Consider the following 144,179-nt stretch of genomic DNA (forward strand, 5'->3'; position numbering starts at 1 on the left):
CGAGTCTGCTATCATCTTACTGCTTAGGAGTAACGATCCATCTCCGGGCAATGAAACTTGTTTCAAATGGTAAACATTTTTGCCCCCAGGGGGTAATGCGAGACCTTTGGTTCTACCATAGCTTGTTCTGGAGAAATAGGTTTTGGAAAAGGAGTCAATTTTACAACTTTTTGGTCCCAACACCAGTTCTTAAGGATTGGACAGTAACAATGTATGCATTTTATCAAATTTTCGTCATATACTTATAAAATCTAAACAACTTTGAATGTAGATTTTCTTTATAAACTAAAATAACATTTACTCACTCCTCAAGGGGTTCTCGGGTTAATAAAATTCACACTTTGGTAAAGCACCTAAATACACTTACATCCATCAGGAAAATTTTATTCTATCAAATCTGGATCTTGGATTTTCAAAATGTCCGATATGGTCGAAAGTAGAAAAGTTGTTTCCTAGTTAATCTAATTCAACTAAACCCTAGTCGTACTCGTTAAAAATGTAAGTATCGCTTTTTTGATATTTAAAACAAACATTTTCATTTACCAACGCCTAAATCATACCAAATATAGGAACAGTACCTTGATACAATTAGCTCGGCCGGTTGTAGTCTAAAGAAGAATATATACAGTGTCATCATATCATCCCTATTTAAGCATTTACATATAAACTAAACCAATATCATTGAAATAACTACAATACGGCTATAAATCAAATGCTTTTATTATGTTAATGAAGCTTGAAGCTGAAGAAAAGGGTAGTTATAACTGACAGCATTCAAAACCAAAATAGAAACAATTACAAATGCAAAAACTCTAAAAAAATCATTTACATAACAACCCACTGAGTAGTGAGTTCTTGGAAACATGTCCGTAAATAATGGTGCTTAATTTCGTCGTAGAACAACAAATATATATTGTCTTGAGCATGGCATGGGACTAACAATATTCACGTGCTCTGGACACTCATAAAATACCGGCAAGTTTAGCCTTCCTTCTGAATGAAATGTATATGGCATTTAACAAATCAAAATACATATTTCTATTTTATAACATTTCATAAACAAAAAATAGTTATCAATATCGATGCAATGGCAACATTTACTGTTGCTATCATTGGTATCTCATAGAAATTTCTTGCTATACTGCTAACAATTGATAATATACATAATCATCTGTCGCTGACATGTATATAAACACAGGGACATGAGAACATGTCACAACCTTATTTGAATCTATCTTGACGTGTTTACAGCATTTAAGGGGTTTTTAGAAGCTCAATATACACCCTGAAATTGTGTCATTTTCTCTCGAATATTCACCGAGTCCCTAAAAACGTCTTAACTGTCATAATTTATTTAGATAAAGCCAAATACTCCGGTGACATATATAAAGATATAGCGGAATACAGTTGCGACAATACTGGTCTATGCTAGAAATTATGCCATTACTGTTTAATTTTTCTGGATTATTTTTTTTTGTTTTGTTTTTTTTAGATAATATTTTTTTTCAAATATGTAACTTCGACACTGAGTTCAACAGCGAACAATTGAAAAGATAACATCTTAAGTATATATACTTATAACAATGGGAAAATAACATTTTTTCTGTTGCCGCATATTTAAAAGTATAATTATACTATTTGTGTGTGTATTTACACACACACACACACACACACACACACACACACACACATATATATATGTATGAAAAATAAATGAAGGCACCATGGAACAACTGTCTGAATTAATTCATGTCTATTCCAACATGTCATATAATATGAATACATATATATCAGAAACATATTTTATAAATTTCACTTAAAGTGGTTGTTTCATAAACAAATGTAAACAACGTCACTCAATGCACCGTACAATCTAAATCTACATTGTATTTTGCCATTTTGTTCCCAAAAGACAATAAAATGACAAATACACATGTAAAGTTATACAATTAATGTAAAATGATTTATAAAAAAGATTCGATGTCATATCATGAGACAATATACATAATATTGTATGAAAATTACGACTACAGACAACATTGACCGTTTTGTTTTGATTAAACAAATGTGATGCACATTAGATTAAGTTTTAAGTTTGTTAACGACCTTCTCAACATAGGTTAAACCTTAGAATGAAAAAATATCAAATGAGAATGAAAACATTTTGGCTAAAAAAGTTGTACAAAAAAGTAAAAAAAAAAACAATTACGTTAAAAAATGATGGGAAAATGACATTAATGTCCAAAATGGACGATGCATTAACACTTGTCAGTCAAATGTGGACGAAAATTAGCATCATGTTGACTCTTGTCTTGCGATATTTTGACTTGTATTTCACATAAATGATTTCATGTATTATGTACAAATGACAATGGTGAAATTTCACTGATAACATTTTAAAGTTTCTATATGTTTACATTACACACAGCATGCTATGGAAAAACCTCTCTGATATTGTAAATCAATTACCGACATAGTACATGAATTTCATATTCATGCAAAATGTTAATTTGCTTATGTTTCATTGGGCTATTTATCATAGAATTAACTGTCTATACCTGTACATGATTGTCCTATACCTGTATATCAGTATAATGTTAATAATGTGTTGAAAAAACTTGTTTCCGAATCCGATTCTAAGGATTGTTATTGTATTGTTAAATGTATATAAACATGAAATAAAGTTTATATTAATGTTTTGTATTTGAATATTCTATATTGTATCATATATCTATGTAACACTGTATAACATTTTATCATAACTACATATGATTGTGTATCACTTGCTTTTGATGATATTTCGGTTGCAAATAAATGTGTCTCACTTGCATATTGATGACCCTAAATTGATTGCACTACAGTTATGAATTATTAAAGTTAGTTGGGTGCTAATAAATCATTGACACGATTCAATGTCATTTAGGATTACGATAAAATACATCCGCTGATGATACGTCTTTATCAGTGACTGCCATATAGAGTAAATTTAGTTCAGCAATAAAAATATATTTGTTATTTCGGGTTATAAAACTGAGAAAAAAAATAGATAAAAAGAAATGGTATATGTAATATAATGCAATATTGTTTTCACAGACAGGTCATCGGAATTCTATTTTTTATAGCAGTCGTGAATTCTTTCCATTCAGAGCAGATTCTATGCTATGCTTATGGGTTTTTTTTCTTTCGTTTTGTGGCAACACTAGTAAATATTTGTCCCAATTATTGAAACCCTACAACAATATAGAAAGGTTGACACTATGTTTATAATGAAGTTACCGTCAGGTAAACAAACAACCCTAACAGTATTGACCTCAGCAGAAAATTTATATGCAATTTACTACATATTGTTGTTTGCTTTTAAAAAGCTGTTCAACATACTTCAAGTGTATCAATTCATTAAAAATGGAGACATGTTACCCTGTTTATAACCGAGAGAAAAAAAGCACACGTACAACACGAACACTGGAAAATGGTAAACAAGGTAGAGAACATCCGTGACAAGAATAATGTGATTTAAGATGTTTATCATCCTGTTTACTGGCTGCGAAGACTTGAAAATAACTCATTATAAAACTGATAATCGGGAAATTTTAGCATGTAAGCTTGTGCTAGATGTGTGGAAATTATCTCTACAAAATAACGGATCTTGGGTTTTTTGGAAACTCTTTTAAAAATTATGGTGGAATTAGTAATAAAAAGGTAAATTGCTCCAGTTGGAATATATCTGCCTATTCCTATCCAAGCCCTTACCCTTACCACCAACTCCCAACCCGCAAAACCCCGCACATACCCTGAGAAGTTCATATAAACTCCGTCGAAATTAAATGACTCGCTGATGTACCATGCACCATTTTCTGTCGCGTTATTTTCAGTGTCATATTCTATTATTCTCCCTCCTTCCTTTAATATCAGTTCATTGAAAACAAACAGTCTGCTGCGGTTCAGGGATTGAACAAATACCCCTATACTTACAGGAGAATATCAACCTATAGCTCAGAAATTGATTGGAGATAATTTCTATATAAGCAAACACATTTAATTTGAAATTTATCGTATATCAAAAATGCATCACCTATTTCATTCAACGGTTTCTAAATATATAGCTGCCATTAGGAGACTTTATCTTGGAAGTTAAAAAGTTAGCAACCTACCACAAGCATCTGAATCTAAATCAGCTAATTAAAACTTCAACATTTCAAGTTGATATATAAAAGAATAAAATGTTATATTTATTATTTAAGAACTTTTGAAAAAAAATCTAAAGATAAATTATTTGAATGAAACATATCTCGAATTTTGCTTTTATTGATGAAATTATTTTTGTATGTCTTAAAGACATAAGGAGATACCGACACAACTAAAAGAAGCTATCACGAGAGATATTAGCATCGCTCAATGGCATGGTTACCAAGGATATAACATATTGGAAAGGCAGATATAAGTGAAGGACAGTGTAATTTCATATTAATATATATATATCATATAAGTAAATTGATGATATATTATTTGGCTCAAGTTAATTGTACGCCTCACCTCTGCAGCTCTATCAAACGTCAATATTAGGGCGAGTAATATAAACCGAATAAACGTCGATTATTGTTAAATCAGAAGGCAGATCAATCAAGAAAAAAGATCTAAAAAAATACAGCTTTTGTTCAATATCTATTCTTTTTACTCTCAGTTTGGCAGCTTTTTAACTTGTATTGCCAGTTTTGAAATAATTTTATTAATTTGTTATTTTCGCGGGAATTTGAATGGTTATCATAAGGATACAATCTGACATTTACTATAAATGCAATCAGGTATCATTTCAACGACAGACAACAATACAAAAAAGTTTGTATCATATATAAAAATATATAACAAAAGTGTAAAATGTCAAAGCTATTTCAAAGGTATAAATGCAGAAATCATTTCGTATCGAAAAATCTATGGATCCTCTTGAACAGGTGGTATATTCTACACAGCAATATTTCCACCAAGTGTTGCTATCAAAATCACGATTCCAAATCCAACGAGAAGCCCTACATTCTGAAGCGAGAACACCACAAGATTGCTATCTTCTCCTCTTACTTCTGCACTTTTTGCCTGGTTATTCATTTCTGGAATCTGCAATGAAAATGTTTGTTCGCTGTTGTCAATGAAATATACTTAAAACGAGATACGCATTTTGTGTAATGCTTAATGATCGAAATTATCAAGAACGTTTAGCATTCGGTTTAACGAATATTAATGAAAAAATTAGTGGAAGTATATAGTAGAATACGTGAAAATGGATAATAGACATGGTTTGATCGGAATATTTGGAAAAGCACAGCAATCGGTTTAACACATACGAATTAAAGAAAGTGGCCATATATGGCAGAATGCGTAATAATGGATATTTGGAAAAGCACAGCAATCGGTTTAACACATACGAATTAAAGAAAGTGGCCATATATGGCAGAATGCGTGATAATGGATATTTGGAAAAGCACAGCAATCGGTTTAACACATATGAATTAAAGATGGTGGTCATATAAGGCAGAATGCGTGATAATGGATAATGGAATCTCATTAATTGAAAGTTATTTAAGTATACAAAAGAAAATATTGATAACAGTAAAATATATAGACATGATGACTGTTTAAATCTTATGATTATTTGGGTTTGTGCCATCCAGATTTGGGCTTAGTAACTGTATTGCTCTGATCGTCTTTATTTCAAAAATCATAGAAATATAATAAAAAACAACAATTGTGAAACAAGACGGTTATTGATCTTTAGGTCATCTGACGTAAATACTAGAGTACTTTGATAGTATTCTCAATTTTAATTAGGGATCATTCTTGCAAAGTATGGAAAAATCCATAAGTAAAATTGGAGAAGAAATAAAATGTGGAAGACCATTTTTCATTGAGGTGATGTTCGATGGTGGTAACATTCCTGTTAATATAACAAATTGCACAGGTGTTTTGTTTTGGAAAACCACAACTGCGAAACCATGCAAGCAAGAAATTAGTAATTGTAACTTCTGACCAAGCCAAAAATAAAACAAACACCTTGTTCTCATCCTTTTTCTTAATATATACACTATTGCTTGGTATTGGTTAAACTGGAGAACGGTTTTGTCATCTTTCGTACCAGCAATAGTTAAGTATAAACAAATAGTATTCCACTTACCATATCAGCAAGAGCTATATAGACAAAGAGACCCCCAGCAAAGGCAAAGATGTATGTGTTGGCATCCGTATTCTCTCCTACCACAATCCCTATAATCATTCCGATGTAGATCGTCACAGCCGCGAGGAAGTTTAGCAACAACGCTCGTTTGATCGTCATTCCAGTGTGCAAGAGAATGGCTATGTCACCTGTAAAATCATTTAATGCCTATTAAGGAAACACGGAAAACAGTGACAGATGTTTATCTAGTTCTTTTTTTTGTTGTTTTTTTGTATTTTTTTTTTTTTTTGTTTTTTTGTTTTTTTTTTTTATTTTTTTTTTTTTTTTTTTGTTTATTTTTTTTTTTTTTTTTTTTTTTTTTTTTTTTTTTTTTGTTTTTTTTTTTTTTTTTTTTTTTTTTTTTTTTTTTTTTTTTTTTTTTGTTTTTTTGTTTTTTTTTTTGTATGTTTACCCATTTTTGTCGCTTCATTTGTGATATTAGTTTCGAGAGAAGCTAAAATCGATTTACTTAATAAGAAAAACATAACGATATTTCAACAAAAATAGGACAATTTTTAACAAAACCTTTAGCCGGCTTCATTAAAATGTAGAGATACAAAGAGTTTATATTTCATACTTTTCTTTATAAAGCAGCAATATAAAACCATTTGCGTTTGATTCAACCTCGTACTCAAACAGTGCCAAAAATAAAGTAAACGCATTCAGCAATTACCCAGCTCGTGCGGCAGTTCTTCGGTGAGAACTGCAAGTGACACACTAATCCCTAGAGCAACATTCTCCGTGTAGGCAGCTCCGATAGCGAGGCCATCAGAAAAATTGTGAAGAGCGTCACCGAGGAGAAGGGTCCACGCCACAGTCGCCACACCATCCTCTGCCCCATGTGCATGACTATGAACATTGTTTTGCAAAGACTCGCCTTCAGATAAATTAATCTCTTTTCTCTGTAATTAAATACAAATATGAAAATCAGTATTTGTATAAAACAAAACCTAACAGGGACACAAATATAAATATATTGTTATAGAAATTTAACCGTTCATAGATATATTGATACCTTACAAATAAAATTAATAACATAAACAAGTCAATTTCACGACTTTCCAGAAAACATCTTTTTGTTACTTCAAAATCTTGGTAATTTCGCAAATAAAGTTTGAACCATCGCAAAGATGTGCTTTATTGTATAAGCTTTGCGCTGACTTCTTAGAAAGTCTTATTCAAAGGGTTAAAGCTGGTAAACCTTTTTCTTCTTGTAGCTGGCTCTCCAGTTGATACATCGTTCTGTCAGGTAAAAAACGTAGATGCCGCCGACAGCAGTGATTAGTTTCCACTTGTATTGTGGGATGGGACTATCATCTCCTGCGATACCTAGAGACTGCAAATATAAAAGTATCTCTAATTATGGGTAGCCTAAATGCAAGAACGCAATTTAGTACCAAACAATTACGGAGATTGAACTCCATGCCACACAGAATTAGAGACGCAATAGCTGACCCGGGAGGACACACACGATATTAAGGATCGGTCTGACAACTGTCGTGTTTTCCACTTTGTGTACATTAGGATACCCTAATTAATGGCGGCCTGATAAAGTCTTTATTTGTTGAAGGCAGATAGTTCAATATTCAGGCATATTGCTCATAAATATCATCTCAATAAACTTTAAAGTTGCAGTTGCTTTTCCTCGTAGCATATATGACAAAACCAAATATCATAGAGGTTCAATACCTATCCTGCCTTTTGTTTTTATCATCTAAGTGAGCAATATCAGGTTAGATCAACGAAAATATGCATCTGATTTTTCCAACAAACGTGCGATTGTAGCAATACATACTAACATTAGCCGTTCATCACCACGTAGGCGTGCTAACATTAGCCACCCAGCACCACGTAGGCGTGCTAACATTAGCCACCCATCATCACGTGGCGTGCTAACATGAGCCACCCATCATCACGTAGGCGTGCTAACATTAGCCACCCATCACCACGTAGGCGTGCTAACATTAGCCACCCATCATCACGTAGGCGTGCTAACATGAGCTATCCATTACCACGTAGGCGTGCTAACATTAGCTATCCATTACCACGTAGGCGTGCTAACATGATCCACCCATCACCACGTAGGCGTGCTAACAATAGCCACCCATTACCACGTAGGCGTGCTAACATTAGCCACCCATCATCACGTAGGCGTGCTAACATTAGCCACCCATCATCACGTGGCGTGCTAAAATGAGCCACCCATCACCACGTGGCGTGCTAACAATAGCCACCCATTACCACGTAGGCGTGCTAACATTAGCCACCCATCACCACGTGGCGTGCTAACATGAGCCACCCAGCACCACGTGGCGTGCTAACAATAGCCACCCATTACCACGTAGGCGTGCTAACATTAGCCACCCATCACCACGTGGCGTGCTAACAATAGCCACCCATTACCACGTAGGCGTGCTAACATGAGCCACCCATCACCACGTGGCGTGCTAACATGAGCCACCCAGCACCACGTAGGCGTGCTAACATTAGCCACCCATCATCACGTGGCGTGCTAACATGAGCCACCCATCATCACGTGGCGTACTAACATGAGCTACCCATCACCACGTAGGCGTGCTAGCATTAGCCACCCATCACCACGTAGGCGTGCTAACATGAGCCACCCATCACCACGTAGGCGTGCTAACATTAGCCACCCATCATCACGTGGCGTGCTAAAATGAGCCACCCATCACCACGTGGCGTGCTAACATCACCACGTGGCGTGCTAACATTAGCCACCCATCACCATGTAGACGTGCTAACATGAGCCACCCATCACCACGTAGGCGTGCTAACATTAGCTATCCATCACCACGTAGGCGTGCTTACATGAGCCACCCATCACCACGTAGGTGTGCTAATATTAGCCACCCATCACCACGTGGCGTGCTAACATTAGCCACCCATCACCACGTAGGCGTGCTAACATTAACCACCCATCATCACGTGGCGTGCTAACATGAGCCACCCATCACCACGTAGGCGTGCTAATATTAGCCACCCATCACCATGTAGGCGTGCTAAAATGAGCCACCCATCACCATGTGGCGTGCTAACATGAGCCACCCATCACCACGTAGGCGTGCTAACATTAGCCACCCATCACCACGTAGGCGTGCTAACATTAGCCACCCATCCTCACGTAGGCGTGCTAACATTAGCCACCCATCACCACGTAGGCGTGCTAACATGAGCCACCCATCACCACGTAGGCGTGCTAACATTAGCCACCCATCACCACGTAGGCGTGCTAACATTAGCCACCCATCGTCACGTAGGCGTGCTAACATGAGCCACCCATCATCACGTGGCGTGCTAACATTAGCCACCCATCACCACGTAGGCGTGCTAACATGAGCCACCCATCATCACGTAGGCGTGCTAACATTAGCCACCCATCACCACGTAGGCGTGCTAACATGAGCCACCCATCACCACGTGGCGTGCTAACAATAGCAACCCATTACCACGTAGGCGTGCTAACAATAGCCACCCATCACCACGTAGGCGTGCTAACATGAGCCACCCATCACCATGTGGCGTGCTAACATTAGCCACCCATCACCACGTAGGCGTGCTAACATTAGCCACCCATCACCACGTGGCGTGCTAACATGAGCCACCCATCACCACGTAGGTGTGCTAACATGAGCCACCCATCACCACGTGGCGTGCTATCATTAGTTATCCATCACCACGTAGGCGTGCTAACATAAGCCACCCATCACCAAGTAGGCGTAAGAGTAATATTAAACGTAGCTCGGATATCTCCGGCTCTGAAAGCTTCAGTGTATACCACACACAAAAGGATTGTTCTCTCAAAGTCAAAGTGTCTTATGTATCAAGCAGATAAGAAAATTTTACGGTACTCAAAATGGATTACCTCTGGAATAAGAACTAGAAGCCCTGTAGCGCCCAATGTTCCTACTGCCAGGGATACACAGAAATACATGATCCGCTGGAATCCTTGTGTTTTCATACACGGCTTGAAAAATGCCCCGATGTTGGAAATAAAGACAATAACGGATGCCGAGGCAATGCTTAGCCCCCATGCTGAAAATTAAAGTTAAAGTATAAATGAAATTTAACAAAACAATCAATAAAATAACAAAATGGCAAACATAATCATAATTCAAACTTACATGCCATAAAACTAGGGGGAAATATAAACTAAAGAAAGATTTACAACGAAACTCCTAAAAAGTACAAGGAGAATAAGACCATGTGCTCCGGAAGAGTAAGCGTCTTTTGCTTCAACGACGACACCCGCCATGTAAACCTTCGTCAATCCAAGTAAGTAATGTCATGTTCTCAAGTGAGAACAAGGTATACAACAACGGAACCAACAGGTTAACTTCAGAGCATCAAATACGTCCAGCTTCATGTCGCCTATATATAGAATAAATCTCAATGAGATCACTTTGGCGACCATTAAACTTCCCCATATTTTTCACCAACCTGCATCTTTTGAACCAATGTGTTACGAGTTTGTCAGTTAGTTGACGACTTCATGCACAAAGATATGGGATTAAAAATTAAAGATTTGACGGAACTATATAAAGATATATAAAAGTATTTATGTTTGAGTAAGTCTGATTTCTTTCGTTCTAGTCGAGATGAAAATGGTACGGTTTCATCAAATGCAAAGCAACTGTTTTGAAAGGTTGATTGAATAATGGGTTGTGGTGCTGTTAGGTAGGGAATGGGTGAATTTGACAAAAATCGTTTCAGAAATGGACGAAATAATTAAACACGTATATTTACACTAATGATAACCTTCTTACATAAGTTACAATTGTTCGTTCATAAATATTCCAATACATATTTGAGATATTTGACGCTGCTGTACCGTCAGGTCCAACGTTATTTTTTAAACAATTTAACGTCATCTGAGTGTTTGATACGGAAGACGATTTCATCGTTATATCAGGAGGAGGAAAACAGTCGAAACGACAGAGATTGCGATGAGTTAATAACGATATCTTCTGATAGTTTTAATATAAAGACCTGCATGTAATCTCATACAAGTTATTTTGGATAACATATTAATTTTAGAAGAGAAAAATGGAAATGATAAAAATCTGGTTTCTTGCCTTCAGCAGAACTAGGTTTTTCCTCCTCTTTTGTTTCCTCGTCTTCCTCAGTTGAATGATGGCAGTGGACATCTTGTACAGAGTAGATGATTGCTGGTAAAGACTTAGTCAGACTGGTGCTGTTCAGACTAGAGGCTATGGAATACCTCTGGAAGATATCTTCATACCCCAAACACTAAAAACAGAAGATGTGTTAATATAGTATACATAAAAAAAAAGTGATGGCAGTTTATGGACCTATAAATGAAATGGTGTACTTTATGTACATGTATATTATATACACTTAAAACGTAACAGAAATTTTTATTTCTTTTTTCATTTCATTTATATATTTGTTTTATCTATTTATTTTATTTTAGAAAATGAACGACGTGATATTTACATAGATCGATTATTATAAAAAGTCGCCATGTATATAAGTATTATAGTTTGTATCTGATGTTGACAGGATTTACAACAGTATATCAACATAGATCAAACGACTATCGATATATATAGATAGTATATATACACTGGGAGAGACAGACACATAATCCAAAATGCTAATATAAAAGGTTTATTTTTTTTCAAATACATAATGTCAATTTACTAAACTTATTGTTCTTTGCATACCTTGAATTTGAATCTAAAAATGATTTTCCCCATAGACATTACCGCACGTAGCTTTCGACTTTAACACTACATTCAATGTAACGTATCATAGCTTCCACAAATAGCTGTTGAGTTTTAACCCCTGGTTTAGAAACAAAATGGCACTCGTGATCGCTATGCAGTAGACAGTTACACGACATGTACATAACACGTGGACGGTGAGGGTCTAGTCGTGGTTATCATCAATATAACATATCTATGTAATGTTTACAGTGGATTTACTCCTACTAATAGATTGGACGTGTTTTTGGTCTCTTAACCAGTTAAGTTTTCCTGATTGGACGTGTTTTGTGTCTTTTAACCAGATAAGTTTTCCTGATTGGACGTGTTTTTGGTCTCTTAACCAGTAAAATTTTCCTGATTGGACGTGTTTTGTGTCTTTTAACCAGATAAGTTTTCCTGATTGGACGTGTTTTTGGTCTCTTAACCAGTAAAATTTTCCTGATTGGACGTGTATTGTGTCTTTTAACCAGTAAAGTTTTCCTGATTGGACGTGTTTTGTGTCTTTTAACCAGTAAAATTTTCCTGATTTGACGTGTTTTGTGTCTTTTAACCAGTTAAGTTTTCCTGATTGGACGTGTTTTGTGTCTTTTAACCAGATAAGTTTTCCTGATTGGACGTGTTTTTGGTCTCTTAACCAGTAAAATTTTCCTGATTGGACGTGTTTTGTGTCTTTTAACCAGTTAAGTTTTCCTGATTGGACGTGTTTTGTGTCTTTTAACCAGTAAAGTTTTCCTGATTGGACGTGTTTTGTGTCTTTTAACCAGTAAAGTTTTCCTGATTGGACGTGTTTTGTGTCTTTTAACCAGTAAAGTTTTCCTGATTGGACGTGTTTTGTGTCTTTTAACCAGTAAAGTTTTCCTGATTGGACGTGTTTTGTGTCTTTTAACCAGTTAAGTTTTCCTGATTGGACGTGTTTTGTGTCTTTTAACCAGTAAAGTTTTCCTGATTGGACGTGTTTTGTGTCTTTTAACCAGTAAAGTTTTCCTGATTGGACGTGTTTTGTGTCTTTTAACCAGTAAAGTTTTCCTGATTGGACGTGTTTTGTGTCTTTTAACCAGTAAAGTTTTCCTGATTGGACGTGTTTTGTGTCTTTTAACCAGATAAGTTTTCCTGATTGGACGTGTATTGTGTCTTTTAACCAGTTAAGTTTTCCTGATTGGACGTGTTTTGTGTCTTTTAACCAGTTAAGTTTTCCTGATTGGACGTGTTTTGTGTCTTTTAACCAGTTAAGTTTTCCTGATTGGACGTGTTTTGTGTCTTTTAACCAGTAAAGTTTTCCTGATTGGACGTGTTTTGTGTCTTTTAACCAGTAAAGTTTTCCTGATTGGACGTGTTTTGTGTCTTTTAACCAGTAAAGTTTTCCTGATTGGACGTGTTTTGTGTCTTTTAACCAGTAAAGTTTTCCTGATTGGACGTGTTTTGTGTCTTTTAACCTGATTGGACGTGTTTTGTGTCTTTTAACCAGATAAGTTTTCCTGATTGGACGTGTTTTGTGTCTTTTAACCAGTTAAGTTTTCCTGACTGGACGTGTATTGTGTCTTTTAACCAGTTAAGTTTTCCTGATTGGACGTGTTTTGTGTCTTTTAACCAGTAAAGTTTTCCTGATTTGTCGTGTTTTGTGTCTTTTAACCAGTTAAGTTTTCCTGATTGGACGTGTTTTGTGTCTTTTAACCAGTAAAGTTTTCCTGATTGGACGTGTTTTGTGTCTTTTAACCAGTTAAGTTTTCCTGAATGGACGTGTTTTGTGTCTTTTAACCAGTAAAGTTTTCCTGATTGGACGTGTTTTGTGTCTTTTAACCAGTAAAGTTTTCCTGATTGGACGTGTCAGTAAAGTTTTCCTGATTGGACGTGTTTTGTGTCTTTTAACCAGTAAAGTTTTCCTGATTGGACGTGTTTTGTGTCTTTTAACCAGTAAAGTTTTCCTGATTGGACGTGTCAGTAAAGTTTTCCTGATTGGACGTGTCAGTAAAGTTTTCCTGTTTGGACGTGTATTTGGTCTATCAACTGGTAACATTTTCCTCAATGTTGAGTGAATCACATCCAATAAGTCGAGAAATAACCTCTGATCATACAATAAATGATATTTCTTCTCTAAAGATAACCATGTAGGCTTCCCGAGGTAACAAAACTAGTAAAACTTCTCAAGATTTAATATGACAGCGCTGGTGCTTTCCTAATCAGAAATATTTCCACTTTTATTATATACATATCAAACAGGGTTTTACTACTTATATATGGTTATAACTATATATAATAATATGCACCATAATATGTGGTTAAAATTTATATATTGAACCTTAATGATAAACTATAAGTAACACGACAGGACAGAACACCAAAGAGAAAGTGTTATTTCCTTTCAAACACATTCAATCCCATCAAATTCATTTTAATATAAAATTTTATCAACAATTAAACATTAACAAAGATCTTAATACATTTTCATATTCGTTGTACACTATTTGTTACGTGTACAAGTAGCACACAAAACCGGCGAAACACATTCAGGTGCGTGATTACTATTAAATGTATATACAGCAGTAGCTATCCTGGCGAATGTAACATTTCAGTTCTGACGATAAATAAGACAGGAGGTGATGGGACATGCTTATCCTGAATACCACGAAACAATTCCCATGTTACGTAAAACCACGTATAGGTTTATAACCTTTAACCCGTCATCTGTTGACAAAACGATTTTGGTAGTTCTAATGAGCACTGAACGAGCTAGGTATTGATTTCAGGAGAAAAGTGAAAATGTAATATCACTACAGCATAAAAACTAGGACAAGTCAGTCTCATTTTTGTACTGGTCAATGATGGACACCATTAAGTTGAGGTAACCGACTTATCATATCAAAACTTGTCCCTGTGTTTTATCTGGCAAGCTCAAAAAGTTTAGGTCTTTACGATAAACAGGATATTCTCTTTATTTTTAAACAATAACAAGCATGCAGTCACAATGCATATGACGAGGACATTTCACAGACAACTGACATTACACAATGATCATAACAAAGAGCTGTGGTGAACAAGTTACGAGATTTTATGTGGTGGTGTAACAAACGCCGCACAGATGGTGCGATTAAATATAATTAGCCGACCTGTTCAAATGGCGTAAACAATTGCGGGTTTAACTTAAACTACAATGGGATTTAAAGCAAACAAAGTATTTTCAGTCCAGTATTTAAGCATTTTATCAGTGTTCCAAAGTCACCACAGTACTTACTGATAAAGTTCAACAACTTTTTAAGCAAACCTGTTAACATGATAGCACCACCTATGCACAAAAACTTCTATCTACAATATAAAGTCTCTGACCTGAAAATCTGTTCAGAAACCCGCAAAGTCACGACTTGGTTAAGGCAAAATACCCATCACCAGAGAAGCAAATTTAGAGAATAATAACCACCAGATATTAAAAGAATTGCGTCTGAATTTATCTGACAAATTTGTTTCGATGTGCAAAAAAGACAGTCATGTTATCATGATTTATATAGTAATCTGGTAGGTTGGTTGACAGGTTTTCTGACTCCACGACTTCTCCCGTATCCGGGCATCGTCTCACCGACGAAAATCAGTGTTCTGGTAACATTCAAACCACATTCCGGAATATATATACCCGTCTTTGCTCTGGCGCTTTCATATTAAACACACCGGAAGAAGAAATTTGATGGTCAGAGCGCTAGTGATCAGCACATGTTTGCATAAACAAAATAATCTCAAGAAATAAAGACATTAAAGGTACTATTAAGCCTGATATCGATCAAAAATAGGTAGACTGTATCGACAGAATCCAGCTTAGAGTGATGTTATCAAGAACTCTTATGCACGGCAACGTTTTACAGGAAATGAATACGACACCATGTGTAATGTAGCCATGTACACGCATACAAGCGATACGATGATTATATTTATATAATGTATAGGACCAGTAATGTAATCAAATGTTTGTAGCTTTTTTCTGAATGAGTTTTCTACAAAAACAATAAAGTTAAACTTATCACATTCGTCTTTAAATTTGGCATACTCACCCTGGGTGTACACGTGGTCCCCGAAGTTGTGTTACACGTGCTTCCATCTGAGACAACGGAGGGGTCCAGTCCCATGTTAGTGCTGAGTTTATAAAAACCCTCCTTGGACAACACTCCATTGGTACCGTATTTATCAAGCAAAACATCTAAAAAGTTGTCGCCGAGTTGTGCACTTGTATGTGTAAGTCCAGACAACACACATACGACAAGGGTCAGTAGGAACATCATAGCTGGCCTTGCGGGATAACAAGCTGGAGAGCGAAATAATGTTGATACGTCCCTCTTAAGTCACTCGGATAGTGTCTGAAACATGTCACAATGTAATATACGAGATTATACGCCCACGAGTGTATCAGCTCTTGGGGTGTACACTCAATTGTGCACTATCTGTAACGTGAAGTGATATATTAGTGGGGACTACTTTGATAACTAAGAGCACGTGCACAGAGAAACATCTGGCGGGGTTTACACCACTCTTATGGACATAGACATTTAAGGAAGAATATGAATCATTTCGTAATAAATTTTAAGTTATAGTTGATTGTTTGATAATTCTGAGGCATTACGTGATAGCTCGTTGATAAATGGCCATTTAAGTAAGCTTTAAGCAGCGTTTGCCTGATAGATCCACTCGCCATTTTATAAAGATTTCAACAATTTACTAATAACAAAGTTGTTGTCAAATATCTTCGCTGTTTAAGTTTGAATTTATATCTTCGAGAAAACTATTTACAAATTTCTTGTTTCGAGAGCTGGACACTATACATTCCGTCAGATATACGATACCCAAGCGGCGATCCAACAAGGCCGACTTTGTGTGAAAACAAGCTGTTTGTACGTTGTTAACAGTTAAGTCTCTGCTAATGTTTAGCTCGTGTGTCAAGGTTTTACATAATTGTTGATTGATTTAAACATATTTTATTATCAGTATTAGATAAATAGATCTGAGACAAGTCCTAGCAACTTATGAACTCTTCTCCATAAATGAAATTACAAGTCATTAATATACTGCACGTGACACATATTTATACTATAGATATAAAGATAAGTAATTCGTAGACGTACAATTGTAAGTTTAAATCATTTTGTCAAAAGAAGGAAAAGATAAAATAAAAAGAAGAGGAAAAGAGACAGTATAGATTTTATATCAATTCAGTGCCGACTACAAACAGTTCATAATTAGGTAGTGTTAAAACGCTTTGTTTTATAAACTTTTAAACAGATTTAACAATATTACAATCAGTTTCATAGAAGTAAGCATCACTGTCGCCCCATAAGATAGTTTCTATGCTAAAATATACGTCTAAATCATACAAAGTATCAAACAATATGCGTCTACTATTAGGAAATAATGAACATGTAAGGAAATAGTGACTTGTGTCTTCAATAACATCACCGCGCGGACAATTCGGGGACTGACAAATACCTACCCTATGTAAATCTGAACGTAAGCCACTACAGTGATGTCTAATGCGGCCATGTATAACAGAGAGGTATCGATTATTAGAATGTAAATATTCAGGAACTGAAGAGCGTATGCGGGATAGTTTCGTCCTAAATGTGTTTAGTGATACAACCGATTTAGTAGAATTGTCTAAATTATTCCACAAATTGATAGACGACGGAACAAAAGACTTTTTCATAATATCCAGACGACTTGGATATAATTGTTCAAAAGCCACAAGTGAATACCATCTTAATTCCTGACTCTTCGTCGTCGTCCAATCAAAACAGACATGATTATTTTAAACATATAAAGTACTTACAAAGTTACAAGCTATCTTAATTTAGATCTATAAAAGTTTTTGAATTAATGCTAACCTCTTTATCACGCGATTACCATTACGTTTTTGAATAATATCTATTCACCAGAAAAAAAGTATACACCTGTGTTACTTAAGTGTTACATAGGTCTATGAGATATCTAATTATATCATATTTTACAGCATAAGAGAAATAACTCCATTCCGGAATTTAGTCTTTTTCATTATGAGTTTGTATATAAATCCGGATAATTTGACCGGGTCATGTTTTAACATCCAGATTGAAGCTAAATAAAATGGTGTCTTCTTTACTTTTGAAAATTTCATCTAACGCTTTATTTTTAACAAGAATATGATTTTACATGTTGGATGTCGTCACTGAGGCAGAAGATGTCTACCCTTCCGGAACACCTGGTCCTATGGTACTTGCAGTCACTGTGTTAATATTACTTGTCTTCGTGTTTTTCCATGATTTCGTCGAATAAAACTCTCTCGATAAGACTTAAGGAGTCAAATTACATTTCACGTATGGTATATTTAAAACAGCAGCTTGTTTTCTGGCTCCGAAAAAATCCATTATTCTCAAATTTGATCTTATCAAGCTTTTCATATTTATTTTTTATATTTGAAAAAAAAAAGAATAACTTGAAGTTCAAAATATATTTGCTCCATGAAACATTTTCAATTACTCGTGCTCGTGTATTTGTTTATAAATATAAAAGTATAATACAGAATAACAACATGACTGAGACATTTGACAACTGGAACATGTCCAACTGAAAATGTCTATATTGAAAATTAAACAAAAACATATGAACTTTTATACGTCTATATTTGATATATGATTAAAGGCGTGTGAAAATTGTAATATCTGCATTTTATATTAATTATAACAATTGCTCATTACAGTAAAATAAAAATGTATGTCTTTAATTAGAATTGTACGTTATTAAGTAATATATTAATCATTAATAAAGTGATATACCGTGTCTATCATTTAATAATCACAGATAAAGTAGTATACCGTGTCTATCATTTAATCATCACAGATAAATTCCTATACCGTGTCTATCAGTTAATCATCACAGATAAAGTGGTATACCGTGTCTATCATTTAATCATCACAGATAAAGTGGTATACCGTGTCTATCATTCAATAATCACAGATAAAGTGGTATACCGTGTCTATCATTTAATCATCACAGATAAAGTGGTATACCGTGTCTATCATTCAATAATCACAGATAAAGTAGTATACCGTGTCTATCATTTAATCATCACAGATAAAGTCCTATACCGTGTCTATCATTTAATCATCACAGATAAAGTGGTATACCGTGTCTATCAGTTAATCATCACAGATAAAGTGGTATACCGTGTCTATCATTTAATCATCACAGATAAATTCCTATACCGTGTCTATCATTTAATCATATCATAATCACAGATAAATAAAGTGGTATACCGTGTCTATCATTTAATCATCACAGATAAAGTGTCTATCATTTAATATCACAGATAAAGCATGTGTCTATCATATCACAGATAAAGTGGTATACCGTGTCTATCATTTAATAATCACAGATAAAGTCCTATACCGTGTCTATCATTTAATAATTGTTGATGAAAATAGTTTATGATTTATATCTTTTACCTATATATACTTGTAAACTTGGTATATTGAATTTAGTAATGAACAATATATGTTTTCATACATCTTAATGAATTTTAATCATAGGACGTGAACAGAAAAAAAAAACACCGTAAAACTGAACATCTGTTGAGATCAAATGTTTAAAAAGTGAAACATGATACGATTACATGAACAACTTCAATCTATTCTGATGTAATAAATGCGTCATTATGAATATGATACGTACCAAATGGAACTCCTTAAAATACTTAAAAGAAGTTATCTCATTGCTGTAGCGGTTTAATATTAATTTCCGGACTTTGCATTTCAAACATAAATTGCCACTTGTTGGATTCAATAATTTTCGACGAAAAACCATCTCAACGTTCTCCCATTTGTTATTTCACCACCAATCAGTTTAGTTTTATTAATCATCCTTAATGCAGAATATCCTATTACAGTAAACAAGCATCTTGACTTGACATTCACACTAACATTACGCGCTAATTTATGTTACAAAACTATACTACAGGTCACCTCTCCCTTCGATGTACAGTGACTACTACAGGTCACCTCTCCCCTCGATGTACAGTGACTACTACAGGTCACCTCTCCCCCTCGATGTACAGTGACTACTACAGGTCACCTCTCCAACTCTATTAACAGTACTACAGGTCAATTCTCCCCGTCTGTGTACAGTGACTACAACAAATCACCTCTCCCCTCGATGTACAGTGACTACCCAGGTCACATCTTCCCCTCGGTGTACAGCGACTATTCCAGGTTAGATCTTCCCACTCTGTGTACATTGACTACTCCAGGTCACCTCTCCCCGTCTGTGCAAATTGACTACTCCAGGTCACCTCTCCCCGTCTGTGCAAATTCATTACTCCAGGTCACCTCTCCCCGTCTGTGTACAGGGACTACTAGAGGTCACCTCTCCCCGTCTGTGCAAATTGACTACTACAGGCCTCTCCCCGTCTGTGTACAGTGACTACTCGAGGTCACCTCTCCCCGTTTATGCACATTGATTACTCCAGGTCATCTCTCCCCTCGATGTACAGTGACTACTACAAGTCATCTCTCCCCTCGATGTACAGTGACTACCCAGGTCACATCTTCCCCTCGGTGTACAGCGACTATTCCAGGTTAGATCTTCCCACTCTGTGTACATTGACTACTCCAGGTCACCTCTCCCCGTCTGTGTACAGTGACTACTACAAATCATCTCGCCCCCTCGATGTACAGTGACTACTACAAATCATCTCGCCCCCTCGATGTACAGTGACTACCCAGGTCACATCTCTCCCCTCGGTGTACAGTGACTACTCCAGTTCACCTCTCCCCTCGATGTACAGTGACTACTACAAGTCACCTCTCCCCTCGATGTACAGTGACTACTCCAGGTCTCCTCTACCCTCGATGTACAGTGACTACTACAGGTCACCTCTCCACCTCGATGTACAGTGACTACTACAGGTCACCTTTCTCTCTCCCTGATGTCAGTTACTTCTCCAATTTGTACTGTGACAACCCCATGTCACTAGCCTACGAGTCACATCTCATATATATGCACTGTGACAACATTAAGTCATCACCCCTTCTTATGTATATTGACTACCTCAGGCTACCTCTCCTCCGTGTGCAGGGAACACGCCAGTTGACCTTTCTGTATGTACTATGACTACTACCCAGGCTTTTTCCTCAACATGTTGGGTCAATTTTACCTCTCTTCTCTAAGTATTTGTGACTACCTCATGTCAACTCTCTCATCTATGTAAAGGTCCAACTGGTGAAACCGTTAGCGATGAATACTGACTAGAATGTCTATTGTATGGATATTGTATTGTCCGTGATAAGAAACTGTTGTTACCTGTTTACTATGTAAATGTGAACTACACCCGGTATATCTAGTGTTATACAAATTAGGTAGTACTATATTCATTCAACGGAGATGTGTAAAAGTTTAACACTATAATCATAACCCAAATAACGGACTTATAATGGATTATCTGTTCTAAGTCCGTGCTCAAACAGCAAAACGTTCACCCGTCAATAAACTGTAAACTTTATACGTGTGAATTTGGCTTCGAATACATTGTGTTTTAGCTCGCCTTGCTCGGGGGCCAAATGAGCTATTCACATACCGCGGCGTCCGCTTAAATTGTGTCAAAAGGAATACTGAGGCAAAAAATCATATTGATGTTGATTAATCGTGACTACCCATGTCAACCTTCTCTTCCATTTTCAGTGACTACATCAGGTTACTTTTCCCCTCCATGTACAGTGACTATCACCGGCCTCCTCTCCCCAAAATGTACTATGGCTACCTCAGGTCACCTCTCCCTTGTATATACTGTGACTATCTCAGGTCACCTCTCCCTTGTATATACTGTGACTATCTCAGGTCACCTGTCCCATCTCCCGTTTATGTACTGTGACTACCTTAGGTCACCTCTCCTGTCTATGTACTGTGACTACCTTAGGTCACCTCTCCTGTCTATGTATTGTGACTACCTTAGGTCACCTCTCCTGTCTATATATTGTGACTACCCCAGGTCACCTCTCCCGTCTCCCGTTTATGTATTGTAACTACCTTAGGTCACCACTCCTGTCTATGTATTGTGACTACGTTAGGTCACCAATCCTGTCTATGTATTGTGACTACCTTAGGTCACCTCTCCTGTCTATGTATTGTGACTACCTTAGGTCACCACTCCTGTCTATGTATTGTGACTACCTAAGGTCACCACTCCTGTCTATGTATTGTGACTACCTTAGGTCACCTGTCCCGTCTATGTATTGTGACTACCCCAGGTCACCTGTCCCGTCTATGTATTGTGACTACCTTAGGTCACCACTCCTGTCCATGTATTGTGACTACCTTAGGTCACCACTCCTGTCTATGTATTGTGATTACCTTAGGTCACCTCTCCTGTCTATGTATTGTGACTACCTTTGGTCACCTCTCCTGTCTATGTATTGTAACTACCTTAGGTCACCACTCCTGTCTATGTATTGTGACTACCTTAGGTCACCACTCCTGTCTATGTATTGTGACTACCTTAGGTCACCTCTCCTGTCTATGTATTGTGACTACCTTAGGTCACCTCTCCTGTCTATGTATTGTGACTACCTTAGGTCACCTCTCCTGTCTATGTATTGTGACTACCTTAGGTCACCTCTCCCGTCTCCCGTTTATGTATTGTAACTACCTTAGGTCACCACTCTGTCTATGTATTGTGACTACCTTAGGTCACCTCTCCTGTCTATATATTACGACTACCCCAGGTCACCTCTCCTGTCTCCCGTTTATGTATTGTGACTACCTTAGGTCACCACTCCTGTCTATGTATTGTGATTACCTTAGGTCACCTCTCCTGTCTATGTATTGTGACTACCTTAGGTCACCACTCCTGTCTATGTATTGTGACTACCTTAGGTCACCACTCCTGTCTATGTATTGTGACTACCTAAGGTCACCACTCCTGTCTATGTATTGTGATTACCTTAGGTCACCTGTCCCGTCTATGTATTGTGACTACCCCAGGTCACCTGTCCCGTCTATGTATTGTGACTACCTTAGGTCACCACTCCTGTCCATGTATTGTGACTACCTTAGGTCACCACTCCTGTCTATGTATTGTGATTACCTTAGGTCACCTCTCCTGTCTATGTATTGAGACTACCTTAGGTCACCTCTCCTGTCTATGTATTGTGACTACCTTAGGTCACCTCTCCTGTCTATGTATTGTGACTACTTTAGGTCACCTCTCCTGTCTATGTATTGTGACTACCTTAGGTCACCTCTCCTGTCTATTTATTGTGACTACCTTAGGTCACCTCTCCTGTCTATGTATTGTGACTACCTCAGGTCACCTCTCCTGTCTATGTATTGTGACTACCTTAGGTCACCTCTCCTGTCTATGTATTGTGACTACCTCAGGTCACCTCTCCTGTCTATGTATTGTGACTACCTTAGGTCACCTCTCCTGTCTATGTATTGTTACTACCTTACGTCACCCCTCCTGTCTATGTATTGTGACTACCTTAGGTCACCTCTCCTGTCTATATATTGTGACTACCCCAGGTCATCTCTACCGTCTGTGTATTGTGACTACCTTAGGTCACCTCTCCTGTCTGTGTATTGTGACTACCTTAGGTCACCTCTCCTGTCTGTGTATTGTGACTACCTTAGGTCACCTCTCCTGTCTGTGTATTGTGACTACCTTAGGTCACCTCTCCTGTCTATATATTGTGACTACCCCAGGTCACCTCTCCCGTCTCCCGTTTATGTACTGTGACTACCTTAGGTCACCTCTCCTGTTTATGTACTGTGACTACCTTAGGTCACCTCTCCTGTCTATGTACTGTGACTACCTTAGGTCACCTCTCCTGTCTATGAATTGTGACTACCTTAGGTCACCTCACCTGTCTATATATTGTGACTACCCCAGGTCACCTCTCCCGTCTCCCGTTTATGTACTGTGACTACCTTAGGTCACCTCTCCTGTCTATGTATTGTGACTACCTTAGGTCACCTCTCCTGTCTATGTATTGTGACTACCTTAGGTCACCTCTCCTGTCTATGTATTGTGACCACATTAGGTCACCTATCTCAGGTTCCATGCTATTCCTTTGTTAAAGCCACGGGGCGATAAATATAGCAAACAAACACACAAATCTACGACTACCTGGCGACTTAAATATCTCAGTATGATTTAAAACTGACTGAATGAAAACGTAAGATGGTGTTTGCGGAGTTATCAAACACTAAACACTCAAACTGTAAGACAACTATGGATACAAAAGTATTGTTTTCAGTGACTGTACTGAACACGATTCTCACGCTAACCGTAAAAAACGAGGTCATTTGACTTCTTATCGACTTACGCTGCTAGACACTTGAGCTATTTTCGGACAATGTGGGTACAATCAACACAGATTAAACAGCTACCCGAGGACTTCGGACAAGTGACCTTATCGTTTGGTCAATTGATAGATAGTCCTGGTGTGTCGACAGGAATGGCTTTAAATAAACATATTATATAGTGAAGGCAGGTATATATTTGGGGGAAACAAAGGAGAGAGGTGAGAGGTGAGCTGAGATAGTCACCGTTTATAAAGGGGAGAGGTGACCAGAGGTAGTCACAATTTATAAAGGGGAGAGGTGACCTGAGATAGCCAAAGTATATAGAGGGGAGATGTGACCTGGGTTAGCCACAGTTTATAGAGAGGAGAGGTGACCTGAGGCAGTCACAGTTTATAGAGAGGAGAGGTGACCTGAGGCAGTCACAGTTTATAGAGAGGAGAGGATGTGACCTGGGTTAGCCACAGTTTATAGAGAGGAGAGGATGTGACCTGGGTTAGCCTAAGTATATAGAGAGGAGAGGTGACCTGGGGTAGTCATTGTTTATACTGAAGTATTTACCGTTCATAGAGGGGGTGATAAGGAATACGGCGTGTACATATAAAGAAAGGGATACTTATGTCCATATACAGTATGGATGTCTGTAGTGTTTACGGTACAGAGGAGTAGTTCCCAGAGAGAAGTGGCCTTTATAAGCGGAAGTGTATAGGAAGGTTGTGTCAAGATAAGCATTTAGCAAAAGAAACGTGACCCGAGAAAGACTGATTCCCTACAAGCCAAGGTCAGGTCTAAAACGAATAAATTTCATCTGCACAAAACTTTCAGGTTAAAGAGACGTAACTCTCGGTAGAGTGACTTCTCTAAATGACCATGGAATTTACAGAAACATTTTAGCATTTCCAGTGATGTACATAATGTGTTCTGTATAGGTTTAAGTGCACATCTCCCTGCTTAGGTCAGGTTGTGTCGTACAATATAACACACAAATGAGCCTACGTTATTTACTTACCTTACTGTTTATTCAGTCACAAAGGACCTGTACGTTCCTCAGGACGGAGCTAAAAACAAGATTAAACTGCCCTGGTCCAACTGGTCACACCGATTAAAGATTGTCCAGCCTGTCTATCGTATGGAGAATGACAAGTGTTTTCCGTGATAAGAAACTATGGACTACCTGTTTACTATGTAAATGTAATCTACACCCGGTATCTCTAGTGTTATATAAATTACGTCGTATTATATTCATTCAAAGGAGAGGTGTAATAGTTTAGAAAATATCTTATACCTCAAACCACGGACTTGAATAGATGGTGTAATCTTCGTCTGTGCTAAAATATCCACGAGTTTTATATTAACCGGAATCTCTACGTTTGGTCCTCGAGCATGGTTCAGTTCACATTTGTCGTGTCTTATAAGAATGTTAACTGCGCTTGTTGTTGATCGTTCGAATTTCATGTGACAGCAAACACTTGACAATGTATGCTCTTATTATCAGCTCGACACAAAGGCACCATTTCATTTTTTTATCTGTCCTTACAAGCACTTTAAATACATTTCCGTACATGTTTCCCGTTTTACGATGGTTGTAAACAACACCCCTGTTTGTTGCTATTCGGCACAAAACCTTAATCATTCATTAGATGCACAAGCTCAATACCTGCTTCCATTAGTATTATATTTACAACAAGCTCTGTTCACTTGTGAAAAATAACAAAACAACGCAACTATGATGTGGTGAAAACCTTCTTTTATGTGTTCTCTAAAGTATAACTGAGAGACCTTGACTTTACCGCAGTCTGAGGTATACTATTTTTGTCCATTCCTGGTTATGCACGAGTGCACCATTTACCGTCTACCTTCATTTACCTTATGTTAGTAGGTTGGTTGTCAGGTTTTCTGTCCCCGTGACTCCTCGCGCGTCCTGGTATCGTCTCACCGACGAACATTAGTATTCTGGCAATGTCGGGGGGCGACCTGCATCCCCCTCAGTGGGATGGAACCGTCTGTAGCGGTGATCGTTTGGTTAGACTAATTTTAGAAGACGGCTCTAGGGCCTGATAATGTATTATCCAAACTCTGAAAGGAAGGGTTGGGGGCTAATTTGGTTTGTGTTAGGGTAATTTTGAAGTCCGTCTGATGTCTTTAAAATAATTATGATGTCTGACACCGTTTGGCATGCTTAGGTGTGATAACGCGTACTACTGAGGTTAAATCATTTCAACTATCACCAATGATAAATGACATACACTGTAGCATCGAAACACCGACAAAACCATTATTGCAGTCAAAAAAATAGCTACCGCTTCTAACCGTTCCTTTACCCCAAATTCAAAGACCAATTCAGACCGGGTGTGAGTAAATGAAATCAGGGATCCTGATCGCTTGTTAATCCAACTATCTCCAAGGAAGGTTTTGGGAAGCTTTGAGAATCGGAAGGGTTTGGATATCTCCTCTGCTAAGCGTGGCAGTCACCGAGTACACTTTGCTTTTGAAGAATGTCAAGTGTGTCTAGAGAAAAACATAAACACGACGAAAAAAAGAAAGCAAACAAAAACATACCCCCTCAATTATCATTATTATTATATTTATCTACAAATATTTCAGAGTTATCTTCCTTTGACTGCAAGAGAGACTTCACCCAAACTGTTGGAGGAGAGAGATGCCGCGTAGCCCGAACTGACGACTGGACTACTAACCCCTAACGTCATTAAGACTTCGAATAACGAAACACTTTTTTATCAATCTTTCTCCAGAGACGGTTGGGTGGAAATTAAAACTATGTAGAAATCTGTTTTTTATTTTCCCTCCGCTGTATGCGTTATCATTCTCTTAGTAGTGGTACCTTTTTTCACACGCATTTATGTTCCTCAGATTTATCCGATATCTCGAATGTACACGATTTTTTGTGCTTGAGATTAAGAAAAGGACTATTTTGTAATTCCTATTTCACTTAGCCGAAAAAAATGTGAAGCCAAAGGAAATATGTCCCGTGTCGGTGTTCTTCTTCAAAGTTCTCCTCTGTGATCTCCCTTTCAGTAGCACGTGTTTGGGCCTATGATCTTCCTTTCAGTAGCACGTGTTTGGGCCTATGATCTTCCTTTCAGTAGCACGTGTTTGGGCCTATGATCTCCCTTTCAGTAGCACGTGTTTGGGCCTATGATCTCCCTTTCAGTAGCACGTGTTTGGGCCTATGATCTCCCTTTCAGTAGCACGTGTTTGGGCCTATGATCTCCCTTTCAGTAGCACGTGTTTGGGCCTATGATCTCCCTTTCAGTAGCACGTGTTTGGGCCTATGCCTATGATCTCCCTTTCAGTAGCACGTGTTTGGGCCTATGATCTCCCTTTCAGTAGCACGTGTTTGGGCCTATGATCTCCCTTTCAGTAGCACGTGTTTGGGCCTATGATCTCCCTTTCAGTAGCACGTGTTTGGGCCTATGATCTCCCTTTCAGTAGCACGTGTTTGGGCCTATGATCTCCCTTTCAGTAGCACGTGTTTGGGCCTATGATCTCCCTTTCAGTAGCACGTGTTTGGGCCTATGATCTCCCTTTCAGTAGCACGTGTTTGGGCCTATGATCTCCCTTTCAGTAGCACGTGTTTGGGCCTATGATCTCCCTTTCAGTAGCACGTGTTTGGGCCTATGATCTCCCTTTCAGTAGCACGTGTTTGGGCCTATGATCTCCCTTTCAGTAGCACGTGTTTGGGCCTATGATCTCCCTTTCAGTAGCACGTGTTTGGGCCTATGATCTCCCTTTCAGTAGCACGTGTTTGGGCCGATTCTGGCCGGTTTTCACACTTGTTTTCTGCATTTCCAACATTCTGGCCCCTATCATCACTAAAGAATCTGTGGATCACAGCAGCTATTAGTGTATAATACTGTTTCAACAAGCCTTTTGTATAGTCATGCACAGACAGACCACAGGGATTTGTCTACCTGATTATTTCCATCTACATTTCCGAATTCGTCAGGTCATTACTTTGTTTACACTTAGCCAATCTCGTTCATCAAACATTCATTGGAAAGATAAAACATTTCTCTTCAAGGAAACACATATATATATTACTAAGATCTGCAACCCCTAGAAAAAGCATAATTGAAAAACAATGTGTTTTTCCTTCTCGGGAGTTACACTGCTATCACTATAATACATATGTATGGACCGTAGGTCGGGAATTCGTGCTAAATCCCTGTATCTTCAATCTGCAGTAGTTCGATATTGAAACAATCGTCCCCGATATCACGATTTCCTTGAAAGATGCCGACATCTGACTGATCAACTACCAACGCAAGGTTTCAGGAGATGCTGGCGGAGACTATAGGGAAGGTTTGTCGACGCCATCATGATCTCATTGAGAAATGTGCTATTTTCTCGATTGATATGAAGTTGGATGTGTATGATGTCCGTCAGAGTATTTTGTACTCTTATACTCAATTCAGAACACGTGGCACCGGCGGATGTCGTGGATAAAACAGATGTTTACCCTTGTGGAACACCTGGCCTCATTCTCTTGTACTTTTTAAGGTCCTCCGTGTAAATCCTTTAAGCTTCTTTTGTCCTCGTTTATGTGTAGATGTCGGAGGTATGTAGTCTTAAGTATTCTTTTTGAAAATTACCGACCGCCAACTAATTTCTCTTACCTAATACCGAAAGTAAAGTGGCATTTTCTGTCTAAAAACAAATCAAAACGGACATATTATTTAAAAAAAAATTTTAAATGTCAATAGGACGTAATTCTCAGCCCGTCGGCTGTCAATCTTACCTCTATACCACCTGATAGAGTTAAACAAAGGGAAGTAACTCTAGGAGATCAGAATGATGCAAACCAAAAGTGGGTCGAAGTGAAAATGACACTGTATGTACCAATTTGTCGAGAAGCTCCCAGGGGCGGGACAGATATGATGGGACGGACGGATATTGTCAACACTATGTGTCCCCAGAAAGTGGCAGGGACATCAAAAACAATTAATAAAACGCGATTCGAAAGTGATCTGTGCTACAAAACAACTACCATATATTTCATTGAATAAACATTAATTCAAAGTCACCTTGATAACAAAACCAATATCTTCGGGGTATTGTAATAAGTTGTTTACGCTTTTTGTTGAATGACAGGTTTTCAGCAAAAACATTTAAGAAACTGAAGCCAAATTTATCTCTAAATATGCATTTGATAGATTTACAATAATACAGAATACTTCATGTTAAACTAACATCAAGTTGTAACATTGTGTAGACTGTTACATATCAAAACAAATGACATCATGGGTATCTCATGGTCACATAATATATTTTGAAGGACTTCTTCTGAAGAACCATAAGGTCTAGAGTCGTCATACTTGGTAAGTTGCTATTATAGGATGAATGGCTATTCAGTTTTTTACCCATGTTATCTAGACACTTACTCCAGGGTGAAGTTAGTCATATGAAAATTTTTCATTATTTCACTTCCAGGAAGTTAGTGACCCAATCTTAGGTTATGTTGACTGTAATTCAAAAAAACGATAATGCTCCTATACCTTAATCTAATGACCTTGACCATGTTCAAGGTCACCAGTGTAAAGAGAGCTACACTATCAATACAGAACTACACTTCTAAGCTTGCTGGGATGAAGTTCGATCAAATTTGTTTAGATAAATCACTTCGACCCATGTTGGATCTCTTGGGAGCCAAACGTATTGATTTTTTTTATCACTTTTCCTAACTGACCACAGAACCTAGCAAAATGATCTGTAGCTTTCATAAACATTTTGTAATGGTCACTAATGTCATTCAATTACAGAGAACATCCAAAGTTTTCAATCTCCATATACATAACCATCATTATTCTCTTTCCTGAGGATCTACAAAACATCTGATATAAACTGGGAGAGAAACCATATATATATATTGGCGCTTCATTTGAAATTGAATGAAAGTCTTGGAGAGTTTTTTTTGGTGTGTTTGTGAGAGCCTGGCATGAAATCTCATCAATTGAAAACAAATTTTAAATACTTTGTATCACAAAACTCAATAAAAGTTACATTCTGACATATTTTAAAGTCAAATATGGATCCATTTTTGTTTTGTCATTTTCAATTCATGACCTAATATGTTATTGTCCATATCATGTCATCAAATAGATTTCTGACAGATGCAGCCACTGGAAAAACTGCAAGGTATATTACACTACTGACATGCAAAAATATTACATGTACAAAATCACTGAACAGGTGGGTTATGTGATTAACATATTTATCTTTTCAATTTGTTTATTTCCAAGGCTTTGACAAAAGAATAAATCTCAAATCTTATAAAACAGATCAAGAGAGTAAAAAAAAAGTATGAACACTGTATGAATATAATTGGTGACATTTTATTTCAACAGAAAATACAGGTAAATAAATACAGGTAGACACAGTGTACTACACCGTTCTTTTAACTCGGAGTAAACATATTAATTTTATTTTTTCATTTTTTAGTTATAAGTTATAAAGAAATGGACAAAAAACAAATGTAATGAGACACACTTACAACTACAATGTATGTTGTCACTTTTTGTTACCATCAAATAAAGCAATATTTTGAATACTTATCACAGCTGGTTTGGGACTTGTTTCATGCAAAATTATAAAAATATATAAAGATGTATACAGTTATTAGAGATTTTCATAATATTTAACGATAACTCCACTTACTTGTTCTGCTGCTCCCACAAAATATTTCTGTAAAAATTGTAAATGAAAGGGACGGCTTTTCTCTATATAGTTTAGTACATACTTTTGTGACATATTCTCCTGTTTTTTCATATTCATTTGACAGCAGTTTTACAGAAAAAATTTATATTTGGCAAAAAGAAACTGCCATTAACAGTTAAAATATCATGAAATAAGAATTTCAGTGTTCCAACTACACTTGTTTTCGACAGCTAGGTGCAAACGTATGCAAAATGTTTGTCAGTTGCAGGGTTTTTCAGAAAAATATAAAATACAATTTATTTTCAATTTTCACAATTCTCTTTTTATCTGTACATTATATCAGATCCATCATCAGTCTAACTATTTACACTGACAATTACTTTGCTGTCCTTGTTTCACAAAAATGCCATATTGATGATGGAAGAATGTTTTCATTTTCACATTTTCATTTTGGTTTTCATCCAAGTGTCTTCTCATTTCAACACTACTCTGTCTAAAAGACTGAAAAATTCAGTATTGTCAATCCATATTTTTAAAGTTTGTTTCTGTTTCACTTTCTACTGATGTGAATCTTTTTTACACCATGCCAGGTTTGGCATACATTGGTAGATGGTAATAGTTGTAACTTATAAAACTGAGAAGTCTGGTTTCTACAGCACGCTTTGCTCCACTGGTTCGGTACATCTCTAACAGTTCCGTTTTCTGACTCTCGTTCATCTGGAGATACAAAAGTTTTACATTAATGTCTTCATCCCTTCTCAAAACATTGAAGTGTTTGTCAGCTCGTTAATTCTTTCTTCATAAATGAATATAATTTAATAGAATGCAACTGACTGCTGTGACAAAGTTATTACATAAATCCTCAACAAAATTTCTGTATCTGATAGAAGAATGTTGTGGTGTTTGAATTGATAAATGTTATTTAAGACTTTATTTTCCTGTTAGACCTTTTATAACCTTACATTTTCACCATCCTTGAACAACACTTTACACATAGGAAGGTCTTTTTATCCAACTCTCTATATCATACATATTCTGACAGAATCAACAATAGCCACTGAACCAGCAGAGAATATGTTCTAATGTAGATCAACCTTTAGATATTTTTATTTTAAACATTTATCTGTCATGAAACTGATACACAAGTGCTATTTTCGTAATGAAAATTTTTAAATAAGTCTGAATAATAACAGACAAATTGCAGCAATTTTAGATTCCAGAACAGATCAAAATCCGGATTTTTTTTTTCATTTGACATATTTCGAACCCTCAGGGTTCCTTCAATCATTTCAGAAGGGAGTTCGAGTAAATAATATTCATGTACATATATGATGCCCTGCAATCGATCAAGATACTTACAGCAACATCCTCATCCACCACCTGTCGTACGCGTTCTTCAACTGACTCTTGTCCGGGGCCCTATAAAATAGTCATCCCATCATGATTTCATATCTTAAAAACTGACATTTTATTTGTATAATAAAGAAAACAGACTGTTAAAATACTAAATAGTAACCATCATTCAAGTCATGGTGAAGAGTCAAGCTGAAATTTTATTTACTTTTGAGACAAGACCAAGTCTTTCTGTTATACAGACGTATCTATAAATAGGAATTTTGTATATCTCAAAGATTTAACTTTGAAAGATCCTTTAACTGACATGGAAAGGCAATTTTAACAGGTCAAATCTTTGCTCTACTGTGAGAAACATTTTATTTTCTGTGATGTGTTAAAGCTTGATGATACTTACTGGACTAGTAATAAGGAGTTCTCGTACTTCATCTCGGAAATCTGCGAATCTGTCGTGATATACAGCCAGGCACCACTTCTCCATGAAATAGCTGCAGTGTATTTTAAAAGAACATTGTAAAATAATTTTTAGAAATTGGAAACTTGATAAGTTAGCCATCTTGAAACCAAGCATCAGTAACTTGTTCTTTGAATGCTGGATAAGTGGGACACTTTATTCCAGGTCAGTGTGTCAGTATAACATTGGCTGGACCTAAATTGTTTACTGGATTAACACACTCAAAACAAATAATTTTTTGTGATTTGCCTCGGCCAGGATTAACAAATTTCCACATAACAATCATCTAAAGATGCAACATGTTTCTTTAAAATCATATATTTTCATGATACTTAAATTTTGTGGTTTTATAAAATGTGCATTTTCGTTGGCACTTGATTTCGTTGATAAATCTACTTGTACTATAATCCATGTTTCTCATCTGTTTTCCTGGATTAACCACAAATTCTACAAAAATAAAACCTCGACAAAATATAATGATTCTACAGAAACTACACAAAATCGATCAACAACAAAATATTATTTATGTAAGAGACACTAGTATTATCTGGACATATCGGAACAAGAAACGTGACAGCATTCACTGCCAGACTTTTGAATCTGAGAAGGATCTTTATACACACCCAATGAAATCTTTGATCAAGCCCTCGTTAAACCTCGAGACCAAATTGCTGAGGCTTCTCTCATGCAGTCCATACAGGCAGTTGAAATTGCTGCTCGGAATCGGCTGAAAAATAAAAATATAACTGAAACATAATGTCTGTTCACGCTTAAAAACTTCAATAGGACCCTAAATAAAGATCAAATCGTCACATCAAAGAAATATACGCATATTTACAGAATTAGGGACAAAATATGCCCATATTCAAACTTTGAAGAAGAAAATGTTTCTGTATTCAGACACATCAATAGAATATGCCGATATTCATTCATGTCAGAATGTGCCAATACACAAAGAACGAAATATTCAGTCGGACATCCAAATGTTATTACACCTCAAACAAAATCTGATCACATATTTATTTAAAAAAAAATAATTCAATACTGCATCTTTAATGTAAAAATATGATTATTTAAAAGTTGACTTTCCTACTGATTAACTCATAGACTGAAAAAACATAGAAATTTTAAACTAAGGTTTTACATTAAGGAATCTGTGTTTAACACATTAACATAATGTTTTCTTATGTCAATGGTTGAGCTTTTAACAAGAGTCACTACACCAGTGAATATTTGTTTCAAAAGTGAGTTGACTGAACGAGCAAACAAATTTGCCATTAGACATAAAAATACCTGTGGTAGACATGAAAGCATATCAATGAATTTGTTGTTGTTTGTGATCAAAATAAACTGGCCGTTTGTAGATTTTAAACATCTTTTCTCTTTTAAGACTTTGCTTTGTTATTTTCAATCAGAAGTCTATGTGCATGGTAACACAAGGTAAACCTATTACAGTATATGAAATAGAGAACTGGACAATATTCTCAGAAGTATCAGGACTTGGATCTTTTTCTGTTGTATCTATTACATCATAGATTAGAATTTTAATAAAGAAATAATGAAAGAAAGAAAAAAAATAGCAAAACCACAGTGAAACTTTGTTTTACTTCAATAACTAATTAGAGATGTATTTTTTTAGGCTTAAAGAAAATAAGTTCCTACCATATAAGGCTGATACAGAATTTTACTTTCCATTGATAAGAACATTAAAAGGAACGCTTCTTTAAACTGTAATGGCAGGAAAGTGCACAGTAATGAAGATTCCAAATTACATGAGAGAAAAAAAAGAGAACTTATTTTGTGTTAAAGATCTATCTTCCCATAGGTTTAGATTTTATCTAATGATGTTTAAGTTTTGTTTGTTTAGGACTTTGTAAGCAGATTACAGTGAATTGCAAATCAAGATGGCATCCAAAGACATTGGGGACACTTTAGGGCAAATTTAAAATGACATTGTAATAAAAAAAATGTTTGATTCTAGTGTAGCATAGAAAATGAACATTTTAAAATCTTTGTTGGGAGAACCTCGTATTTTTGGTTCCTCATAGACAGCTAGTTCTGTTACAATAGATTTTAACACAGTTGCCTACAATGAAGTTGGCTGGAGTTTGATTTTCTTGGTTGGATATGAAATAAGGTTATTTTTTGTGGGAAGGTTCATGGGTTTTTTTCCTATACAATATCAACTTTTGATGTTATCAGTATGATGTCATCAGTATGATGTCAGTATGATGTCGTCAGTATGATGACCTCCGTATGATGTCATGATGTCGTCAGTATGATTTCGTCAGTATGATGTCATCAGTATGATGTCATCAGTACGATGTCGTCAGTATGATGTCAGTATGATGTCTGTATGATGTCGTCAGTATGTCATCAGTATGATGACGTCAGTATGATGTCGTTGGTATGATGTCATCAGTATGATGTCGTCTGTGTGATGTCGTCAGTATGATGTCATCAGTATGATGTCCTCAGTATGATGTTGTCAGTATGATGTCGTCAGTATGATGTCCTCAGTATGATGTCATGATGTCATCAGTATGATGTCGTCAGTATGATGTCATCAGTATGATGTTGTCAGTACGATGTCCTCAGTACGATGTCGTCAGTACGATGTCATCAGTATGATGTCCTCAGTATGATGTCGTCAGTATGATGTCGTCGGTATGATGTCATCAGCATGATGTTGTCTGTGTGATGTCGTCAGTATGATGTCATCAGTATGATGTTATGGTTAATCCCAAGGCAAGGTTTAGTAGGAGTGCACAAATTACATCTCCTACCTCTGATAGGCACTTTTGTAGTTCCATCACAATGAAATATCATCATCCTCACAAAGTAGCAATGACACTATACCCTGTCACATGTACTGACTACAATAGACTAACATATACCATATATCATCCATTTCAGCTGAACATCAGGCACAGAGCAGACAGTTTGCATTCAAGGAATTCCAAACCATTATGTTCTTATATCAGGCAGGATTGAAAATTGAAACAATAAAACTGCGAAAGCAAGAACATTACTGAGTTAAAGTGTTAACAATCATTTGTTTTACTGAAATGATGACAAGGTCAACAATGTGATGATATTAAATCAATATACAAGTTTCTGCTGATTTCATGCATTAAATAAATCAAAAAGTGTTTAATTATATCAGGGCCTCAACACCTGTAATATTCTGCTGTATACGACTTCAAGCTTTCTTATAAAACATTAACCTATCTGGCACAAACAGGACCCATATCTAAACCATTAAGAAAGTTCAAATACTCTGAATAACTGAGAATGTATCTACATATATATCAAAAACAACTAGAAAGTAGATCAAATACCTAATAATACTGCTTAGCGAGTTTAAGCTCCTTAAGTGTCCTACAAAAAGCTGTTTTTATCATTAATACTTCGTCCTAACTGTCCCCCAGAGATGGTAATCCACAGTCTTAACTCTTCTTCAGAAATGGAATTCCGTCTAAAATTATCTTTTTTCACGGCATCACTGACATCATGTCAAAAGAAATTTGTACTATAGATATAAAGCAAAGAAATTTTATCATTTCTCCTTCCCCCGGAGAAATGGTCTTCCTACCTCTCTAATTTCCAAAGAAAAAAAAAGCTATATGTGATTACTTTTGTAAAAATAACACTTTTTTTTTTTTTTACCTGAAAGCTTTGCAAAAAAAATTTTTTTAAGGAGACACAAGATTAATGTCATTCGGATGTGAATTTATTAATCAGCACACCAGTCAATATTTACTATTAATTACACAAAGATACTACCCAGTTCAATTTCTTTAGTTTTAAAGAAAAAGACATTTTATTAGGTAAATGAAAATGTTTTTACAATGAAAAATTAGTTCAAGAGCAGTAACTCTTTGTTTACCAAACACTAAAAAAAAAATTGTGTTTATCAGTAAAACCAACATCATCCAATTTCCATCATACAAAAAAGGCTTTGATATAATAACGGTATGGATGCTTGGTAGACTTGATAGAAGTCCGTTGTTCATAGGCTTTTAAATGAAGACAGACGTGAGAGAATTTCTAAAAATAAAATATAATATCTTCTGTCAATTATTTTGTTTTTATTCCTAGAAGCCATGAAATAAACAATGGTTTTCTCTATTGTTATTTTCATTTTTAAGGTGTCTACTTTTCATGATTGTGCAACCTCCTCAAAAATAGCCTAAAAAACAGAACTACTGGAAAAAAACCTTGACAACACATATCGCACCACAATCTCCAAATTAATCATGTTGAAAAAATTTTTTAAATGTACATTGTTTTTCTATTTAGTTCTCCAAGATATTTATAATTGAAATATATCAATTATCCCAAAAGATACATGCACTCTGTACATCCTTATTCATTTCCTCCTGAGTGTAATTCATTAGTATTAAAATGACACGTAGCAAATGGCAAACCACAGGCCTAGATATGTCAGATGATTTGAAATCCTGATGAAATAGAACAGAAGCATTTCAACAGATATGTAAACAGAACACAACTATCCTTTATAAGTCTCCAGTTCCCTGATGGCCCAGGTCGTGCCTACCGTTTGTTGAGCTGTCTCTCGAGTTTCAAGTCCATTATAAACAAAAAGTCAATAAATGTTCTCGGTGCGTTACAGTAGCATAATAACAGCTTTATACTTGTAACGAAACAATTATGTTGTTGTTTTGTGTTTCATTAATGGCTCGTTTTGTGCATCTTACAGTTTATTAAAAACACTCTTTTGTCATTTGCTTAATAGTCAGTGTGTCTAGTATGTGGGTTTTCCATCTTTATCACAAAATTATCACATGATCTGATGAAATACATACTGGAATTTCCATAGTACCTAGGGAAATACTTAGTTTAACAGGAGAAAATTTACAAACATCCTACAGTAATAGCATTTCTTTCCATTATACCCAGAAACCAGTAGCTTCCACAGGTAAATAAAAGTCTTTTTTCCCAAAATGTCCAAAAACTTTAAGAATATTCCCTCAGGTATACAAATTCAAACAATACACTATTAAACAAAAATTTAATTTTGAAAAAATCATATTCAACTTTTGCTTACCATATATACATGTATTATTCATCGAAATATGATCAGCATTAGGGCTAAGCAATCTATGTTTAAGATATAAAATTTTAAAAGAGGCAAAACAAAGTAATGAGAACAATTTAACACCATAAACATTTGAAATAGAAAAAATGAAGGAAAGGCCAAAAAGCAACAAGAAAGTAAGACCACAGACCAAATTTTAGTATCATTTTTAACAGCTGAAGTTACTGAAACAGACTTGCTATTAGGGACAAAGATAAGGGAAACTTGAGGACAAAGAGAAGTTCTTATACAAAGGAAAACCAGAAGAACACAGATTTGTTGGAACAGCTGTCAGAAAGATCATGAAAAAATTTTCAGATCTAAGAAACTGATAATGACAAATATTTTGTCAAAAAGTGAAATAGCTTCAAAATATGCTTAACGTGAGTATATGTAGTCATTTTGCCAGGAATAAAACCCTGTTCTCACCTGTTTGGAGAGGACTGTGATGGTTTCTATTGTGTTGTACTGGTTGATGTGAAGACGGAAATATCCTGGATCTCCGTCCACCGTTCCTGTGATGAACTCTTTACCCTGGAAATAGAAAAATACAGCTAAACACGAATCTGTGATGTTCTATCAACAATACTTCGCATCAGAAAACTTCAATATTTCTTTTTCAGATGCCTATCAGTTCATGATAAACATAGATTTGCTTCAGTTACAATCATTTTCAATTAATAACACTTAATTAACAAGAAAAAAAAATTAATCCACATGATATTTTGAAATCTTGAAATCTAAATTTTTCTTCCCTTCCCCTACCCAACTTCCTTTTCAGTTTTTTCCATTAGATTTGTTTGATTGTATTTATCAATTCTTACTTTTTCATTCTCATATTGTAACTATGCTGTGATCTCTGTTACTAAGGGGTATGTACTTACATAGTCAGGCTGTGCCATCTGGTTACTAAGGGGTGTGTCTAGGCCTGGTTTAGCCACATGGAGATAATGGTAACCCCCTGCATACAACACGTTTAATAAAAAATTAATTAAGGAAATGAAACCAAGTAATTGATGCCAAAATTACAAAGACAATTATTCAGTAAAGTTCAGGAATGGCATCATGCGTGATCTCAGAAATGGATGGATCAAATGTAAAATTGTTCATTAAGCAATAACTTTTCTGTAATTTATGACTAGCAGCTTTCAAAACAGTGCATGAAAAGTTACATATCAGTAATTTTTACCTACAAACAACCCTATTTATCAGCTTATTGTCTCTTCCTGGAGATTAAGTAGCAAGACTATACACATTCATGCCCTTCTAAACAACATATGGCTCGATGTGCGACATTGAACTTGTGCTTTTTTCTACCACACAGAGATCAATAAATCAGAGAACAAACAATGGATATTTTCCAACATAGCTTTCATGAGTGTGTAACAATTTCCTGAAGTTCAGGAAGCAACAAGTTTCCGGATTCTTCAGAGTCGCCACGAATCAAAAGAATCCAAAATTGACCCTCGTTTTCAGTAAAATTGTATCAGCCTTCGACAAATGTACACCGCACAACATTTTTAAAAACTGCAGTCTGAAGGTCTACTATGATTCTGAAGACTTAATTGGTTCAGTAAACACAATCCATACACAGCAGATTGATTTACAATTTTCAGCTGTTTTTAATTCAATATGCCAAAGAACCCCTGATTAACGGTTTGTAACTTCCACGTAATATTACATCACTGTTGATTTCTTTACAGATACCACATGGTGTTTAAGCTGATTAACACTCTAACTCAAATTTCTATTGGGACTAACTGTTGTTCACGTTCCACTGGTCACTAAAATCATGTTACTTGTACATGTAGTTATTAGTCACAAACTATATTTTTTATTTAGTATCCAACAGAATATTAAAGATTTCATCAATGTACACTAGACTTTCCTATCTCAGTAAAATAAAACCTGTACAGAAAGACTATATGTACAATGTACTATCAGTAATTTAATACCTGTCAAGTATGACCACCTAAATGGTCAGTAAAATGGAACCTGTCAGGAAAGACTATCTATTCTGTCAGTCAATAAGAACCTGTCCAGAAAGGCCACCAAACCTCAGTGTCCTGTCAATGAAACAAAATCTGTCAGGAAAGACTATATGAATCAATGTATTATCAGCAAAGTTGAACCTGTCCTGAAAGGCCACCAAATCTCAGTGTCCTGTCAGTGGAACAGAATCTATCAGGAAAGACTATCTATTCTGTCAGTCAATAAGAACCTGTCCAGAAAGGCCACCAAACCTCAGTGTCCTGTCAATGAAACAAAATCTGTCAGGAAAGACTATATGAATCAATGTATTATCAGCAAAGTTGAACCTGTCCTGAAAGGCCACCAAATCTCAGTGTCCTGTCAGTGGAACAGAATCTATCAGGAAAGACTATCTATTCTGTTAGTCAAGTTGAACCTGTCCAGAAAGGCCACCAAATCTCTGTGTCCTGTCAGTGGAACAGAATCTATCAGGAAAGACTATATGAATCAATGTATTATCAGTTAAGTTGAACCTGTCCAGAAAGGCCACCAAATCTCAGTGTCCTGTCAGTGAAACAGAATCTGTCAGGGAAGACTATCTATTCTGTCAGTCAAGTAGAACCTGTCCAGAAAGGCCACCAAATCTCTGTGTCCTGTCAGTGGAACAAAAATTGTTTTCAATACTACAGATTCCTGAATTTTGCCCAAAAATGGTATCTTAGCAATCGGTCACGAAGAAAACCACATGGATTCCACTGCTCCAGTTACAATTTTGTATTCAAACTTAAAATACAGAGAAAAATATTTAAAAAGTGGAACATAAGCATCAGGTCTGATCTTCATCCTACTGTGAACATTTTCAAAATTCAAAGAAGGATGAACTTTATGTATTTCAAAGTTTTGTGAGCTCACAAACAACATTACAAGCATTAATGACTGACTATTTACTCTAAAGTAAGTGACTTACCGGGTAAAAGTCCGCCCTGGATCTTGGGGTTGTAGTAGAGTGGAATAGGTAAAGTAAGTGACTTACCGGGTAAAAGTCTACCCTGGATCTTGGGGTTGTGGTAGATTGGAATAGGAAAAGTAAGTGACTTACCGGGTAAAAGTCCACCCTGGATCTTGGGGTTGTGGTAGATTGGAATAGGAAAAGTAAGTGACTTACCAGGTAAAAGTCCACCCTGGATCTTGGGGTTGTGGTAGATTGGAATAGGAAAAGTAAGTGACTTACCGGGTAAAAGTCCACCCTGGATCTTGGGGTTGTAGTAGTGTGGAATAGGTAAAGTAAGTAACTTAACGGGTAAAAGTCCACCCTGGATCTTGGGGTTGTGGTAGATTGGAATAGGTAAAGTAAGTGACTTACCGGGTAAAAGTCCGCCCTGGATCTTGGGGTTGCGGTAGATTGGAATAAGATTGAGAGCTTCCTCTGGTGGGGCCGATTGTGGTTCCATTGTGGGGTCAAATAAGCGCAACATTTCTGTGGCCAACTGTGAAAATAAATGATATAAAGAATAACTTTAATTTTTTGGTTTCATCGTAATTAACACAGATTGTGTTGCGGTTTTCAATAACCTGTTAAAGGAAAGGGAAAAAATCTTCAAAGAGACATCATGGAATAATCGACAAATTTTCAAAAAATTAGAAGAGATTATTTGTGTAAATCACTACATATATTGATACTGTATATATAAAGATATCAATGTCCAACTGGTCTTGTCATTGATGAAATATTTAAACAAAACAAATTCTAGAATTTTGACCAATATGCACTGTAACAATCTGACCACGGAAATCTTTTCCAGTCACATCACAAGGAAAACAATTTTACAGAGACATGTGATTATAGGATTTTCTTTTAATTCATTTCTGCGAATGTTTTTCTATTTTTTTTCAGAGACAAATCAAAACAAAAGTGAATTCTGTGTAACATTTGAATAAGAACTTCCACTTGTAAAAAATCATACCAAGAAATTCTGAAATTTGACTCTAAAAAGGAAAATCTAAATAAAGTGTGAATATAATGAGAATTTCAGTCACAATACAAAAGAAACCATTTTTTGTATATATCTATCTTATGTAGATGTACCTGTTTTCATATTTCATGCTCGATTTTATGCTTCAAAGAGAAAAAATATGAAAATTACCCTAATGAAAAAATAATGTTATATCATGAATATATTTTTTTCTCTCAAATTCTGAACAGAGAGTGATAATTTCTTTTCCAACACCAAAATGACAGATAGACAGACAAATACATAATAAATGTACATGTATATAAATGCAATATTTGAAGCATTAAATTAATAACTTGCAACTTTTGTGAAATATCAGGCATATAGAATGACAGTTGTGTTGAAGTACAATATTACAATACCCAACATGCACCAATGCAATACTGATATAATTTTGTGAATTTTTTTTAAATATACAACACCAATTGACAAGTTTAAAGTGACTGATGATTAACTTGTAGTAGGAGAAAGCATGATGGTCTGCTAAATTGATAAAAACTTCTCTTTTCACTGTTGACAAGTAAAAAAAATTAATACCCTTAATACAGTTTACATCAAATAATACAGTTTACATCATATAAAGATAAGAAAAAAAAAATAGGGACAATACTTTAATGAACTTTTACGAAAATCTAAGAAAGGAATTAGAAGCAGACATGAAAATTATCTGTTTCATGCTTTGAACTTGATTAAGAGCTAAGACAACTGCAGACAGCCCCAGATTTTGACATTGGTGCAAAATATATACTCTTCCTACCTGTTTGGCTATCTGTGAAAATGATAACATAAACTGGATAGAATTAAGGGTATAAGCCATCTTACATACATTGTATCATTATAATGTGACGTCAAAGTAAAGAGTAATAATTTACATAAAAGTTAAGGGTATATGCATGGTATACATGTAAGAGTTATCTCCCTTACATAACTCACCAATTTCTATGTCACTCTCAGAAGTTCTAAATCAATGTCCTGTTGTTATTCATAGATGAGCAGATAACGTACCATCAAAACTTTCAAACACATTATTTTGCAAGTTTTTTTATAGAAAATCTCCTCGAAATTAAAACCTTGTCAGAATCAGGTAGTATGAAATGAAAACCTTGTCAGAATCAGGTAGTATGAAATGAAAACCTTGTCAGAATCAGGTAGTATGTAATGAAAACCTTGTCAGAATCAGGTAGTATGCAATGTTTTATCTGTCCTCAAGAGCAAGAATCGATCAGAGAGGAAACATTGTTGCTTCTTCATCCTCATTAAACAGGAGACAGACTGTATTGACCAGTGTGTCATGTTAATAAACACATAAGAAAGGTTTACTAATGAACCCCTTGTGTAGCAGTAGAATCTGGATCATTTACGGTATGTTTTGTAGCCTGATATATCTGAGCTAACTGACTAGGAATTCAGTTTTAATCTGCTGACAGAAATTTGATCATGACAATGCTCATCTAAATGACCATTTTGATTTTAATTTTGATTCCTCGACACCCTCCCCCCCCCCCTCAACCCCAACTGCTGTACTGCAGTAATTATCACTGGACAATGACAGATTGTCTCCCTGGGATTAAAGGACTTTTTTAGTACAAACACCTATCTCTGTCCTGATGAACCAAAAATTCTAAATTTCTGATAACACTATTCTAAACTTCAAAAATGTTACATGTAATATGTTAAACATTATTCAGTTCTGACAGTTTCAAATTCTTCCGTTCAATGCTGTATTAATTTTGTGAAGAGTATTGTCAGGGGGATTAACTCATCTTGAACAAAGTTTTAAAATTTAATATTTTTCAAATACATGCACCTCAATGTCGATTTGTAAGTGATTGAAACAAACCAACAAATTTCTGGGATGAGTAAAGATTGTAGACCAGTAGTGTGCATACATTAATGTGTTATAAGCGATTACTTTATGTTTTTGTTACATTTTTTAAGGCTTATTATTTTCATTTTAGCTGAACCTGTATTAAGATACCTGTATTAAGATACCTGTATTAAGATACCTGTATTAAGATACCTGTATTAAGATACCCTTTTTCCTTTATTTAAGATAAACCTCTACAATGCAACCACCTGCAATAATAGACCACCTCACAGAACTCATATCATCTATCTTCAAATACATATAATAAATACTGGTCTCAAGTCTTATGTCATCTCACTTGAAAACTATGATAGGATTTGAAAATAAACTTTTATGCCACTCAGATGAGCACTATCATGCTAGGAATATATCTGCACCACTAACCATTCTACATACTATTAAACGGTTTCTTGGTACCTGGCTGTTAGCAGGCAGTAGTCATGCTGTTTACGAATTTGTAGCATATTAAAACAAGCAATGAATATCAGTGGAAATCCAATGTTTTCTCCTGTGCATGGGACTGTGTACTTTTTCCTACTGCTAAGTGTACTACCTAGATGGCAGTAGTTCATCTATAGAGCATCAGCTATTTGACCACAAACATGAAGATCTGAGGTGTGTGGTTTAATCCCTACAAGATTCTGTGCTGTTGTGGAATGTCCTTAGCGAGACACTTTTACCCAATCTGCTTTGAATAGCTTCTGGTTTGCCTCCTGTATGTTGTTCAGTGATAAACCACCAGGTTCTCAAAGAACCTGCCACGAAATTATACTGAACAGAATACTACCTATGTATGCACTCTTATTCCTTATTCCAAGAGATCACCATAAATTCATATCCATTACTGTAATCAGATTTGGACAAAGAGGAATTTCGTAATCAAAAACAATTGTACCTTCAAAACAACAAGCGGTAATGATGTGCAATGAAGTTTTCCAGAACAAAAAATGGAATCACGAGCTTGACTAGAGTCTGAGCCTTTTTATCAGTGTGATTGATTGACTATCAGTAAATATACACAGAGTAATGATGGGAATGATAGAAAGTATATACGGTACATACAAAAATATGTTTAAACATCCCATCATTAAGACAAGTGTCCATTGATATGTAACTGAGGTCAGTGACTTCATTCTGGGTCCAACACCAAACTGACTGATTACTCTCCTGTGAGTCAAACATGGGGCCCCGACAGATTTTTTTGCTGTGAGTTAAACACAAGACAGGTCTGAGAGTAATTCTTGACGAGTCAGTGAAAGTGACAAGGTCCAAGTTGTGAGAGACTGATTTGGTGACAAACCATATACTGTAAAATATCCAATTTTTGTGAGGCAAAACTTTTGTGGTTGTTCAAAAAATAAATATTTTGTGGACACTAGTTTTCGAGGATAAATATAACTCAATAAATCTCCTTATGCCGTGTTTCAACAGTTTGTATATAGATAAACTTGTGGAATAAAAGTAACCACGAAATTAACAAAAATAAATCCTCATGAAAATTAATGGTTTTACAAAATTATTTTCTTGGTATTTTTCCAGAAATAATGTCAATATCAGGATACAAAAAGAATCTTAAGCAAATAATCGGTGTGTACGTAACTGCATTGGTGACATATGTTCAGTTCGATTCATCACATTGGTATGCTTTTATTTGTACAATCTGGGGTCATGTTCCAATATAAATTCAAAATATACTTCTTAATTCTCATTTAATATTTTAGTTACCTTGACAAAATATTTAGATCAAACATAGATTTGGTATCATCAAAAAAAGAAATTAATTAATCTCTTTTGATATTGGATCTTGAAATGACCTTATGAAGGAAATAATTTAGTTTATCTAGATATAGCTGATAACATCTTTTGAAGATCAAAAAAAAGTCCAAAGAAATATTCAGTACAGAATAATACCTTTTCAAAACAAATTACAGATGAAAAAAAGAAAAATGTCACAGATGATGCTGTTTACAAATAATAACAGGTATGATTTTATGTAAACAGAATCATATTATTACTGAAATGATCAATAAATTATTCACATGATCATGCTAATCAGTGATTGATCTCCCAAAAATTTGTATCCAAACAACTTTATCCCAAGTAACCATTATCTTGTCTCTTTCTGTTCCAAGTAGATCACAACTAAGTTCGTTAATTACCTGATTTAGAGCGGAGTTAGACATCTTTATTTTCAACATTAATTTGTATAGAACTTGTCTTTAAAACACTGAATGAATGAACATTGGATTAGAGGTGGGCAGATTAACGACACTCGTCACTCGATCCTATAGGTAAACCAGCTGTAGGTAGTTGATAACCAGACAGCTCCAAGTTTAAGGATTTCTCTTGAGGCCAGATGGCAGCAGTAGTATTCCAGGATCGGGGCGTATATTTGATTGACAGGTAAGTATATATACCTCGGTATGTAATGACCCGGCATATCCTCAGGTCAGCTGATAGGTATGACATCATATGCTACCTGGCATTTAACAACATATATTCATAAGTTCACCATCCTCGGTATACAACTCCACAGCTTTACAGGTTACACAGACTTAAATCAATGACTGAAATGCAGAAACCAGCTGGAAACTATCACTCCAACTAAGGTAATGTTTATTGATCAAATCTCATAAATTGTTTGTTGTTAATTTACATATCAACTTTGAAATATAAAATCTTTTTTTATTTCGAAATCTTCCTCATCTAGATGTGGAATTTTTTGCAGGATAAGGGACTCTTTTCCAGAAACATGAACATTCGATAGTCTCAAATAAAGAATACAGAAGTTATACATATATGGGGCATGTTCATTTGATATGAATTGCATTTTTAAGAAAGAATATTTGCAAATAAAAATTCAATATTTGTTGATATTTTGAAAAATTTTCATAAAGTTAAATGCCTAACTGAAGTTATTATCTTTTTTTTTGTGATTATTTACAGTGTCATAATTTTGATGATAACGAAATTAAATGTTTTTTTGTCTGAACATCCAAACTTATGATGATTATTAAGATGATATAGTTAATTAATGTATTATTATCACATGTGTGAGCTTGTAAACATACATGTCCTGTATTCAAAAGTTTGAAATTAGAACCCAAATTACCTACATTTAAACCTGTCTATCTGTCACCCTGTATATTACATGATTTCAAAACACTTGCCAGACTAACAAAATCTTGTGTGATGTTGTGAACATCTGATTATGTTTTATCTTGTGTGATGTTGTGAACATCTGATTATGTTTAATCTTGTGTGATGTTGTGAACATCTGATTATGTTTTATCTTGTGTGATGTTGTGAACATCTGATTATGTTTTATCTTGTGTGATGTTGTGAACATCTGATTATGTTTTATCTTGTGTGATGTTGTGAACATCTGATTATGTTTTATCTTGTGTGATGTTGTGAACATCTGATTATGTTTTATCTTGTGTGATGTTGTGAACATCTGATTATGTTTTATCTTGTGTGATGTCGTGAACATCTGATTATGTTTTATCTTGTGTGATGTCGTGAACATCTGATTATGTTTTATCTTGTGTGATGTTGTGAACATCTGATTATGTTTTATCTTGTGTGATGTCGTGAACATCTGATTATGTTTAATCTTGTGTGATGTCGTGAACATCTGATTATGTTTTATCTTGTGTGATGTCGTGAACATCTGATTATGTTTTATCTTGTGTGATGTGTGAACATCTGATTATGTTTTATCTTGTGTGATGTCGTGAACATCTGATTATGTTTTATCTTGTGTGATGTCGTGAACATCTGATTATGTTTTATCTTGTGTGATGTCGTGAACATCTGATTATGTTTTATCTTGTGTGATGTCGTGAACATCTGATTATGTTTTATCTTGTGTGATGTCGTGAACATCTGATTATGTTTTATCTTGTGTGATGTCGTGAACATCTGATTATGTTTTATCTTGTGTGATGTCGTGAACATCTGATTATGTTTTATCTTGTGTGATGTTGTGTGTATTATCTTGTGTGATGTCGTGAACATCTGATTATGTTTTATCTTGTGTGATGTCGTGTGATTATGTTTTATCTTGTGTGATGTCGTGAACATCTGATTATGTTTTATCTTGTGTGATGTCGTGAACATCTGATTATGTTTTATCTTGTGTGATGTCGTGAACATCTGATTATGTTTTATCTTGTGTGATGTCGTGAACATCTGATTATGTTTTATCTTGTGTGATGTTGTGAACATCTGATTATGTTTTATCTTGTGTGATGTTGTGAACATCTGATTATGTTTTATCTTGTGTGATGTTGTGAACATCTGATTATGTTTTATCTTGTGTGATGTTGTGAACATCTGATTATGTTTTATCTTGTGTGATGTCGTGAACATCTGATTATGTTTTATCTTGTGTGATGTCGTGAACATCTGATTATGTTTTATCTTGTGTGATGTCGTGAACATCTGATTATGTTTTATCTTGTGTGATGTTGTGAACATCTGATTTTATGTTGTACTAATCTTACAATGGATTATCTGCCTTAGTTACAACTTTTCTTTGCTTGTCTGCTGGTTGAAATTAAGGCTGGTCAGGGCTGCCCTCTTGATAAAATTTTTGACCAAAGTAACACTGACAGGTCAATTAAGTCAACCAATCGTTGGTTTGGCTACAGCCTCAGAATTCCCTCGTGTTTACAATAGCACCAGTGTAAGTTGAAAACTTATATGAAAACAAGTTCAAAATTAATTTCAGTACCATTTCTAATAACTTTCTGAATTTTTCATTGTGATTTCCTTTTTATCCTTTTTTAAACAAAATTGAGAGTATGTACAAATAAGTAACTTATTTGTATCTTGTCAACTTAACATAGAAATAAAGTTCAAAATGTGGTGTTATGTCAGTCTTGTATAATTGTGTCTGTATTCCCAGATCACATGATCACCTGTATATGAAGACATGTATATTAAGATACCTGTTTTATAAGACACCTGTGTATTAAGACAACTGTATATTAAGACCTGTCTAATAAGACACCTGTATATTAAGACATGTCTGATAAGACACATGTGTATTAAGACACATGTATATTAAGACATGTCTAATAAGACACATGTGTATTAAGACAACTGTATATCAAGATACCTGTTTTATAAGATACCTGTATATTAAGACATCTGTCTAATAAGACACTTATTGGCTGGTCCCTTTGGGTGTCCCATTAGACAGGTTTAACTGTAATTTACAACCCCATCCATTCTTTCTATTGATTCCTATTAACAGTAACAGAGCTTTGATATAGATTGTAACTCTGAAAATCTGCAAACACTAGAAGATGGTAAAGTCCATATGGTCATAAATTCTCCACACAGCCACAAAAGTTGTTAGTGCTGCCACAAATCATGATCAGCTTTGTCTGAGCTGCTCAAGGACAGGAAATTAAAACCTAGATTTTGTTCTATTGGCTTCAACAATACAAACAAAAAAAAACACAAGGCATAAAATGGCCACGTGAATTATCTTCACATGTTCAGATGAACTCGAAAAAGTTTTGAATGATCAGAAACAATGATTAACCACGAAAACTAAAATAAGAGATGTTTTGTATTTCTTAACAATGGTAAAATTTTCATAATTTCATCACAGCAGCATCAAGTATTAGAAAAACGCAATTCTTCTTAAAATTTCACATATAAATATAGGGGTTTTGAATTAGAACAAGCAAGTAAACCAGAAATATTAATCATCCATCAAGGCTAGCTCTGCCTAAACACCTTTTCAAAACCTTCTTACAGATCTACTAACTTTAAATTTCCCTCTAAGAATTTTACATCACCAGATGAAATATGACTAGTTTTCAAGACCAGATGAAATATACAACTTAAGAATATATAAAACACACAGACACCCAAAATTTCTAGAATTAAACTTTTTTTAAGTGAGAATTTTTTGAAAAGATGGATGACAGAAAATATTGTAAAGTTAAAAAAAGAAATAAAAGTTGCTACAGGTTTCAGAATATGTGTCAAAAAAATATGCATTTTTGCTCTATTTTTCTCAATTTGTTTGTGAATAACAAGTATTCTTGGTTATTTTTGAGGCAATCTTTGCCACCAAGAAATGTCTTTTCTCAATGAAATGCAGTAGAATGATACTGGGAAAATCAGAAAAATAATGTCAAAATGCTAATTTTCAATTTAATTTGATAGATGAAAAATCGCCATAACAACTGAAAAATGTAAATTTTGAAAAACTACTTAAATCCTTTATTTGGCAAAGTTCTCATCTTAAATTTTTCAAGACTTCATGCTTTGATAAAACAAATATTTGTGTATTGTTTTCATAATAAAAAAGAAGGGGTCGTTATGCTATTTTTTTTTTTGTAATTTTCACTCAAATGTCATTTTTTTCAAAAGTCAAGAAACAAATTATATTTTTGGATCCTAGAATTAATTAAAAATGATCCATCAAGTCAGCATTCATGTATTTAAAATCTGTGATTTATGATGATAACTCATGAATAGTGTTGAATTCTGCGCAATGGAAACATGTTAAAAAATTGTTGACACTAAAACCCTAATCACTACATGAAACATAGTCCACAGGACATAAAATCTTCAGAAGGTTCGAAGCATTCCACCTTTTGAAAACAGATACAACTGTTGGTAACAAAGTATACGAAAATGTAAAAGTCCATCATGTTTGAATTTATTTTATATTGAATTATGCCCTACTTCCGGTCAAACTTGAGTTTCAGTTATCCCTAAATTTCCTGTCTGTTGATGCTATACCAAAATATAAGTCCTAGTGTTCATGAGACACTAAACAAGCCACATCTACACATAATCAGTCTGACGTTTGGGTTAATAAGCTTGACTTCTTCAATATTTAAACCTAAAGTATAACAGAATCTTTCACTAACAAGGCCATTGAATTATTTCTACTCTGTATTAATTACCAGCGACTAACGAGCATTTCACTGTCGCTACATCAACATTGACCAACTGTAAAAGGGTAATTATCTTGACCTGGCACTTATAATTGACTCTAAACAACATTAACATCATTTTTTACCCAAACAAACAATGTTATTGACTAATTCTACAATGATTAAACATCTTAATTTACTCTCATTAGGTACAAATGTGTCAGTTAAATAAATGTTGAGATCAACACACATATATCTATATGACAAAAGAAATATACAAGGGGCATGGTGTATAACGCAATTATTTACCCTATAGAACTGATGTGAAAGGGTAAGTTGTCATCAATAATTGATCATGGGTCGTATTTTTTGTTTTCCGTAGGTACTAAATTATCGTGAGCTAGATCCCTACATTTATTTATATTCGTTAATTACTGTGACTTGCACTTAAAATTGACAAAAAACAATAAACTATTACACCTAATATTCCAAGTGATATTTAATCCTTTCATCTTGTTGCTTACAATGTGAATTTCACCCTACATACAGAATTAAAAAAAAAAAAATTAAAAAAATTGTAATGATCAAAGGATATCTATCAGAGTCAGCATCCTGCATAATATATGGCAGATTTAAGAATACAATTGTAATTTTTTACATACACTTTGATATAGGTGCAGCCATAGATTTGTATATCATGAGAAATGTGACAACATGCTAAACACTGAGATAAAACTCAGTGGGCGAGGTATTGATAATTAATTCTATTATACTGTACAGTAGGGAATATACTACCACTTCACTTCAAGGTATAAACATTGGAATTGATCAGAAATTATCACAAATTTATAAATAATTCATCACAGCTTCAAATATGATCTGAATTATTATCAATTATTAATAGGTTTAAATTTAATTGTGTCAACAGGTATTCAATAGGTATCATCCCTCACTTTTATCAATACAGATTTGCTGATGTCTAAAGTTCTATTGAACTGTCTGGTACAGATGCTGGCATCAATAGCAATCTGGTCATATAAGATCAGAAATCACCTGTGATGAATTTTAACGAGGTTTTCCTAGCGATTGAGTGCAGATTGTTTACCTTAATATGAGTGTATAATGAGTAATATCAAAATTGATCTCTATAGTAATGAAAACATGTTAACACCAGCTGTTACTCTTTATAAACAGGTTTTTTGGGTTTTTTTTTTCCTGAAGCATGACAAAAATTAATTTCAGGTTTTAAGATATTTTCATGACCATTATGGAATAGAAAAGCCCAGCTGTGATACAATTTAAGCTAGGAATGATACACTATTTTTCACACGTTTTATATTCCTTCAGGGTACATGAAACACTTCAGGCTGACTATTTTGAAATGATTGATTTGATACATAAAACCGATTTTATTTCCATTTGCATATTTCAAATAAAACTTTATTATAAAAATTTTTTGTAAAATGAACATGGGTTGTCAGTTTCCATATAATAATGTTTTCCTTTCAGAAAAACTGATTGATTTATATCCAAATTCTCATCACGTGTAATTTCCTATTTCAGAATGCATGTTAACACAATGACAGGAATGTGCTATATTGCCACTACAAATTATTGCTCAGAAATTTCTGCATAATTTGTATCAAGGAAATCATTATGATGAAACCACAACTCCAATCCTAAACAGTATATATAGAACACACATCCAGAACATCAGATTACACAAAATTGTCCAGCTGACGGCTTACAATAGCTGAATAATAGATTCTAGTGGTTACAGAAAATGGATTCTACCAGGTAAACAACAGCTTATACCCTCTCAGCGACGGATTCTACCAGCTAAACGATGGATTCCACCAAGTAAACAACAGATTCCACCAGGTAAACAACAGATTCTACCGATGGAATAATTGTCACTACCAGTTAAACAACAGCTTATACCAGGTAACAAACAGATTTTACCAACTAAATAACAGATTATACTGGCTAAACAACAGATTTTACCAGATTTTTCCTGCTAAACAACAGATTTTACCAGCTATACACCAGATTTTACCGGCTAAACAGATTCTTCAAACTAAAAAATAGATTACACTGGCTCACCAACCAATAGTACCAACTAAATTCCAGACATAATCATGTGAACAACAGAGTCCCCTGGCTAAACAATGGATTCTGTTGGCTACGATTGTGTAACTGCAATTACAAACTACAGGTTCTGGAGACAATAGGTCATTAGTTTGTAAACAGCGAACCCTCTCGCATGCCATGATGGATGTAACATCACAAATTTATATCTCACTAGAAGTAATCATTGGAGTGGCAGCAGTGGCAGGAAACAGCCTCGTTTTGGTGGCCATTAAGCGGACACCAAGTCTTCAAACTGTCACAAACTGCTTCATAGCCAGTCTTGCTTTGGCTGATTTACTTGTAGGAATAATGGTGGCACCCTTAGCGGCTCTCAGTTACCAGGGACTCCCCCATGATTTCATGGGATGTGTTTTCATAAACTCCTTGGTTGTCATGTTTACACAGATATCTATTTTCAACCTTGTAGCTGTTGCCGTCGAGAGATTTATAGCCATTAACTCCCCATTTTTCTACCAACGTCACATGACTGTGCATGTCGCACTCTACATTGTTGTAGCAACATGGGTGGCAGCCATTTTGATCGGACTGACCCCAGTATTTGGGTGGAATCTTGGCCCGACGCCCGGTAATAACTGTGCCTTTATGTTAGTTATAGACATGGGGTACATGGTGTATTTCAATTTCTTTGGATTTGTGTTACTGCCATTGTTCATCATGTTTGTACTGTATTCTTATATATTCTACATTGTCAGGAAACACATGGCCAAAATCGCTGCCCTTGAAATCGTACAGGAGTCTGAAGGTCGCCAAAAGCAGCGACAATTCAGGAAAGAGGTTAAAGCAGCTAAATCGCTCGCTATTGTGATCGGGGTTTTTGTGATCTGTTGGTTGCCAATCCACATCCTGAACTCAATAAATTTACTCTGTAAAGAATGCTCTTATCCCTCGGAGCTTCTCTTGGCGGCCATCTTGCTTAGTCATGCCAACTCAACTGTAAACCCTTTTTTATATGCAATAGGCAACGACAAATATCAGATGGCATTTAGAAAGATGTGCTGTCAAACGTGTCTGCCGATTTCTAACACAAACACATTCAGCGATGAGTATTATACTGGAAATCCTCATGTGACCAAGTCATCAAATACTTGTCATCACAATGGAGTATCTAAGATCATGAAGAATACACAATCACCATCAGCAAGTACTCCCAATGACATCTTCTACATAAAGTGAGCGTTCCTCCAAACTGATCCAATGTCATTCAATTTTAAGTCCCAATTTTTCATATTAAATAATTTAAAAACAGAGAATGTCTGTTATAATGGGCATATCATTTCAATATACATTTTATATATATGACAGATATTCCTTTAATCAACAAATTTCAGATACTCCCTTGATGGAGAAAATGTCACACACCTATCTTCATAACCTCGGAACAAACATTTTATAAATAAACAGGGTATATCACTAGTGTTGATACACTAATCTTTGTACATATATATATGTCAGAATCTGCAATATCATGGTTGCTAGCCATAAAAAATTCTTTAACAGATAATATATTTGTACAGTAGTAGTAAGTGAAATCCAGTCATTGTTGCCATGTTTTATAAGTTCATTAGAAAAGAGCATTGCTACCGTCTGTATAATTACAGTCATATAAGAATGTGTCTGCAGGGAAGAAAATAATGATGGACTAGTGACATACACGTTTAATGTACACCATTAAGCCCCTGAAGTTATAAGGCATATCGTGAAATCATCTATTTTTGTGGGGCTAAAATTTCATGGCTTTCTAAAACCTAATTATTTCATAGACAGATGATTTTGTCAATAAATAGGACTCATGATATATTTTTGCAACATAAAAATCTAAACAATACTTAAGGAGTTCTCAACACTCAAATTCCTAGATAGAAAGTATCCTCTAAATAAACAAAATTCACTATCTAAATATCTTTTGCAGGGAAGAATATTGCGATGGACCAGAGAAGTATTTTACAATACCATGTAAACCATTTACCATGTGTTAAATGTAATCACTAATTCAAAATTTAAATCAATATAATTACAAAAACTGCAAAATCATATACCAGGTATATTCTTGGGACTTAAATTTCATGGATTTGAAAAAAAGTAATTGTTTACTGACCTATTCTATATTTCAAATAAGTAACAAAACTGAAGTGATTTTCCTTTGGACTGAACGACAATGAAAGACATATCACTGTATATAAAGTAGGATTGACATATTAAACCCACTATTGAAATGAATGTTGTATATTGAGTCTCGTTCAATGTTAAAATACTCATCATTACCGTCCAGAGATTTATAAAAAAATAATGTGTTTTTTTTTTCTTAATTTTACTCAAACAATTGTTTACAAATCCATGACTACTTGCCATCAGTTTTTGATGATAGTTGTGTACATGTCCTATTCATCACTGAAAGTTATTTTTTTATGTACATAAAGTGAAATTTATAAAATTTGTGTAAATAATCTAAATATACAATAATTTAAAATCATACATAAATCATATTTCATATTCATATATTTTTGTTTTATATGATAAATGCTTGACAAGTTTGAAGGCAACCAAATGTAACAATTTCACCGTGAAGGATATTTACAGAGAGAAAAAAATCAAATATATACGATGTACTTATCATCTGATAAAGCAAAGCTCTTAATGATAAAGTCGTAACATAGATATGTTTTAAGGATCATAATGATTCTACATTTGGATTGCTCCAGTCTACCCAGCTGTAGAACTATGTACAACATATTGAAAATTGATACCACATATACATGACATTCTTGTGAAAAATGTTTGTATTGCATTTTATGACAATAGCCATGAAAAGTATAGGAATTTCTGTCACTTTGATCTGAAGAACGATCCAAAGGTTTGAGACTAATCACGACTGATTTATATCTACCGATAAATGTCACTGACTAGATTGCTCTTCTAATGATTCGGTATAATGTTTGTGTCTACCCAGCTGAGATTAATAGTACTGGTAAATATGATGTCATAATTTGTATGAAATCCTCTTTGAAAGTGATATAAAATTGCTAACACAATAGAAATAAAATTTGATGTATTAACTGCAGTTTGTTATTTTATTTTAAATATCTTTTTACGTTGCTTTGTAGCTGTATGACATTGTGACTTAACAATGAAGACAAAAGATATGAAATTTTAATACATAACAACATGGAAGACTGAGATATGACATGAGAAAATCATGTTTTTCCAGCAAATTTTCTCTAAAAAGATAATTTTTATATTCATTTCTTCATGAATATTCACACAAAATAAAAACTTGTTTACAATAAATTGTTTTGTATGCGTGTAATCCTATGCCATATGTACTTTTAAACATAAATTTTATCACTTGAATTCTCCTCCAATCGGGCTAGTCTGTCCTAATGCAGGGATCAACGACATCATTACCATGACCATTTTTTTTTATTCTGATGTCAACAGAGTATTTTGATCTGATTGACAAAGCCCTGTATTTTACTTATTTATAAATCACCTATCAACTTTCCTCACTTTATCGGCTCGTAACACAGAAAAGTACTCGCCCATTCCTAGCAACTCAAAAGTCACTAAAACACCTTTTATAAAAACACATTAGAGGCTAATGGTCGCTTACAAACCTTTTTAGGCTAATCACGTTACCGATATGAAAAAGATCACAATTATGGAAACCTATGATCTCCGGAAATTTCCTCAGATATACTTTATTTACAAGACCTAAATATCCCCGACTGAGAGGCACAACTTCCTGTTTCTAAACATCGTACAAAACTTTCTACTATATGTAACGGTAGTGCTTAAAGGCTCAGGTGAATTCAGAGCTTTCAACAGCTCTTAGAGTCCATACCTAAGATGTTGAAAACATTTCTGGTTTTGCTTTTGGTTTATAATGATACATGATACAATGTACTTTGAAGAAGCGTCAAGCTGATCTATCATCCATGAAAAGAGAAAAGCAATCTGCATCACCAATATTTATTATTCTATTACATGTATTTCTTCAAAAAAAAAACCATATAAAACAGGGTTTTACCATTTCTTATAGGTTTCAACAACTTGCTAAATTATCAACTAATTTTGTTTTAAACTTTCTTTATATGTTTCCTTTGAACATGATAAAATCCCATCTTATAACAATACATACATCTGGTAATATTCAGATTATTTCTAATATAATATTAAGATTTGAGCCATCCAAATGTACTGTTAGCTTACCAACAGTAGTCCAGGGCTACTTTTTGTGGCATAGTACAATTCTAACTTAAAATCCAGGGGTTTTAAACTTTTACCGAAGGCATGCTTCATTCTCTGGTTATGACAGCTTTCTGTCCAAAGAATTCACAGAAACGTGAAGGGCATTACAATTTAAGAACATGTTTTTGCACTACACTTGAATGTACTTCAAAATCATATATTTTTTGTGGGGCTCAATTTTTGTGGTTGTTTCAAAAAATCACTCTTTCGTAGATACATTCTACTTTAATTTGCAACTGAAACAAACCCCCCTAAAAAGGAAAAAATCAAGGAAGATTTATTTAACGAAGGTTAGTGCAGTTGTATTTTAGCACAAATTTTGGATGCAGAAATGTTAAAACTTCCAAATTATGTCAGAAATTACAAACATCTCATCAAATATTTTCTTTATCAGACAAGAATGGCAGTATTATAAAAACGATATATGATCTAGAAATCTCATTTGTAAGTACACTCTGGTCAGCACTTTATTTCCTAAATAATCCTTATTGGTTAATGATTGTATATGATCACAGAATTCCTACATTATCAATATCTTATTCCGGAAAACCATACTTATATTGCCAATTTACTAACTTTTCATTCTTTTTTTTCTGTCCATAATAAAAACTTAACAACATACTTCAACCATGCTATGGCTTTTAATGACAAGCACTATTGATACCAACTCAACATCAAAAATCCTATTTAGAGCCTTTAACAGGAAGAACATTTAACTGATTACTGCTATGATTGATGAATGTATCGCATGTGCGTGATGCTGTTAATAGATCGGTACTTAATTATGAAAAAAAAAAATAATCAAAACATAAAATTGTTTATATTTTTATTACTTTATATCGGTAACATTTAAAACCAACTGGGATTTCTCCACAAACATAATCTGCAAATAGTTTAATGTGATTAGAGCAGACTGATCAAAGTAAAATACTGTATCATCATTAATTTTTGTGAGGGATTTATTTTCACTAAATTTGAAGGTACTCTAAATCCAAGAATTCACATGTCCATGAAAGAATGAACTGAGAAATATTCACATGAATGATAGTACAATCTAATGGATTTTGATAGTAAGATTTGTACAAAGTGCCAATGAAAATATTTACTTTTGAAAATTCATAAAAATTTCAGCTCCACCAAAATATATTATTTTAGAGTATAAAGCTCTAATGTTAAAACTCTGCTTTTCTGTCTTCTTTATTAACTAAGAACTTTTGAAATGTTCACTTACATGTATATTTCTAAACATTTTAGGAAATATATATATAGATACAAATATTTTGTATTTGATTGCTAATAAGCCCATGCCTGGTTGTAAGCCCACTAACGCAAATTGAAAATTTCATTGTCCTTGAATAACCTTGCTCCTACTTTTTGTCAAAGTGTTCTAGTTAAACTCCTGGGCTTATTACAGGATATATATCACAAATTTAATCATTAATATTGTAATAATGAAATCTAAAAACAAAGCTATCCATGCTTTTGACGACAGGAACCAGACCAGCTGTATCAGATAGCAATCAACCAATAGAATAACCCCGCTTTCTACTTCCTGTCAAAGGTGAGTAAATATTTACCATTTACAGCATCAAATGTATCAGCACATCAACAAAATAATCAATTCATTTTCTCCTACACATTGATGCATATGCAAACAAAAACATCCATAAACTTTTTTTATTCTGGTTTAGTAATTGATAGTTTGAGACCACCCAATATCACCGAGGTCCATATTTATATCACGTTGATCAAAGGCTAGAACCATCATATAGACTTACTGAAGTCCTGTTGTACCCTGGGGAGTCTCTTTATTTATGTGTTTTATAGTGGTATAATTATATTGTTTTATATATTCCTACCTATTGTTATTATAAAGTAACTTCATTCCCTTTAAAAACAGCTTGAAGTCGGCCCATTGAGACCTTGATTAAAAACAAAGAGATTTTAAATAATAATTACACATTGCAATTAATCTTGACAGTTATGAAATCGACAACAAAAGTATACTATTAGAAACCAATAAGTTAGAAAAAAAGTCATATATCTCTCTCCTGGATTATAGAGTCTAAAATAACAGCACAGTAAATGCTGGCATTTTTTACCTAAAGGAATCAAGTTTCCGATAGCAGTATCACTGTTTGGTTCCTCCTTTTGCGTTTTCCTGAGGGACACTTGGATAATACTTTACATTAGTAATGTAATATTTACAGTAAACACCAGATCTCTCACTGAGTTCATGTATGCTATCATTGATTTTTTCCGTATCTCTCACCAAATCGTAAAAACTTGACAACCAATACATTAGGGAAAATACCTGGGTATTAATAGGAAAAGGTATAGCATGTTATCACTTAGTCGTCATGACATTTGTAACATTGCCTATAACATAATGTGTTATCTGCAGTTTGTTACTGTATAGTTTCAGTTTTAAGTAATAACAAGAGGCCTAACGAGCCTGCATAGCACACCTGGTCAACAGTTGATTAAAACACTTTGTAAGACATGTTTTTTTATGTGGAAAAAACTTGACATTTGTTCTTTCCAGCATGCCAGTGACAAAACATCACAGTCTTTTGCCTCTTGTTTGTTCAGGAGTATGTCTGATGAATTGTGTAAAGTTTTAAACAGATCACATGATTCCTGTCACCTAAAAATCACATCAAGGTCATTTGTATGAAACTAGATCTTGACAGTCCATCATCTATAGGCATGTTTATGGACGGAGTATTCAGATGATATATCAAATAGTGACATATATGACCAGTGATCTGAAGCAGGACCGGCACAATCATTTCAATAACTTCCAAAGCTGTTCATCCCAGCACACATATCAGATGAAATATAATAACTTCCAAAGCTGTTCATCCCAGCACACATATCAGATGAAATATAATAACTTCCAAAGCTGTTCATCCCAGCACACATATCAGATGAAATATAATAACTTACAGTTTATTTATTATTTAGAGTGAAAAGATTTTTTAGATTTGAAGTGAAAAGTAGGGCAGACCATTAAATACTTTTCTAGTATCAGAATGTATAACACACCAGTTCTAGTATCAGAATGTGTAACACACCTGTCTAGTATCAGTATGTATAACACACCTGTTCTAGTATCAGTATGTATAACACACCTGTTCTAGTATCAGTATGTTTAACACACCTGTTCTAGTATCAGTATGTATAACACACCTGTTCTAGTATCAGTATGTTTAACACACCTGTTCTAGTATCAGTATGTATAACACACCTGTTCTAGTATCAGTATGTATAACACACCTGTTCTAGTATCAGTATGTATAACACACCTGTTCTAGTATCAGAATGTGTAACACACCTGTCTAGTATCAGTATGTATAACACACCTGTTCTAGTATCAGTATGTATAACACACCTGTTCTAGTATCAGTATGTATAACACACCTGTTCTAGTATCAGAATGTATAACACACCTGTTCTAGTATCAGTATGTATAACACACCTGTTCTAGTATCAGCATGTATAACACACCTGTTCTAGTATCAGTATGTATAACACACCTGTTCTAGTATCAGTATGTATAACACACCTGTTCTATTATCAGTATGCATAACACACCTGTTTTAGTATCAGTATGTATAACACACCTGTTCTAGTATCAGAATGTATAACACACCTGTTCTAGTATCAGTATGTATAACACACCTGTTCTAGTATCAGTATGTATAACACACCTGTTCTAGTATCAGTATGTATAACACACAACAAAACTGATTTTAGACTTATTGATGGAAAATAATTCAACTTTTTGTCTTTTGCTTTTTTGATACTAGATCACTTATGAGCTTCAATATTGATTTTGTTTTTGTTTTTTTTTTAAATACCATAGCAACAGTTGTGACAGTTACAGAATTTCCAGTACAATACAAAAACATCCGAGTGTATCCTTTACCTTATTAGCAGAGTTATTTGTTGCAGATCATCAATTTACAGGCACCTAATAATTAGAGCATGAATGCTAAATTTCCTTCTTAAAACTAAACCATCATTGTCAGAATGTTCAACAATTATTCAGCAATCATGCTGAAGTACATACCAAAGTATTTTAAAACACGAAAAAGAAAATATCTCGCTCTATCATCACAGCTGAAGAAAGATGTTTACTTTCTAACTCACATAGTATGTCTAGATATTTCTTCATTCGTCTTAACAGCTGAAAATTAAATATCACTCAACTCAAACTGAAAAGAAACTTCAAACCAAATCTGAGACAGAAATACTTCAGGATGGATGAATGGATGACACTTTGAAACTATACCATGTGATGGTTTATTGATAAAATACAGTTTATATGAAGTAGTTCTCTCACCAGCAATTAAAATGAAACTAGGTAAAGTATCTGAATAGTTGTCACACAGAGGTACTTTAAAATCATAACTTACATGGATGCCGACTTCTTTGGAGTTGAAATTGGCGTGTGTCCACTGTTCCGCGTGATATTTACGCTGGTATTTTGTCAACGTACCAGCACCACGGATAGCAACGTCATTTGTATGGAATGCTGCATCAATCACCAGTTTACCATCGTATACAAGGCAAGCGTCATTGATAGCTGTAACACAGAAAAACAATAACATATTTAACAGTAAAATCACTGTATACTATATGCGATAGAAGTTTTCAAATACTCCGCTTGTATATACATCTATATTTGAGTCTTGACAAATATTTCACACTTTGAATAGGAAGACCATAACAGAATATCATTGAAAATTTTCAGATATGCACTTATTCAAAGTCAGGATTTAAATAGCTCCAGAGACACATCTTGGAACTTTTCCTTCAGGTTGGTAATCTATGTGATATATGTTCTTATAACCAGTTCAAAAATTTAGTGAGACATTTTGACGACTACACTGTTGTCACCGTTATGAAAGAAATGATCATTGTGAAGCATATTTACACTTAGGTATATAGTGAGGTGAGAAGTTATGCTATTTTTCTGTATACAGGAATGCCAAACTATAGACATGCACAAAATTGCCGTGAAATGACAGAGACGACCATGTAATATTGACCCTGGGAAAGTAAACAAGTAGACTATATCTAATAAAGCTAAATAAAGTCATGAAATCAAACAAGTTACAAACAGTTGTAAATGCAACCCAAGAAAACATCTTAAACATTTCATACCACAAGTTTCTTCTTATTATTTACACAAAAAGAGGTAAATACTAGAAATAAAATCATTTTTTCTAAAAAAAAAACTAAACACTACAGACCACACATACCACACATACCACACCACACATATCACACATACCACACATACCACACCACACATATCACACATACCACACATACCACACATTACCAGAATTTTAAATCCAATTTAATATCTCATATTAACTACATGTATTTTTGCAACACCATGGAATCAACACGGCCATCAAATAAAACAAGTTTTCAGTACAACAAAGTATCACCTACTTACCTCTGAATGAGTCTGTGTCTACCGAGGCTTTGTAGTAAGCAAAGAATGCCTGCAAGAAGAATGAAATAATTTCCATTTATAAAAGTTGTTCTGAAGATGGACTTAATTTCGCTCATCAATTTTTTAAAAAAATATGTCTTTACAATTAACAGAAATGCCAAAGCTTTTCAAGATGGACTCAAAAAATTTAATTTACTGAAAAAAAAAATCATTTAAACAAAAAGAGGAATTTATTCCAACACTGCATTTCAGTTATTGATTTCTTTATTTTATGAACAATAACATTTTTTTAAAAAAATGCTAATTCTACAGTCAATGTTAGCACATACCCCACATTCAAGAATAAGAGGTTCTTTCTTGGAAGTAAAGCTCGCTGAGGTTATCTCCCCTATCTCACCACTACCATCATTCCACTGGGCAAGATAATACCCAGAATACACTTGGACACCAGCTTCTTTCATTGTTTTAAGGATTGTCTCATCAAGTGTGGGATTATTGAAGCAGGTTGTCTGTAAACCAAACACAAAATGTGGACATTTTCACATGAAAAGAAGAGCATCCCTGATCTTGGACAAATATACTAAATTGAAGACACACCTTTCTAAAGAAAAAAGTTTATCTGCCAAGATCAAAAATATTACTTGTTTCTGCTTTGTACTCCATCACCTGGATATACAACTCAAACTGATGAAAAGACCTACTTGTTGTGTAATCTGATATTATATCTAAAATCAGCAGAAAAAAATGCCACTCATTTAAGTCATTGTTAATTAATTTTCTCTAAATTGTTATGACATAGCCAATATCTATTATTTACAAGTTACTGTGAAGATGATAATATCTTTATCATAAACTGGTTGATATTCAAATAAGATTGAAAACTTTTTTAATTTAAGTATAATGAAACCAAAGAATAGACAGGAAGTTAAAGGTACACAACAAAAACATTTATCCAACCAGCACTGCTGCTTCACTTGTTTTCAAGTAACTTTTAGAATTTTCTCAATTAAAAAAAGCTGACTTAATCTATGCAGACTTTCTGGAAGCACATGTGGTTACCTGATAAGCAGCAGTAGGTTCCACTAGAGAGATCCTTTCTCCTGCGACGCCCATTGTAAGGAGGGACTGTACACAACAATACGCATCCAGAGTCCCGCCGTAAATAACAACCTTCCCTGAAAGATGAAGGGTTTCAATGAAACCTTATTCTTTAAAAAATAACAAATTTTAACATGTTTAATAAATTTACCCCACAAAAAAACATCTTCATATCTGATGTGTTAAACTGATTTTGCTTCATTTTTGTTAATCTCCACACTAACGGTGGACCATTTACATAGTGACATATTTGGCATATACTATTTTATTAAACCTTGAATTCATTGGTTATGAAAACAAACCACACATTTAAAAAAAAAAAACACATGAAAATTGGCGACAAACAATTATTTGATATCCCAGTATAGTATGTCATTTTTAGTAAGAAAACAAAGAAAGATAAGTAAAATTTTGAACCCAAAATCTGATACATTCTCATTTTCTTTTATCATAAAACATATCAATAAATATTACATATAATAACAAGATAAATTTATTTAAGAAATTAACTTCTGATATGTTTACAAAATGTTGAACCTACGACATGACTTGAGGAGGCTGTTTTCTATCCAGTACAGAGCTACTGCAGCATCATACTCATCATTAACCAGGAACAAATTCTTGGGTTGTGCCTTCAAATATCTCCTATCAGGGGAGTTGGGGAGATCTGCATTGGTAGCGCCTCCATCAATATCAGCCTCTGTGGGGGCAGGGATCTGATACTGTTCCCCCGTACACAGAATGAGATGGTCGTAAGGAACATTTGTACTGTTTTCAACAATCACATTTTTCTTCTTTCTGTCGATGGCTGTCATTTTCCCGTAGACGACATTGACCCAGGTTCGCAGAGAGGTCTTTGAGAACTCATTCTGATTGTAACAAAAGCTGTTTCCGAGCATCTGATCACGAACCTCATCAGGCGCCATTTCACCGGGGAGGCCGTGTGGCGAAATCAAGGTCAGGTTATGAAATCTCAGGTGAGGGCTATTCAGAAAAAAAATATATTATTTTGGCAGAAATAATGAAACTGACCATATTTTTCTAAGTCACTTTTACTTTTCAAAGCACCTAATTTTTGGAAAAGCTATAATAAGAACGACTCAAAAGTACCAATATTTACACTGTTTCTTGTCATCTTGTAAACCTTAAAAGTGTAATTTCTTCCCACAGATTTTTTTGCAGAATATTTCTGCTAAAACTCCTTTTCTATGACTCTTGCTGATTGCGTTATTTGTTTTACAAGTAATTTACCCAGAAAGCCAGGTCAACCAACTTCTTTTACAGGTTTGTTATATGTGAAGGTTTTATGTTACAATCTTTTTCAACTATACCAAATTAACTGATAATAAATTAACCTTTAAATTAAGTTTCCGATTCCAAAAAATCACAATAAAGCCCATATCGTTCTTTGATGAGTTGATTGAACAAGGTATACTTTACTTACCTATATGCCAGTGTCTCTAGGAATGCTATACCAACGTTAGAGGCTCCAACAACCACGATCCTGGCGTTAATTGTCACCTGGAAGACACCAAATCATAAACACTGACAAGAAAAACTCCAAACTAGATTTTTTTTAAAAATTTTAAAAATCGGTAATTTATTTTTTTCCCCCTCAGAATAATTTAAACCACGAACCAAAATTTATATTTTAAACTTCACAAAAGCCTCAGTTTTCCTGAGAGCAGACTTAGCTGATGTGTTTAACAATACAAGAAATACTAAACAGCCATGTTTAAATGTTTCTATGCTTGTCAGAGACATACACAGATCTTCAATTTCAACAATAAAACTTATTACTGTATTTATCAAACAATAAGCCCATGCCTGTTAGTGTCACTGCCTGGTAATAAGCCCATCCCTTGATTTTCAATTTGAGTTGGTCTCCTAGGCTTATTTAGGGTCATATATTCAGTAACCAACCTTCTGATGTAGACTGTTTCTACACTGTTCCATGAATCCAACAAAACATCACCAATATAAAACATATTTTAAACCATTAGTTCATTAGTCTTTATTTTCAACTGATTTTTTCATTTTACAGTTTGCAGAGTTTCATTAAAAACATTTATACACTATGTAACTTACTGTATAGATAGATGATGGTTTAAAGGGTCTGAGATCTGACATTCTTCATTACTATACCTTTGGCTCCATGACAAGTTTCCTGTTGATATGGTTAAGGGCGTATGGTTCTCTGTCTGCCAACACTCTCTCAGAGGGAGCGTTGATTCCCAATTTTTCTACGGGATAGATAATTTGTCGACGAGACCGTACTGGTACCATGTCATTCAAACAACAAACAAGTGAGTGTTTCTCTACAATCTACAACAGAATAGGCAAGAAAACCATCAAACAATATCATAGCTACAAAAATCAAACAACAAACAAGCGATTGTTTCTCTACAATCTACAACAAAATAGGCAAGAAAATAATGTTAGCCATCAAACAATATCATAGCTACAAAAATCTCTCTATAAATGACTTGGTACCAAGACTAAATAGATTTTTTCTTCTAGACAGATCCACATAAACAAACATGCCCTGTGTTAATGGATTTACCTGTTTGTCAGTATATGGAGGTACAGCGAGGTGTACAGACATGTCTTGTTTCTGTGTGAATGATTTACCTGTTTGTCAGTATATGGAGGTACAGCGAGGTGTACAGACATGTCTTGCCTCTGTGTTAATGATTTACCTGTTTGTCAGTATATGGAGGTACAGCGAGGTGTACAGACATGTCTTGTCTCTGTGTGAATGATTTACCTGTTTGTCAGTATATGGAGGATACAGCAGGAAGTACAGAAATGTCTTGTCTCTGTGTTAATGATTTATCTGTTTGTCAGTATATGGAGGTACAGTGAGGTGTACAGACATGTCTTGTCTCTGTGTTAATGATTTACCTGTTTGTCAGCATACGGAGGATACAGTGAGGTGTACAGACATGTCTTGTCTCTGTGTTAATGATTTACCTGTTTGTCAGTATATGGAGGATACAGCGAGGTGTACAGACATGTCTTGTCTCTGTGTTAATGATTTACCTGTTTGTCAGTATATGGAGGTACAGTGAGGTGTACACACGTCTTGTCTCTGTGTTAATGATTTACCTGTTTGTCAGTATATGGAGGACACAGCAGGAAGTACAGAAATGTCTTGTCTCTGTGTTAATGATTTACCTGTTTGTCAGTATATGGAGGTACAGTGAGGTGTACAGACATGTCTTGTCTCTGTGTTAATGATTTACCTGTTTGTCAGCATACGGAGGATACAGTGAGGTGTACAGACATGTCTTGTCTCTGTGTTAATGATTTACCTGTTTGTCAGTATATGGAGGATACAGCGAGGTGTACAGACATGTCTTGTCTCTGTGTTAATGATTTACCTGTTTGTCAGTATATGGAGGTACAGTGAGGTGTACACACGTCTTGTCTCTGTGTTAATGATTTACCTGTTTGTCAGTATATGGAGGTACAGTGAGGTGTACAGACATGTCTTGTCTCTGTGTTAATGATTTACCTGTTTGTCAGTATATGGAGGATACAGCGAGGTGTACAGACATGTCTTGTCTCTGTGTTAATGATTTACCTGTTTGTCAGTATATGGAGGATACAGTGAGGTGTACAGACATGTCTTGTCTCTGTGTTAATGATTTACCTGTTTGTCAGTATATTGAGGATACAGGGGGTAGTACAGACACGTCTTGTCTCTGTGTGAATGATTTACCTCTTTGTCAGTATATTGAGGATACAGGGGGTAGTACAGACACGTCTTGTGACCCTGTCTAAGGACTTCCTGTAAACAGAAAGAATAACTACATCAACTAAGATCTTTTTTTCCTAATAAACTTATAAATAATATGTAAAACAAAGTCAAACTATAGATTATTTCAGATATAAAAACAAATATAATTTGTGTACTTTTTTTATTAAAATAATGTTTGAAGTCAGCAGTGCCTAAATTACATGGATGTAGATATCTTTGTTTATTTGTTTTTACAGGACAAAGATCATACATTTGCAATGTCTTCCAACTTGGAAACACATCGTGTTGCTACTAGATCCTTAAAAAGAAGATGAAGATGGACAGACATTTATCATTTTATTCTTGTGTTCTTAGGGGAGTTTATTATGGTAAGAAATTATTGAGATGAAGAAGATTTTGTGATAATTCCTTGCAAATAAATATTATAATACACATGCTATATGTTATACAATATTGTATAAAAGTGCATTTATAGCAAACTTAGGTTACTTTTATGATAACAATTTATGATAATAAGCTTACAATAAGCCCAGGCTAAGGGTTTAAATCATGATGGATGGGCTTATCATCAGACAATGTTGGTTTTTCTTCTGAACAGCAGTAGATATGGGTGGTCTAATCATTTGCAGTTGTGCTGGATATGAATTCCATCAGATTTAGTTTCCGTTTCAAGCAAGGATGTCAAGCCCACAACTAGCAGTACTCACATCACACAAGTGTGGGATGGTTTCACAAGGATCTTAAACAACAGACAGAAAAAGAGCTTACCTTGATGAAGTGCTTGGAGAGATGACAAAAAATGGGATTAACTGCAAAGTGATGAAGATGGCCATGCTCCTCTCGCTTGTGATGGTTGAAGTATATGAAGTCTTCAATGTTGTAATGAGAACGTATGTACTCAATGTCCTGTCAAAGACATAACAGTTATTACAATGAAGGCCGTCAACTTTTACAAAAAAAGGAAAAGATCTGACAGGTGAATTAGTACCATTTGTGTCCCTTGAGAACGAATTTCTACGTCAGAATTGCCAGCATCTTGTTTGTGACATAGATTCAATTAATCTACTGGAAGCAATAGTTCAAATAAAACAAGATTTACAAATAAAAGAAATTTCAGGGGTTATTTTTATAAAATTGTCACAACTTTTAATATGAACAAATCACTAGAGATCCCTGGCTAACAATCCTTACACTCAACTGATCAAATGAAACAGATTTTCTCTCTAGTCAAGCAGCTAGTGTATAGCAGCTAGTATTTACCAGGGTTACGAGCAAAATTTTAAAATGCCAAATATGGCTCTTACTAAAATGCCAAAAGCAAACATATAGCTAAATAAGTGTGGAAGAAATGTTCACACCATGTAACTTCTGAAAATTATATTGAGGTGAACAGTGAGTTGGCATGGATATTCAAAGTGCAGCTTGTCAAGTTTTCAGAATTAAGTCATCCCCAAGGTGTCTTATAAAAATTTTGTGACGTGATGCTTTACAAACCTCTTCTTTTCTTATTATGGCTGTTCCAACAATCTGACCTTGACATTCAGCAACAAAAGCTTGAATTTCCATACCATCCTGTAGATAAGAAAACAAACAAAACCTGTTTACAGAAAACAGTATCATTATTTGAGAAGTTTGTGTGAATCGACAGAATTACCCCATAAAAAAAAAATAATCAAATTGGAAATTTTATACAATTGATCGATCTTGACAACATTTATAAAACAATTTAAAACTGTCTTATGATTCAAACCGACAGGTCCGAGATGCCTTTTTTATGTATTTATACATAATGTACAAACAAAACAATAAAAACCGCTTCATTTAAACAAAGAGAAAAAAGAAAGCTCATAAATGACATCAAACATTACAAAAACCTTTTCCCCGCAACAACAAAAGCTTCACACACCATGTTGGTTTAGTTGCTAATTTAAAATAATCCTTTTTAAACTTCATATTAATGGTGGGTTTGGTTTGACTTTTTAAAAAATATAATGAATTCAATATTATCACAACTTAAAAGAACACAAAATTAAAAAATAAATAAACAACAACAAATTTAATAAACATACATGTAGATACATGTGTGATGATCTTCTTGTAAATTTTGTTTTAACTGTCAATTCTATCACAGCATTTTTTTTATATATGTATTGAAAATTCACTGGTTGTTTTTATTAAAAATTTAAGAATTTCTCAAAAAAAAGCAGCTACACATTTTGATACTCCCAAATGTAAACCAAAATCCCATCTTCAATAAATGAAGTTTACGTTAGGTAACTGAATATGTACAATTCCTTGTTGGACTAATTATCATATTCACTTTATATCATAAGTAATATTAGAAAAAAAAAATCTACTAAGATATCAATTTGCCAATAACATATTTTACTTCTTTTTCAAAATAATAAGCACTTTACAACATATTTACAAAATATATCCAATATTTTCTGCAAAAATATAAAACTTTTTGCCTTTCATATTTAACTCATCTTTTTACAAAAGTTTTCTAAAATTTTTTAATTTGTCTGCAAAAACAAACTGATATGAATAAGTGGGATATTGTATTCATACCATGTTTTAAGTTTGTTGTTTTATTTCAAGAACAAAATATGTTTAAATCAAAACCATACGAAAAATTTGCATTCCACAGGGTATGCACTATTGACTAGAGTAGTTAATGAAATGTTATAGGTCGACATCAACCAATCAGCAAACTCGCGTACTTACTTTTCCCATGTCAGTTTGCAAGAACTAGGTTGTATAATAATGATTATGTAGGTTAAAGTTAAAAATAGATTCAATGGAGATTCTGAAGCCAATGGAATTATAGTCAAGCAAGGTTTTAATACTGAGTACAGAAGTTATATCACAAATAATTTTCTTATTTTCAAAAGACATTTTTTCCTTCAAAGTTCAAAAACTCTATCACTAACCATGACATAGCTGATATATAGAAAAGAATCCCAAAGCTGTTTCAACGAATGAAATTTCATTCCTTCTCGAGAACAATCCCCCAAAATATATTGAGATACATGTACCATCAAATCTATTTCATTGATTGTCTCCTCGATGATGTACTGTTTGCAATTCCAGAACAATGAATGCTGGTTTGAATGTCACATTTATTTATGTTCAAAAGAATTCAAGTAGAATTAAAAAGAAGAATATAACATGTACTATATTCTTGTGACATTTCATTGTGTAATCTGAGTGTGGATTACTAACAGTCAGAAACTACAAAATATGTATATAATATATAGCAAATATAACTAGAATATGTAGATATATAGATATATACACAGAATATGTAGATATATAGATATATACACAGAATATGTAGATATATAGATATATACACAGAATATGTAGATATATAGATATATACACAGAATATATAGATATATACACAGAATATGTAGATATATAGATAGATACACAGAATATGTAGATATATAGATATATACACAGAATATGATATAGATATATAGATATATACACAGAATATGTAGATATATAGATATATACACAGAATATATAGATATATACACAGAATATGATATATAGATATATAGATAGATATATACACAGAATATGTAGATATATAGATAGATACACAGAATATGTAGATATATAGATAGATACACAGAATATATAGATATATACACAGAATATGTAGATATATATATAGATAGATACACAGAATATGTAGATATATAGATAGATACACAGAATATGTAGATATATAGATAGATACACAGAATATGTAGATATATAGATAGATACACAGAATATGTAGATATATACACAGAATATGTAGATATATAGATAGATATATAGATATATAGATACACAGAATATGTAGATATATAGATAGATACACAGAATATGTAGATATATAGATAGATACACAGAATATGATATATAGATATATAGATATATACACAGAATATGTAGATATATAGATAGATACACAGAATATGTAGATATATAGATAGATACACAGAATATGTAGATATATAGATAGATACACAGAATATGTAGATATATACACAGAATATGTAGATATATAGATAGATACACAGAATATGTAGATATATAGATAGATACACAGAATATGTAGATATATAGATAGATACACAGATATATATAGATAGATATATACACAGAATATGTAGATATATAGATAGATACACAGAATATGTAGATATATAGATACATACACAGAATATGTAGATATATAGATAGATACACAGAATATGTAGATATATAGATAGATACACAGAATATGTAGATATATAGATAGATACACAGAATATGTAGATATATAGATAGATACACAGAATATGTAGATATATAGATAGATACACAGAATATATAGATATATACACAGAATATGTAGATATATAGATAGATACACAGAATATGTAGATATATAGATAGATACACAGAATATGTAGATATATAGATAGATACACAGAATATGTAGATATATAGATAGATACACAGAATATGTAGATATATACACAGAATATGTAGATATATAGATAGATACACAGAATATGTAGATATATAGATACATACACAGAATATGTAGATATATAGATATATACACAGAATATGTAGATATATAGATAGATACACAGAATATGTAGATATATATATAGATATATAGATACACAGAATATGTAGATATATAGAATATGTAGATATATAGATAGATACACAGAATATGTAGATATATATATACACAGAATATGTAGATATATATAGATACACAGATATATATGTAGATATATAGATACATACACAGAATATGTAGATATATAGATAGATACACAGAATATGTAGATATATAGATAGATACACAGAATATGTAGATATATAGATACACAGAATATGTAGATATATAGATAGATACACAGAATATGTAGACATATAGATAGATACACAGAATATGTAGACATATAGATAGATACACAGAATATGTAGATATATAGATAGATACATAGAATATGTAGATATGTAGAATATGTTTGTACCTCGTCTCTGCGGGCCTGGTTGTATTGTTTCAGGTCAGCCATCAGGTTTTCGTGGAGGTTGACAGTTTTCACAAGTTTCTCCACTCCTGCTGTATCTTTTGTACAAGCTGGGCGCACAAGGAAATCCCTGACAAAGTCAAGTGGAGTGCGGTGTTAATTTGTGAAATTCACAATGAACATTACATATTCATCGTCATCTTATCACACAAATTCACATTAAGTATATTTAAAACATTCATGGTCAAAGAAAAGATCATTTGGGTCAATAAATAATGGATATAAAAAGAGGGCTGACTTGAAAAGGAACAGACAAAATCAAAGGTAGAAGGATATCAATACAGTGGAATCTGTCTAAAGCGGACACTTCTGGGAACAAATAATTTGGCCTGTGTGTAGAGAGTTCTGGATTGTTAAGAGTACATCATTATAATATTGTCTGAATTGGGACTTAATTATTTAACCAGATTGTGCAGATATCTGGATTGCACAGAGTCCAGTTTAGACAGAGTCCACTGTATATGGCTAGTTAAGCGAGATGTACAATAATTTGTATATAGAGACAGGGATACACCTACTTCATCAGTCCAGATCTGTGGAAAACATACAACTCCTGCGACAGAGTGCTCGGACAGCGTGGCGTCACCCTCTAGAAACATAATATCAGTATATGATAATACATGGAAAGAAAGGACATAGTAACAACATCACAGTAAACAGTACTATATATGACTTCAATAAATGTTTTGACATAACAATACATTTATCAGGAGACTGTTTATTATCCTTCCACACCAGAACATGTAATCAAAGAGGATTTCTGAGTTTTCCATCAAATTTATTTATCATCACATCTTTCACTTGTACCATATTCTTCTGTAGTGGTTTTTTTTTCTTATCTTTCGACAATTAAATTAAATAAATGAAATTTTGTCTTACTCATTTAATGTTTGTCTAATCGTGCATTGAAATATCATTAAAATAAAGCAGATTATAAATTTTTAATTTCCCATTCGTAAAATAATCATGAAAAAATAAAATCCAAGATGGCTGACAGGACTTTCAACTTACCACAAATCCTTGAAGAAGAGGAAACTCCGGAACAAGGTGGGGAACAGTAATCACGCAAAAGTCAAAATTGGGAAACAGGGAGAATGCCTTAGTCAGGAAATCTGAAGATCTGTACAAAAAATGTTAAATCATAATCTTCAAAAAAAAACTTCACCAAAACAAAGCAAAAAGGTGCAATTAACATTAAAATTTGGTACGTTTGGAGGTTACGTTTGATACATAAAAACATCTAAATTAATCTGATATTTCTCAAACACGAACAAATAAATCATCATCATTCAGATATATTTAATATCATCTAAATTTCAATTTACCTCATCTCGTATCTTTCATCGATGCAAAAAAGCTGTATACTGAAAGCATTGATTTCTCCGTTGTATACAGGCACAAAACGTTTCGGCAGAGTTGTCATCGGAGTAATTGGCTTGATTGGGGTCGCAAGTCTCGAAGATATCTAAATGTATACAATATTACACTTTTAACTTTAATTTCCAAGAAAAAAACCAAAAGCTAGTGTTAATTCATACACCAAATATACAATGATTTGCATTATTGAAACTTACATTCATACTCCATTTACTTAAAAAGAAAAGTTATGAAGAAGATAGAGAAATACAGTAGCATGTCCAACAGACATATATCCTACCAAGGATTGATCAAAATAGCACCTATCTGCAACTTCAGATTGCAAGAACATGAAATTGTCACTAAACGTTGATTTTTAGTAAATATGAATGACCTCTTCTCTAACAGAGCTTTTTCGACTTGACACTTGAGAGGTACGATCTTCAATCTCCTTAGCGGCCTCCCCAATTGCTGCAGCGTGATCGCTGAGTAAAGATGTTGCACTCTCACGCATGTGATCATCACTGAGTTTGGACTGGATTTTAATTCCGTCTTCTGCACTAGTACTTCCAGCTGTATTCAAAATAACAAAAATTCACTTTTGTGCCACTATTATTTCATAATTTAACTTTCAAAAATAGACCAAAATGTTTTTCATATTCATGTTTCAAAAAGAAAATCCCCATTTATGATGGAGGTCACATGACTTTACCTCGGGAGCTCCTCCCACTTGAGTGCTGACTGCTAGTTTTCTTCTCCTCTACTTTCTCTGAAGCAGTTGCCTCGTTGCTCTCGTTCTTTGTTCCCTCGGTCACAGAATTTGGTTCTCCCTCTGGCTTTCCTGATCCTCCAGATTTCTGAGATCCTCTAGAAGCGGGTCGTTCTTCTTCTATAACCATATCAATTTACTTTGCATTGAACTTCCAAATGAATTACATCAGTATATACTTCAGCTATTTGTGTAAATTTCATGGGAAATCAAAGCAAATTCTACATCAAAACAACTGAAATTCTTGTATAGATATCTTAATTTTCAACACCTTAAAAAAATCTTTTTTTTTCTAAAAAGAGAAGTTTCTTTTTTAACTAATGTATTGTTACATTAAAAACACACAGCAGGTTAAACATTGAACAATAAAATAACTGTTTTTGTACAGATATTATAAATGAGTCAATAGTGAACAGTCTACAATACAAGGATTGGTTGATTTAAAGTTAAAAAAAGAAAAGCAAATGGCACGAAAAATTCCACATACATCACAACAAGTATAAACTGATGTTACAGATTTTCCTAGCCAAGCAAAACTATCATTTTCTTAGGGTAGGTTCATCATTTTCATTTGTAATTACACATGAAATTTATAACTGGCAAAATGTTTTCAATCTTAAAAATAACTTAGTTGCCAGTAGTTTCTGCAGGTATATTTACCTGGGGGCGGTGAAGGGGATGGAGTTTTCGGTGGGACCAAGTTATCTTCTGGATGTGGTTTCCGAAGTCCGTGGAATGGTCCAAGCTCAAAGCATTCATTCAATAGGTTAGCATTCACATCATCACTGATACTCATAAACCCAATTGCTGTTCCTTCCACCTTCAACCATTAAAAATACACATTAAGTCTACTTAACCTAAATTCAATTAAAACATGACATGTTTATGTGCCTACTTAATAACTACTGTACATCATTACCAGTATAATTTTCATTTGCCTGCAGCAGTAATACAGACGTGAGATCTTCAACTGATGTCATTTCTGCCAAAGTTTATATTGGTGTTTGCTGCATAACACAAATTCATAAATTTCCTTTGTTTGTTTTGATTTTGTGGGGGTTGGGGGTGGGGGGCAGGAAACGTTTCTAAGATTTTTGTACAACATAACATGGAAAGAAAGATCTATAATGCTGAAAGACTTAGAAATTGTTAATGAATTTACCGTTTGAAAAAGGACTAAAAACCAATAAATAAGACTCAACAATCTTATCATTGTCTTCTAAAGAGCTTACCTCAGCTACTAAGCACTGCATGTGCTCATCCTGAGCCTCCACAAGCTCTGCCAAGAAATAGTCCCCATATGTCATGTTCAACATGTCACTTTGACGAGTGAAGATTGGGGTAAGGTCATCATGATCCTCCACACTGAAGTTATCAAAGGAAACTCCTCAAACAGAACTCAAATACCGAAAAATTCTCACCAAATAATCTTCATACTTCAGAGTGAGAATAGATGATACACACATATAAGTATATTGACGGTTAAATTTATGAGAAGACGTTATTAAAGCTATGAAATGTTTAAATTCATTAAAAATTATACTGCCTGCTTTAGAGTGTACAGAACAGATATTTTTTAATCCAAAATTTTCAATTATCTTTTTTTCTCTATTTCTTCAAATACTTGAAGAAAAAATACGTACGTGGCCTTCCTGACATGCAGGACTGGGACATGGTCATGTCTGTGACAAACAAACAAGGCACCACTTATTCCATCATTTACTCCCTCCACTTTATCAAGCTGTTTGAAAACCTCGTCCAAAGCCGTCTCTACAAAAAACATTAACATCATTTATGAACCACATGACCATTTACTTGGAAGATAATAACATTCTGTATAGTATTTACACAAAGACCAATCCTTAAGTTATTGAAATTGCGAATATTTTGCTTTTACTTAGCTTTCATTTAGATATTATTTTGAAATGCGATACTGTATCCTGTTGTAAACATTAGAAAACCACTGTTATCCATCTTGCAGAAATTTGATTTCATACAAAAAATATATCACTTTTACATATTCAGTAAATACAACATAATGACAGACAATGCTCAAACTGTTATTGCTTTTTTAGTAAGAGATCCTCAAAATTTCAATAAGTTTTTTTTATTATGTGGAGTTTGTATAATTTTCCGAATTTACACAAAATCAAATATTAACACTCTGTGATATTTTTCTAAATTTCTAAAAATGGGCCCCTTTCCTTTTATTTTTTGTAAGTATACAAACCTGGGTAAGCCTTCATTGGCACAAACAAGTAGAGGAAATGAAGGTCAGGTACGGCATTAAATGCTGTCCTGATGATTTCCCTACAGCATCCATGAGCATAATCTGATTTTGCGACAAAGTAGTGCATAAATAGAGTGTTCAAGGCAGTACTCTTTTCCATGCTGTAACTTGTCTTTATCCAGGACTCCCAATTAGCTTGGTCAACCTCCGGAATGTTGGGGTAATCGAAGAAAGCAGCATGGCCTAGAATATCTTCTTTATCATTACATAGGGTGACGGCCAAAACTGCTTTCTCACTGAAATACATACAGTAATATTTCATAGTTTCTTCTGGACAAAAAAAAGCTTCCTTCCAACAAATTTGAATGATTTAAGATATAATTTTCAAACTTTATAGTAGTTTCACTATATGTGAATATAGTGTACATGTACTGAAGGTTGAAAATAAAAAGTGGACTGAAGTTGGATGTTTCTGTGTGAGAGTGAAAAAAAACCCTTGCCAAACGTTTCCCTGTATGCAGAGTACAAAAAACGTAACTTCAGGCATAATTATACAAAAATCAGTATATTATGTCCATGAAATAGCATCTGCAACATCATAGTGATTTCAATTTAAAAATTTTTTAGGATTATCAAATTCAGCATTAAATCTAAATGTCATCTTAATTGAATCTTAAACAAAAGTTTACTTAAGTTTTGTTATAATGATTTGAAACTTACATCAAGTTCACAACATTGACTCTACCGAAAAGTGCATCTGTGTTTCCCTGGACAAGTTTGAGGATATGTGGTGCATCAAGGGATTCTGTACGGCGAGCATTCACCACCTCTGGAGGTCCATCCACAGGGGCAATCGTTGTAGCCATCCTTAGATTTTTCTGTACAGAATCAAAATGTTAAAAACATTAAATTGGTTTAATTTTCTTAAAATAAGCCAGCTCATTTACACAACACATAGCAGAGAATCAAGGGAAGTTTCTTTCAGAGGCAGATCTTTACATATTCAAAACTAGGTCTCCACTATAATGCAAGTCACTTCCAACTTCATGATAGAAGTTTACTTCAACCTTGTCAACAGAATCCTTTTATAGTAGTCCCTACTTTTCTTAAAACTTTACATGTCTTCATTTATAAGTATCAAAGAACATGGAAAATTCATGCTATGTGCGAAGGCAAGAAAAAATATAGAACTACAAGATATGATATCTAACATCTTGACCAGCTAAGCCAAAGACTAAGAAACATACTATTACAAGATCATATTTAGCACCTTCAGTATGTTAAATATATGTAAGCTAAACTACTGTCTACTCTTTGACAAAATAATTGGAAGTATCTCAATAATTTTCTCATTTGCAATCTTTGCATCTACATACAAATGCATAAATACTTTGCATACTCTCTGTATTGAACAAATAACATTCATTTAATTTTCTTTTTACATATATTTACCCAATATTTTGTATATACAAATGCTAGTCATGCACAAGCATATTTTATGTTGGAAGAAAAAAAACTTTTAAGCATTAAGTTAATTGAGGATAGGTATTGTTCAACATCAGCTGTTATGGATGCAACCAACATCTGAGCTGAGACTGAATGGACTACAACGAAGTGTCTTTCAGTTTCATTGAAATGAAATTTTATTAAAACCACCAATGAGAAAATATGAAAACCCTTAATCAAACCAAACAACCTGTCTCCTAAATTAAATAATAAAAGCCAATCTAATGCTAAAATATAGAAAAAAAAAGGTAAAAATATTCGTAAACGAGTCAAACTGTACATAATCCTGAAAATTGTGTCGATATAAATGATATGTGCATTATCATGATATACATGTACAAGAGGAAAATAGGAAAGAAAAGAATACAAAAAAGTTTAACAGGTGCTCGTTTGTTACATTCTCATGCATTGCATACTTATCGAACTAAATATAACACGGTATTTGACAGGATTTTCAAAATACCTGCTGATTTTGTTCATTTTTATGCAATACATATTCCGAAAGTTGACATGATTTCGTCAAAATTATGGTCTGTTGTTTACTAATTACACATTTTCAAAATGCCACAAACACACTTCACAATTCGTTTAAGCAAGTTTCAGGGGAAATAGCACTAGCAGTAGCTTCAGGTGGTATTAACAACATTGATACATGGTGCTAACGTTAAATTAAACAGACTGAAAGAACTTACATTTCCTCACTCGGCGATCAACTACAACTTTGCCGCCATTAGTGAGTCTAGTTGCATAGCAACAATTCAACTTCCGTTTGTTTCAAAATAAAATGAGAGCTTTGAAAGTATAATTGATCAATTATTTTATAATACAATAATATGGTATACTTAGGTAAGTAGAAAATGTATTTATAAAATATAGAATGAAAGAACGAAAATAAATATTTCCATAACTCCGTATCAACTTCCGTACTAACAGTTCCGGTTTATTGAAAAAAAGTGGGTGATCTACTTTGTTGTTAAAACAAGTGACCTTTCACAGACCAACAATGGAGGTTGATGACGACGGTAAAAGGAAAATGCCAAAAGTGGCAAAGGTATGATTTTGTGAACACGAGATTTTAAAATCAGTAGTCACGCGAATGATAAAAACACAAGTCAAGCGACAGGCTATAACCACGAGCATCAGAACACACAAAAAAGGAGCCGTGTTGATACGGATGTCTGAAAATAAGTGATGTTTAGATAAAGCAGGACTAAAAGGCGATGCTTGATACAGACTATTTAAATGTCTTCTTGTATATATTTTACCCCTCTTTCCTCCACTGTAGATTAGATCGTGGTAATGTTTGTAATGGTGGAAGTTAGTTGACCAATGATAAAATGTTAACAACAACATATCAGCGCTGAGAGAAATGAAATATTCAAGATTTAAACGACAATTAGTGGATAGAAGAGCGAATGTTTATATTTGTGTGTATGTTATGCTCAAGAAGCGAAAAAAGAAGACGTTTCTTTGACGTTTTTACTGCAGGAGTTATCTCCCTTCGTCCATACGTTGCGTTAATATCATTTTTCGGTTTATATCATGTTGTAAAATTGTATTTCTAAAATAGAGAGTGGAAATCTACAACATTACTGTCTTCTTTTCTTTTTGACTTTGTAATTATATTTTCATTATCATTATGTTAATTAACATAAATTTGTATATTTCTCAAACATATTTATTAATTTCCAGGCATGAAAAAAGTTACTAAACTTGTCTTTGAATTCAATTATTAGGTTAAGAATAAAATGCCAGCACCAGTACAGATAACAGCTGAACAACTGCTGAGAGAGGCAAAGGAAAGAGAGCTGGAGCTTGTGCCACCGGTAAGAAGTAACAGTCATAAATATATATATCACCCTGGCTGATCTCATCGAAGATTCTTTCATGCTCCTCTGATTGTTTGGAAGACAATAAAGAATGAATACTTCATATTTTGAAAACATTTATATACATGAATTTTGAAATAATAAAAAAGGATAATTTGTATGTTTGATATATTGTTAAAAAGATATGGAAATGATTTCACAGAGTCAAAGTTTACAGAGTTCAATCAACCTTACAGAAATCAACCTTACAGAGATCATTAAGAAATATGCATGTAATGTGCATTTATGATTTGAATGTTCCCACAGCCTCCAAAGCAGAAGATTTCTGATCCAGAGGAATTAAAGGCATATAAAATGAGGAAAAGAAAGGTAAATCACAAACTTTTTTTCTAAATAAACAAATGAATAAGTACTGATCGACATCAAATGATGAAAAATGATGTTTTATTGATGCAAATGTTAACAAGTCTGAAGCTAAGATAAAGATTGATAGCCATTTATATTAATGCAAAAAATCAACAAAGCACCTTGTATTATTAAGTCAATTCCTAATTGATAGGTATTTTCACTATTTATTTACATGGCTGTATACAATATTTCTGAAAATATTTTCACAATTTAGATGTTTGAAGATAACATCAGGAAGAACCGTACAGTGATGGTAAACTGGATTAAATATGCCCAGTGGGAGGAGGCACAGAAGGAAATACAGAGGTAACTATAGAAAAATATGAAAAACCAAAAATATCTTGCAAAGATCTATAAGGATGTATTACTAAAAGGAAAAATATTTGATAAATGTAAATTATCTTAAAGGTTATAATTAAAATAAATTAATATTATCTTTTTAAAAAACACCAGAGAACAGAACAGTTTTGGATAAGGAATTTTGTTGCATGCATTTATGTTATACACACTAGAATAAGACTGTGCTGTATTACTTTTCAAAATTCTCTCGAATGTTGATATATGGTTGACTGTTGGTTAATGTTGAATTGTTCTATAACTGATATTTTTGTCTTACTATTGATTCTCATCCTGTACCTGTAGTACACATGCGATGTCACATGTTTGATGCACGACAAACTTTGTAATTTCTTTCCTATTTTTTTCAGGGCTCGTTCTGTATGGGAAAGAGCATTAGACGTGGACCACAGAACTGTTACTGTGTGGCTGAAATATGCTGAGATGGAAATGAGGTCAGAAATAACAAAACAATAAAGAGCTTGACATTTTTGTGTCGCAGAGCTGGCGGACACTTAGGGATCCCTTTGTCTGTCGTCACACGTCGGCGTTGTCCGTGCGAAAGTTTTCCAGAGTTTTTTCACTTATGCTTTGAGTTATCAAAATGAAATTTAGTATATGACTTCTTGTTGGAAGGGTACAGATTAAGTTTGATTCCTGGCTGTCTGTAAGCCTTCTTGGCAGAGTTATGCCCCTTTGAACTTCGAAAAATGACTTTCTTTGGTTATGCTTTGAGTTATACAAATGAAATTTAGTATATGGCTTCTTGTTGGAAGGGTACAGATTAAGTTTGATCTGTCTAAGGGAGATATGCCCCTTTGAACTTCGAAAAATCTCTGGGAATATTGTTTTCTGGACTTTCTTTGGTTATGCTTTGAGTTATACAAATGAAATTTAGTATATGGCTTCTTGTTGGAAGGGTACAGATTAGTTTTGCACTTTTCTTGATTATGCTTAGAGTTTTTTAAATGAAATATGAGAAATGGCTTCATGGTCGAACATTACAGATAAGGTTCGATTCACAGCTTTCTTTGGCAGTGATTTGTCCCTTTGAAGTTCAAAAATTTCTCAGGAATATTGCTTTGCGCAGTTTTCCCTATATGCTTCGAGTGATAGAAATGAAATTTGTTATTACGACTTTATGGTTGAACGTTGCACATCCAGTTCAATTTCTAGGTGACCGTGACACCTTATGCAGGCGACACATACAGTTCCGAGGAACTCTTGTTAGATATATACATATAAAGTGAACAAATAAGAATAGGACAAATTGAAAATTTTACATTAGAATTAGATATTGTATATCTTAATTCTTAAATGTATGTCGGTATCTGTAGGAATAATGCTATAATACTTTGATTTTTATTTAAGGAATACGATAAAATTTGAGAAATTTTGTCTTCATACAAATATTATGTACAAAGCTTTAGAGGAATACTTATGATAATTAAGATCAAGTGAAATCAATAGAATCATTCATGTCTTTACTGCTGCTCAAACAGCTAACTGGTTGACTTTAATGCAGCAGTTGTGGGAGGTGGGTAGAGAGGGTTGCAATTGTCACAGGTTAACATTTGTTGGTATTTATGATTAAATGAATATGAACTGGAAAAGATGAGTGAACTTTGTACCAGACATTGCCTTTCACTGGAAAAATACATGAAAACTATTTTGCAGGGCAAGGCAAGTGAATCATGCTCGGAATATCTGGGATCGTGCCATCACTATTCTGCCTCGTATGAATCAGTTCTGGTATAAATACACTTACATGGAGGAGATGCTGGGAAATATAGCTGGTAACAACACAATTTTACATTTGAACAATGTTCTCTGAGGACAACAGTTCTACCATCTTTCCAAACAAAAGAACTTTTTTCTTTAAAGTTTTAATGTCTTATCAATTTTTTACTATTGCTAATAGCAAAATTTCATCCTTTTGAAATGTTTCGTTATAACAGAATATTAGAAAGTCCATAAAGGATTTGAAGTATCAAGGTTGGGAAACTATGAACAACTTTCATTCCTTTCTGTATCATCTGCAGTTTCACTCTTCTTTTCTCCTCTTTATTGGGTATTCTACCAATATCTTCACTTCACCACTTCATCAGTAATGCTGTCTTATTGGCTAATAAAGTGACTTAGCTAATAAGCTTATATTTAAATGGAAATAAAATTGTAAAAAAAGTTAGCTTTTTATTGTTCCCCTGATTTGAAAACCTCAGGTATACTTTCATTTGTTTATTGATATGAACAATCATCAGTTTCACTTTCTGAAAAAAATGTTCAGACCAAAGAACTGTTTTTTATTGGTCAATAGTGTTATCAAAAACTAACTTACAAATGTCACCTTTCTAAGCAAGTACCATTTAAATTAAAAAATAATTTGAAATCCATGGAACTATGTGCCCAATATTGGGTTATTGATGTTTATTACCAGTTGCCTTTCAACCAAGAAACCAATTGGCTGACTTATAACTGACATCTATACTTTTCACCAATATAACAGCTCTATCTGCTACATTCAGGTTGTCGTCAGGTGTTTGAGCGCTGGATGGAATGGGAGCCAGAGGAACAAGCCTGGCATTCCTACATCAACTTTGAGCTGCGATACAAGGAGCTCGACAGAGCACGGATGATCTATGAGCGATATATCCTTTACAAACAATGACACTACTACTAAGGGGTTATCTTGCAAAATTTGTGACAAATTTTCAAGCAAAATGTTAGATTAAACTCTGATCATATGATCAGTGTGTGAAAAGAAACAGATGTCTTCATTTGATTTGAATAAAATTTAGTTGTACCTTTTTCGTTTTATACACTAAACAATAAAACAATTTTTAAAATTTTCTTGACTGAGAATACTTGTCATAGTTCATCCTGAAGTGAAGAACTGGATTAAGTACGCCAGGTTTGAAGAGAAACACCAGTATGTCAACAGTGCACGACGGATCTATGAGAGAGGTGTGGAATATTTTGGAGAGGATAATATGGAGGAAAAACTTCTGATTGCTTTTGCAAAATTTGAGGAAGGACAAAAGGAGGTAAAGAGTGACTTGATAAGATTTTTGTATCACTGTTATTTTCAGACTCTTTATTGGGTCAGTCTCAATTTCAAAGTTGACCTCATGACTCATGTGATGAAGGAATACAAGGTCCTGTTATTTTAAAAATTTATCTAAAGTATATTTACAGCGATGTATAATCATCTCGAAAGGAAATTCCAACTGCATTAGATGTGTATTCCTGTGTGTCATGTTTAAACCTGTGTGCCATGTGTATTCCTGTGTGTCATCTTTAAACCTGTGTGCCATGTGTATTCCTGTGTGTCATCTTTAAACCTGTGTGCCATGTGTATTCCTGTGTGTCATCTTTAAACCTGTGTGCCATGTTAGGAATGCTCACTTTGGAGTGCTAGAAATAAAGTTGCTATCATATGTGGTAGGGTTTTTTTAAAAGAAGAACAAAACCGGTATTTTCTTCCCCATCTATATTTATTGTTCTCCCAGGAGCGTCGCCATGTAGATATATACATGTTTTACCGGGAATGAAACCCCTGTAAGTACAGATACCAGTATATCTTAACAACAGCATACATTGAACAGTTGTCTGTAAATTTGTAAAACATCTACGCGTTTAATTGGATTTATAATTAATCCGCGTTCTGGAACTATAAAGCTACAGTCATATTTACCTCTGACTGTCATGGTGACACATAGTCTGGATAAAGTCCCAACGTATGTATGTCGACGTAGAGTCCTGTAAGTCCCAAACTATCGTTAACACCTGGCTGGTGCGCCGCTCCCCTCCAAGCACTCCACTTTGTACTCACACAAACGCGCCCCCTTTCACGTACAAACTCACCTGCATGCAGCACACACTCTTACCCACCTGGACAAGACTGGACAAACAGGTTTCAGATAAATATAGACACGACATGTACATTACACCACAACCGGACTCAGATGGACACTATAAATAGACACACAGGTAAACAGTGATCACTCCCTGTACCCTGTGACACACATAAACAGACATGACTGAATACAAGACAATAATCAACAATTGATTGACCCTATGACACATATATCACCCCAATTTAATACAAATATTTAAATGCATCAGAGGACTTTGTATTATAGAGTTCCAAAGTCAAGATCACTGTTACTATTTATAGAAATTTGTCAAATAATGATACATCAGGTACACATTCATGGACATGTGAACATTATATCTTACAGACATTTTCAAATTTTTGGAAAGTTTTCTTACTGAAACTGATCTCAAATGCTGTTGATTTTGTGAATTAGGTGATACGAAACAATTAACAGATTTTGTCATGGGATGTTTTTTTAACTATTATTGCTACACAAACCAGATGCTATAGAACAGTCTTTAACTAGATTTAATCTGTGATTTTTAGTCTAATGTTAATTGTTTTTTTCAGCATGAGCGAGCGAGAGTGATATACAAATATGCCCTTGATCACCTTCCTAAGGAATTATGTACAGAGATCTATAAAAACTACACCATACATGAGAAACGTTTTGGAAGTCGGGCAGCTATTGAGGATGTTATTGTCAGTAAAAGGAGATTCAGATATGAAGAGGTAAACAAATCTCTTTTAAAGTCCTTCATTACCATGGTAACATTTTCCTTGTATTCAATATTTATAGATATTTCCAAAAAGAATCTACCCATGTATCATAAAAAGTGAAACTGCTGGTAGTCTCAAATTCCAGGTTCCTGTTTAACTGACTCAAACTAGAATTTTTTCTCCCAAACAAGAATGAAAAATACACATTTTGCCATTCTAAGTATTGTTGCTGCATTGTTACCTGACAGGAAGTAAAAGAAAACCCTCTAAACTACGATGCTTGGTTTGACTACCTCCGGTTGATGGAGGCCGATGGCAACACAGAACAGACCAGGGACACATTTGAGAGAGCCATTGCCAACATCCCTCCTTCACAGGTCAGCAAACAAATACACCCTTAATACACTGTTAATGCACCATTAAATATGCCATTAAAACTCTCTGATCCAAATGACTTTTTAAATGTGTAATACATGTGTTGTTGATTTTTTGAAAATGAAAATTTGAAACATGCAACCCAGCAAGGCAATTATTAATTTACTGCAAAACTGGTATCTTTTAATTTCAAGTGGAATGTAATCAGATCTGCTTCTTAAAAGATCTGAGAAATAGAGATAAGCTTATTGGCTCTTAGACTACATATTATGAAACTATTACTTATATATCATAAAGTAAAATATTGGAAAAAGTGCTTTGAAGGAATCAGTGTAAATGATCATTAATAATTGAAGTCAAGATGTAAGCAATTTTCTTTATTCAGACTTACACAAACACCAGTAAACATATCAGGCAATACTGTCAAAAAAGTGTTGTTATAAATCTTTCTTCAAGTTTTCTTGTTCTTCCTATGAAAATCTTGAACATGCATTCTTAAAAACTGAAACTGAAATATTTTAGGAGAAGCGACACTGGCGTCGTTACATCTACCTATGGGTGAACTATGCCCTATTTGAAGAGCTGGAGGCGGAGGACTTTGACAGAACAAGAGAGGTCTACAAAGCCTGTCTTGACATCATACCTCATAAAAAATTCACATTTGCAAAAATGTGGCTTCTCTTTGCACAGTTTGAAATACGACAGAAAAATTTACAGGGAGCTAGGAGAGTATTAGTAAGTTACCATTTTATTGAAGGATTATTATATATATACTCTGGTAGAACAGTTAAACATATTGTAACAGAGTAAGGGGATGATATACAGATCTACACGCCATTGATAAATCATTAACTGAGATAAATCCACATTTCTTGTGAAGGAATGATAATTTCTCTTTATAAAGAGACATTTTTTCTAGTGGAGTTTACTTGTTAAAGTTTAAATCTGTGAGGTTTTAAGATGCAGCTTTATCAGAAATACATTTTTTTCTTGTGTTTTTAGGGAACAAGTATTGGAAAGTGTCCGAAGAACAAACTGTTTCGAGGATACATTGAACTAGAACTGCAGCTTAGAGAGTTTGAGAGATGTAGGATTCTGTATGAGAAGTTTGTGGAATTTGGACCAGAAAACTGTACAACATGGATGAAGGTATAAATCAGTATTATTGTAAATGTCACTTAATGACTTCATCTTATCTATTCCCCAAGTTCCTATATTCCAAATATATTACTGTACCATTCCCTACCTCCTTGCCTTTCCACTCCCTTATCCAAATAACTTTTATTTCCTATCCAAATTTCTTACTTTCTCACTCAATTCCATCCCCTCTCTCCATCCTGCAGACTCCCAACTCCCTGCCCACTTCTCTTTCCCATCTTCCTCCCTATTCCCTTACTCATCCACTTATTCCTCATTGAATGCTTACTATTAATGTGTTTGTGCCAGTCAAAGATCACAAAAATCTCATGTTTACATTTTATGAAAATGCTTCCTAGCTAGATTTTTAACATGATTAATGATCCTTTATTTCACATGTTGACTACATAATGAATTTGAGATGATACACAATTTCTATTTAAAAGTTATATTATTTTATTAGGTATGGCAACAATAATAAAAATTGTTTGTTTTAACAGTATGCTGAACTGGAGACGATTCTTGGAGACATTGACCGAGCACGGGCAGTATATGAATTGGCTATCAACCAGCCCAAGCTGGACATGCCTGAGGTCTTGTGGAAGGCCTACATAGACTTTGAGGTGGAACAAGAGGAGTTAGATAACACAAGATCACTGTATCGTCGCCTGCTGGAGCGCACACGTCATGTCAAGGTAAGATATCTACATACATAAACTGGAGCTGGGTGTTGCATCGTCGCCTGCTGGAGCGCACACGTCATGTCAAGGTAAGATATCTACATACATAAACTGGAGCTGGGTGTTGTGTCGTCGCCTGCTGGAGCGCACACGTCATGTCAAGGTAAGATATCTACATACATAAACTGGAGCTGGATGTTGTGTCGTCGTCTACTGGAGCGCACACGCCATGTCAAGGTAAGATATCTGCATACATAAACTGGAGCTGGGTGTTGTGTCGTCACCTACTGGAGAGGAAACGTCATGTCAAGGTAAGATATCTACATACATAAACTGGAGCTGGGTGTTGTGTCGTCGTCTACTGGAGCGCACACGTCATGTCAAGGTAAGATATCTACATACATAAACTGGAGCTGGGTGTTTTGTCGTCGTCTACTGGAGCGCACACGTCATGTCAAGGTAAGATATCTACATACATAAACTGGAGCTGGGTGTTGTATTGTCGTCTACTGGAGCGCACACGTCATGTCAAGGTAAGATATCTGCATACATAAACTGGAGCTGGGTGTTGTATTGTCATTTACTGGAGAGGATACGTCATGTCAAGGTAAGATATCTACATACATAAACTGGAGCTGGGTGTTGTGTCGTCGCCTGCTGGAGCGCACACGTCATGTCAAGGTAAGATATCTACATACATAAACTGGAGCTGGGTGTTGTGTCGTCGTCTACTGGAGCGCACACGTCATGTCAAGGTAAGATATCTACATACATAAACTGGAGCTGGGTGTTGTGTCGTCACCTACTGGAGAGGAAACGTCATGTCAAGGTAAGATATCTACATACATAAACTGGAGCTGGGTGTTGTGTCGTCGTCTACTGGAGAGGAAACGTCATGTCAAGGTAAGATATCTACGTACATAAACTGGAGCTGGGTGTTGTATTGTCATCTACTGGAGAGGAAACGTCATGTCAAGGTAAGATATCTACATACATAAACTGGAGCTGGGTGTTGTATTGTCGTCTACTGGAGCGCACACGTCATGTCAAGGTAAGATATTTACATACATAAACTGGAGCTGGGTGTTGTATTGTCGTCTACTGGAGAGGAAACGTCATGTCAAGGTAAGATATCTACATACATAAACAGGAGCTGGGTGTTGTGTCGTCGCCTGCTGGAGCGCACACGTCATGTCAAGGTAAGATATCTACATACATAAACAGGAGCTGGGTGTTGTATTGTCGTCTACTGGAGAGGACATGTCATGTCAAGGTAAGATATCTACATACATAAACTGGAGCTGGGTGTTGTGTCGTCGTCTACTGGAGCGCACATGTCAAGGTAAGATATCTACATACATAAACTGGAGCTGGGTGTTGTGTCGTCATCTACTAGAGCGCACACGTCATGTCAAGGTAAGATATCTACATACATAAACTGGAGCTGGGTGTTGTATTGTCGTCTACTGGAGTGCACACGTCATGTCAAGGTAAGATATCTACATACATAAACTGGAGCTGGGTGTTGTATTGTCGTCTACTGGAGTGCAGACGTCATGTCAAGGTAAGATATCTACATACATAAACTGGAGCTGGGTGTTGTGTCGTCCCCTGCTGGAGCGCACACGTCATGTCAAGGTAAGATATCTGCATACATAAACAGGAACTGGGTGTTGTATTGTCGTCTACTAGAGAAGAGGCACCATATTAAAGTAGAAGTTCTTCCAACAAAACCTTGACCACACTTTGACATTTTTAGCCCACCATCATCAGATGGTGGGGTATTCAAATCGCCCTGCGTCCATGGTCCGTCGTCCGTCCGTAAACAATTCTTGTTACTGCTATTTCTGGGAAAGTACTGGATAGATCTTTCTCAAATTTCATATGGAGGTCCCCCTTGGTCTCTAGTTGTGCATTGTACCTTTTTTGGACTGATTCAAATTCAAGATGGCTGACAGGCGGCCATCTTGGATTTTGAGAGTAAAATCTTGTTACCGCTGAGGAAGTACTGGATGGATACTTCTGATATTTCATAGGTATTGGTTTCCCTTGGTCCCTAGTTGTGCATTGTACTTTTTTTGGACTGATTTGAAATCAAAATCTTGTGCCATCATTGAGTACATTCAATGAAGACCAGTTCATGAACATTTACAAAACCTGTAACACAAAAAAAAAAAAAAAAACAAATCTTCAAGAACTGAAAACAGATCCTCAAATGGTGGGCGCCAAGATCGTTCTGGGATCTCTTGTCCATTTTCTGCTGGATACATGTATTTTCTGTATGAGAAAAAGTTCCATTATACATGAGCAGTCATTTGTCTGAATTCTGTTATCAGGTATGGATCAGCTTTGCCCAGTTTGAACGCACCAATGAAGTGAACCAACGTCTACAGAATGTGAGATCTGTGTACAAAGATGCAAACAATGCCTTCAGGACGTCCGGTGAGAAAGAAGAACGTCTGATGTTGCTCGAGTCCTGGACACAATTTGAAGTACGTTCATTTGTTGTACTAGTATTAGTTGTCCTGTTGTGGATTCTAATTTCTAAAATATGAAAGTGGTTGATATCAATGTTTTTTTAAAACTTACTCTTTCATGATACGAATTTGGTGATGTGTCCATGCTTAGTATTAAGTCCATCCATTTTTATAACCATGTAATAGACACTCAATTAGGGGAAACGTGTTCACACACCAAGTTTGTTGCAGAACAGACTCAAAGGAAAAACCACCAATTATCCTGCAATATGCAAAAGGAACCAACACATTATTTCTTATTCCATGTCCTTGCCACATTATTTCTTATCCCATGTCCTTGCCACATCAATTCTTATTCCATGTCGGGGCTACATTATTTCTTATTCCATGTCAGGGCCACATTATTTCTTATTCCATTGTCCTTGCCACATTATTTCTTATTCCATTGTCCTTGCCACATTATTTCTTATTCCATTGTCCTTGCCACATTATTTCTTATTCCTTGTTGGAGCCACATTATTTCTTATTCCTTGTTGGAGCCACATTATTTCTTATTCCATGTCGGGGCCACATTATTTCTTATTCCATTGTCCTTGCCACATTATTTCTTATTCCATTGTCCTTGCCACATTATTTCTTATTCCTTGTTGGAGCCACATTATTTCTTATTCCATGTCGGGGCCACATTATTTCTTATTCCATGTCGGGGCCACATTATTTCTTATTCCATGTCAGGGCCACATTATTTCTTATTCCATGTCGGGGCCACATTATTTCTTATTCCATGTCAGGGCCACATTATTTCTTATTCCATTGTCCTTGCCACATTATTTCTTATTCCATTGTCCTTGCCACATTATTTCTTATTCCTTGTTGGAGCCACATTATTTCTTATTCCATGTGAGGACCACATTATTTCTTATTCCATGTCAGGGCCACATTATTTCTTATTCCATGTCAGGGCCACATTATTTCTTATTCCATTGTCCTTGCCACATTATTTCTTATTCCATGTCAGGGCCACATTATTTCTTATTCCATGTCAGGGCCACATTATTTCTTATTCCATGTCAGGGCCACATTATTTCTTATTCCATGTCAGGGCCACATTATTTCTTATTCCTTGTTGGAGCCACATTATTTCTTATTCCATGTCCTTGCCACATTATTTCTTATTCCTTGTTGGAGCCACATTATTTCTTATTCCTTGTCGGGGCCACATTATTTCATATTCCATGTCGGGACCACATTATTTCTTATTCCATGTCGGGGCCACATTATTTCTTATTCCATGTCAGGGCCACATTATTTCTTATTCCATGTCGGGGCCACATTATTTCTTATTCCATGTCAGGGCCACATTATTTCTTATTCCATGTCAGGGCCACATTATTTCTTATTCCATGTCCTTGCCACATTATTTCTTATTCCATTGTCCTTGCCACATTATTTCTTATTCCATGTCAGGGCCACATTATTTCTTATTCCATGTCAGGGCCACATTATTTCTTATTCCATTGTCCTTGCCACATTATTTCTTATTCCATGGCGGGGCCAAATTATTTCTTATTCCATGTCGGGACCACATTATTTCTTATTCCATGTCAGGGCCACATTATTTCTTATTCCATGTCGGGACCACATTATTTCTTATTCCATATCAGGACCACATTATTTCTTATTCCATGTCAGGGCCACATCAATTCTTATTCCATGTCAGGGCCACATTATTTCTTATTCCATGTCAGGGCCACATTATTTCTTATTCCATGTCAGGGCCACATTATTTCTTATTCCATGTCAGGGCCACATTGTTTCTTATTCCATGTCAGGGCCACATTATTTTTTGGTCCATGTCAGGGCCCAGGGGATGGGCTTTGATTTTGCAGGAATAGGATAGAGAGCTTTAGTTTATCAGTGGGCTTATTACCAAACATCGGCTTATTGTTGGATAAATGCTGTATGATTTAACTGCTTTCAAGTAAATCAGAACACAGTAGATTAAATTTTAATTTTTATCCTGAGGAAACCCCATTTTCTAGAGAAAGCTAATGTTTATAACCTTTGTCAGAGTCAGGTACTGGGTTTCTGATTAGTGGGCTAGTTTTAACTGTCGATAAAACAATTCCTGATATATCAACAGGAGGAGGAAGGTGATGATGAATCTCGTGACAAGGTCAGCAAGTTGATGCCACAGAAAGTCAAGAAACGCAGGAAGATTCAGCTAGAAGATGGGGTGAGTGGTCACATGTTTGTAGCCGTTCTGTGGTTCAGTTACAGTATCCACAAATTCAAATCTCAAATTTCTGTCCTTGTTGTGATCCTCGTAATCAGAAATTTCTCATTTTTTTTAAAGAGCAATTCCCGTTATATGAAAGGAAAAAGTGACATATATAAGATCTTGGATAATTTTTCATTCATGAGATTGATAAATGAGTCCGAGAATTTTCCTCTTGTTCAATCAGATGAAAAGTTTGTCAAAAATTTCTTAATTTCCTCTCCTTTGAAAATTGAAAAACAAGAAAAAAACAAAAATAAGGAATAAGATAAGAAGAAAATTTGCAAATAATGCACAAAGCATAATGTCTTGTTTTGGCTCAGTATCTGTTGTCTCCAACAATTTATTTTGAATCTGTGTAAACATTGCTGTACACAATGGTTTAAAATGGTTGAGAAAAGATCATCAGAAACTTGACAGATATGATGACCTGGGCTTAATGCTTATTAGTTTGGTTTAAAAACTTGATAACTTGGAAAAATCTTGATTTAGTCTACCTCTGGATTTTTAGAATAAAAACCTGTTATCAATGCAAATTATTTTGTTTTTGTGACTTATTGACTAGATTTCTCTCAAAATCGATTCTGGAGCAACATCATTTCATATCCCATGTATCTTACTGGGACTAAACTTTTTGAATCTGACAATTCTGTGTGAAAATCTGATATCCTGTTACCTTCCTGTGACCATTTTGGGATCTTTCTATGACCTTTCAGTGATCTTGCTCTGACTTTTCTGTGACCTTTCTCTGACCTTCCTGTGATCTTGCTCTGACCTTTCTGTGACCTTTCTCTGACCTTCCTTTGATCTTTCTATGACCTTTCTGTGATCTTTCTCTGACCTTCATGTGATCTTGTTCTGACCTTTCTGTGGTCTTGCTCTGACCTTTCTGTGATCTTTCTTTGACCTTTCTGTGATCTTTGTTTGACCTTGCTGTAATCTTTCTATGACCTTTCTGTGATCTTTCTTTGACCTTCCTGTGGTCTTTCTATGATCTTTCTGTGATCTTTCTATGACCTTCCTGTGATCTTTCTATGACCTTCCTGTGACCTTTCTATGACCTTTCTGTGATCTTGCTCTGACCTTCCTGTGGTCTTTTTCTGACCTTTCTGTGATCTTGCTCTGACCTTCCTGTGGTCTTTTTCTGACCTTTCTGTGATCTTGCTCTGACCTTCCTGTGGTCTTTTTCTGACCTTTCTGTGATCTTTCTATGACCTTTCTGTGGTCTTTTTCTGACCTTTCTGTGATCTTGCTCTGACCTTTCTGTGATCTTGCTCTGACCTTCCTGTGGTCTTTTTCTGACCTTTCTGTGATCTTGCTCTGACCTTCCTGTGGTCTTTTTCTGTCCTTTCTGTGATCTTGCTCTGACCTTCCTGTGGTCTTTTTCTGTCCTTTCTGTGATCTTGCTCTGACCTTCCTGTGGTCTTTTTCTGACCTTTCTGTGATCTTTCTATGACCTTCCTGTGGTCTTTGTCTTTCCTTCTGTGATCTTGCTCTGACCTTCCTGTGGTCTTTTTCTGACCTTTCTGTGATCTTTCTATGACCTTTCTGTGGTCTTGCTCTGACCTTTCTGTGATCTTTCTATGACCTTTCTGTGATCTTTCTCTGACCTTCATGTGATCTTGTTCTGACCTTTCTGTGGTCTTGCTCTGACCTTTCTGTGATCTTTCTTTGACCTTTCTGTGATCTTTGTTTGACCTTGCTGTAATCTTTCTATGACCTTTCTGTGATCTTTCTTTGACCTTCCTGTGGTCTTTCTATGATCTTTCTGTGATCTTTCTATGACCTTCCTGTGATCTTTCTATGACCTTCCTGTGACCTTTCTATGACCTTTCTGTGATCTTGCTCTGACCTTCCTGTGGTCTTTTTCTGACCTTTCTGTGATCTTGCTCTGACCTTCCTGTGGTCTTTCTATGATCTTTCTGTGATCTTTCTATGACCTTCCTGTGATCTTTCTATGACCTTCCTGTGACCTTTCTATGACCTTTCTGTGATCTTGCTCTGACCTTTCTGTGGTCTTTTTCTGACCTTTCTGTGATCTTGCTCTGACCTTTCTGTGATCTTGCTCTGACCTTCCTGTGGTCTTTTTCTGACCTTTCTGTGATCTTGCTCTGACCTTCCTGTGGTCTTTTTCTTTCCTTTCTGTGATCTTGCTCTGACCTTCCTGTGGTCTTTTTCTGTCCTTTCTGTGATCTTGCTCTGACCTTCCTGTGGTCTTTTTCTGACCTTTCTGTGATCTTTCTATGACCTTTCTGTGATCTTGCTCTGACCTTCCTGTGGTCTTTTTCTGACCTTTCTGTGATCTTTCTATGACCTTTCTGTGGTCTTGCTCTGACCTTTCTGTGATCTTTCTATGACCTTTCTGTGGTCTTGCTCTGACCTTTCTGTGATCTTTCTATGACCTTTCTGTGGTCTTGCTCTGACCTTCCTGTGATCTTTCTATGACCTTCCTGTGATCTTTCTTTGACCTTCCTGTGATCTTTCTTTGACCTTCCTGTGATCTTTCTTTGACCTTCCTGTGATCTTTCTTTGACCTTCCTGTGATCTTTCTCTGACCTTCTTGTGATATTTCTCTGACCTTCTTATGATTTTCTGTGACCCACCAGTAAATTTCTGTGCCACCTTCTTTGTGTCAATCTTCTGTTGGTGTCAATCTTTTTCCTTCTTTTGTTTCCTATGTTATTCAATCATTGTTATTTTCAGTCTGATGGCGGATGGGAGGAATACTATGATTACATCTTTCCTGACGAGGAAGCAGCGCAACCAAATCTTAAATTGCTGGCCATGGCCAAGAAATGGAAACAACAACAGGAAACCACACAGGATGAAGTGGAAAGCTGAAAAACAAAATACTACACACAGATGTGATGGCTGTATCAGGATTTTTGTTCTGGAGAGTATCAGGACTCCATACATGTTTTGGGGAGTATCTGGAATTCATACATGTTTTGGAGAGTATCTGGACTTCATACATGTTTTTGATAGGATCAGGATTTCATATAAAGTTTGGAGAGTATCTAGAGTTCATACAGGTTTTGGAGAGTATCTGGACTTCATACAAGTGTGGAGAGTATCAGGATTTCATACAAGTTTTGGATATCATTTTAGGATATTTCCTATGATCAGATGTATCACATTGACACTTTATATGTCTATCTTACAGGTATATACAATAGTCACATTTTACATGTGTGCTGGTTGACATGTGTAAGTGAATAGATATATCACATGTCACAAAACCAGTGACTAGTTTACAAAGTTTATGAATATTCAGGCAGCTGAAGTCACATAATAATTCATACAGAAACTGCATAGCAAGACATTTCTTATTAGACAAAGAAATCTGTTACCTAGTGCTAGATTTGTCTCGTCCTGTTAATCTGCTACCTCAACATGACGTTTGACATTTTGTGATGTCATAAATTGGTAATATCTTATTACCTTTCTAACACATAGACAAGGGAGATAACTCTGTCAAGTTGAAGAATTTTGAAGCAAGACTAGTGAAATAGTTATATATATGATGTACAGTTAAATATATTACTAGATTATTATATTTCAGATGGATAATAGATCATAGAACAATACTTAATTCTCAACTCTTGAGACTGTAAGAGAAATAAGACCTTAAGATTGAAGTATCACATACTATTTACATCTTCTTTACAAAAAGATATGTAATGTGTGTCACAAGGATATCTGCTGTGTGAAACAGTGACTTCTACTCTGTCGCAATGATATCTGCGGTGTGAAACAGTGACTTCTACTCTGTCACAATGATATCTGCTGTGTGAATCAGTGACTTCTACTGTGTCACAAAGATATCTACTATGTGAAACAGTGACTTCTACTCTGTCACAATGATATCTGCTGTATGAAACAGTGATTTCTAATGTGTCACAAGGATATCTACTGTGTGACACAAGGATATCTACTGTATGCCAAAATGATATCTACTGTGTGCCACAGGGATATCTACTGTGTGACACAAGGATTTCTACTGTATGACAAGGATTTCTACTGTATGACAAGGATATATACTGTATGACAAAAGGGTAACTACTGTGTGACCCAAGGATATATACTTTGTGACAAATGACATCTGCTGTGTGACAATTGGATATCTACTGTGTGACACAAGGATATCTACTGTGTGACACAAGGATATCTACTGTGTGACACAAGGGTAACTACTGTGTGACACAGGGATATCTACTGTCTGACACAATGATATCTACAGTATGACACAAGGATATCTACTTTGTGACACAAGGATATCTGCTGTGTGACACAAAGATATCTGCTGTGTGACACAAGGATATCTGCTGTGTGACACAAGGATTTCTACTGTGTGACAGAATGATATCTACAGTGTGACAAAAGGATTTAGGTAGTATGACACAAGGATATCTTATATCTCCCTGGCAAACAGACATATGTTGTGTAACACAGGGATTTATATGATGTGGAATAAGGATATCCACCGTGATGCACAAGGACATCTGTCATGTGATACAAGGACATCTGCTGTGTGATACAAGGACATCTGCTGTGTGATACAAGGACATCTGTCGTGTGATACAAGGACATCTGCTGTGTGATACAAGGACATCTGCTGTGTGAAACAAGGACATCTGCAGTGTGATACAAGGACATCTGCAGTGTGATACACAGATATCAAGCATGCTACTAGGATAAATGTACTTCATGTTACATGTGACAATGACATCAAGTGTGTGACATACGGATATCATCTGCTTGACTAAAGATTACCTGCATGACATGAACATTTACTGTGTGACTTTTGAGATGTCTACTGTATGACTCTAGAGATGTCTACTATGTGTGACTAGAGATGTCTACTGTGTGACTCTAGTGATGTCTACCGTGTGACTCTAGATATCTACTGTGTGACTCAGGAGATGTCTAATGTGTGACTAAGAGATGTCTACTGTGTGTCTCTAGAGATGTCTTCTTGGTGACTCTAGAGATGTGTACTGGGTGACTCTAGATATGTCTACTGTGTGACTCTAGAGATGTCTTCTTGGTGACTCTAGAGATGTCTTCTTGGTGACTCTAGAGATGTGTACTGGGTGACTCTAGAGATGTCTTCTTGGTGACTCTAGAGATGTGTACTGGGTGACTCTAGAGATGTCTTCTTGGTGACTCTAGAGATGTCTTCTTGGTGACTCTAGAGATGTGTACTGGGTGACTCTAGAGATGTCTTCTTGGTGACTCTAGAGATGTCTTCTTGGTGACTCTAGAGATGTGTACTGGGTGACTCTAGAGATGTCTATTGTGTGACTAAGAGATGTCTAATGTGTGACAAACTGAAGTTCGAGTGTAAAAGTGTCAATAGTGAACATTTTCCTGTAAGTTGACTAAACTCTGTAGTTCTTAGTCTGGTTTTCATATAAAATTTAATGTGCAATGAATTTATATCCACATCAGAATAAAAAAAACTTACTGGAAAAAAAGTGAAGAATTCATTATAAATGCACCAGTATCGTTGAGTAGGGTTTTATCAGTTTTCAGTGTGTGAAGTAGCCAAGTAGTCATCAAAAGGCTGAACTTCTGCGTGAGAAGTAAATGTAAATATTGACGGGTGTTTTACGTCAAGTACTGGTCTGGAGTTGTCACTCTCATTCTATGTAGCTATGTGGCTTTAGTGTTACATAATTCACAGCACCCCAAACCCAGGTTTTTGTCTGTCTGCAAAGAAAATCAGATGTACCAGAATATACACACACCATAGTATTTCTTATCTTACAGAAACGTGTGTGATAATTTAATATGTATATCTACGGTAATTCCCAAACATTATGTTGTTATCAAATATGCTTTCATGCATAAAACATATTTTTTCGTCTTAAGATCTATACATAAGGAGTGATAATCTATTGCACATATTTCTGGTAATTTCCTCAAAGAGATTTGGAGATAATCTAATGTGCATATTTCCAAACGACTGCTCCAATGAAGGAAAATGCATCATTATAATCAACATACTCATCATCTCCTGCTGTCGAACACAGATATCGTGTGAATGTTTTGCGAGGGGTGTAAAAGTTAAGGGCGGATGAGAGGAGTTATTTTTTAAAGGTGCTTGTGTATGTAAAGCGCGGCTGTATAAATGAAAGCATGCATGGTATAATATGCGTTAAAAGTGTGAATTATGCATTGATGTAAACTAATTTGTGAGAGAACCGGAAAGGAAAAAAAAATAAAAATATATTTTGTGTAATTTTTTTGTCATTTTTTTATGTTTTTTTCTTTTTGCAGCTGATGAGCATTAACTTAATTGTGTAATTTGCACTGTCTGGTAATTATTGGAAGACCTCCCAAAATCAGACATCTTTTAAAGCAATATCTACTTCTACTACTCCACAACACAGGCGGGGCTATATTGTGCAAGTAGTGCATGTGTGAAAGATAAGTAGGACAAATGATTTCTTTATCCATTGTTTGGTTACCTGACCCAAAGGGTCATGATGAAAGGATCAGAGGCTACCAAGTTTGTTCAAATGTATGACCTTGTTCAAATAAATGACTTTGACCCCCTTTCAAGGTTACTCAGGTCATATGTGAAAAATTGTAAATGACTTCTTCTCAATTACCAAATGGCTCAGAAAGTCTTAATCATGCTGTTTGTTCAAATGAAGAACTTTGACCCAGTTTCAGGATCACAGAGATCAAATGTGTTTAAATCCTTATACAACTTCTGCTTAATAACCAAAATGCACAAGGTTCTGGTGTTGGTCTTGTAGTCTGATGGGATAAGGGGTTTTTAAGAGGCACAGAAGTGTTTGTACTTCGACCACGTTGGTCTAGAGATGTTCTGTTGTACTTGACCCACATTTGTCTATAGATGTTATGTAATACATGACCCATATTTGTCAAGGGATGTTCTGTTGTACTTGACCCACATTCAGTCTAGAGATGTTCTGTAGTACATGACTTACATTTGTCTACAGATGTTCTGTACTACATGCCCACCCATATTTGTCTGGAGATATTCTGTAGTATATGACCCACATTTGTCTAGAGATGTTCTGTAGTATATGACCCACATTTGTCTAGAGATGTTCTGTAGAACATGACCCACATTTGTCTAGATATGTTCTGTAGTACATGACCCACATTTGTCAAGAGATGTTCTGTAGTACATGACCCACATTTGTCTAGAGATGTTGTGTAGTACATGACCCACATTTGTCTAGATATGTTGTGTAGTACATGACCCACATTTGTCTAGAGATGTTGTGTAGTACATGACCCACATTTGTCTAGATATGTTCTATAGTACATGACCCACATTTGTCTAGAGATGTTGTGTACTACATGACCCACATTTGTCTAGAGATGTTCTGTAGTACATGACCTACACATGTCTAGAGATGTTCTGTAGTACATGACCCATATTGGTCTAGAGATGTTCTGTAGTACATGACCGACAATTGTCAAGAGATGTTCTGTAGTACATGACCCACATTTGTCAAGAGATGTTCTGTAGTACATGACCTACACATGTCTAGAGATGTTCTGTAGTACATGACCCATATTGGTCTAGAGATGTTCTGTAGTACATGACCCACATTTGTCAAGAGATGTTTTGTAGTACATGACCCACATTTGTCAAGAGATGTTCTGTAGTACATGACCCACATTTGTCAAGAGATGTTCTGTAGTACATGACCCACATTTGTCAAGAGAGGTTCTGTAGTACATGACCCACGTTTGTCTGGAGATGTTCTGTAGTACATGACCCACATTTGTCAAGAGATGTTCTGTAGTACATGACCCACATTTGTCAAGAGATGTTCTGTAGTACATGACCCACATTTGTCAAGAGATGTTCTGTAGTACATGACCCCCATTTGTCAAGAGATGTTCTGTAGTACATGACCCCCATTTGTCAAGAGATGTTCTGTAGTACATAACCCACATTTGTCAAGAGATGTTCTGCAGTACATGACCCACATTTGTCAAGAGAGGTTATGTAGTACATGACCCACGTTTGTCTAGAGATGTTCTGGAGTACATAACCCACGTTTGTCTAGAGATGTTCTGCTCACGTTTGTCTAGAGATGTTCTGTAGTATATGACCCACGTTTGTCTGTACCCTGATAATTTTATTTTGATTTTGACCATTTTTTCACTGAAAGATAAAAATATGGGTACTCCATGAAAAACATTGTTTTTCAGGTTGCAAGGATAAATATTAAGGTCACTTACATTTCAGCCATTCTGTTTCTGGCTGCCACGGGCCTGGTCATGGTATTAAAACATTTGATATTTGTCAATATTTCACCCGCACTCTAGCAACATGTGGAAAAAATAAGAAATAGAAAATAGATAGGAAAAATGGCTTCCTGATTGCCAAGGTCAAGGTTACAGTAAACCGTATATCATGAATTTGTTAATTTTATCCGTTTATTAATTGTTCGTACATTTTGACTGGACTGGAGCACCAAGAAAAATACAAGTTGTGGTTAGGTACTTTGGTGAAGGTCAAGGTCAGGATAACTTCTTTCGTACAGTTTTTTTCTTCCCTGCAGGTTGACAGCAATTTAGTAATTAAGCCATCATGCCATAACCGAATTAGATAATGTCAGGAAATAAATATATAGAAATTTCTGCAACTTGTTTCCGGGTCCTATGAAATTAGTTTGTTATGTGTTGTTATGAACTCGATATTAAACGAAACAAATTAATTGTTTTTGTAGGGAACTCTGACCAATGAATAAGCATGTTAAGGAATTTAATAAATTTATTTTTTATGTATTCTGACAAATATGTAAGTTTTATGTTACGCCGATAAAGTGCGGATGCTCTCTGAGCTGACTGTTACGAAAGTGATGGGACTTGGGACTTGTTTGTAATGCCTAGTAAGTTAACATCCCTAACAACCCGTTAAAGTACAAACATTATGAACATATGATCACCAGCTTGGCGAAAAAGTTTATACAGGACAGATTGGGTATGTTACCTCAACGTTTCTATCATTTTTACTTCAAAAGCAATTATTTAATGACCAATTACTGTTATTAACATTTCAACTTTTAAGAGTAAGGGCCATCTTGCAATTTGGCATGCATAGTCATATATATCGACAGTATAAATATCAAAGTTGTTAAACTTATTTGAAACGTCCCTTGTGCCTGGTACATATTTTCACTGATGTTTATTTATTTGTTTATCTACTTGTCTATTTATTTTTCATTAATTATCTCTTAATGTTTGTTTTGTATATATCGAGCTTCAAGCTACATGTACTCCCTGGGAGTTGGAAGCGTAGCTACTGTTCCTTGCGCAGTCGGGTTTGGGATACCGCGTCATCGTGAAAAAGGCCTTAAATTCAGTGTTCCCTGCTTTTCTCAACTATTCGCCAGAGTCTCGGCCACTTCCTTATTATTCTTGGTTTTATTTAACTGACATTTCGCCACGGCTGGTACTTCCAAAGATAACCAAACGGAGGCGAACACCGAAACATTTTAACAGCGAAAATGAGCCTTCAAATGATCCTGTTAGAGATGTGTACCGTCACTGATAGATATACCCCGTCACTGATGTATATACCCCGTCATTGATAGATATACCCCCGTCATTGATAGATATATCCCGTCATTGATGTATATACCCCATCATTGATAGATATACCCCCGTCATTGATATATATATCCCGTCATTGAGAGATATACCCCGTCATTGATGTATAAACCCGTCATTGATAGATATACCCCGTCATTGATAGATATACCCCCGTCATTGATAGATATACCCCTGTCATTGATAGATATACCTCCGTCATTGATAGATATACCCCGTCATTGATGTATATACCCCGTCATTGACAGATATACCCCTGTCATTGATGTATATACCCCGTCATTGATAGATATACCCCGTCATTGATAGATATACCCCCGTCATTGATAGATATACCCCGTCATTGATGTATATACCCCGTCATTGATAGATATACCCCTGTCATTGATAGATATACCTCCGTCATTGATAGATATACCCCGTCATTGATAGATATACCTCCGTCATTGATAGATATACCCCCGTCATTGATGTATATACCCCGTCATTGACAGATATACCCCGTCACTGATAGATATACCCCGTCATTGATAGATATACCCCCGTCATTGACAGATATACCCCGCCATTGATAGATATACCCCTGTCATTGACATATATACCCCGTCATTGATAGATATACCCCGTCATTGATAGATATACCCCGTCATTGATAGATATACCCCAGTCATAGATATACCCCGTCATTGATAGATATACCCCGTCATTGACATATATACCCCGTCATTGATGTATATACCCCGTCATTGATAGATATACCCCGTCATTGATAGATATACCCCGTCATTGATATATATACCCCGTCATTGATAGATATACCCCGCCATTGATAGATATACCCCTGTCATTGATAGATATACCCCCGTCATTGATAGATATACCCCGTCATTGATAGATATATCCCGTCATTGATAGATATACCCCGTCATTGATAGATATACCCCTGTCATTGACATATATATCCCGTCATTGATAGATATACCCCCGTCATTGATAGATATACCCCCGTCATTGATGTATATACCCCGTCATTGATAGATATACCCCGTCATTGATAGATATACCCCGTCATTGATAGATATACCCCGCCATTGATAGATATACCCCTGTCATTGACATATATATCCCGTCATTGATAGATATACCCCCGTCATTGATAGATATACCCCCGTCATTGATAGATATACCCCGTCATTGATAGATATACCCCGTCATTGACAGATATACCCCGTCATTGATAGATATACCCCGTCATTGACATATATACCCCGTCATTGACATATACACCCCGTCATTGATAGATATACCCCGTCATTGAGAGATATACCCCGTCATTGATAGATATACCCCGTCATTGATAGATATACCCCTGTCATTGATAGATATACCCCCGTCATTGATAGATATACCTCCGTCATTGATAGATATACCCCCGTCATTGATAGATATACCCCGTCATTGATAGATATACCTCCGTCATAGATATACCCTCCGTCATTGATAGATATACCCCGTCATTGATAGATATACCCCCGTCATTGATAGATATATCCCGTCATTGATAGATATACCCCGTCATTGATAGATATACCCCGTCATTGATAGATATACCCCGTCATTGATAGATATACCCCGTCATTGATGTATATACCCCGTCATTGACATATATATCCCGTCATTGAGAGATATACCCCCGTCATTAATGTATATACCCCGTCATTGATAGATATACTCCGTCATTGATAGATATACCTCCGTCATTGATAGATATACCCCCGTCATTGATGTATATACCCCGTCATTGATAGATATATCCCGTCATTGAGAGATATATCCCGTCATTGAGAGATATATCCCGTCATTGATAGATATACCCCGTCATTGAGAGATATATCCCGTCATTGATATATATACCCCGTCATTGATAGATATACCCCCGTCATTGATAGATATACCCCGTCATTGATATATATACCCCGTCATTGATAGATATACCTCCGTCATTGATAGATATACCCCCGTCATTGATGTATATACCCCATCATTGATAGATATATCCCGTCTTTGATATATATACCCCGTCATTGATAGATATACCTCCGGCATTGATAGATATACCCCCGTCATTGATGTATATACCCCGTCATTTATATATATACCCCCGTCATTGATGTATATACCCCGTCATGGATAGATATATCCCGTCATTGATAGATATACCCCCGTCATTGATGAATATTACTCTATTATTGATAAGTATGCCCCGTCATTAAATATTATATTAACAAATAAATAAATAACATGTTTTCTGTCAGTAAATAATGCGAAAACCAGAGTCTCGCGGGAGTTTTCGTATCAAACACGATACAACAGGAACGGAAGGCAGCGAACAATTAATTATAAAACCATGCTAACTGCTCGCTGGGGGATCAAATTAGTCTGGTAATTGGAAGGAATGGAATGCTTTTTGACAGTACGAAAATTTGCCATATTTTTTACAGTGTAAATATGTTTTGTTTTTATTTGTTGGTACAACAATAGAGAAAGTAATAAATTATAGAAACAGCCCATCAGTTGTACCTATCTCCTTTGGAACTGTTCTTAGTGAACAGCTCTCACTTTCAAACATCGCCTAGTTGCCGGAACAGACAAGTGTCTGCAATTTCCGGACTTAGTAACCTGGCTTTTCATTGTTCAACTACATCAAATATCTGTTAAACTCTGTTGTGTGGTTTCATCAGAATTCTTTATACCGATGTCTAAAGAGAATGATACAAACATGTTCGTTGGATCGTTGATCCGCTGCTTCATCTTGCTCCAGTTTCCTGTCAGATTTGGAATTATTTGTACCCTGTAGTGGTTACTTTTTGTTCTTTTTGTGTATATTGATACAGTCGAGCGGGTGTTTTTTGTAGATGACAGCAGAGGTTTCGGAAACAGCAAAAACCATATTTTTCTTGTTAGATTCTTTTCCTGTAGATAACATCATTACATCAAAAAGACCCAACACCGCGAATCAGAATACGAAAAAAGAACAAAAATGCATGAAAATATGTATTTTTTCGGCAAACATGTGGTGCTAAGGAATGCCATAAATAATTCACACATCTGTTAAAAAGTTCGCTCTTCTTCACGTTTACTTACCTCAAAAGTTTATTGTCTTCTTTCAATGTTTCCTCGCTCGCTCTCATCTGTGGAAAAAAACTTACTTGTGGACGCATGGCTCAGAAATTATCAACATTTAAAGGTCACGTTGTGTATTGGCACAGGAGTGCACGTTTTGTGCAGGGTTCATGACATCGACACGAGTATAAGATTATGTTCTTCACATATCTTTTATTCACTATATGATCAGCTATCCATTTAATTTAGTTTGCTCTATAAGACAAACAAAAAATTCCTACTTTTTCGTTGCTAAGACAATAAGGTGACGTCATCCGTTTAAATCTACCGTTGTAAGGCTTGTTACGATAGTTTTATAGCCCCCTCCCTCGTCCATCCGTCCGTCTGTGTACGTACGTCCGTACTCAACACCAAGTTTTTCAGCTCTGCTGGCTCCCTTCCTTGAAGGATTCTCATCAAACTTCACACACTTACAAATCATCAACATATCTTGGACAAGTGTGAGTTTCAGGATCGCTGGATCAAGGTCAAGGTAAAGATCACTGTTTCTAATTTTAGAAAAATCATTTTAAGCGCTCTATCGGCTTCATTCCTTGAAGGATTCTCATCAAAACTTCACACACTTATAAAGCATCAGTATATCTTGGATAAATTCGAGTCAAGGTCATTACTACTATGTCTGTTAGAATTGGTTGTCAGTGTTCCGATGATGGTTGTTTGATCGACCAAACCGTCTTTATACGTAGTTTCTCTGTAAAAGATTTCGGGGGCCAGCATGCTTGTAACATATGTGTATGTGATATCTATTGCAAGGGCGTATTACAAACAAGCTAGTCATCATGTAATACATGTGTGTCGATATTTCACTACTGTATCTTACTGTGTCCCTTTAGCCGCCTTCTTAATCCGTTGGTGAGGATTCCCATTTGCATGTTTGTTTATTTGGTTACATGTAATTATTTTCAACAAAATAGATTTTAAAAAGTGTCGCTCATTCACGGCCTGAAACTATGGGCGCGCGTTTTTCTCTTTTTAAACAATATTTGTTATTAAGAGTAGTCTACTTTGCCGCCCGATGGTAAAATTCCCCTTTATGTTTCCCCGTGATGGAAAAGTCCGACCGTCTTTACTTAAATACCGATTTCTCTCCTTTTAAAAAACCCCTACAGTGCACTTACAACAGTTCGGCACTTTATCCTTGCCGGAAAGTCGCCGTCTTGTCATTCTAATATATGACGTGACCACTTTTAGATGTTTGTGCCTTAATTGTCGTGTTTTTATTCGTTTACCTGACAGCCTAGCTCGGCGAGTGTCCTGTTTGCCGAACTTTTAACCGTGTCATGGACACGGCAGGCAGCAGTTGGTACAGTGTCGATGTACGACTTCCACAATCTGTACTGTTCGTAGTATTTCGGTAAACGTTGTATCGTTTGAAGTCATTCTGTTCATCAAGTAGTAAATATTGTAAGAGTCCTTAGCTGGTAGCACATCTGACGTAACTGCTGGGTCTTGTGTAGATAAGTTAAATTATCGGATATTTACCGAGTTGTTGGCCAGTTACGTCATTCTGTACAACAAATACTAAAGTACACATATAGGTACTTAAATCGATAGACCTTCCCACCCTATCAACTTAATTTGGAAAACAAATTTGAGAAAAGAGAAAGATTGCAAGCTTGACACTACCACTCGGAACTCCTCTCCTGTGTTTCAATCTAGTTTTGTTATCAGTTTTAGTACTTCAGTTACACGTTTCAAAATACCTGACTTTAGCAATTCTTAGATTTAAAGTTTATACAATTTGTTTCGAGAAAACGACAACTTCAAACAATATATAACACTTCTTATTAAGGTACGTTCCATGTATAGTAGACATGTTGTCGGTACGACTGCCATAATACAAGTTTTCTCTAAACATCAGCCCCCCCCCCCCTCCAACCTTAGTGGCTATTTAACCCGTTTCTTTGTCTCTTAGATGCCACTATGTGACTATTGTTGTTGTACTATATTGTGTATATAAAATATGTTTAAACTCAACTCAAAAACCCACCAACCTTTAATTGTCATAAAATGCAGCATGATCGGACCACCTCCTTTACGTCAAAGTAAAAAGTATATATAAAGTTTTCAGAAACTACCAATAAACTAAATAACTCCGAAATATGAGTTTTCTTCGCCAATTTAATAATTTTCAACGAATCTTTAGTCGGATTTCATGATTACAAATATTTTTGATAAACATAAAGAGACCGGGAATAAGATCAGATATCCCCCTCCTGTAGCCCACATTACGAGTTATCTGGTATAGGAACAGACTGGATTACAAACATGTGATCTTGTGACGTCATAACATGCAATTTTATCAAGCATTTTACGCACCTGCAAATCAAACGCGTTTCAGTGCTACTTATTATAACCTGGCAGAGAGTTGTGCATGTCTACAATTTATTACCGCAATATGATTATTCTGGAACAGATGAGCCAAATCACTTTTATTCCTAACGGATGAATTAGGTAATAACCTGTCAGATTGTTTTTCCTTTTTAACCAGCTTTCTGTAGAGCTTCATAATATCACAACATTATTTTACTATATTACTGTTGTGTGTGTTAAAGCCGCACTATTTTTTTTATTATTATTATTTTCGCCTCGATCTCAGCGAAGGAACACCTGTTATAATTAAAATAATAACTGCTCAACCGAAAGCACGGAGCCAGGAAAAACATGCATGAATCCAATTCGTCCGATAAACATTTAAGCTTTTTAGAGGCACTTAATCTGGACGTCTGTATGAGAATGAACAATCTGGTGGATGTGAATATTCCATAGGTTTTTACGTGAATAGAAAGCCTTAAGCCAAGACAGATATTGAATTTCTTGTTGATAATATATTTGCCGAATATGTTGTGAGATTGAATCAGACTTTTGTTATACCCATAACTGTGTCCCGCACTTGACTGATTTGATTTTATTTTCATACGAAGTTGGAGGTAACGAAGATCTCATCAAAGCTAGCACAAGGGATTCTGACTCTCATCATAGCTAGGCCAAGGGATTCTGACTCTCATCATAGCTAGCACAAGGGATTCTGACCATCATCATAGCTAGCACAAGGGATTCTGACCATCATTATAGCTAACACAAGGGATTCTGACCATCATCATAGCTAGGCCAAGGGATTCTGACCATCATCATAGCTAGCACAAGGGATTCTGACTCTCATCATAGCTAGCACAAGGGATCATCATAGCTAGACCATCATCACTAGCACAAGGGATTCTGACCATCATCATAGCTAGCACAAGGGATTCTGACTCTCATCATAGCTAGGCCAAGGGATTCTGACCATCATCATAGCTAGGCCAAGGGATTCTGACCATCATCATAGGTAGACCAAGGGATTCTGACTCTCATCATAGCTAGCACAAGGGATTCTGACCATCATCATAGCTAGCACAAGGGATTCTGACCATCATCATAGCTAGCACAAGGGATTCTGACTCTCATCATAGCTAGGCCAAGGGATTCTGACCATCATCATAGCTAGGCCAAGGGATTCTGACCATCATCATAGCTAGCACAAGGGATTCTGACTCTCATCATAGCTAGGCCAAGGGATTCTGACCATCATCATAGCTAGCACAAGGGATTCTGACCGTCATCATAGCTAGGCCAAGGGATTCTGACTCTCATCATAGCTAGCACAAGGGATTCTGACTCTCATCATAGCTAGGCCAAGGGATTCTGACTCTCATCATAGGTAGACCAAGGGATTCTGACTCTCATCATAGGTAGACCAAGGGATTCTGACTCTCATCATAGCTAGGCCAAGGGATTCTGATCATCATCATAGCTAGGCCAAGGGATTCTGACCATCATCATAGCTAGCACAAGGGATTCTGACTCTCATCATAGCTAGTACAGGGGATTCTGACCGTCATCATAGCTAGCACAAGGGATTCTGACCATCATTATAGCTAGCAAAAGGGATTCTGACCATCATCATAGCTAGGCCAAGGGATTCTGACCATCATCATAGCTAGCACAAGGGATTCTGACCGTCATCATAGCTAGGCCAAGGGATTCTGACTCTCATCATAGCTAGCACAAGGGATTCTGACCGTCATCATAGCTAGGCCAATGGATTCTGACCATCATCATAGGTAGACCAAGGGATTCTGACCATCATCATAGCTAGGCCAAGGGATTCTGACTCTCATCATAGCTAGCACAAGGGATTCTGACCATCATCATAGCTAGCCCAAGGGATTCTGACCATCATCATAGCTAGGCCAAGGGATTCTGACCATCAATCTGAAATTTCACTTCTATCTCTGTCGCGGTCGTTAGTCAGAATCCCCCACCAAATACTAGCAACCTGTGTACGGGTCGGCATTAGGGCAATGCTTTAAATAATAATAATAAACTTAATTTCGGAGGATTACATATTTAGCCAACGGCTTATCTTCCATATGGTCCTCTTGTTAGTAAATTACAGTATATATGTGTTAGTTACATATTGTATATACATAGTAAACCTGTAGTAAGAAGGCAAGATATCACAGATAACAATTTGAATTGGAATATCACAGGATTCATAGATATCATACATAATATTGAATCAATTTAAATAGCTCCAGCCTTATACATATATATATTAGTGTAGACAAAAAAAGGAAAATGACGTGAGAAAATACCAATAAAATACCAATAGAATAATTTACGACAGAACAATGGTTACAAATCATACAAGGATGGAGAGGTAATGCATTTTTCTTCTAACATGCTCGTATGTCAGAGTAATTAAATGCTATGAAAAACCTATTTCCATTCGTTTTTTCCCCAATAACTTTACTTTCCAGGACAAAGGTCGCCACTATACGGATTCTCTCTAGATCTATTTTTGTAAACTTACCATTTCCACCAATCTCTCGGGAGTTTACTTTATGATAGGTTAAAAGGATCATTTTATTGGATATTGCAAATAACACAGGTAAGTTAAGTTGTTTGGAGGAAAACTCGAATATGTAAAGAAAGGATTTTAGGGCATATTTGATCAGTACTATAATTAGAAAATCTAAAAGTTACAAAACAAAGACCTGCTAATTATTTCCAAAATTGCTTTCAAATTCAGCAGTGTAAAATTAAAACCTCGTTAAAATGAGAAAAAAAAGTAAAATAAATTCACGTATACCAAATTAATTACAAGTTTTCCATTTAATTTATTTCGTTAATTTCACACGGGAACCTGTAACACACGAGTTATTGAGACAGACGTGTGCTGGCAACATTATCAGCTTTACTTGAACATCTTCAATTATAGCACTTGAGAATTTGATGTGCTTCCCGTAATACTGGTAATTATTGGCATATAAACAAAATCTACACATATTTTCATCCCGTAATACCTGGTAATTGGAAACACTTGAATAGCTATTCCGTGGAGATATTTTATATTAAATTATAATCACCAACAATGTAAACAATGTTTATCGACTAACTTTAATAATTATACTGTATCGAGTATAAATGCCATGCTGATGTATATGTTTGCGTGTGTTAAGTTCAGATGCTGATTTGCATCTGTTTGAATTCAAATACGAAATTTATTGCCCTGTCTTTTTCGAACTAAAGGGCGTAAACTCTGTTAAAAGTTTTGATTTTTTTTTCATTTCAAATAATGTTCATAATCTAAAGGATCATAATTATCGTTATAAAGAATGAGTGCACGTGTCGACAATACCTCCACCACACTGCATTCAAATAATCTTTTTAAAGATCTCCTAGCCTAACATACCCCCTTAAGTAGTATATTTAGCTTGTTTGTATTTTTAAAAATAAATAGCTTAAGTATTACTTAGTTTTAATTAGCTTATCAATTTACAAACGTGTAGCAATTTAACTAATGATGTACCTTTTGAAATATTTAATGTATTTTAAAACGATCTTTTATCGCTGTGTATCTACCCTGGAACATGGTGCTGAGTAATGAGTCAATTTATTTCAAACAATTACTATAAATGGTAAATGTCAACTCCGCATTACCAAATTTAATGGTATATATACGTCTCATCATTACGTTTCATTGAACGGAAACCAATAGAAACAATTCGACACTTAATTGGTTGTTTATCTTAATCACGTAATTGACGCTGTGCTATATAATGACTGGATTATCTTTGTCACGTGTATGATAACACCGGGAGCGTGAAATTCCATACGAACGTTCTCATACCACATTCCTGTATAGATACTAATCATATGTCATGTACGTAATTATAATCCACAAGTACAAAGTACTTAAATAAACATTAATTTTCCTCAAACCACTTGAGCTGGAGAGACAACACTGTCGATGTGAAGCTACCTTATCGCTCACCATATTCGTCGGTATAGTGGCTTGCATGGTTATTTCTCGGCGGATAAAATCTTTCTCTCCAGAGGACGATATGATAAGGTCCCTAAAGATAAGGACACTTTAACAGATCTCGACCAATCCTAGATATATCGGCCCTCGCGAGAGCTGTCCATTGTAACGTCGCGGTTACTATGGAAGCCGTTGGAGAGAAGTTATACTTGAGACGTTCCGTCAGTGTGCTGCCGGACTGAAATTTCTATTATGTCTTTAGCAGAGTTTTGTTATGACAGATGTCACGGGGAAGAGTGTACAGTGTAAATTACACTGGTGTTATCCGTTTAGGCGAGACTGATTTACAAGAAATTACATGAATTGTATATAGGACTTTCTCTTCCCCATTCTCTCTCTGTCCGTGTGATTTTGTATTTAAACATGTCGTCTTGTCTTGTCAATATGTATTTTGTCAAATTTTATGGGGAAAGGACTTAACATAGCTCGGAAAACTCAATCCCAAATAATTGTTACTATAAAATATGTTGAAAAAGAGGAAGCCCGTGCAAAATATTAGTACTTTAAATCAAGTTTCCTTATAGATGAGTCAGTAAAAAAAACCGTGTTTGACGATCATGTTACCTTCATAAGACTTTTTTCCCCGTTTTTCATGAAGGGCCACGTAAATACCTGTGTAACTGTTTTTGCTATAGGTGAATCTGTAAGTTCACATAATGTACAAAACAACCCGTAGTTTCGTAAAGTTGATTGTTGTAGATGGTTCCATTCATCAGTATTAGTTTTGTGTCTAATTACAGCATATATTATAAATGTCCCTCCTTAAACGTTTGAAATAGAATACACCCTTCACGAAGGCCATCGATCTGAAAATGAAGCACCAGGAGTATATTTTTTATAAAAACATTTTACTTTTTTGTTACACGAACGAATACTAAAATGGACTTTGTTCGTATTGAAAATCACTTCAATTACCTTTCAGATTATGCGCTTTTGTTTTGTCAGCCAGTGTCATTTTGAGGCGGAGCTTCCTGACAGTAGGCGCGGTTTTGGATACCTCACTGAACAATATACAGGAGGTGCGACGCATGTCATCCAGTGCAATTAGGATTGGTCAATGACTTACCAGCGATAGTACAAACCGGTCCGTTTCTCGGCTACAATACAAATCGTCACGTGTTAGGAGCGTCGAACTACGCACCTCCTTTTTCTCACTTGAGGCTATATATGCCAACATTATACCAACTGAACTATCGCTGTACTTCATATTTTATACAATTCTTGTCAGAACTGTAGATCATACATAAAATGGCGCCCTTTTCTTCCATTTCTCAATTATCCGTAAAAGGACACATAAAATGGCGCCCTTTTCTTCCATTTCTCAATGATCCGTAAAAGGACACATCGGTATTGATCTTGTGGCTGTCAATTGTACTGTTCTTATCGGATTCTTTTTAAAGCCACTTAAAGGTTGCATAGGGATGAAATCAATTTGTCATTCTGATATGAACGAATATACTATAAATCCCTGGTTTGTCGGGAAGAAATGGTAATGAATGCCATGTGCCGCCGTTTCCTGCAATAGATAGTTACCAAAACGAATACCGCCTGTAGCTTCCGTAGGAATATCATCACCCAATATTGGCCTCTTATCGACAAACGTATCGTCTGCTGACAAAAGTCTATCGTCTGCGCGGGTCGGATTTGTGAGAAGAGTGATATGTCAAGCGTCAGAGCGATTTATTTTCTGTGGCATTCGATTAGTTACACTTGTCAGTGATTGCCATCTTGTTGTTATTCTCCTACAAAATTAGTCTCAGAAGAGGATTGCAATAGATCATGGTGTAATGGGCCGACACGCACTGGCCACCAGTGCGCATGCGCGGATATTCAAAATCGATATGACTGGACAGCATCAGGAGCCGATGGCTTCACAAAACAAAAAGGAAAACTTTATGATATCTTTGAAAAGGACGTCGTCGGAGAAATGTTGTGACCGGAAGTCTTGTGCAACATGCAGTTCCTGCCATGCGTGTAGGTAACCGAGAAAAAAACTTATACATAAATATAACAAACTTATTGGTAACATTTCAAATAACACCAGAGATAACATTTTGTATGTTGATAATTTTGTCGACTGAACCTGTTGTCAAACTATTCACACTCTGATCGCAAAAGATAAGTATCTAGAATTGGACACGCTTGACATCACCAATAACCCAGCCATTATTGTTAACGGAGATTAATTACTTGTGTCGCGACCGATACAAACTTCGAGAAAACAGAGTTCAGGAACAAAAATGGTGGAACCAAAGTTCGAGAAGACAAAGTTTAGAAAAAAACAACTGGGGGGGGGGGTGTGGGGGGGGGGGGGGGGCAAGGCAAGTTCGAGAAAACAAAGTTCAAGAGAAAAAAGGGGGATCCAAACTTCGAGAAAACAGAGTTCAATAAAAAAAATGGGAGAACCAAAATTCGAGAAACAGAGCTCAAGAAAAAAAAGGAAGGGGTAGTCGAGGAAACAGAGTTAAAGAAAACAGTGGGGAACCAAACTATTGGAGAACCAATTTTCGAGAAAACAGAGTTCAAAAGAATAATAGGGAAACCCGGGTTCAATAGGACCACGGGCAAACTAAAGTTCTGAGCCTGTCGATTCACGCTGGCATCTATTTGGAAATGTATCTTGACCATTTTTTGATTGATAAGCTGCATGTCATTTATGATGTATTAAGGAGGGGAAGACCGCCTCAGTTTCAGTCGGTTGCCGCGGGGTTAAGGAGGGGAAGACCGTCTCAGTTTCAGTCGGTTTCCGCGGGGTTAAGGAGGGGAAGACCGTCTCAGTTTCGGTCGGTTTTCGCGGGGTTAAGGAGGGGAAGACCGTCTCAGTTTCAGTCGGTTTCCGCGGGGTTAAGGAGGGGAAAACCGTCTAATTATTATTTGACATTGTAAAGATGGCTGGTTTCTGGCTCACGGAGCGTTGACTTGGGGTCTAATGCGCTGTATGTATTTAGTATGACCAGCTCGCTGCTATCACGTCCTGATGAAAGGTAGCTGCGATCGGTCATTACAGCTAATGGCAGGCTCGCTGAACATCTCGCGTGGTGATGGATACATTCAACATCATAACTCACAGAAGAAATATATAACTATTTCCCTTTGATGAAACCCATACCGGTTTACATCTCTCACAAAGGTTGATTAGAACTCCAGAAATTGCCCCTTTTATCTAAAATTTCTATAAAGTTGTTCGAATTTTAAAAAAAAAATCCGGCAGTCACTAATTAAGGTAATTGTTTGTTCAATTTTTATTACGCAACCTGCAACTCCTTCGGAATCCTTCGGAATACATCTAGTGGTACATTCTTATTGCAGTAGATCCCGGACTTGCGAGTGTCAAAATTTATTCTGTTAATGACCAAACATTAATTTCCGTGTATTTAATTAGCACGAGAGGAAAACGTAATAAAGTGCTATCCTGGAGTACGCTCCACAGTAACACAATAAATGCCAGCCCTTGAAAGTCATAACTGATAACTGTCGGGAACGGTTGAAACTGGACTGAAAACAGCATTGACAGGGAGGCTCTTAACGTCAGTGTGATGTTAACAACGAATCGTTAGTGCTACTAACCAAATTGTAATTGATTGCCTAGACCCAGACTGGCCGGACTTGACCAGACTAAATCAATATTAGAACTAACCAGAACTGGTCAGTTTGGCAGGCAGCCTAATCACCTCTGGTTTCGGCTTTGGTAATTTGTTTTACTTATACCCACCGTTTTTCAAGTAAACGCGTCTGTTCTCGGAAAGTTTTAGACCTGTTGTTCAAACTGAATTTTTTAGAAGACTGGAGAAGAAAAAAATCTAAGAATTTCATTGGTAGATGTTTTGCCGTCAGCTGCACGTGTACCGGTTATTATCACGTTCATCTATATATATTAGATACGAACTTCAACATGGGAACAATAGAGCTCCTACGACCAATTACTTTAACGGAACTATGTGAACGCTACGTTACGGAAGCGTGTAGGGTTTAATCTTTCATACACAACTAGCCACGCTTTTAAACGATGAAGAAATGTAACGACCAGATAAGTATTCTATCCCAAATGTTCGGAACTCAGCGTAAACGCCCTGATAAATTCAAGAAAATTAACTGCGGAGACAATAAGATGAGGAAAAATCGCAACATATTGTTTTGTTCAACGTCAATTAATGAATATTAATATTTATTTTTATTTTCTATTTATAGTGATAAAGAAGGCCGACGCAATTACTTCAGGACAATAAAATACACTTCAAACACTCACGAGCTTTGTAGACTAAACCGGTGAATAAAGAAATGTTCCGCACTCCCCTTTCCCTACCCCCACCGTGAGGTTTTTGTATTATAATATTTTGTGTTAGTGTTGCCTTTTAATATATTCATTGCAGGGAAGATGACGGTTTTCACTTTTAAGATATGCGCTACTAACCCGTTATTTATCCCCATTTCCGAAAAGAAATAAAATATGGGGTTTCATGAAGACTCGTGGATGTAGCAATATTTATTAAGTCCCTGTAACTAATGTCTATGACCATGTCCAGTTTCCTATCCGGTCCGCTTCGACAATCACTACTTCCGGATGCAATACAAATGTTTTTGACTGTCATACAATAACAGATCTTACTAATCTGATAATGTTTGAAAAAAAAATGTTTAAGATTATTTGCTTTACTAATCTGATAATGTTTGAAAAAAAATGTTTAAGATTATTTGCTAGATTTAGAGATAGCTCAAGAAGAAATACGCATTTTAGATAATTGTATCTTGGCGACCAAATATGTATTTTTTTCTGGAAACAAGTACCGACACCAGGTCGTGGATGGCTTTAGATAGCACATCGGTCTTTCTTCATTGTGTTGTACTGTTCTAAAATTGGAAACGAAAACTCATTGTCTCTTTGCCCAAACAAATGATTCTTCTACCACGAATGCGTGCCTTTGCCAAAATTTGCACAAAATAACAGTTATTTTTGCACTAATGAGAACTCTATAAAGACATTCCGACCACCGTGGAGACGATAAAATCAAGTTCAACTTTGTAAAACTTGACCATTGCCTGTTCAATTAAATATCTGGCTTCTAATTTTCGGCGAATTCACCGTGATACCCCCATGCAGAGAGGTTCTTTTTAGGACTCCAGGGAAGTAAAATGAAAGACGGTCATCTAAAACATGAAACTTCAATCTTATTGGTCTGTGATCACCCACTGTTTGTATAATTGGTTTTTGTTAATTGGATTAAATGTTTTACGTAATCAAGACGGTGTTGCGGTATTGTTATCAGAACGGTATCAGGTGTCTTCTGCTCGCTACCCCCCGCCTTTGTTCCAGATGACAGCCAGCACCTGTTACCTAATGAATTTTTACATGTTCCCGTTAGATAAAACATATTATATTGCAGCAGACATTGCTCGTCGAGTATGTAAGATTTCGAATGTTTTTATACTGAATAGACAGACGGCACAACTTTGGGCCATTTTTCAGCTCGCTCTATTCAGTGTTACTTCCGTCCAGAAGCAATTACTTTTTAGAACTGTGAATGTAAAGTGTAAAGTGTAAAACACTAATAGAACAAAAATGCCTCTATAAAGCTGGATGTAAATTTTTTTAAACGGTCTTTGAGAAATGTGTCATCTTTCACCTTCCCGATCAACCTGCAACAAAGGTGACAGGTGTCACGTCTTTTATCAATTATTATTGGATTTGCGTACTTTAGAGATTTACGAACACTTACGGCAGATGACATCGACCTTGACCTTTTAAATTGCACTTTACGTCGACCTTGACCTTCAACGTTGTTATCATGAATGTAGAAGAATTAGATATGCCAGACGACGCAACATTCAACAGTATTCAGTAATACTCAATCCGAAAACGACCCATTGTTGAAAACATTGTATACATCATACACTCACGAGATCAATGGAACCATGAAAAGTTCTTAAGATTCATCACATCACAAAAACTCGAGCGAGCTATCGTCACAGACCAGGTTCTGCTTGATTTTGTAACGTAAAAATGCGAGAAGGTTCAGATAAAACTTGAGAGGATTTGAAGGAGAAGCGAGAATTGTAAACCTGCTCTGGTTCACTGGTTCACTTGGACTTTACGACCCTTGCCGACGTCTGTATTTCAAAAGTGTGAGCTAGTAGCAAACACCAGATGGTTTAATTGTCATAGATAAAAAAAACAGGAGCTATGTACTCTCTTTAAAATGGTACTATGGTTAGCACTAAGAATTAAACGTGTACTTTAAGTGAAAGCAGAACAGTCAGACAAGCTTAATGCTTTTGTTAGCACGTACATAGCTTGTGTGTACAGCGTAACATTGTTAGTCTGGACACTTTGGTTTGTGTGTCCAGTAGAACCTTGTTAGTGTGGGCACTTTGGTTTGTGTGTCCAGTAGAACCTTGTTAGTGTGGGCACTTTGGTTTGTGTGTTCAGTAGAACCTTGTTAGCCTGTACACTTTGGTTTGTGTGTACAGTAGAACCTTGTTAGTCTGGACACTTTGATTTGTGTATACAGTAGAACCTTGTTAGTCTGGACACTTTGATTTGTGTATACAGTAGAACCTTGTTATTCTGGACACTTTGGTTTGTGTGTACAGTAGAACCTTGTTAATCTGGACACTTTGGTCTGTGTATACAGTAGAACCTTGTTAGTCTGGATACTTTGGTTTGTGTGTCCAGTAGAACCTTGTTAGTGTGGGCACTTGGGTTTGTGTGTACAGTAGAACCTTGTTAGTGTGGGCACTTTGGTTTGTGTGTACAGTAGGACCATGTTAGTCTGGATACTTTGGTTTGTGTGTCCAGTAGAACCTTGTTAGTGTGGGCACTTTGGTTTGTGTGTACAGTAGAACCTTGTTAGTGTGGGCACTTTGGTTTGTGTGTACTATGGAACCTTGTTAGTAGGGACACTTTGGTTTGTGTATACAGTAGAACCTTGTTAGTCGGGACACTTTGGATTGTGTGTACGGTAGAACATTGTTAGTCTTGATATTTTGGTTTGTGTATACAATGGAACACACTGATTTTTAAGATATTGACATGTCTAATAGGATTGTTCAAGACGATTTCGGCACTAATAAAAATAACAATTTTGATCACGGAGGCAGCTTTTTGCTTTCAACTGACTAGGGCAGATATTCCATCGAAGTTCTTGAAAATTATCGGAAGGAACTTCAAATAACTAGATATACATCATGAGAAAGATTTGGACTCCGACAAAGTCGAAACCTTTTATGAAGTTGGACTTATTTATGACTGCTGTTATAAACTGGCGTGCAAAAAACCCCCTCCAAAATGTCATTTCTGTGGTTTGTTAACTGAACTAAGCCTACCTGTCGATACAAATCACGTTATAAGTTGACTGCTAACCAAAACTAACCGAAAAAACTTAATGTCTTCTACTTCGTAACGGTACAGGTGTACCTTTCATAGGTTGTTGTTGGGATTGGGGAGGGGTGAAATGTTGTTCCTGTGTTTGATTAGCGGAGGAAAGTTGATAACAAAGTGAATAATTTCTGAATGATTAAATTGCTATAAGATCAAAGAAGAAAAAAATTCTGTAATGCGGGTTTAGATAGGATATGTCATTCAGAGTATAAAGTATAGGTCAACGTCATTATAACCGGAGTATGTGATAATAAACGAAATTAAAAAGAAGAGAAGATATTGTCAGAGGTCTCCTCTAGTCAGTAATTAACAGTAGCTATTGGAAATTATAAAAAAAAACTTTTTAATACGAAAAATGATAATTTTTTCTTTTACCTATTCGTTATACGGAGTAGTGGTGGTTACTACTAAAGTGCGGTCGAATCAGGGCAAATCCGGGGTAGATAGAAATAAAGCCACTTAATGATTCATTATAAGGAGTAGTGGTGGTTACTACCAAAGTACGGTCGAAACAGGGCAAATCCGGGGTAGATTGAAATAAAGCCACTTAATGATTCATTATAAGGAGTAGTGGTGGTTACTACTAAAGTGCGGTCGAATCAGGGCAAATCCGGGGTAGATAGAAAAACAGCCACTTAATGATTCATTATAAGGAGTAGTGGTTGTTACTACTAAAGTGCGGTCGAATCAGGGCAAATCCGGGGTAGATAGAAAAACAGCCACTTAATGATTCATTATAAGGAGTAGTGTTACTACTAAAGTGCGGTCGAATCAGGGCAAATCCGGGGTAGATAGAAAAACAGCCACTTAATGATTCATTATAAGGAGTAGTGGTTGTTACTACTAAAGTGCGGTCAAATCAGGGCAAATTCGGGGTATTGAAATAAATCCGCTTAATATAAACACTGATCAATTTATGTGTGACGTTTAAACTTATTAACCCTCACTATAGACGAAATTTACTATATATTAAGACACTTTAATGAACTATGATAAGAATGTGTTTTTTGGAGTGTGCTTTGTGGTCTTTCATCCGCACCTCTATCGATTGGGACAGTGTAAACAATGATAATCCGGCGGTTGACTCACACACATTTAGTGCATTTGTCGGTGTACTTCTTACAGCAGTCTGGGGAAAATCTAAGTTATTTTAAGACGTATTTAAGTCATTAAAGAATTCCCCAATCTCCGGTATTTGTACAACCTTAGTCAGACATTAAACGTTGTTATATTTAAATATATATATATATATATATATATATACATATATAGTAGACGGCGGTAGGCCTGTTACGGTTCTCCCGTCTTCTCAGACGAACTGAAGGATTACATAAACATACCATACAGTTCATGACATGTCGTAATTATTAATCATTATGCCAGACATTACAATGTCAAGTGTCAAGACGACAACGAAATTACATTTCACTAATTAACATGGAAGTCAAGATAGCAGGCATTCATTATCGCATACATAATTAAACAGCATCTAATCACACTGCCCGAATTTACAACACACACAATCTCAATTATAGTCTTGCACAAGTCAGATTTTTTTCTTTTTCTTGAATTTTTTAGCGCCTTGTTAACTGCGTTCGTGAATCATACGACGTGATTGGTTCAGTGAACTCTTCTTCGTTTGCTTTAGTTTTTTTTATCTTTTTATTTTATTTTTTTTCCCTGTTTAGGTTTTAATTTTGGTTTTGTTTGTTTGAAAATCGAATTAAAATTTATTGTATTGAAGAAAAAACTTGGAACTGAATGCTAATTTAACGCCTTTTAGTACATGTACATAAGCTTAGGGTTTCATCACGGCCGTCTTTTTTATGGCGCGCGGGATACCTTATTTGGTACACGAATTCTGCCCCTTGCTTTGGAGTGGCCATACGGGTTATCATTTCAACCTTATATCAAATAAAGATTTACGTTAGGTAACGTAATTTTCACGCAACAACGACGAGCAAAGCCGAAAAGTACTCCATAAGTGGCTCCATCGGATTGACATTACCGTTTAAGCAACACAGACATGAAAAAGTCAAATATTTTGAGCAAAATGTGGTCTCAAGATCTCTATGGACCATTCAAGCGTTTAAAACATAAAGAAAATACCAACATGGCAACATAATCATAATCCTAATTCAAATTCAAATTCCATATAATTAGGGCAAAATATGAACAAAAGAAAGATTTACACGGAGATTCGTGAAAAAGTACAGGGAGAATAAGATCAGGTGTTCCGGAAGAGTAAGCGTCTTCTGCTTCATCGACGAAACCCGCCATGTAAACTTGGTCAATTCAAGTAGGTAATGTCACGTCCTCAAATGAGAACAAGGTGTACAACAACCATAATTTACATCAAATTAGGAGATTTTTTATAGAAACTAAAGAGGTTGATCGTGTTTGTCATCATGTAACCTACAAGAGGGACGTGATCAAGCTCAACAGCATGACACCCGCAGATACTTGGAACACTTCTTGCATTTGTATAACCAAAAACTGATATTCGCAATGAGGCTAAACATTCTGCTCCTGTTAGGGGAAATGCCGGCAGTTCCCGATTGTACAACGTAAGCTTGATGCTCCGAAATGTATCTGGTGTTCCGAATGGACATCTGGTTCGCTTAAATGAAGTTTCATCGCATTGGCCTTTGTATCTGCTCAAGCTCCTTAGATAATTTAGCATGTTACGTGTGAATAAATGCCAGGCTTGTTGCCTGTATATCCAGCTATGAAGAGAGACAATTCAGAATCAGCGAGTTTATGCCTCGTTGGCTTTGTGGTTTGTGTGATTACTTAACTCCCTTGAGATAGTGTCTTGTTCCAAGGATTACGACCAGATTCTTAAAGATAAGAACATTAAATACAGAAGGATCGTGAACTCTTTCTCTACAAACAAGATCACGAACCTCGTGTTCACTGAAAAAGACAGACCTGTTCTCTGAAAACCCACCACAAGTATGAAAGCCTGACCGCAAGGTTCAAGATTTGTACCCCGCCAGGCAAATTTAGTGTAAATGTAATCACATCTTGTCGGCTGCAACAGTATCTCACCACCATTGTTATTCGTAAAGAAAAGTGTTCCAATCAGCGATTAAAAAAAGAATCTGATCATAAAATTGATCAGGTGGGAGGTATCAATGGGTATCTAAAGGATAAAATAGATAGTTACAGAAATTTTGCAGAGATTTGCTCCACCCAACGTAATATGAATAAAACCTCCCATGTGGAAAAATGATTAATAACTGTATTTGTGTATCTAATCAAGCATGAAGTCATACAGTCGAGGTGTGATAGGTAATGCGTTATTGGCAAAAACAGTTCCAAGTGTTGTAAAACTTGGCAACACGCGAATTAGTTAAAAAAGAGTTGTACTCTAAGCTATTTAAAAATACGGTCAAAGTTCAAATATATTGGTTTAGTGTGTTCAGAATAAATCTGTCTTGACGTCTGTCACTTTTAGAGCTGATGCCTACATTTTTCGAAAACATCTTGATCTTCTCAATGTTTGATTTTGTTTAAGAAAATGATATAAATCTCAAACGCACCAAAAAGACATGTTGATCTTATTTTCTCTTTTATTTATCTATTTATTTATGTATTACCGTTTGACGAAATATGGAAAATCAATGTTGAGTTTTCGTGTAAAAAGCAAAACGTGTCGGTCGTCTGTTTAGAATACGAGAAAGGTGTCAAAAAAATCTGCTACTGGAAAATGTTCAAGTACAATGTCGATCACGTTTCCTCAAATTATACAAGGTATATCTAACAGGTAAATAGGATATATCTAACAGGTAAATAGGATATATCTAACAGGTAAATAGGATATATCTAACAGGTAAATAGGATATATCTAACAGGTAAATAGGATATAGCTAACAGGTAAATAGGTTATATCTAACAGGTAAATAGGATATATCTAACAGGTAAATAGGATATATCTAACAGGTAAATAGGATATATAATGTGTAAAACACGTCATATGTAATATATATCTTATAAGATATATAATGTGTAAAACACCTCCTATGTAATATACATATATATCTTATAAGATATATATTGTGTAAAACACGTCGTATATAATATACATATATATCTAACAGGTAAATAGGATATATAATGTGTAAAACACCTCATATGTAATATACATATATATCTAACAGGTAAATAGGATATATAATGTGTAAAACACGTCATATGTAATATACATATATATCTTATAAGATATATAATGTGTAAAACACCTCCTATGTAATATACATATATATCTTATAAGATATATATTGTGTAAAACACGTCGTATATAATATACATATAAATCTAACAGGTAAATAGGATATATAATGTGTAAAACACCTCATATGTAATATACATATATATCTAACAGGTAAATAGGATATATCATGTGTAAAACACCTCATATGTAATATACATATATATCTAACAGGTAAATAGGATATATAATGTGTAAATCACCTCATATGTAATATACATATATTGCTTACAGGTAAATAGGATATATCATGTGTAAAACACCTCATATGTAATATACATATATATCTAACAGGTAAATAGGATATATAATGTGTAAAACACGTCGTATATAATATACATATATATCTAACAGGTAAATAGGATATATAATGTGTAATACACCTCATATGTAATATACATATATATCTAACAGGTAAATAGGATATATCATGTGTAAAACACCTCATATGTAATATACATATATATCTAACAGGTAAATAGGATATATAATGTGTAAAACACGTCATATGTAATATACATATATATCTAACAGGTAAATAGGATATATCATGTGTAAAACACCTCATATGTAATATACATATATATCTAACAGGTAAATAGGATATATAATGTGTAAAACACCTCATATGTAATATTCATATATATCTAACTGGTAAATAGGATATATCATGTGTAAAACACCTCATATGTAATATACATATATATCTAACAGGTAAATAGGATATATAATGTGTAAAACACGTCATATGTAATATACATATATATCTAACAGGTAAATAGGATATATCATGTGTAAAACACCTCATATGTAATATACATATATATCTAACAGGTAAATAGGATATATAATGTGTAAAACACCTCATATGTAATATACATATATATCTAACAGGTAAATAGGATATATCATGTGTAAAACACCTCATATGTAATATACATATATATCTAACAGGTAAATAGGATATATAATGTGTAAATCACCTCATATGTAATATACATATATTCTAACAGGTAAATAGGATATAGCTAACAGGTAAATAGGTTATATCTAACAGGTAAACAGGATATATCATGTGTAAAACACCTCATATGTAATATACATATATATCTAACAGGTAAACAGGATATATCATGTGTAAAACACCTCATATGTAATATACATATATATCTAACAGGTAAATAGGATATATAATGTGTAAAACACCTCATATGTAATATACATATATATCTAACAGGTAAATAGGATATATCATGTGTAAAACACCTCATATGTAATATACATATATATCTAACAGGTAAATAGGATATATCATGTGTAAAACACCTCATATGTACTATACATATATATCTTATAAGATATATAATGTGTAAAACACGTCATATGTAATATACATATATACCTTATAAGATATATATTGTGTAAAACACCTCCTATGTAATATACATATATATCTTATAAGATATATATTGTGTAAAACACCTCATATGTAATATACATATATATCTAACAGGTAAACAGGATATATCATGTGTAAAACACCTCATATGTAATATACATATATATCTAACAGGTAAATAGGATATATAATGTGTAAAACACCTCATATGTAATATACATATATATCTAACAGGTAAATAGGATATATCATGTGTAAAACACCTCATATGTAATATACATATATATCTAACAGGTAAATAGGATATATCATGTGTAAAACACCTCATATGTACTATACATATATATCTTATAAGATATATAATGTGTAAAACACGTCATATGTAATATACATATATACCTTATAAGATATATATTGTGTAAAACACCTCCTATGTAATATACATATATATCTTATAAGATATATATTGTGTAAAACACCTCCTATGTAATATACATATATATCTTATAAGATATATATTGTGTAAAACACCTCATATGTAATATACATATATATCTTATAAGATATATATTGTGTAAAACACCTCATATGTAATATACATATATATCTTATAAGATATATAATGTGTAAAACACCTCATATGTAATATACATATATACCTTATAAGATATATATTGTGTAAAACACCTCCTATGTAATATACATATATATCTTATAAGATATATACTGAATGAAATTCCATGGCATCGAAAACGAAAACTTAATTCTCCAAAGAATAATCCAGAGAGTTTCCGAATATGCGCTCGATGACAGAGACCCTCTGTTCAACGATGTCGAGAAAATGTCGAGATAACAAAACAGTACCTTAACAAGGATCATTGTTCTTAAGAACGTATTGTTGGTCTTATGAAACAATGAGAACACTCTCTCATTGTGTTGAAAGGTCAACATGATTTGTCCACACACGTTTGACACATTTGCTAGTGTTCGAGAACGTGTACAAAGTCTGGTCCCTTTCTCTTATACAAGACGGGACATCACATAAAATATGTCATAAAGTATACGATATTTTCAGTATAAAACCAATTGAGATATCTGACATATCACATGAGATATCTGACATACCACATGAGATATCTGATAAAGCACCAGATATCTTACAAAGCCCATGATGTATATTATATAGCACATGTGATATTTTATAAATGCTTTAGATGAACCTCTCGTATGTTGTTCAGTGAGGTAACCACCAGCTTTATCAACGAGACTCCGCCTCAGAATGACATTTGATGTTGACAGAGAAGTAAGCCCAATAAACCTGCGTCTTTTAAGGCTGTATATATGTAGGCATCCGCCTTCGCCCATTGATAGGACCTCTGTTAAAGACGGAAGACTGAAACTTGGGGAAGTTTTCTTTCATTTTGAGAAGTATTTATACGTAAGAAGTATGCTTTCTGTTGCCAGTTATTTTAAATTATAGTCACGCAGTTGGGTTCTACCAAATAACTGTAAGATTATCATTTTAACTACGATCTTATGCGAAATACTAGTAGAATATTATATATATTTTATTATATAATGCTTTTTTCCATTAAACGGTCATCTTTTTCTCATTATTTTGGTAAGTTTTGGAAACTTTCGGCTCGGAACATGTTTGGTCGAATCCCAGATTTCTCAACGGGTGTCATTAGTCGCGTTTTCTAAGGAAGTTTTTGTGTAGAAAACCCTTTGTTAATTCTCCGTGGGAATAATGCCACAGACTGGCACAGTATATACATATATACAAGGCAAATATTTCGATTAATTTGATTTTCATTTGTCAATATTGATCCTCCTGCGCGAAAAGTTCATCCTTAGTGCCCCCGTAGACGAAATCACAGACTACAAATATGCACACAACTAAGAACAGTCCATTCACACCAGAGGGGAAACGTCTGGCTGCTTTACACCACTTTTTCAACATCTAACTGATGTTACTATAAAGAATAACTGAAAACGAATAGATCTACAGTTAGCATGAATTTTTAGCGATATAAAAGTATGTACAACGTCTGTGTTATTGATTAATTAAAACTGATAGAGAACTTGTGTAACCTTACTCAATGGACTTATCTGTTGCTGGCTGAACCAATGACTGAGTTGTATACCCATTCAGCTGATTGTTAGCCTGTCTACTGAACACATTGTACGGGATAGTCGTACACACAGTAACTCCTAATCTGAGCGAGCAGACGACACACCACGATGTAGGGAACACAGGGAGCAAGTGAATAGTAGGAGTTTTCCCAAGTCCAGTATCATAGATAATAATTTATTTTTCTCCATTTCAAAGTTGGACAGACTGAGAAAAGCTGATGTGTTTACATTAGTTTCGACATGGATGGAAACTATTATACCGCAGTATTTCTACTGTGGATTAATTTCTTCCTTAGGAGAGAGGGTCAGTGTTACGACTTGCCACAGTTAGTGCCGTGTCCATCAGAGTGTGACGTCACCAAATGTTCAGTTGTCCAGTACTGTACGGGAACAATCGTCAAAGATGCTTGTGGCTGCTGTCCGACATGTTCTTCAGACATGTGGATCCATCCTAAATACCCAATAATCAAAAAAGGTAATTATTATTTATTAATTATTTGAAATATATATATATATATATTGATCTTTACTATTTACTTTCTACTTCAATAAGTGTATTAAATATTCGTGTGATGAATTCCGGGTACATTTGTACCATATCTTACTGTCTTTTCAAATTTACATGGACAGATAGGACGCTTTAATGATGCGTGTGTCATCAAATATGATTAAACGTTGCTTTTTTCATAAAATTTTAGTTTTTCATCTCGACGTGTCATCTTCAGTTATTCAGCATATAAACTTCGTCATGGCTATTATTAGATACAGAACTGAAATATTTCGGCTTACTTTGCAAAATGGTCTCGTTCCCATGTAGATCTTACTTCAGATGAAACAGTCTAGGACAAAACGATGTGAACATTTTATGATATAAGTTATCAGTAAATTAAATCCTGTACCCTTCAACGAAGACTGGACAAGAATTTCATCACTCCATTCACAATACAAATTTAATATGACATTTAAAGTCTAATGAGACAATGCTCACAATAGGACGACCCCTTAGCAAGCGTGTAATTAGCGATCAAATAGGATCTACAGATAAACTGTGTATCGCCAAGCTGTTTCATACATAAAAAAAATATTCAAAGACGCAAAATTGGTAGACAGACATTGAAACTTTTTCTTTCTATTCAAGTTGTTTATAAGTTTTGAATTCGCGAACATATTATGAGCTGTCAGATATATACACATTTCAGTGTATGTAAATTTAAATATGTCATTTAACACTCAATTAACCAATCAATCTGTCAATAAATTAATTTAATTATTCAATTAAGCTATGCATTTCTTTCCTTTCTTGAGTTGTAGGAAAGATCAGATAAATCGTAAGTTGATGAAGACAGTACACATATATAATGGGGTGTCGTTTGAAAGTCAATTTTATGACGTATATCTAAAATCGCACCAAGACCCACCTTCAGACACAAGTAGCTCTGTTATATATGTGTGTGTGAGTTTACAGTCCTAACTGGCTCGAGGCTTGCATAGACTTAACACGGAAAATACCTTCTCAGTCCAGTGTGACGTAATCTTCAATGGGCATTCATAGGAATTAACTATACATGCCTTCACTCAAAGGGACAAAGTCGTAAACGATTTAACATGTATACGAGGATATATATAAGTGTAAAAGGCGTTTTGCTTTGTCACTGAAGTATTCCCAGCCTAATGAGAGCTTTAAATTATGCAGAAGTTGTAAATCCTAAAGTGTATACCGTGGGAGTACATAGTCTGACACAAAACGCTCGAGTTGTGTCTGAAAGGCATTTATTATCATACTATTATATACCTATGAAGGAAATATTCGAATGCTTGGTTAACTTTAAGGTATGTCGGTAGAAATGTTCGATAAATTATTCACAGATGAATCAAAGGGGGAAAAAGACGTTTTATCTTGCCATCTTTCCATAGTGATGTAAATTATCTGTAAGTATTGGAAAGTTGAATCTTTAACGCAAGGGGAAAAATGACTGATTTAAGTGCGGCCTGACTAATCTTTAGGTTGTGTCTGATATCGGTCGACTTTCGTCTAGGTCTAGTCTGTCTTCGACCTGACCACAAGTTCATATATCATAACTATACTCGTCCTCCTCTCATTCTCCTCTCCTCGTCGTTCTCCTCCTCTCCTCAATTTGCCCCCTCCCCCCAACCTCTGTCGTCGTCCTTCCGTCCGCATCGCCCATGGACTCCTGGTACATAATAATGATACATGTTTATTCGTATACATCCTACCTACAAGAGGCCATCAATCTCCTACAAACATACAGGCAAGCAATGAACAACACGCGTGTTCATATCCTAATGAATTACATTAATGGGCCGACAGGCAATGAACAACGCGCGTGTCCATATCCCAATGAATTATAGCTACACTACGTAGACGTAGCATACCCACACGTAATAATCTGGCTTTGTACCAAACAGTGACAAACTTAGAATCATGGACATTTCCATTTGTATGGCAGTGTCTCTAAATAAACTAGCCAGGAAGAAGTGTGAATCATTGTACCATAAATGACATTCATCACGCGACCAATATTACGTCGTTAGTGTGATCGCTGAAGAGACAACAATATAAAACATCGCACTGCCTCGTGTTGGCAAAAGTGCGCAATCAACATGGCAACATAATCATGATTTAAACTCAAATTCTATAAAACTATGGTAAAAAATGAACAAAAGAAAGATTTACAAGGAGGCTCCTGAAAAAGTACAAGGAAAATAAGACCAGGTGCTCCGGAAGAGTAAACGTCTTCCACTTCATTGACGACACACGCCATGTAAAAACCTTGGGTCGATCGAAGTAAGTAATGTCACCTTCTCAAATGAGAGCAAGGTATAAACCGAACCAACAGGTAAACTAACGAGCAATTCCAGTACGACATCTCTCCAACTCCCAACTAATAACTGAGAGGGACGAAACAGTTTCTTGCTGCAGATTTTTGGTCTAAATTTGTATCAATAGACGCTAAATCTCCCCGTTAGTCCATCTTTGATATATGGTTAACATTAGTAAAATCTGAACACATAATTAAGGGTGTAATTTAATAAGATTTTGTTTTGAATGATGGGGACATGAACTGTATAGTGTCATCAACCATCATGTACAAACATGACATAATGCTACACGGTTACAAAAAATAAATAGTCGTCCGACCAATCAATTAATTAGTCAATCAATTAATCAAACATCTTGAATCAATTGATTAGATTACAGATAATTCTGAAATTCGACAATTTTGCGTGATGATTCCAACTATTAAAGTACACGTATTCCTCGATTTCCCGAAATAAGTATTTACGAGTGTAACGTAGTATATGATGTTAATATCAACACACGAGGATAATGCTTGTCCGAAGAACACAAAATTGATTACCAGGTGGAATTGAGATACGAGTGTTCACATTTTTACAAATGCGCGGAGAATAAATCAACGGCATTTTAAAAAAGTTTGAAATACATGGAGATGTATGCACACAGGTAAAGATATTGGGGCAACAAAGTCGTTTGAAGTATCCGAGTGAAGAAAGAAGGAAAGAAAATATATCCTGTGAAGTGCGTACTTCTTAGTCTAATCGCACGTGTCTTTAAATGTACGTAATTGATATTTAACGCATTAAAACGGATTTAATGGACATAAAATGGTAGTTACACGAAGGTAATGTGAACGTTAAACATCGGACGAGGGGATCTGTTAGTGGAGTTTCTGACCTCACACATCGGCAAAGTTTAAATAGTTTTATCGGTTGAAAACTTTCATCTCCCAGAAATATTGTCTATATTAATTACACAAAATCTTGAATATGGTGATCGCAGTCTCAATTAACTGATTTTCTGAGGAACAACCTTCTCCTCGGTTTACTGTATAACGTTCTCGTCTAAATGTCAAGATTTTTTTTCTAGTAAGCAAATAAAAATTTTCACGTTTTATTCATTTTTAAATCCACAGAATTTCAACTTAAATAGTCAGTATGAATGTACTTACCAGGAAGTATTTTAAGAGATTTCCGCTAATGATAGGTCGGTTTTAAACACTTAACTTCCGCGAAAGCTCTCTAAAATTCTCTATGTATGTAAGGACATATGCTTTTCCTTTTTTATACAAACATGTATCATATTTGTTAATAAGATAAAGCACGTGACATTCAGTTTCGGATAAAGCAACGTTTATGGTTGTTATGGTGACCGATCATATTATCCTTACGTGATCCAGGTTTGAGTATTGCCACATTTTAAACTTTCGGTAAATAATTTATTCTATTGAATAAGACAGTTTATATCATAAGCGTTAATATATACACCGGCGGATTTTATCGCTGTGTGGTAGATTTCACCAGGGACGTATAATAAAGACTTCAGTCTGTAAATATACATAACGAGTGATCAATCTTTAGTATATTTTTATCAGTCTCCCACATGGTAAAATGTAAGTATTTCCAGAAATTCTATGAGTCATAAAAAAGTCCTAAGAGTACATGAACATAGCTCGGGACTTGCATTTAAATTTACCACTTCATAAGACATCTAATATTGTCTGTATTGTACGTCCCTGGTTTCGCAGACATCGGACAAGGTTGTCATGTTTCCTTATTAAAGCGAACACTTAAAAGTATTGATGAAGGATGATGAGTTCTACAGTCTACCGAAATGATGCCAAATATATATATAAAGCTGCCGCTGATTAAAAAAAATCGAGACAGAACTCCAATTTTCGTAAAGGATATTTGTAAGCAAAGAATTAATCGCAATACAGGAAAAACTCACTTAAAGGAAGAATTTGTAAAAATATGGGACGTCGAGTGTGTAAGCCAGTAGGGAAGTTGTAGGAGATCGTCTTATCTGCTAATTCCCCATTTCGTCGGGATATATAAACCATGTCAGTACATTAAGGTCATATCAGTTTTATAGCCTACAAAGTATAGACGGTGTCAGTCTACTGTGTCTGTTTCAGGGTTACCGCTCATCGTGCTCTCGACGTTTCTTTCACACGTGCCAACAACGCTCTCTACTAATATTGAATATACCTAGTTGTCATTTACTTTAGTTGAAGCATATTTTATAGCTTAGAGAAAGACAATAGGACTGGACACAAGTTAGTACAGCATTATTAACGCACTGCCCAGTGACACATATTTCATCTATACATTAAGATTGGCCTTGGTGGTTGAATTTCATGATTGATGATTTAAACATATTTATTGCCCCAAAATTGAGCTGAGGACTAGGCACAAGTTATTTCAACTTATGATCGCCTTTTCCTCTAATACAATACATGATAATATTTATATGATAACATTAACAAGGCATACAATTTCATGCATGTGCAACTAAAAAAAGAAGACGAAAGTGAGATAGAGAGGGTACGAGAGAAATCAAGATCGAGAGAGATAAAATATTTCACAAATGTACAAATAATATGATTTTTTTATGAAACCAACCTCGACTTGTCTTTATAAATCTGTTGTCGTTGCATGTTACCTGGAAATCTTATTCTCTGACTCAGTATATCGATATAAGTAAATAGAATATTCTTGTATCAAAGCAGTTTAAATCTCTTGGCGTTGGTATCACATGTTTAAGAAAATTAAGAAATTTCGTTTAAAAATATATATTTATGCAATAACAACCGTTTCCCAGATTACTAAGATGAGACGAAGATTTCTTGCAACAACTGGTTTCATTTTTTAATTCGGATTTCTTTCAGTTCACAAAACATTATCTTTTGTCAATTCATTGGAGTCACTTATATCATAAGGTTGTCGAAATGATAGGATAGGACATAAGAAATTGTTCCTCGTTTTCTCAGTTGTGTCTCCACGTTCATCTTGAATTAGTAGGCGATACGGATAGGATGTGATCGGGAATCGTCTAATCGTGTCCAAGGTAGGACATTTCTGTGTGATGACACTATAAAAGAAACCTATAATAGCCCCAGCATTGGGTGTTGTAAGTATCTGAGTATGTCTTATCTGGAGACTGATGAACACGAAATTTATACTCGGATACTTGTCAAGATTTAACTTAAAAAATATAACGTATGCTGTTTTCCAGCACAAATTTAAGTTATAATTGCCAATTCATCATCTGATGCAGTCAATCGGAGTTTTACCCCGAAACTAACAAAAAGGACAGGGGTTGGAGATTAGAAATTAGGGAGGATTCAAATCTTCGTACGCCCCACAATACGTGTATTGTAAGAGAAGAAGAATCGCACCAGATTCTGGTCTAGACTGAAAAATCAAGCTTGCTACTCATTCTCATAACAGGCGTGCCTTCCAAAGCGACAGGTGGTTTGATGAAGATAACGTCGTTATCCAATTTGCTGTCGTAATTAAACTCTTTCGGTTAGTTGACCTTGCTAATTTGCTGATAAACGATTACACCTCGTTTTAACAAACACAGATTTAAAGTTTTACAGATTTCTAGTCAAAGTTTAAAACAACTCAACAGCCACTCCCTTTTTTAAGTTTGAAAAAAAAACTTGCTAATTTTGTTAAACGGATTTGTCCCTCCCTCGCCTTTATCGAGATCCCATCAGTCACATCTTCACAAACATTCAACTCTGGTCGGAAGTCCATATCTCTGGCCCGGTATTTTCCCTCTGTCCGTTTAGTGCGATGATAACTTTTTTGACCTGCCCCGGCTCGTTACCCTCCCCCGTAATAAAAACAAGCACGAATTACCCCTCCCTTCCCTTTAACCCCTGCTCTTTAATCGTGATTTGTATCAATTTTTTATCAATTTATCTCGAATGGATAGTCACGATTAGGAATAATAACCGACTGAAGCAGATAACAAGATGAATTTTCTTCAGTTTTGTCCTTGTTCGGAACTCCTCGAAACTGATTCTCACAGGGCATTGACAACTTACGTCAAATTATGTGCAGCGTTTCACATCAAAATGCAAATTATACAATCATTTAGAAAATTATATTTGGTTTGTAGTCACTTAATTATAGCATTTAGTTGGTTGTGATCTATTTTGGGAAGACTAATGACGGTTTAAAATGTCTGACAATATAATATAAAACTAGCGATGCTTTTTAACTAGGATTAAAGTTGACAGTTTCTGAGACACGAACTGTATATTAAATCATTTAATACGTCATAGTGACAAAAGATAACGTCAACCAGAACCTACTTCAAAATTACAACCTCGTGTCCATCTAGCCATAAAAAACCGGGTAAAACAAAGCCAGCCTTCTTTTATACTGTATCCACATTCGATAACAAGACTTGCCGGGGTATAGGCACGGGGTGTCGCGTTTCGCACAGTGTCACCAACAGTTACTGTATGTAACACGACCAACCCAGTTAGAGTACTTGTCTGATAGAAGATATGAGAGATCTTATCCTTGTAGGTTTAAAGCGGTGCGTATCCGATATCTGCTAATATTACACACAATTATACATAATAATATCTTTACATTCTATTATACGCAACACTATGGATAGTTGAGCGTTCTAATGAGCAGAGGGTTCGATGGCAATGTTAATTGATTGTAATGATATCCTTTAATAAATTAATTGATAAATTGACGTTTGTTGAACTCCTGTCTGAGGATTTAATCTTAAATCAATATATCAATCTATATTTGTATATCAAAACGATGTTCTTGAATTGCCAATCCCAGTAAAAGTCTGCCGAACACACCCATCTTCATATATAAATAATGGTTATAATGACTGGCGCACTTAATGTCAGTTAATATTACTATACATGTCTCCAGAAATAGATAATGAATTTTGACAAGATTCTTAATAAATATGCTGACAGCAGTATTTATCGTAAATAGCAAATTACGACTGAAATTTAATGGTGATGGATTTATTAATAGCAGTTATGTTGTCAAAACGGCTCGTTTGGAGTCGAGATGTATTAAACACTACACGTAAATGGTCCACATTTAGTTTTTCCTGCCTTCTAGAAATTCTAATGTTAAATTGACGTTTACATAACAGACTTTGAAATGACGTCGGTCTTTACCAATTCAAAGATTCCCTGTTTTCCATGAAGACAATTTCAACCAAACCTTTTTTTACTTACTTTAAATCAAACGTAATCAGAAACTGCCACTTATAAAATTCCTTTTAATACGCGTTACAAGCGGATGTAACTGTAATTAAGTTTTACTGATACATCTATGTTGCATCATCGACTTCCTTCTGTAATGAGAAGCATGCTAATCAAACGTTTTATTGACCACACCAGATGCTTGGTAAACCGGAAATAGGTGTTTAGGAACCCCCAAGAGCCCGTTACGCGAAGGAACAATTTTGGTTAGGGAGTATTAATAAGAAAATTTCCACTGACATACCACAAACTCCTGTGGCTATCGTTCTTAGTGTGCCAGTAGATTTCGACAAGCGTATTGTGTAAACGTTTGACTAGTCATTCTGTAACATGCGTCCCTAGTCGCTACAAAGTGACGTCTTCAATCAGCGAATACCGTGTATATTAAATGAAAAATGAGAGAGCGTTTGTGAAACTCCAGCAAGACAATTTCTATTGTAGACTAATTCAATTCGTCTGTTCTCGTTCATTCCCTAACCGTGCGTGATCACAAACGTGATTACAGCGTGATATACCGCCCTGTCTACTGCCAGACTTCTTTGCGGTAATGGCGATTGATGGTCGTTGTAACTAAATATGTGGGTGATGATAGCTTTATGTCAACGGCTTCTGAAGAGAGTGGATGTTAAATCTTAATAAAACAACTTGTGAGGTTATCGTATAACCCTCCTCGCCGGCCTCTGTTACTAAACACGGCCAATAAAATCCTCTCCGAACAGCAGTATCAAGTGGAGCGTGTTGGGGAAGCATACAATACTTTTCACAACTTTCTTTCGGAACACTGTACACGAAAATAAATCACGAAAATTTCATGATCTAGCAAAGGATAAAAAGCTTTTGTTCGTTCTTTTATGTATACTCCAACGTTCCGATCAGATAGTTTCAACCAGCCTCTTCATCTGAAGTCGAAATTTGTCACGATTTTGATAAACAGAAATATCTGTGATATAACGTACACTATCGAAATATATCTATCATTTATATGAAATTGTAGCGCATTCTTAAAAGTCAAACAAAAAAACTTTACAACAATGTCTTGAGTTTATAACCAAATGGTTTAGCCTCCACTAAAGGTTCCACGTACGTTTCTGATTTGGGTTCAAAACGTCTCCCACAATAATTCTGATACCATTGTGCCGTATTTGGATGTTTGTTATTGTCGTCCATTTAACCGTAGCGCCACGAAGTGCACTAACCTGTCTACATGAAGTGCCTATAGTCTGACTCAGTATATCCTGCTCATGGCTTGGGAAAGGTGGTCAGATTTCATTTTATATTTGGCAATTTGATTTACTGGTATATGTATTCGGAAAGTGACAATACCGCTGGTTTTTACTACAAATTCACATTCAAATTGTCTTCTATATACCTGATAAACGAAATAGTTCAATTTTCAACCAGATTTAATGACACATGACGTCATTCGATTGATTAGATTGTCAATTTTTGACATCAATTTTCCCCAAACTACAACACGGAAACTCAGAATTTTATATAAAAAAAAACCCCATTAAAACAAATATTTATCTATTTTTGCAACGACTAACAAACTGATTTTGCTTGACAACAGACATTACGGTACTCCTGTGTTTCTTCGGAGACTGATAATAATTTCCTTCCAATCAGCTTTAATTTTTGCATTTCTAAAATTAACCCTTGTTTGATTAAGTTCGATAAAGTTAAAAAGTCTACGGGCGTTCAATTTCATAATTTGTGTATTTTCAGGTGGATCCTGCGAGCAGGTTAAATGTCCAAAATTCAAAGTATGCATGGAAAATATGCAAGGACTTCCATTGTGCACGTGTCCAAACATTCTGATATGTAAACGGCGCAGGCGCAATACCAAGGAAGTGTGCGGAAGTGACGGAAATACCTATTATTCTCGTTGCCACATGAGAGTGACTGGATGCACAATGAAAACAAGGCTGAAGGTCAGACATAAGGGCCCGTGCTCACCAAATTCATATATGGTTGCCACGCAACAATATGGTGGCCCAGTGAAATACCCGGATAGTGAATATGATTTACGTAGACGAAGAAAGAAGAACAGACGAAGGGACAAACGTAAACAAAAACAGAAAAAACTTAGACGACGAAAGAGACGTTTTAGGAAAAGAAAATATGATTATCAGCGACACCGAAGAAGAAAGACGAAGTTTTTCAAAAATAAGAAAAAGGTAGCGAAAACCTCAACGGAAAAAAGACTATCAGAATAAACTTTGTGATATCAAAAACAGGTTCACGAAATCACACACAAAGATAATCAAGAAAAACTAGTAAAAAGTGTCCGGCAGAGTTTTGGTTATATGTTTTTATTTTGTGGGTTTTTTTAGATGGGGGCTTTAAGATAATTTTAATCTTTTTTGAACTCGATTTTACAGACAAAGAGTTTATAATTTCTGTTCAGTTCTTAGAAAAGTGAAAGAATGTTAGGAAAGTACATGCATAATATGTAAAGGAAAAAGCATACTTAAATTAAGCACAAACAGTTAAAAAGATGTATTTTATCTTACACCAATCAATTTGCTGCTAAGCATACTTTAAACACTGTAAAATGTCTTAATGGATTTCGTTAGATCGTTGGAGCTGACTTTGTATAAAATGAAGATTGAATTTAAGAAAATTCGACAGTCGAGATTTTGCTATGAAGTATTTGAAGAATTTAAACAAAGGAATTTACTCGATGCAAAACGAAATTGACATTATAAAAATCGTTTAGAATTGTGTTGAACCGGAATAAATTCCACAGACTGAAATGGAATTTGGGCTGGAGCGATCGGGACAGGGAGTAATATGTAGTAGGATTTAGTTTGGATAAGGTGATAGGCCAGTGAGATTTTGGTATTTTGTGGTCCTGTGATAAGTGAGCTGGACCTGACAAGCTGTATAAATGTCTAAAGGCATGTTGGGATACATTTTCTTCGTGGACAGATATTACAGTTTAGAACTACTCATTGACTCAATTTATTTTATTGGTAGGTTTTTCCCTTTTTTAAATATATATTTTTAAATTTCTAAAAAAATATTGTGTTTTCTTTAATAAGATTTTTTATTATTTGAGACCTTTTTTGTGTATTATGATAATTATGATTATGTTGATATTGCTGATCAGGAATACCATATCAAGAAGACAAACTAGGTTACTAGTTATACAACTAGCATACCTTGAACACTAGTACTCAACAGTATTGATGGAAACGTCTTTCCTCTAACATTTCCATAAGTAAATATTCTTAGAGAGAATATCTGTCGCTTTGGGAGAAAATTGTCCCAAGATAGTAAATCAAAGTAGACTTAATGCCTAGGAGTACGATATGTGCCAGTTGCGATTTTGAGTGGTATATTATGGAGTTTAAGATAAAGTGTAGAGCTGTATGTAAAGAGCGGATTTGTACGAGAAAATTAGTGTGGAATTGATTGCGGAATGGAGTATGGGGTTATATGTGAAGTGTGCAGGAATGTAAAGTGCACAGTTTTATGAGAAGGTAGGGGCAGAGTGTAGTTGGGGGTTCAATGTGGAGTTGTATGAGAAGTTCGGTGCGGAGTTGTGGACGAAGTGGAGTATGGAGTTCGGTGTGGAGTTGTATGAGAAGTTAGGTGCGGAGTGGTGGACGGAGTGGAGTAGGGAGTTCAGTGTGGAGTTGTATGAGAAGTTAGGTGCGGAGTTGTGGGCGGAGCGGAGTATGGAGTTCAGTGCGGAGTTGTAAGCGAAGTTATTTGCGGAGTTGTGGACGCAGTGGAGTATGGAGTTGTTTGAGAAGTACTGTGCGGAGTTGTGGACGGATTGGAGTTAGGAGTTCAGTGTGGAGTTGTATGAGAAGTTAGGTGCGGAGTTGTGGACGGAGTGGAGTTAGGAGTTTAGTGTGGAGTTGTATGAGAAGTAATGTGCGGAGTTGTGGCCGGAGCGGAGTTAGGAGTTCAGTGTGGAGTTGTATGAGAAGTAATATGCAGACTTGTGGACGGAGTGGAGTTAGGAGTTCAGTGTGGAGTTTTATGAGAAGTAATGTGCGGAGTTGTGGCCGGAGCGGAGTTAGTCGTATGAGAAGTAATGTGCGGTGTTGTATGTGGAATATGGAGCTGTATGTATAGTGCATAGTTGAATATAGCGTTGCGTGAGCAATGTTCTTCATCCGTTTGTGTACGTCATGTGATGTAAAAGTTAATTAAAAGTAAAACTTCATGTTAATTAGCACGTGTTCACATATTTATTGAGAAAACATTGGGCCTGGTATTTACGGAGATCTTCCTCTACTGGGACTTTTTTACCCTGTCTGTCTCCTTGTTGGAGTTGGTGACTGCCTCATTGAACAACGGGCGGGAATTCCACCGCTTGCCATCGAAAACAGTTTGGTTGAATATCCACAAGGACAACCACAACAACAGCACAGAACAGTCCACGATCTCACTTTCCTGAGAATTACAAACCTGCCGTGGGAAGGGCAGAAATCTTCACGCCTGAACTGAACTGATGATGTCTGATTGCTCTGCTGATTGAAATATCGAGGCCCCATTTTGCAATTGTGATCATTTCTCTATTAAATGAATTTAATTTCGTATTTAAATTGCAGTGTATTTTGCAAACTCTTACCTTTCTGTCCATTTCTTGTTCATTTTGAATTGAAATAGCAGGTTGGTTTGTTGATAAACGTAGGCATTGTCTATGTACGTCAGTTATTCGACAAGATAAACACGAGCTAGGCACAAAGAAAACAAACTTTTGCAATAAACGTGTCGTAAAAGCACCTATATGAAAGAACAAGTTAAAATTCCCAAAGACATTCAATAAAATACAGGCTGTTGAATCACCTATCATGGTAACAGACGAATGCATACCAAGGGCAAGAGACGACACGATTAGTTTGTTACACAATGTCGTCTGCTTCAGTAGGGAGCTTAAGGTCAAGCTGAGACCTCACATTGGTAGACACATTTGGGCCCTACACCGAGACTCTTTTATATCAAATTTACAGCCGTTAACGTGTAAATTAAAGTATGCAGTCTATGCGATACCCAACCGGTTAAATAAAAGATATTTCGTTTTTGTTAAAACTTGTACATAAAAGAATGCATATATTGTTTGTAGCATTTATATACGTATCAATCATAAACACGCGCATTTAATACGATATCATAATAAAACAATAACATATCCCTGACATATGCCACCAATAACAATTACCAATAGAACACATAACAGCAAGGACCGGAACTGGCATGTTCTCTTTTTTGTTTTTGCTGTTGGGAGTTTAAATGAAATTAAATAAAAACAGTTTTAACATATCTGCGTATAAACAGGCATGTCAAATATCCATCCAAATAGACTACATGTCATTGCTGAGGTATTCTAATGAGTGTCAAAGAGTGCATGTTTTTGGTGCAAAATCTGTCTCGACGTTAGAGATCTATTTACGTCTACACTGCAATCCGTTCTATAAACTTAACAGGCGGTATTTGTCAGACTGTAAGTGGCGTCATCATAACTCAACAGCGTGGTCCACAATGATACATTGTATAAAAGAAACAATAATTTGTTACAATAATAAGTGCATGAGCTGTTAATACGACTACAAACTAGACTGGTCCTGTCTCCGTAATATTGAATAATTCTCGTCTCTGGAAATTGTTTTATTCTAGAAGTCTTAAACTAAGTGGATATATGCTACAAGAGGAATTTATATCTTTAATGATATGTCTTAAAAACAGTATCATTTACAAAACACTTCTATATAAATTTATCTGTAAATGTCAAGAGATGTAGCTTTTTTGTGGAATACCTTACGTAATTTTGATGAAATACGAGGTCGGCAGTTATATTGCTTTCTTTGTAAGGTGTTACGTGTGGTTGCATGCATTATAAGATATACCTACTACCAGTTTCAGACTGGTACAGATCAATGGCTTGTTGATGGTTGGAGACAACAAGGCAGACACCTGCGCTTTAACAAAAGTACTTTCTTTTGTCTTTTATTATTTTTTTCTTTTCAATGTATGGAATATTATTATCATTATAAGACATTGATAGTAACAAATTTCTTTATTTTTCATTGTCTGTCTTAAATGTGTTATATATGAAACAATACATAGAAATACAAGCTGGGAAATGTCAGCCAGTACCGAGACACTTACTAGCCAACACATATGCATTCTTTAACCAATTTACGGCACGATGATATATTCGTATTATTTGAATAAAAAAAAACGAACTATTAATTAACTCCTGGCTAGAATCTTAAATAGTTATGTATGCATTAAAAACACCAGAATAAATGAATACACAGAATAAAAAACAAACAAACAAGGTATGATATATATGCATCGTCATTCCTTGTAATGTTTAATGGAGCAAATGTCTTTTTAAACCTTAACTTATTTACACATATCTTTCTGAACTGCTCGACTGACAACTCAGTTGTAAAAGTGCAGCATGACTGCAGTAAAATACATTTGTCACATTGGTTGATCCGTTAACCGTGTACATCTCTGGACGTACATGGTGATATAAAACCAATCGACCGTAGCTTGTGTACTGTACATCTCTGGACGTACATGGTGATATAAAACCATTCGACCGTAGCTTGTGTACTGTACATCTCTGGACGTACATGGTGATATAAAACCATCCGACCGTAGCTTGTGTACTGTACATCTCTGGACGTACATGGTGATGTAAATCCATTCGACCGTAGCTTGTGTACTGTACATCTCTGGACGTACATGGTGATGTAAAACCATTCGACCGTAGCTTGTGTACTGTACATCTCTGGACGTACATGGTGATGTAAAACCATCCGACCGTAGCTTGTGTACTGTACATCTCTGGACGTACATGTTGATATAAAACCATTCGACCGTAGCTTGTGTACTGTACATCTCTGGACGTACATGGTGATATAAAACCATTCGACCGTAGCTTGTGTACTGTACATCTCTGGACGTACATGGTGATATAAAACCATCCGACCGTAGCTTGTGTACTGTACATCTCTGGACGTACATGTTGATATAAAACCATTCGACCGTAGCTTGTGTACTGTACATCTCTGGACGTACATGGTGATATAAAACCATCCGACCGTAGCTTGTGTACTGTATATCACTGGACGTACATGGTGATCTAAAACCATCCGACCATAGCTTGTGTACTGTACATCTCTGGACGTACAGGTTGATATAAAACCATTCGACCGTAGCTTGTGTACTGTACATCTCTGGACGTACAGGTTGATATAAAACCATTCGACCGTAGCTTGTGTACTGTACATCACTGGACGCACATGGTGATATAAAACCATTCGACCGTAACTTGTGTGCGGTATATCTCTGGATGACCTGTTGATCTGAGACCATTATTTAGCTATGCACATGACATAAATTCATACGAGATTCATCGGATACTTCTGTTCTAAGTTGATAGAGAAAGGTCTTTCTTCAGTCACAGCATCTCGGTGAAATTTCCGGTTATCTTCGGGAAATTAGAATTCCGAAAATTGTCGAACATTTCGCCGAGATGTTTTAAATTTTCCTATATTTAGTGTACATTTCTGTTGAAATAGCTTTTTCGTTCCTCATGTCGTTCCAGAGTCAAAGGAAATCCGCTGCTCCGCAATCGCAGAAATATTGCTTCGATCATACCCCCTCCCCCATTCCCCTCCCCCGATCCTTACGAAGACATGTGTTGGCAATCTAAGCCGTTTAAGTCTATCTGAATAGGACATTTCCTTAAGTCAAGGTAATTGTTGAGTTTTCATCCGTTGCACAGCTTCAAGCATATCAATATGTACTAAGCTATTGTCTTGTACAGTAACGAAAAGTTGTAGATATTTAAAAAAAAAGAAGAAGGAAAGTTCGTCTCACAGTGCAAACAGAATTTGTTTCTTAGCTTACGTACTTTACGTTCATCAAAAGAAGAGGTTGGTCTAATAACTACTCCCCTGTTGTCATTGTCTACTTCTTGCAATTTTGTTTTTTTTGCTATTAATTCTTTCATCGTTATTGCTTCCAATACACATTAACTAACATAGTTGTGGAAGGAATTTCGGTAGCCATTTGGCAATCCAAGCTACCAGATCTTGGAGTATATTTACATCAGCACTTCCATGGATACATCTAAATAATGCCGTGTCGTCTGCAGAAGGGTAAGCCTCAGACTGTATTGTATCAAGTGGGTAATCTATATATATGACGAAGAATGTTAGTCCGAGTAACGATCTCTGGGGAGCTACCGAGTGTACACCGCTTTAGTTGGAAAGGTGCGATCCCTGGGGAACTAAGGAGGGTACACCGCTCCAGTCGGAAAGGTGCGATCCCCGAGGAACTACGAGGGTACACCGCTCCAGTCGGAAAGGTGCAATCCCTGGGGAACTACGAGGGTACACCGCTCCAGTCGGAAAGGTGCGATCCCTGGGGAGCTACCGAGTGTACACCGCTCCAGTCGGAAAGGAGCGGTCCCTGGAGAACTACAAGGGTACACCGCTCCAGTCAGAAAGGTGCGATCCCTGGGGAACTACCGATGGTACACCGCTCCAGTCGGAAAGGAGCGATCCCTGGGGAGCTACCGAGTGTACACCGCTCCAGTCGGAAAGGAGCGATCCATGGGGAACTACGAGGGTACACCGCTCCAGTCGGAAAGGTGCGATCCCTGGGGAACTACGAGGGTACACCGCTCCAGTCGGAAAGGTGCGATCACTGGGAACTACCGAGTGTACACCGCTCCAGTCGGAAAGGAGCGATCCCTGGGGAACTACCGAGGGTACACCACTCCAGTCAGAAAGGTGCGATCCCTGGGGAACTACGAGGGTACACCGCTCCAGTCGGAAAGGTGCAATCCCTGGGGAACTAAGGAGGGTACACCACTCCAGTCAGAAAGGTGCGATCCTTGGGAACTACCGAGTGTACACCGCTTTAGTCGGAAAGGTGCGATCCCGGGGGAACTACCGAGGGTTCACCACTCCAGTCAGAAAGGTGTGATCCCTGAGGAGCTACCGAGTGTACACCGCTCCAGTCGGAAAGGTGCAATCTCTGGGGAACTAAAGAGGGTACACTGCTCCAGTCAGAAAGGTGCGATCCCTGGGAACTACCGAGTGTACACCGCTTTAGTCGGAAAGGTGCGATCCCTGGGGAACTAAGGAGGGTACACCGCTCTAGTCGGAAAGTTGCGATCCTTGGGAACTACCGAAGGTTCACCACTCCAATCGGAAAGGTGTGATCATTGGGGAGCTACCGAGTGTACACCGCTCCAGTCAGAAAGGTGCAATCCATTGGGAACTACGAGGGTACACCGCTCCAGTCGGAAAGGTGCAATCCCTTGGGAACTACGAGGGTACACAGCTCCAGTCGGAAAGGTGCGATCCCTGGGGAACTAC

At 35.5% G+C, this 144,179-nt stretch overlaps 5 protein-coding genes across 7 annotated transcripts; 3 read left to right on the plus strand and 2 right to left on the minus strand.

Annotated features, from left to right (window-relative positions):
• Positions 1–702: 702 nt before the first annotated feature.
• Positions 703–25,580, minus strand: LOC132543512 (metal cation symporter ZIP14-like). 3 transcript variants are annotated; one of them, XM_060207024.1, is made up of 8 exons: positions 25,538–25,580; positions 15,987–16,289; positions 11,299–11,473; positions 10,089–10,258; positions 7,404–7,538; positions 6,876–7,104; positions 6,164–6,351; positions 703–5,109 (listed from the first exon to the last, which is right to left on the minus strand). In XM_060207024.1, exons 2-8 carry the CDS (start codon positions 16,212–16,214, stop codon positions 4,960–4,962), a joined length of 1,275 nt encoding a protein of 424 aa, XP_060063007.1. In that variant the 5' UTR covers positions 16,215–16,289; positions 25,538–25,580; the 3' UTR covers positions 703–4,959. The 3 variants fall into 3 exon arrangements, with proteins under 3 accessions (XP_060063007.1, XP_060063008.1, XP_060063006.1); XM_060207025.1 differs by lacking the exon at positions 25,538–25,580 and adding an exon at positions 25,262–25,307; XM_060207023.1 differs by lacking the exon at positions 25,538–25,580 and having other exon boundaries at positions 15,987–16,348.
• Positions 25,581–30,785: 5,205 nt separating this feature from the next.
• Positions 30,786–79,004, minus strand: LOC132543535 (cilia- and flagella-associated protein 61-like). Its single transcript, XM_060207052.1, has 29 exons — positions 78,973–79,004; positions 77,495–77,652; positions 76,775–77,070; positions 76,188–76,314; positions 75,777–75,909; positions 75,205–75,364; positions 74,488–74,664; positions 74,170–74,348; positions 73,745–73,884; positions 73,431–73,539; positions 72,938–73,008; positions 72,363–72,489; positions 68,818–68,895; positions 68,092–68,229; positions 67,285–67,353; positions 65,706–65,885; positions 65,005–65,081; positions 64,102–64,544; positions 63,522–63,637; positions 62,792–62,971; positions 62,463–62,511; positions 61,411–61,580; positions 41,170–41,293; positions 38,720–38,796; positions 38,265–38,369; positions 33,358–33,461; positions 32,678–32,768; positions 32,287–32,346; positions 30,786–31,644 (listed from the first exon to the last, which is right to left on the minus strand). The coding sequence occupies exons 2-29, from the start codon at positions 77,638–77,640 to the stop codon at positions 31,504–31,506; spliced, it is 3,867 nt and encodes a 1,288-aa protein (XP_060063035.1). The 5' UTR covers positions 77,641–77,652; positions 78,973–79,004; the 3' UTR covers positions 30,786–31,503.
• LOC132543548 (adenosine receptor A1-like) lies at positions 52,865–53,917 on the plus strand. Its single transcript, XM_060207064.1, has one exon. The coding sequence runs from the start codon at positions 52,865–52,867 to the stop codon at positions 53,915–53,917; it is 1,053 nt and encodes a 350-aa protein (XP_060063047.1).
• A 257-nt stretch (positions 79,005–79,261) lies between the features above and the next one.
• Positions 79,262–96,236, plus strand: LOC132543517 (crooked neck-like protein 1). Its single transcript, XM_060207029.1, has 16 exons — positions 79,262–79,331; positions 80,017–80,106; positions 80,416–80,478; positions 80,732–80,823; positions 81,225–81,308; positions 82,531–82,649; positions 83,379–83,501; positions 83,719–83,897; positions 85,301–85,462; positions 85,699–85,827; positions 86,348–86,560; positions 86,828–86,974; positions 87,463–87,657; positions 89,979–90,134; positions 92,263–92,355; positions 95,101–96,236. The coding sequence occupies exons 1-16, from the start codon at positions 79,284–79,286 to the stop codon at positions 95,236–95,238; spliced, it is 2,031 nt and encodes a 676-aa protein (XP_060063012.1). The 5' UTR covers positions 79,262–79,283; the 3' UTR covers positions 95,239–96,236.
• Positions 96,237–126,775: 30,539 nt separating this feature from the next.
• Positions 126,776–139,006, plus strand: LOC132543503 (follistatin-related protein 3-like). Its single transcript, XM_060207012.1, has 2 exons — positions 126,776–127,214; positions 136,543–139,006. The coding sequence occupies exons 1-2, from the start codon at positions 126,980–126,982 to the stop codon at positions 137,031–137,033; spliced, it is 726 nt and encodes a 241-aa protein (XP_060062995.1). The 5' UTR covers positions 126,776–126,979; the 3' UTR covers positions 137,034–139,006.
• Positions 139,007–144,179: the final 5,173 nt, after the last annotated feature.

This window comes from Ylistrum balloti, unplaced genomic scaffold (genome assembly GCF_031769215.1).
Source record: "Ylistrum balloti isolate Yb309-2 unplaced genomic scaffold, AGI_CSIRO_Ybal_v1 Utg369758, whole genome shotgun sequence".
NCBI lineage: Eukaryota > Metazoa > Mollusca > Bivalvia > Pectinida > Pectinidae > Ylistrum > Ylistrum balloti.

What these genes read in the sequence shown, in the direction of transcription:
- LOC132543512 (XM_060207024.1), bottom strand. Translation starts at nt 16,214, where the DNA reads ATGATGTTCCTACTGACCCTTGTCGTATGTGTGTTGTCTGGACTTACA. An exon ending in AAAACCTAGTTCTGCTGAAG is followed by an intron (nt 10,259 to 11,298) that starts GCAAGAAACCAG and finishes TTTAATTTTCAG; the next exon opens with CATGGGGGCTAAGCATTGCC. An exon ending in TTCTAGTTCTTATTCCAGAG is followed by an intron (nt 7,539 to 10,088) that starts GTAATCCATTTT and finishes TTATATTTGCAG; the next exon opens with TCTCTAGGTATCGCAGGAGA.
- LOC132543535 (XM_060207052.1), bottom strand. Translation starts at nt 77,640, where the DNA reads ATGGCTACAACGATTGCCCCTGTGGATGGACCTCCAGAGGTGGTGAAT. An exon ending in CTAGAGACACTGGCATATAG is followed by an intron (nt 64,545 to 65,004) that starts GTAAGTAAAGTA and finishes TTTTCTGAATAG; the next exon opens with CCCTCACCTGAGATTTCATA. An exon ending in TTGATCAAAGATTTCATTGG is followed by an intron (nt 32,769 to 33,357) that starts GTGTGTATAAAG and finishes AATACACTGCAG; the next exon opens with CTATTTCATGGAGAAGTGGT.
- LOC132543517 (XM_060207029.1), top strand. Translation starts at nt 79,284, where the DNA reads ATGGAGGTTGATGACGACGGTAAAAGGAAAATGCCAAAAGTGGCAAAG. An exon ending in GGAGATTCAGATATGAAGAG is followed by an intron (nt 85,463 to 85,698) that starts GTAAACAAATCT and finishes GTTACCTGACAG; the next exon opens with GAAGTAAAAGAAAACCCTCT. An exon ending in AGTCCTGGACACAATTTGAA is followed by an intron (nt 90,135 to 92,262) that starts GTACGTTCATTT and finishes ATATATCAACAG; the next exon opens with GAGGAGGAAGGTGATGATGA.
- LOC132543503 (XM_060207012.1), top strand. Translation starts at nt 126,980, where the DNA reads ATGGATGGAAACTATTATACCGCAGTATTTCTACTGTGGATTAATTTC. An exon ending in ATACCCAATAATCAAAAAAG is followed by an intron (nt 127,215 to 136,542) that starts GTAATTATTATT and finishes GTGTATTTTCAG; the next exon opens with GTGGATCCTGCGAGCAGGTT.
- LOC132543548 (XM_060207064.1), top strand. Translation starts at nt 52,865, where the DNA reads ATGGATGTAACATCACAAATTTATATCTCACTAGAAGTAATCATTGGA.